Source organism: Salvia splendens, chromosome 3 (genome assembly GCF_004379255.2).
Source record: "Salvia splendens isolate huo1 chromosome 3, SspV2, whole genome shotgun sequence".
Taxonomy (NCBI): Eukaryota; Viridiplantae; Streptophyta; class Magnoliopsida; order Lamiales; family Lamiaceae; genus Salvia; species Salvia splendens.
Window position 1 is genome coordinate 44,899,748 of NC_056034.1, and position 120,145 is coordinate 45,019,892.

At 36.4% G+C, this 120,145-nt stretch overlaps 14 protein-coding genes and 2 non-coding genes across 24 annotated transcripts; 11 read left to right on the forward strand and 5 right to left on the reverse strand.

Annotated features, from left to right (window-relative positions):
• Positions 1–5,042: 5,042 nt before the first annotated feature.
• On the reverse strand, positions 5,043–7,586 carry LOC121796346. Its single transcript, XM_042195196.1, has 6 exons — positions 7,089–7,586; positions 6,169–6,583; positions 5,948–6,079; positions 5,775–5,879; positions 5,494–5,588; positions 5,043–5,410 (listed from the first exon to the last, which is right to left on the reverse strand). The coding sequence occupies exons 1-6, from the start codon at positions 7,355–7,357 to the stop codon at positions 5,305–5,307; spliced, it is 1,122 nt and encodes a 373-aa protein (XP_042051130.1). The 5' UTR covers positions 7,358–7,586; the 3' UTR covers positions 5,043–5,304.
• Positions 7,587–10,735: 3,149 nt separating this feature from the next.
• LOC121796315 (probable NOT transcription complex subunit VIP2) lies at positions 10,736–18,164 on the forward strand. 5 transcript variants are annotated; one of them, XM_042195146.1, is made up of 15 exons: positions 10,736–10,986; positions 11,553–11,650; positions 11,880–11,991; positions 12,076–12,257; positions 12,337–12,385; positions 12,474–12,620; positions 12,970–13,179; positions 13,261–13,353; positions 14,092–14,198; positions 14,915–15,055; positions 15,223–15,537; positions 15,652–15,761; positions 15,849–15,890; positions 17,590–17,734; positions 17,820–18,164. In XM_042195146.1, the coding sequence occupies exons 2-15, from the start codon at positions 11,633–11,635 to the stop codon at positions 17,877–17,879; spliced, it is 1,731 nt and encodes a 576-aa protein (XP_042051080.1). In that variant the 5' UTR covers positions 10,736–10,986; positions 11,553–11,632; the 3' UTR covers positions 17,880–18,164. The 5 variants fall into 5 exon arrangements, with proteins under 5 accessions (XP_042051080.1, XP_042051083.1, XP_042051082.1 ...); XM_042195149.1 differs by having other exon boundaries at positions 15,709–15,761; XM_042195148.1 differs by having other exon boundaries at positions 12,079–12,257.
• Positions 11,908–11,988, reverse strand: LOC121797511. The gene has a single exon (XR_006049877.1). It is a non-coding gene; the product is annotated as a small nucleolar RNA snoR35 (small nucleolar RNA).
• Positions 18,165–19,089: 925 nt separating the features above from the next.
• Positions 19,090–24,647, reverse strand: LOC121796309 (protein EMBRYO SAC DEVELOPMENT ARREST 30-like). Its single transcript, XM_042195138.1, has 11 exons — positions 24,252–24,647; positions 23,836–24,059; positions 23,645–23,732; positions 22,544–22,614; positions 22,374–22,462; positions 22,049–22,292; positions 21,637–21,749; positions 21,467–21,557; positions 20,908–21,036; positions 19,980–20,533; positions 19,090–19,813 (listed from the first exon to the last, which is right to left on the reverse strand). The coding sequence occupies exons 2-11, from the start codon at positions 24,022–24,024 to the stop codon at positions 19,390–19,392; spliced, it is 1,992 nt and encodes a 663-aa protein (XP_042051072.1). The 5' UTR covers positions 24,025–24,059; positions 24,252–24,647; the 3' UTR covers positions 19,090–19,389.
• Positions 24,648–27,796: 3,149 nt separating this feature from the next.
• Positions 27,797–32,434, forward strand: LOC121796330 (lysophospholipid acyltransferase 1-like). Its single transcript, XM_042195172.1, has 8 exons — positions 27,797–28,296; positions 29,536–29,591; positions 30,041–30,261; positions 30,358–30,766; positions 31,319–31,404; positions 31,768–31,831; positions 31,919–32,031; positions 32,119–32,434. Exons 1-8 carry the CDS (start codon positions 27,989–27,991, stop codon positions 32,257–32,259), a joined length of 1,398 nt encoding a protein of 465 aa, XP_042051106.1. The 5' UTR covers positions 27,797–27,988; the 3' UTR covers positions 32,260–32,434.
• A 5,048-nt stretch (positions 32,435–37,482) lies between these two features.
• On the forward strand, positions 37,483–39,493 carry LOC121796360 (BAG family molecular chaperone regulator 3-like). Its single transcript, XM_042195212.1, has 4 exons — positions 37,483–38,054; positions 38,560–38,816; positions 38,902–39,048; positions 39,135–39,493. Exons 1-4 carry the CDS (start codon positions 37,838–37,840, stop codon positions 39,333–39,335), a joined length of 822 nt encoding a protein of 273 aa, XP_042051146.1. The 5' UTR covers positions 37,483–37,837; the 3' UTR covers positions 39,336–39,493.
• Positions 39,494–41,470: 1,977 nt separating this feature from the next.
• LOC121797083 lies at positions 41,471–42,707 on the forward strand. The gene is made up of 2 exons (XM_042195815.1): positions 41,471–41,918; positions 41,992–42,707. Exons 1-2 carry the CDS (start codon positions 41,471–41,473, stop codon positions 42,705–42,707), a joined length of 1,164 nt encoding a protein of 387 aa, XP_042051749.1.
• Positions 42,708–45,866: 3,159 nt separating this feature from the next.
• LOC121796328 (protein DETOXIFICATION 49-like) lies at positions 45,867–47,466 on the reverse strand. Its single transcript, XM_042195170.1, has one exon. The coding sequence runs from the start codon at positions 47,460–47,462 to the stop codon at positions 45,981–45,983; it is 1,482 nt and encodes a 493-aa protein (XP_042051104.1). The 5' UTR covers positions 47,463–47,466; the 3' UTR covers positions 45,867–45,980.
• A 10,721-nt stretch (positions 47,467–58,187) lies between these two features.
• LOC121796367 (ethylene-responsive transcription factor ERF025-like) lies at positions 58,188–59,243 on the forward strand. Its single transcript, XM_042195227.1, has one exon. It carries the CDS (start codon positions 58,296–58,298, stop codon positions 59,010–59,012), a length of 717 nt encoding a protein of 238 aa, XP_042051161.1. The 5' UTR covers positions 58,188–58,295; the 3' UTR covers positions 59,013–59,243.
• Positions 59,244–70,664: 11,421 nt separating this feature from the next.
• LOC121796375 (dehydration-responsive element-binding protein 1E-like) lies at positions 70,665–71,410 on the forward strand. The gene has a single exon (XM_042195238.1). It carries the CDS (start codon positions 70,693–70,695, stop codon positions 71,236–71,238), a length of 546 nt encoding a protein of 181 aa, XP_042051172.1. The 5' UTR covers positions 70,665–70,692; the 3' UTR covers positions 71,239–71,410.
• A 303-nt stretch (positions 71,411–71,713) lies between these two features.
• Positions 71,714–75,240, forward strand: LOC121796344. Its single transcript, XM_042195192.1, has 3 exons — positions 71,714–72,524; positions 74,097–74,217; positions 74,437–75,240. Exons 1-3 carry the CDS (start codon positions 71,985–71,987, stop codon positions 75,000–75,002), a joined length of 1,227 nt encoding a protein of 408 aa, XP_042051126.1. The 5' UTR covers positions 71,714–71,984; the 3' UTR covers positions 75,003–75,240.
• Positions 75,241–79,971: 4,731 nt separating this feature from the next.
• LOC121796349 (UDP-galactose/UDP-glucose transporter 2-like) lies at positions 79,972–83,004 on the forward strand. The gene is made up of 6 exons (XM_042195199.1): positions 79,972–80,322; positions 80,623–80,651; positions 80,785–80,986; positions 81,933–82,175; positions 82,258–82,359; positions 82,454–83,004. Exons 1-6 carry the CDS (start codon positions 80,197–80,199, stop codon positions 82,814–82,816), a joined length of 1,065 nt encoding a protein of 354 aa, XP_042051133.1. The 5' UTR covers positions 79,972–80,196; the 3' UTR covers positions 82,817–83,004.
• Positions 83,005–83,797: 793 nt separating this feature from the next.
• Positions 83,798–90,605, forward strand: LOC121796337. 4 transcript variants are annotated; one of them, XM_042195178.1, is made up of 10 exons: positions 83,798–83,929; positions 84,020–84,159; positions 84,754–84,841; positions 85,530–85,893; positions 85,973–86,128; positions 86,935–87,006; positions 87,942–88,039; positions 88,839–88,964; positions 89,381–89,470; positions 90,101–90,605. In XM_042195178.1, the coding sequence occupies exons 1-10, from the start codon at positions 83,879–83,881 to the stop codon at positions 90,215–90,217; spliced, it is 1,302 nt and encodes a 433-aa protein (XP_042051112.1). In that variant the 5' UTR covers positions 83,798–83,878; the 3' UTR covers positions 90,218–90,605. The 4 variants fall into 4 exon arrangements, with proteins under 4 accessions (XP_042051112.1, XP_042051113.1, XP_042051115.1 ...); XM_042195179.1 differs by having other exon boundaries at positions 86,935–86,991; XM_042195181.1 differs by lacking the exon at positions 85,973–86,128.
• Positions 90,606–90,733: 128 nt separating this feature from the next.
• TRNAG-UCC lies at positions 90,734–90,805 on the forward strand. The gene has a single exon. It is a non-coding gene; the product is annotated as a tRNA-Gly (tRNA).
• Positions 90,806–90,929: 124 nt separating this feature from the next.
• LOC121796329 (tubulin gamma-1 chain) lies at positions 90,930–97,537 on the forward strand. Its single transcript, XM_042195171.1, has 12 exons — positions 90,930–91,238; positions 91,716–91,916; positions 92,233–92,344; positions 92,596–92,996; positions 93,946–93,999; positions 94,073–94,177; positions 95,117–95,191; positions 95,274–95,318; positions 95,937–96,065; positions 96,392–96,496; positions 96,582–96,667; positions 97,228–97,537. The coding sequence occupies exons 1-11, from the start codon at positions 91,110–91,112 to the stop codon at positions 96,648–96,650; spliced, it is 1,425 nt and encodes a 474-aa protein (XP_042051105.1). The 5' UTR covers positions 90,930–91,109; the 3' UTR covers positions 96,651–96,667; positions 97,228–97,537.
• Positions 97,538–97,776: 239 nt separating this feature from the next.
• LOC121796323 (calcium-dependent protein kinase 26-like) lies at positions 97,777–100,981 on the reverse strand. Of its 2 annotated transcripts, none has more exons than XM_042195164.1 (5): positions 100,837–100,981; positions 99,570–100,278; positions 99,194–99,490; positions 98,524–98,934; positions 97,777–98,278 (listed from the first exon to the last, which is right to left on the reverse strand). In XM_042195164.1, the coding sequence occupies exons 2-5, from the start codon at positions 100,138–100,140 to the stop codon at positions 98,013–98,015; spliced, it is 1,545 nt and encodes a 514-aa protein (XP_042051098.1). In that variant the 5' UTR covers positions 100,141–100,278; positions 100,837–100,981; the 3' UTR covers positions 97,777–98,012. The 2 variants fall into 2 exon arrangements, with proteins under 2 accessions (XP_042051098.1, XP_042051099.1); XM_042195165.1 differs by having other exon boundaries at positions 99,570–100,281; positions 100,837–100,971.
• Between the last annotated feature and the right edge of the window lie 19,164 nt (positions 100,982–120,145).

The window sequence follows — 120,145 nt, forward strand, 5'->3', positions numbered from 1 at the left end:
ATATAATAGCATCTCTAAGGGAAATTAAGGGAAATGGTAGGGAATGGATCCCCTGCTGTGCTCCCACCACACAGCAGGGGCATGCTGTTTCTCACAGCCAATTAAAAAAACAAAATAATATTAATATTTTATTTTATTTATAAAAAAATGTGTTGTGAGAGACAGCATGCCCCTGCTGTGGTGGGAGCACAACAGGGGATCCATTCCCAAAATGGTAAAGGGTAAGTAAAAAAAATAACTATCATATTTACCTCTTCTTGATAAAATTTCATGCTCCAATGGAAAATGTATTTGGGGGTATTATACATTCCTTCATTTTGAAAAGCATCTTTACCTATTCTTGAAATAATATGTAAAAAGTTAGTTATTTTTGTTTGCTTTATTAATTTACCTTCTTCTCTTGGAGTCCATTACTTTTTAAGAAGATATAATTACCTTTTTGAGAAGGTAAATGAAAAATATACCTTCTCAACTTACATTTTCTTCTCAACTTACATTTTCCCCTTGGAGATGCTGTAATTTTTAATTTTTAGGATTTTAAATATGTACTTTTTAATTTATAGAATTTTAATTATGTAATTTTTATTTTTTATAATTTGTAATAGTATTCCGGGTAATTTTAATGCATTTTAATATTATGAAAATGTTTTTATTTAAATTGAATAATAGAATGGTGGGACCCTTGAGCTTGTCTTTGCGGAAGAGCACAGATGTGGGTGTTGTGCTTTTGCCTAAGAGCATCCACAGTGGGGCGCCCTAAGGGGCGCCCTAAAGCCAGCCCTATGCACCGCCACATCAGCATTTTATCCTCCTCCCCTTCCACCTGCAGTGAGGAGCCTAAGGCGCGCCCTAAGCATTTTACTATTGTTTTGTTAATTAATTTAAATGTTTTCAAATATATAAATGCAGACTTAGAAAAAACACAACGATTAACTAAGAACGGCAAAAAATTCATTGATTATAAAAAAAAAGTTACACGGGTTAGAAATAAAAAAAATTGACTATCCTACAAAAGCCCCAACTTCCGGCTCAACTCATCGATCAACCTCTGGAGGAATTCGGCTCTGGTCGGATCCGTACACTTCATAAGGGCATTTTGCGTATCCAACAACGTCTGTGCCTTCGAGGCCGTTGCCATATCCGCGTAGGCAAGTGTCGTCGGGGTTGGGGTAGGGGTCGGGGTCGGGATCGGCGATGGGGGGCGGCGGCCGAGGAGGATGTCGCCTTCGCCATCCCCTTGTTCTTCGCAGCCTTGACGCCTATGGGACGCTGCTGGGAGGACATCGGTTTGCCGGAAGTCTCTTCCTCCGTGCACGTCTGGTTGAGGTCCACCGGACGAGTTCCGCTTTCGCTGGTCGTGTAACCACCAGTGTCAGTGGTCTTCGTCCTCTTCGCCGCATCGGTGTGCAGAATCCCACCTTGGAACTCTGTTTGTCCCTCAAGAGCGCCAGATGTTGAAATGCTTGAAGTCGCCGAACATGGACTGGTACGACAACAACGCTCTATCGCGCACGTCGCGCGACTGGAAGCGGCGGCAGGGCGAGTTGGAGACGGCTCCATGTCGGAGAGACCGTACGAATCCGTACTGAACTCCGGATCGTACTGCGTGTTGGCGTCGAACGACCGATATTCGCCAGGTTGTGTACCCGACCACCATGCGCCATCTCCAAACATAGGGCTACTAGAACTTGAGTATCCACCGGAATCCATTTTATAGCGTAATTTGAGAGTTTAAAAGTTAATCGAAAAGTTACAAATGAATGGTGAAGCTGGGGTATATATATAAACAAATTTTTCGAATTAAAAAAAAAACAAAAACACGTTGCATCGTCCGCGGCGCCCACAGTGGGCGGACGATGCCGCGGACGATGCCCTATCGTCCGCGGACTAAGCGTAGGGCGCGGACGACGCATTGTCCGTCGTCCGCGGAGCCACAGTGGCGGACGATAGCGCGTCCAATGCATCGGGCGCACTATCGTCCTCCCCACTATGGATGATCTAAGGACAGAGAGTAAGAGCATCCCCATCCGTGCTCTTGCCAACGAGCACGGATGTTGGCCCGGACCCACTTTTACTCCCTGCTCTTTGGCTAGAGCACAGCACCCACATCCGTGCTCTTCCGCAAGGATAAGCTCAAGGGTCCCGCCATTCTATTATTCAATTTAAATAAAAACATTTCCACAAAATTAAAATACATTAAAAATATCCGGAATACTATTACAAATTACAAAAAAAATTAAAAGTACATAATTAAAATCCTAAAAATTAAAAAGTACATAATTAAAATCCTAAAAATTAAAAATTACATAATTAAATTCATAAAAGTAAAAAAAATCCACTACTCGTGGTCGAATTTCGCACAAATGTGTTTGATTAGGTCTTCTTGTAGCTCAATGTGGGCTCGAGTATCGCGCACTGTGTTCCTTGTTTCGATCCTCTCGCCCACCGTCGTATGCACACCTCGGCGTGGGGGAGACCTCGAGGTTTAGCTTCCGGCTTCATCCTTGTCATAAAAGCTAGCCGCCATCGGTCCTTCGTCAGCTATAATCATGTTGTGCAAGATAATACAAGTGTACATGATGTCGGCGATATTTTTCACGTACCACAGCCGAGACGGGGCCTTCACAATGTTGAATTGGGCTTGAAGGACCCCAAAAGCTCTTTTGACGTCTTTCCGAGCGGACTCTTGACGCTGCGCAAAAAGAACCCGTCTCGGGTCTTGCGGGTTGCTGAGCGTCTTCACGAAAGTCGACCACCTTGGGTAGATACCATCGGCGAGATAGTAACCCATGTGGTATGCATTTCCGTTGACGGTGAAGTCGATCGCCAGTGTTACACCACTCAAAACATCATTGAAGAGTGGTGAAGAATATAACACGTTCAAGTCGTTGTTGGATCCGGCAATACCAAAATATGCATGCCAAATTCATAGGCGGTAGTCGGCGACCGCTTCAAGGATAAGTGTTGGGCCGCCGCCTTTGTGGCCGCTTAAGTGTTGCCCCATCCAAGCAGTCGGGCAATTCTTCCACCTCCAATGCATGCAGTCAATGCTGTCAAGCATACCGGGAAAACCATGAACTTTTTCGTGAAGACGAAGCAACCGTTGGCAATCATCGGTGGTGGGTGCCCGAAGAAATTCCCTACCGAAAGCTGAACGAACGCCGTCGCAAAAATTTTTTAAGGCAAAAGATTCTAGTTGATCACCGACATGCAAATACTCGTCGAAGAGGTCAGCCGTTTGCCCAGTAGCAAGTTGTCGGATGGCACACGTACACTTCTGCAACGCCGAGAGACTTTGCCGACCGGCCGCGTCTGTACTTGTTTGAAAGTATTCAACACGGGTGGATAATGTGTTGATAATACGCATAAAACAAGCGTTTTGACATACGAAAAACGACGCCGAAAGTAATCTTCTGGAAACCGCGGCTGGTCGGAAAAATAGTCAGAAACGAGCCTTTCGTTGGCTCTCTCCCGGTCACGATGGATGTAGCGGCGAGTTGATCTAGTTGGTCGAGGAGGAGGGGTGGGGGTATTCGCGGCGACATAGGCTTCATAGGCGGCACAATATTGTTCATAGTATTCTTGTTTTTCGCGCTCCGCTTCCGCAATGAGATTGGTGAAATCCATTTGAGAGGGTTTGAGTGAGAGAGGAAGATGTAGATAAGTTCTATGAAAAAATATGAATGAGAGATGAATGGGAGATGATTTGATGTGAAAAATGGATAATGAATGTGTGTGTTTATAGATGATTTTGGGAATAAAAAAATAAAAATAAATAAAAAAAATTCCAGAAAAACGGTAAAAAAGCGGCCATATTTTTGGGAATATGAATTTCGATTTTTTTAAAAAAACAAAAAAATGGTATTATTTTTTATTTTAAAAAAAACAAAAAAAAAATGAATTTCCAACGGAAATTCCGTTGGCCAATCAGAACGTGTCACATCAGCTGCTCGCTGGCACGGACGTGCTCGATGCATCGAGAAGCGCCGCGCGAGCGGCAAGAGCGCACCGGCGAGTAGGCGGTGCCGCGCCGCTGGCACGGACGAATGGACGTGTGTCCGTCACCTCTGCGGATGCTCCAAAAGTGGGTCCGGGCCCACATCCGTGCTCGTTGGCAAGAGCACGGATGGGATGCTCTAAGGATCTTACTTTACCAACATAAGTGATATTAATAACAATTTATGATGAGTTGATGTAAAGATTGATTAAAATAAACTTATGGAGTATTTTTTTAACAATCACTGAAGATCAGTTTCTTTCTTCGACAAATACTATTTTCTCTCATTTAATTTCTCATCTACTAATTTGCATGTTTTTTAACAATCACTGAAGCTCAGTTTCTTCTTCGCTAAATACTATTTTCTCTCATTTCTCATCTAATTCCAATTCTCATCCAAAAACTTCCATTCATCTCTATAAATATTTCTTAAATCGAAGATTAATGTAAAATAAATTAGAAAAGTAAGTAACCACAAATAAATATGTACTTACTATGGTTCGTGGAAAGCAGAAAACCAAACGCTGGGGAAAAAATTATTTATGTTAAGACTGAGAATTGAATAATATACTCCACATGCATGTAATCCACCATTTAGGTAGACATCATAAATCATTATAGACATTCATAACATTGAATAACACTGCTGTTTATGTATTTTTGGACAAAATAACATGAAAATGGACCTATGGTCGTTGAAAAATTAAAATAATTAGTCTGGCCGTGGGAATGCAACTGAGTCAAACAAAGTCGAATTCGGCTGATATATTAATCCCAGTTACGAAAAATGGTAGTATATTGAGTTTCTCACATTTTTTAATATATGTAGTAAAGAGAAATCTGAATTTTGAAGAATTATAAACAAACTGAAAACTTGAATTCTGGAGAATAAGGAATATATCCAATCCGAAAATCCAACAGAATTTTATCATATGGTCATACCGAGACAAGACTCATAAGCCAAGATTAATCCTAAGTGGTATTATTCCGAGATTAAATACTGGATCGACCCAACCAACACAAATTCATAAAACTCAATCTTATCTAATCCATTAAATCGAACACCACTAAAGATATTTATATATGTTAGTCTTATGATAACTCGTTTAAATGATCATAGTAATGTACACTTTGGATTAGCATATTCTTCTTTACAACTAAAAGGGGGAAGAACCACCAAAATACATGAAAGAACAGAACGGGAAAAGCAGCATGTTAAAGCAAAACTTACTGATGAAACAACACTATTCCTCTCCTGTTAAGGGCAAGGACAGAGGTGCTGCTCCGGTCAGCCGGGGATGAAAAGGTTAAGGCTCGGAAGCTGCTCTTGTCACACCCCCACCACTTGCTTGAACTAACAAGTTCTCCAGTTTTGGGATCATGTCTTTGAACGATGGCCGGTCTTCAGGGTTGCTGCAGAAAGTTTGACAGAACTCGAATCAGTTTTTTTTTCAGATTTTGGCATGTCGATAGCCTGGTGTGATGGCTTAGATTACCTTGCCCAACATTCCGATATGATGGTAGCTATTTGGGGATCAACGTTGTGTGGAATATCTAGTCTGCTATTCGTGAAGCCGACGGCTCCAACAACCTTCATAAACACGAAGTGGATAATGATTGATAGGTAGAGCAACAAAACTACTGCAGAGAGGAGAAGCTAATCTTTCCAATGAATGATGTAATAGCACTTATAAGGCAGAGAGGAGAAGCTAATCTTTCCAATGAACAAGGTTGGATAGTAGGCGAAATGTGACAAAAATTGGAGAATAGAGAATACAAGTTTTGAAGGCTGAGAAAATTCAGATGCTGTTTCTTCCTTTTCCAAGCATGACCCTTCAGTTCTACTCCTCCCAATGGGAAACCCGAAAGCGCCCTTAGCAACCTGCAAATAGTTCTAGATTCATTTACATTCCCTCTTAATAAATCAACACTTGCTCGACTAATACTCACAGGGGCTCTTGGTGGTCTATCTGCTCTCATCTCGTTACTTTCTGCTTCAGCATCCTCGTTGTCTCTTGCACTTCCACTTGTCTCAAAGGTTGAGGAGACATTGCCTCGTGTCCGAGACAAAATTTTAGAGGACTGGACAATTATCAGAAAAACTCTAATGTACGCAAAAATGGAAGACAAAACATGATGCAGAAAGACACATAGGGACATGATGTAAGCACCAAATTCGAAACAGAAGACGCAAGGTTGGGCACTCCTGCAATTTGTTGCCGCTGCTGGCATTGGATGTTCTTCAAATTTATTCTACGAAATTTAGATTGTTCATTAGCATTATCTTGACGCGCTCTCATATTCCCCGAGTTTGTTTTATTAAACACAGCAGCATCACTTGATACAGTAACTATTCCGGTGAGCTCACCATCCTCATACAGCGGGCTCTGTGTAACTAGTGCGATGAAACATTGACCAGATCGCTTCCGGAGAGGGAGTTGCCCTGACCAAGATTCTCCAAATCTCACCCTCTCCATGATTCCCAGAACTAGATTATGATGCTCTTCATCAAAAAGTAGTTCAACAGCTCCCTGTCCTAATACTTCATAGTCTTTATACCCAAAGAGTTTTTCAGCTGCGATATTCCTGCATCACGAGATTGTCTCCCCCTTATTCTAATTCCAATGCAATATGCAGTACAGCAAAAAATGCTTGTATTCTTTATCAGCATAAGAATGACAGAGGTTGTCTGATTCAAATAATCAGAAAAATGTTCCATAAACTTTAAATTTCTACTAATTCAAACCAGCAGTAATTACACTATTCATACAAGTTGTTAAATGTTAGTACGAAAAGTTTGAAGTTTGCATAATTAAGTACAAAAAGTTTTATTCGCGTTTCATTTGTGTTTAAACGTCGTCAAACCTTTGATTATGTGGGGACAAAACATGGAACAATGATGAAACAAAACATATACAGCCTAAATACATAAAAATCCCCAACCATATTTGACCTAATTCAACCAACATCTTCATCCCAAACACACTAAAACCAACAAATCAATTCAATCAACAAGCTCAACAGGCATTCATTCACCTAAATTTTAATCGAATTGAATCAACTAGCTAGATTGAAAAACAAAAAGCAATACCAATAAATGATCTCGCCGGAGCCAACTCTGGTGACGTGGAGCGCATGACCCATGTACTCCAACACCCTCCTGTACGGGCTCTCAGCAAAGCATGCCCGCGGCATGTCTCCCCATCCAGGATACCGCGACGCTTCCTCCCTCTCTATACCCTTCTCGTGCACGACCACTTCGAACTGCTCCTTTAGCTTCTCGTGGCTCGCCTCCAGGCTCTCGAAGCGATCTAGTAGAGTTCTCATGAGTCTCTCCGCTGACTTCCCTCCGCCGTCCATGGCGGCGATGAGCGGTGGCGCGGAAATTGCATATGGCGGTGGCGCGTAGATCAGCTCGAGGTTTTTGTAGAAGAAAACTATTTTCAGTGATTTAATTTTAAAATATGGAGTACTATAAAATGCTGCATGCGTCGTTGCGGCGAACAGGATTCCGCCACGTGGCTTCTGCCGCCTTATTTCGTGTATTGGTGAATGGTGATGGCGGCTTTCTTCATGTTGAAGATGAATAAGGTGTTTAATTATTGAGTTTTGACTATTTTTATTGCTTCATTAAGTGATTAAACATCTACTAAAGTCTAAAGTAGGATAAGAAGGAATTAATATTTTCACGATTCAAATTGTGAAGTTGGCTATTAAGTGCTCTAGTTTGAAATGAATATGAGCACTGTTTACATTTATAAGGTTAGATGGATATTGATTAAGGTAATGAGATTTTCTTAAGCATAATTAATCAATCCGTGTTCACTATTTATTTCCCCATTGTTTGTGTGTGTCAGCTAAACAATGATGACTTGAATTGATGAAATTTAAGCATAGTATATTGTTAAGAGCACAAATCTCTTAACGAAGAATCCTCGCTGACTACGTAAGCAACACACCAATTCCGGCGCCCCGAGCGATGGGGTCGGCGGCTGAAACTGAGAGACTGGCGCGGAGGATCCCTCCGTCGACAGTATTGAAAGTTTGTAGAGTATTGCACAAGTAATATGGGCAAAATAATTCTTCATTCAATGAATAAAAAGATAACAACCTAGCCCTATTTATAATACTAGAATACTAGCTTAGGGAACAAGAAAACAAGATATGAAAAATATACTATGAATCAAAAGATATGGGGAATAAAAAGATAACTAAATATTTGGGGAATCCTAAAATATAGGAGGATCGTAACAACTCCCCCACGGTTAAAATCCACCTTGTCCTCAAGGTGGGAACCATGGAACCACGGGCACAGTCGACGATAGCAAAAGCATTGAAACGTCACCTCCTGGATCAAATGCGATTAGGAACATGATCACCATCATTTCACTTATGACTCCCACCAACATTTCTACGCCGTCCCTTTCCTCTCTCGCCTTCGTCTTCACAAAATCATCCTCGATGGCTGGGACTTGGAGGAGGCTCCGGATCATGCACCGGCTCCTGACGCCGGCATCATTCCTACGCCCCCCAAACTGCTTGTCCTCCATGAATCGCTGCACAAGGACTCTTACCAGCTGGAACTCCGCAGCAGTGAGGTTGTAGGAACGCCTCTCATCACCATCTACGCTATCATCTTCATAATCATCATCAGAGTCCAAACACTTATGCTGTGAACAATTATCAACACATGATGAAGATGAATCAGTCACTCCCACCACATCCCAAAGCAAGTCCGAATCATCACTCATCTTCACAGAATGGCATTCCATCTTTGTGAACTCATCATCATCAAAAGTAGCCTTATCATGATTATTATCATCTACTAGAGATGATTTTGAATCATCAGTCTCTTCAAGAAAACTACCCATCCAGTTCGAGGAATCATTTTTTTCCTGATGAGCATCTGATTCTTGATCCAGGCTTGAAGAATGGCAGCCGGGAATCAATTCGATTTCATAGCAAAATTCTTCATCCACCATCTTTTCTTCAAACCCCATGATTTCAGGGCGCCAAGGTTGTGTGCTCGGGCGTGGGCTGCGCTGCTGCCGGAAGTGATCGGTTTGTCGCCTGGGTGTATCCCAACGACTAGGCAGACATTGTGGTGGCTGATCATAATCCGAGTATCCTTGCGATGCACGGTGAGGCGGTGGTTCCCAACAAGAGGGTTGCCATGACCGTGGTGGGTCGTAGGGCTAGAAGCTCGGTATTGGTCGGTTACCGGGAGGATCCCAACCGGAGGGGCGGTTGATGGGGGGGTCCCACGATGTAGGCTGTCGGTACCCCCGAAAACCCCTATCAAACTCTGTTGTGACGCGAGCTGCTGGTCTATCCCAGCTCGTGCGAGGCCACGAAGCAGTGTGCGCGCGATATGGAATCGTGCCAGAGCCAGGCTGTGCGAGCCCTGCCTCTCGCCTGTTTAAATCACGACCCGTGCCCCTACGCCGGCGGACATCCCCACAACGGACACGCCTGCCGTGATTGAAAACTGGGGGGCCGTCCTCGTCGGTCGGCCAGACGTCTCCCTGGGAACGATACCCATCGACGTCCCCGTCGTCCGAAAAATAGGGTTGATCCGGTTTGGGAAGGCGTGTGGCCTTCAACCTATCAACCCTTCTATCCCTCGCATCCAATTTAAATTCCAATTGATCAAATCTTGCCATAATTTTGTCGAGCGCTGACAAAGTAGGTACGAGCGCCCCCGATCCATTGCGCAGCGCGCTGCTTGACTCCGGGTCGTCTCGTCGTATCCGCTGCCATCCGTCACCGAGGTAGCCACTCGCCGTGAAGCGTCGGGGCTGATCGGCCATGGTTGAGCTCTGGATGAAAGCACCAGTTGTTAAGAGCACAAATCTCTTAACGAAGAATCCTCGCTGACTACGTAAGCAACACACCAATTCCGGCGCCCCGAGCGATGGGGTCGGCGGCTGAAACTGAGAGACTGGCGCGGAGGATCCCTCCGTCGGCAGTATTGAAAGTTTGTAGAGTATTGCACAAGTAATGTGGGCAAAATAATTCTTCATTCAATGAATAAAAAGATAACAACCTAGCCCTATTTATAATACTAGAATACTAGCTTAGGGAACAAGAAAACAAGATATGAAAATATACTATGAATCAAAAGATATGGGGAATAAAAAGATAACTAAATATTTGGGGAATCCTAAAATATAGGAGGATCGTAACATATATTCATTTTAGTACAACAATAACATCTTTATATAAACAAATCCAAAATACATGAAAAATAAATTTTAAAAGAAATAAACTAAATAAAATCTAAAGAAATAAACGAAAAGAAATTCTGATTATTCAAGGAAAAAATATTAAAATCAATTAAATTGATTAACAACTTTCCATCTACTTACTTTAATTAATTTAAAAAATAAAAAATAATTTTTAAAAGAAATAAACTAAATAAAATATAAATAAAATAAACTAAAAGAAATTCTGATTATTCAAGGAAAAAATATTAAAATCAATTAAATTGATTAACAACTTTCCATCTACTTACTTTAATTAATTTAAAAAATATATAAAATATTAAAATTACCTAAGAAATTGGAAATTCTAAGAAGTATAGTAAAATCAAACTAATTAATCCTAACAATATATGCATCAATTTTACCTTCAAACTCATTGCCAAGTAACAATTTTTTTTTTTACAATTAATACATAGTACATAGTATAAATTTAAAATTCGTAATTACTAGTAACATTAATTATTAAACACTAAATCAGGCCAATTTATAACACTCTCTCTCTCTCTCTCTCTCTCTCTCACATCCCTTCTTCTTCACAAAAATTCCGGCGAAACTCGGCAATCCACCACCACTACCACCGCCGCAGCCCCTCCTTTTCTCATTATTATCGGGCGATCGACCAGCACGTCAGCTCCCGCCGCTACAGCCGTGGACTTGTGCTAGCCGCCCTTTTCTCAGCCTACACGCTACAACATCAAAGAGGCCTTATTCCTATTTGTTTATAAGGTCAACTTATTCTTCACCAATGTTGCATCTTCTTCTGCAGTGGCGCTTCTTCTTATTCGTCTTCCTCTTTCCATCTCACTCCACTCGTTTTGTAATGAGATCTGCAAGTTTGTTCGTTTTCCTTGAATCGGAATCTATGCATCTAAAATTGGATATTAGTTGTCTGTGAGATATTGAAATTTGTCGTAGAATTGTTTGGTTAATTCACATGTATAAATATATATTTTTTGTTTGATTTGGTTTCGTGATCAACGTTTGATTTTTTTTCTGAAATGGAATTTGATGTGTAGTAACCGTTAATAAGCTCATAGATTTTATAAATATATATATAAAATTATTACTTACTTATTGAGCAAGTATTTTGTGGATTGTGGATGAGTGTAGGCGCCAAACATTGGCATGTTTAGATTCTATAGTTTATATAGAAGGTACACAGCATTATGAACACTCTATCTTGCAGATACACAATAGATAAACCGTAATGATGTAGCGGAAACCATGGCTGTGTGTGCTTTTATATGTATACATATAGATTTTTGTGGAATGTTGTCTGATATTTTCTTCAGGTCACTAGAAGATTTGGATTAGAGGTAATAGGAGCTCTCTGGAAAAGAATGACCTTTGCCTTTTGGTTTGAGGATTCACAATGTCAGGGGTACTAAGTGTAAGTTTTTATCTCGTTATAGCCCACTTGGTTAGAGTTTCTGATTCTGTCAATTAGCTCACTCATGCTTATGATATAATATATGTAAAATTAAGAAAAGAAAACTAAATAGAATTTGACTGTTATACGTTGTGCCACTTAACTGAATAGGTTATTTTTTCTTTCCAATCTAAGTGCATTTGTTTTTGGATTACGTATAAACTAAATCAACATGGAAATGTGGACACAGTCTGGTTTGAATGGATCGAATTCAAATATTCCGGATAATGCTGGAAGAGCTTTTGCAACTTCCTTTTCTGCACAATCAGGTTCATCTGGAGCTGCCTTAAACCAGTCCGGTGGTATGGCTATAAATTGCTTGGGTTGAGACTTGATATTTATTTTCTATACAGATGAACGAAGTAAATAATGTATTTTTTCATCAGCAGGTAATCTTCAGGGGCTTCACAATATCCATAATAGCTTTAGCCTGTCAAACATGCCCGGGCCTTATGCATCAAGAAATTCGGGAAATATTGGTGGTCTTCCAAATGGTGTTCAACAAGCTCCAGGAAGCGTGTCTAATGGGAGATATGGAATAAATAGTCTCCCTAATGCAATTTCTCAGGTAAATATATATATCTAGATTTGGTATGAGATTAATAATTTGAAATAGCCCTTATCCTGGTGATGACCCTTTGATGCAGCTATCTTTGGGAAGTTCACATGGACATTCAGGTCTTAATAATACAGGGGGTATGAGTATTGCTTGTTCAATTGGTTTGCATATGTCGTATTCTGTCCTGGGTTACAAGGACTAATTGCCACAAATGGATGCTTTTAGGCCCAGGTGTGCTTCCAAATATGGGAAATACAGGAAGAATTGCAAATACTATTGGTGGTCTTGTGGGCGGGGGCAATGCTTCAAGGGGGTCAAGCTCTACGGGCGTTGGAAACATCCCTGGTCTTGCTTCGCGTTTGAATCTGACAGGTAATTCTTTGCTGTTTCTCAGTGCGATTTTCTGGTGGCTCTGACATGTATTGATCACAGCCTAATTTGAAAATAAAATGCATATCATGGGGATGCAGTTATGTCTTTAAAAATCAAGACATAACTGCACATATATCATTCACTGAATTCTTTCACTAGTTGCTATAAAAAAAATTAAATTATTACGGTGACTTTTCATCATTTGCTGGTATTGGATTTTGGAATGCTGTATCCGAATCTGCTATGTATTGCTTGAGAGAAGATATTTGAAATTATGGAATCCAAATCAGAGTCTGCATCTTTCCCTTTTTTCTTAAAACTACTATTGATTGACATATTGATTTTTCAGCTCCGCAGGTGGTATCCATGCTGGGAAATTCTTATTCTGGTGCTGGTGTGCCACTTTCTCAAAACCAATTTCAAGCTGGGAATAATAGTTTTAGTTTTATGGCATTACTAAATGAGTCAAATGCCCACGACAATGCTACTTTTGATGTAAATGATTTTCCTCAGCTATCAGGGCGTCCCCCTTCAGCTGGTGGCTCTCATGGTCAAATAGGTTATTCAATTTACTAAATGTTTTTTTGGTTCCCTTTTGAAGTGGCAGAATTACTTATTTTCAAATCTCCTTGCTGTGAAGGTATGATGCAAAAGCATAACATCGGTTTTGGTCAACAGAACCAAGAATTCAGCATCCAAAATGAAGATTTCCCTGCTTTACCGGGATACAAAGGTACTTCAATATCTGCACTCCTCAAATTCTGGGATATGTTTACCACGGCTCCTTAGAGGGAACCAATCCAATTCTAGATGAAAGTCCAGATGGTTTGTGGTGTTCTATGTAATTCCATTTTCCTCAAAGAGATTCTAAGTGACTATTATTTCTCATCAAGTATCATATAATTGCATCAAAGATAGTATGCGAGTGGAATACCTTTTATAATCTTATGATAATAGATATTTTAGATTAATGTTAGTAATAGTAATAGATTGTGTCTCCTCGACCAAGGCAATAACTCACTTGTCTCATTAAATAACTGTCCATTATGGTTAAGGTCATACTCATTAGACCTTCCCATTTTTATCATAAATTTTGAAAAATGTCCAAAGTCCTCACTCCTAGCTTGATTGCTGAGGAGTATTTACCCAATAAATAAGTGATTTTCATGGAACACTAAATTGGCTGTCTGGCTGAACTTATGGATTGAAAATTTGAAATATGTCTTAGTTGTTGTATCTGCATTAGTAGGATAGGTGTAGACCCACCAGAGGAAGGGCGTGCTATTAGCCATTCTGGATGTAAAAGCTATGTAAAAGCAGACATTAAATTGACAACGTATACTGGATGTAAATATAACATACATGGAAAGACATGCTCCTTTTAAATTTTGACCATTACATATGCTGGATCAAGTTGGTGATTTTTTTATTGGTTAGTGCCTTAGTGGTTTTAAGTTGATTTGTTCTGCAGGCGGTCTTAATGTTGGTGGTAGTGCTGAATATACCATGAATGCTCACCAAAAAGAACAAATTCACGACAATATGACAAATTTAATGCAGCAGTCTCAGCAATTATCTGTAAGTTACTTTACTTGAACATTTGTTCACACCAGTGTTGTTAAAAACGCGCTCGGGGCGCGCCCAGGGCGCGGGTTGCCAGGGTCGAGTCCGGCTTCGCCCCAACATGGGTGAGCCGAGCGAGATACGTGGGGCGCAGTGGGGGCGTTTGGGTCGACGAAGGGAGCGTGAATCCGTTTTTGTGTAAAGAGGGAGGAAGCTGAAACTTTTTTTTTATTTTATTAGTATTTTAATATGGAGTCCTTCTTTTGATAAAACCTAGGCACCCACCGACTCTTTTTGCCTCTAATCATTTCAACTTTTTACTTTTCCTCTTTTTTATACTTAATTTATTATTATTGCCAACTTTTCATGTTTTCCCAAAATAACTTAATTATAAAATTCATTAATTAAATATCAAAACAAGTAAATAGACTATAATTCCTTCGATAATTATTTTCTACCCAATGTCAGATTGAATTTTAAATATTTTTTCTTCCTGTTATGTAAGTATAAGTATTTATATATTAGTGACTTATATTTAATCATTATTATTACTAATATATAAATAATAACTAATTTTGCGCCCCGATTCGTGGGTCCCTCGCCCCGGCGCCCCATCGCCCCGCGACCCGGGGTCCAGCGTCATCGCCCCGGATGACCCGCGACCCTAACAACACTGGTTCACACATGACTCTGTGAGTGTGACCTAATGCTTGGATGCTTTTGATTTCCAGATGGGGAGGTCTTCTGGTTTTAATTTTGGTGGCTCATATTCATCACATCATCCTCAACAACATCGTGCTTCCTCAATAAATGGATCAGGGGTTTCCTATCTAACATCGGGCAACTCAGATCTTCATTTTCATGGTCCTGAGGTATGGAACAGCCTATGCTTGTTATTGCCTGAATTATTTGTGACTCAATGCTTTTCTTATTTTATAATGCGATGAACATCATTTTCCAAGGGCCATATAATAAGTCTGGCAATCATTGCTTTGGGACTTATAATTGCTTGGGATCTTATGATAATCTTCTGTAACAGTATCAGCAATTTCAGCAGTCCCAATCTCGTTTCATAAATCCATTTAGAGATAAAGACATGAAAGCGACGCCGGGATCCCAAAGTGCACTGGATCAATATGGGATTGTTGGTCTGTTAAGCGTCATAAAAATGGTAAAGCCAGCTTTGAGCACTCTTGCTCTGGGACTTGATCTGACGACCCTAGGTTTAAATTTGAACTCATCTGAGACTCTTAACAAGAAATTTGCATCCCCGTGGTCCGATGAACCTGTCAGAGGAGAACCTGAGTTCAGTGTGCCGGAGTGCTATTATACTAAACAGACTCCTCCTTTAAAGGTGAGATTACTATGTTTTAGCTTCAATATGCAAGAATACTTGGTTTTATTACACTAATCAAGCTCCTCCACAACCGAAAGCAAGATTGTCTATTCTCTTTTTTTGTGCGAGCAGGGGGAAGAATATTATTTGTTACCATGCTCTCTAAGGGTGTTTTATTTGTATTTACAGCAAACCTATTTCGCAAGATTCCGTCCAGAAACATTATTTTACATCTTTTACAGGTACCGAGTTATCACTTTCTCAGACAATTCAATATTTGTAATGACTAATGATCACACTAATTATGTAATTATAATTTCCTGTTATAGCATGCCAAAAGATGAGGCACAACTTTTTGCAGCAAACGAACTGTAAGTTTCTGTGTTCCTAATTCTTAGTCTCTCTTTTCAGCTTTTCTTCACACAGTACACATAAATTTAGAAGTGAAATTCCATTAATGGAAAGATAATAATGAATGTTTCGTTGATTTAATACTTATTTAGTGATGCTCCAACTTCCGTATAACAGAAGTGCTAGTCAAAAGCATTGTTGTGCAGTATAAAGTGCATCCACCACCAAGCATTCCATATCTGTACTAGTTCATCTTCATTATGATGTCTTCGCAAGTTCCATAAAAAATAAAATAAATCTATTAGCCCGCAGTTGTCCATTACAGTTGAAAATCACGTGGAGACGAGTGATAATTGATAAATATAGTTTGTTCAAAACTTCAAAGAATGGATTTACCTACTTGTATAAATATGAGTGAGCTTGCTGCTATTTTCTCTTTGCGATCTTATTCATGCTTTTGATTGCCTTAAGCTGTTAAGCGTATGTTTGACCTCTCAAGTTTGGATGTGGTTTTCCATGGGAGATAGGGATTAGGTACATGCCATCCCCTGAACCATTAATGGGCTGGACACTCAAATACTTTCCATTTTTGTCCTATCTAACCACCCCCTAGCAAATAAGTCCCTTTGTAACATTGACTTGATTGCCAATTTTCCAGTAAGTCATTATATTGTATCACTTTTTTTTGTTTCTTTTGTTCGCTGCATTATTTTTTCTTAAAGATGTAATGCTTTTATTGTTTTGTACCTTCAAGTAATAACTCAAACTATATGATATTTTCCCAACATTCAAGATGTTCCCTAAAATGTCCGTTTAACTTTATCATTCTGGTGCCTAACATCTAGACAGTGACACAAATGTTTCAGAGTTGCAGTATTTCAAAATGTGCAAAATTTATGTGTCGTCGGCATATTTTTGTGTTATTATTGTCTAAACATGAATCAGCATATTTCTTTGTTATTAGTGTCTGACCATTAGGTGCTAAAATGTTTTTAAACATTGGGATGTTTTTGGATTATCTTTAAACATCGGACGAAAGATACGTTTTCCCAAATATTTACTATAAACTCTGACAATTTATTTCTAATAAAAATGATACTGGTTTGTATCTAAAAACCAAGTATGATTTGAATTATTTAAAATTTTTATTATGTTATATTTTTTCTTAAATGATTGATTGATTACTTGTGTATCATACAGAAATAAAAAAAATCTTTATAGATTTATTGTAAATTATTATATTATGTGTTATATATTAATAATATGTATTCTATGCACTTTCTTGTAAACATATATAAATTCATAGTCATTCATTGTCTTTTATTCTTTTTATGCATGCATATTTCCTATAGTTGTAAATTATTGGCATTTTAATTGTTTGACACATCAAAAACATGTCAATTCTTTAACTATATTATACGAAATCCATAATGGTAAGAAAGTAGAAAAGTAAATGAAATAACAGCCCACTTAACGGCTGGTAAGTTAATTGTTATGGAGGGGCCTCGTTTGCTTATAGTTCAAGACATGGAAGGGTTACGTTTAACCTTGTGAGATAGCTCTGGGCTGTATGTAGTTATGTACCTTGCCTTTTTTAGATACCTGTTTTCTTTTTAGAAACAATAAGAACTATTGGAAAACCGGGGGTTGGTTCTATTAACAAGATATTGTTGATGAATCATATCTGAACGCCACGTCTTTACAATTTTGTTGTTGCAGGTACAACAGAGGATGGTTTTTCCACAAAGATCTGAGGCTCTGGTTTACGCGGGTGAAGAATATGGAACCTCTGGTCAAAACAAACAGTTACGAGAGGGGTTACTACTTCTGTTTCGACCCCAATCTGTGGCAAACAGCAAGAAAGGTTTGTATTACATGGTTTTAAATATGTGTTGGCTGTATATGTTTCGTGTAGGTTGAGGAATAAGTGGATGTTCCTCGTGTTGCAGGATAACTTTGTCCTGCAATATGAAATGGTTGAGAAAAGACCTGCGCTACCTCAGCAATAACCGTATTATTCTCCCAGTCTCCCTCGCTGTCTAATCCGCTATTTGGAGTTGTATACATCATAACAGAGAATATTGTTCCCGTTTTGGGTGATGTTCGATGTGCCACCTCTCGGAGGAGCATGTCATGATAGAGTAAATTTCTGTAATATGATATGTCGCCTCTACGAGCGTGTCATGATATTAGATATGTCGCAGTGCAGGATAGAGTAAATTTCTGTAATCTGATTCTGATATTGTGTTTATTTGGCTGAATTTTGTGAAGGAAAAGATGTTATGTTATTCCAATTTCTGATGGTTTTGTCTTACGAGATAATGACTTATGACTTATGAGGCAGCTTGTATTTTCTAATGAAATTTAAAAGGTCGGAAAATTTTGCCACATTTGGAATTCGAATCCACGACCATGAGTCATTCAATACGGTTATGAATGGTTTAATAATATGTGATATTCTTTTAAATACTACCTATGAAGTATTTATATACTACTATGTCATTAGACTTTTTATTAAATTTTGAGGTAATAATATATCCTTTTAATGGGTATGATATTTTATAGGTGGAGAGCTCAATGGTAAGATATTAATAAGACATATTTGCAATGAAACCAAGATCAAAACAAGAAGTTACTACAATATTATACTTTTGAAAATATAATGGCAAATTATTGGAAAAATGACGAAGTATGGTAAAATTTTGAACTGTCATGCAACTTTGAAAATTACCCAAAAAAATATGAAGTTTGAATTGTTGTAATTACTCTCGCAACTTTATATATGATTCACTAACAATGAGTTAAAATAATGTCGTTTTTTTATAAAGAAAATAATGCAAATTTATTGAAAAATATCAATAATATGTTAGGAATACATGTAAGCAATGTGAGTTTTTTAGTCATGAGATAATTGAGAACAAACCCAAACCATGGGAGCTAAATAATTGTATTCAAATCGCAACACATTACTCCTATATTATTGAAGGCAATAATTTTTAACTTTATAAAATTGTTGTATTTTTCAAAATCTTCTTTAAGAGGCCTTTATTGTGAGTTCATTTTGGACCTGTAACAAAACACAATAAGGCTTAGACATTCACTAATTTACAATGTTAGAAATGGATTAATTTTGATGGATGGACTAAAATTACAAAACAATGACAACATAAAACTATTTTTTGAAAGACGAACAGAGTATTTACAGATATAATCAACGCCTTAGAAAAGAAACCACAAAATGGCACTATTTAGTAGTATTCCAAAAATGTAGAATAACCAATGAAAAAATGTACACTGCTGAGTTATGTGTAGAAAATCTGTGTATGCCATATATTCTCTATCAATTATCATCAATCTATATTCAACTAAAGCTATATTCAAAACCTGTGTATGACTCGACAAGTGAAGCCTTCTTATCGCCTCGAAAAGCTACACTCTTCACGAAAATGTCCACTCTTTCGACTCAATAGAACAGTATCGATTGGCCATATCAAGCAGAGTTGTAACTATACACTGACCTTAATCGTCGGGGTCCATTTCCTCGTCCTGCTCCATGGAGGGAATCGTCTCAGCTTGGCTACTTTCATCAGATTCGATAATATCTGTATCAGTTTCATCTTCTTGTGCTTCGGTATCCTCATCGCTGCTCTCTCGTGGCCCAGCTCGTGCAATTCCGTTGGGGCACTCAACTTGCCCTTCGTATATGGTTTTATACTTACTGCTCTTCTGCAACTGCTTAAGATCAGCACGCTTGATGGTTGTGCATAAGCACTCGGGCAGGGGGTGCGAAAGAAATGACTTTGGCTTCACCCGACGAAACCCTTTCACAATGCCATCTTCTCCCATGCTTTTGTTGAGGTGTTCTCTAACAGCAAGAGTCCAATTGCGTGGAGGACGGTAAATGTGATCGCTGGTGGTGTTTAAAAGTTCGCTAATATATTTCCTGCATAAATGTACAGGAAAATGTCATTGACGGGGTAACAATTTTACGGAACATGATCAAGAAACACCATAGTCCCCAGCATCCCAGAAAAAGCTAAGGACTCAGAGCAAAACACAAAAGCAATTAGTAAACAAACTCTTAAATAAATCAAATTCGGGCAATATACCTGTCGGGTCTATATGTTCTAGTTGAGGCCATATCAAACAACCTATGTCCCATGACTAAGCTGGAAAAATCTGCAGATCCACTACCATCATTGTCGAAACCAGGAAAGAATGCATCAGCCTTCAGAGAGACTATATAATCAAGAGCATCCCATAGCAAACGATGAGCTTGGTCCCTTAAATCATTTGGGGAAGGGTCTGGTTCTGAATCTTTTTCCAAAATCCACCCATACCAGCCTTCTCTCTCATGTCCATAAATTGGCCTATCAGGAGGCGGAGGGAGAGGACGGGGACGCGGACCAGCCCTTTTCCAATCTTCTTTTGGTTGCTTTGAACTCTTTTTTGCTGGAAATACATAAGAATCCGTGGGAAGTTGGTTTTCCCAGCCAATTACATTTGCCAACTCTTGTTTACTGCACAAAGAAGTTCGATCCACTAAATTGGCGTACATGGCACGTAAAGGAATCAGTACTCTTTGACCACCAAAGGTTTCAGAACCTGCCAAGTATATTCTTGTTCTAGGAGGGTAACCCATAGCTCGAAGGAGAAGTCCCACCTAAATTGTTTTAGATATGAAATTAGCATCATGCTTCAAGTAGGAATATATAATAGCAAAATGCTGTATGACTCATGTTTGATTCCATACACCGTATGTTATAGCTTTTGACCGAGAATACTGTTATTTTCCTCTTTTTATCTTACAAAATAACTTGAAAACATTTTAAGCAAATGGAAGAAGTAAAAAACAGTCGAGAATTTCCAGATAACGCATATCCATATCTCAATCTAGCAGAACAAGGAACAGCTAAGAACCCACTACATCAAAAGGCAAGGACTGAAGCACAAAATACTAACACGACACTTTCTTAGCTATTAACATAAATACCCAGACTAGAAGACAAAAAGAAAGGAAACACGAGAAAGTAATACCTCTTCTGGCATCAGTGGGCAAGAACCATTTCCTTTTCTAGCATATGAATCCACACTTAGCTCTTCTTTAACTAATCCTTGTTTAATCATCTGTGCTCGACGGTACTGAATGAGTTCTGTGTGTATGTCCTGATCAGATAATATAAGATTTTGAGAGTAGGACAAAGTTGATATAAGTATAAAATAAACCAACAAAGTCCACAGTAATAATCTTGTGTTTGCAGCAAGTGTATATCCTCCCATAACTATGTGAAAGACTTATGCATCACTTATTTAGTTACAATAGCTAAACAATCCATCACTGTATTATGACCTACAAACCAATACAAGATACATTAAGTTTTCAACTAACCACAAGCAAATAGCATACAAAATCAAAATCACAGTTGATGATACTTCCAAAATATAACCTCAGTTGTTCAAAATACACATTTTTATCTCTAAATATCCAATCCCACCACCTCTATTCAAAATAACTGAGAATGAAGGGGGAAAAGTGGAAGCAAGGAAACAAATAAAGAAAAACCATGAGCATTGAGGATCAAGACGCATTAACTACCTGAAAAAGTTCAGCACAACCATGATAAGCTAGGGTCTCTCTCTTCAACCCGGGATTGTAAGCAATATATGGTTGACCAGAACCTTGTAGCCTGTAGAATGGAACTACACGTCAGGAGCTTATACTGCAGCAGCTGTTTAAAGATGTGCATAAAACCAAAGATTACTCGCCTTGCTACCATTTGATGAGCAACTTCCAAAATTTCTGCACGAAAACGCAGCACATGAAATCCAACTCGGCACCTGAGCCTCTGATACTCGACCAAGCTTGAGGGGAGGATGGGCTGATCAGAAATATAGAGCAAAGGTTACAAGACAAGCCACTATCGATCATTTAAAGATGAGTTTTACCCTCATGGTAGCTTAGTTGTCAACTTTCCTGACAAAACTCACAACACTTTTACTCAAACAATATGACAAACTATTTACAACTTCACTTTTTGACTGGACTTAGACAATGATTCCTAATCGTTTCACCTGCAGTCTTGATAGTACCCAAGAACTAAAATAATATCAGGTGAACACAGTTTCTGTACAACAAGTCAGAATGTAATGAAAAAAGACAATTACACATATGTTGTACCTGTAAGCCTCCTCCATCATTAAGTATTAGGCCAATGACCTTTGCACTCTTTAGTTTTGGTAAAACTTCTTGCAGATAAAATTTTGGAGAGGAAGAACTCTTGGGTTTGAAGACTGGATATTGTTTCTGTTTCCGGCCCTCCATCAAGTGAGATGGTAGGCTCTTTACAACGATTACATCACTTGCCAGAGCTTCCACAAAATGCTCTTCGTCATAAAGGTAAGAAAAACTCTTGAAGCTGGAACTGTGGAGTATTAAATGCAATTCAGTAATTGGAAATGCTACTGGAGTTTATTAATGATTTCTACAAAAACTTAATAAAAACCTGACGCCTTTTGATTGAAGGCTCTGTTGGATCTCTGGTATGACTAGGGTAGCATTTAGAAGCCTCGCCACAGCAACAAGATCGCAGATCTAGCAAAGTTAAAAACAATTAAAACATCACATTAACCACGAAATGTGAATTAAAAGAATAGAAAAGTAAACTGAGAATACCGAGGTTCTAATCTTCTCAAAGCCGCCATGAATTTTAGCATAAATGAAACCATTGTTCTGTTTATTGGGAACTGAAACAAAGATGCCATTAGATCTCAGATTTGAAAAAATAGCAGTAGTTCACACATAAGAATATATCACAGAGAGATAATTTAAGCAAGCTGCAAACCACCTCCCTTCAACTTAAAGTTGATTGAATATATCAAGGGTTCATATAAAGCTAAAATTACAAGTGTGGATTTTCTAATTGCAATCACTTAGTAAGTTCAATACAGCATCAGAAACAAATATAGGAAAACTGAATTGCCTCAACACCTAGTGAACAATAAATTCTTATCAAGCTCATACTAGCTTATTGGCTACAAATAGAAAGTGCATGAAACATTTCAAATTGAAGGATTGCTACTCTAGTTCAAGAAAGATCTTCAGTTGAGCATATAAAAACGGTCCAAAGGAAGTGACAGAAAAGTACATCTTACTTCCAAGGGTACATGAATTAGGACATTGTTCTTATAGATGATGTTGAAATCAATTTCAACCTGGTTCTTAGTCAGATCATAAGTAGAATGGGATTAGATTACCCAGTTATAGGCTCTAGCATCCTATCTATCTTCAGAAAAGCGGCTTTGGTTTCATGTAGCACTAGTAGTACGGCAAAGTATCAGGAAGATACATGCTAATCCATGCAAACTATGAATTCATTGTCCCTAGCATACTGCCCAAGAGATACCCTCAAAATCATTCAGCCTAAAATTTGTTTCAACTTGTATATACACGGAAATGCAATAACTTTTTTTTCTCTACAACGCTATTTTGAGGCAATCGTAAAGCTGCACGTTAAAGAAAGTTAATAAGTCATGAGAATCATAGTATAAACTCCTTCAAGCTGTGCAAATTTGCACCATCATTTGTTTAAATTCACAAATATAAGAAAATTATAACGGCAAGAAAAAGTCCCAGAGCTGAAACAGACAATGCACGATCACACATAACATGAGGATTATCCGAAACATAACAAACAAACTCAATTAAGAACAAGATTCATACAAGTACGGCAATTAGAAACTCATGAATCCTATAGCAACAACTTGGAAAAATTACCGAGATATGGAGTACTTCTTGGGTTTGCATACGGCTGCAAGTGCTCCAAAGCATTTGCTCTTCCCCACAACCTTCTATAACCAACACCCTACACTCGCATCGACAAACATCCATGTATCAACAACACATTTCAAAAGAGAACCATACAAGCTTCTTCATCAGTGAAAATAAAGCACCCAGCAATTATTCACCTTTCTGATGGGGCCGTCAAAGTGAGTTAAATCCTCAGTGAAAGCAGTGACTGCACTGTACATCACAAGACTGGCACTCGACTTTGCAAGGAACAAATGCACCAATATCGAAGTAAACGACAACACTAGTCCCACAAGAGCCGCCCATTTTATCTTCGATTTCATTTTAATCCTTTCAGACCACGCCATACCAAACCAATCTCCAACACTTTCTCACCCTACAACTGCAATGCAGAATCAACAAACCCACAGTAACTAAATCAAATAGCCGTCCAACACAAGCAAATCAACACCAACCGCAATTGCAATATATGAATACTGCCCTGCCTAACGTGATCTGGATTGAGTTCAACCAAATCCCGATCAAACAAATTGCCACAGAAATAAAATCCAAAACGAGCAAATAAGTAGAAAACCTGCATCGCAGCTCAGCTACAGTGCGCCAAGTAACAAGTTAAACAGCTGATTCAAGAGAAAGGAAGATCAATTCCCAATGCAGCAAGCACCAATGCAGATTTAATAACCCCACAAAAAAATCCGGTTTTCGTCAAAATCACGAAACCATGTCTATTATTTGTATTTCTTTTATTGGATCGATGTCGCGATGGAATCCCCCATAAAAATTTCAAGGATTGATTCAATTTCAGCTTCGCTTTGAGAAGTGTGAGAGATGGAGTGAATGGGGTTTAGAGATTTACAGTGTTGAGATGGCAGTCGGCAGCTCCGATCATTCGATATTTTATGAATTTTTTTCTCATAAATTTTGTTACTGTATAATAATTTTGACTAAGAAATCAAATTCCTATCCCACTGAAACTGGATAATAGAGTGCATCCATTTATAATAAGGGATAGATGACTATGATTAAAACAAATGACTTATATTATTATATCGTTTTCGTACATTAAAGGGTAAAAATGGTAAAGCACAATTGTACATGACTTCGCTATTTGACGTAGTTATATTTGTACATCATGTTCTATTAGTACATGGTGTGTTAATGTATGAAAATAATATTTTAATGTACGAGTCTCACACATTAATGTGCGTAGGTGACTGAATAATGTACACATTATCACGGTTATATCGTACATTACTTTCTGACTCATGCTTTTGTGAATGGAAGCTATACTAAATAGCATCTACAAATTCACAAAAGCATGAGTCGAACATCATGATAATGTGTACATTAATATGGGTATATCGTACATCACTTATCCATTAATGTAGCATCGTATTAATTCCCTTAGGGTCGAAAGTTAACATTATTCACCAAGGGTTTAGTAGTCCATGGGGCTAGGGTGTAGTACCATCGTATTAACATAACGTTCACTAGTCGGAGGAAGTTAGATCCAGTCCCCTAGGGTTAACTTATTCATATGGCTAGGATATAGTATCCACACGATTACCTTAGTGAACGTTGAGTTACTGAGTCGGTACTGCACCCTAACCTCATGGATTGCTAAACCCTTAGGGAATAGATATAACTTTCGTCATTCATTCAATAAATTATAATCTATATTATGTAGAAGGGACATATACATTAAAACACATTAATGTTACATTAATGACAAATTAATATATACATTAAGTTAATGTACTAATCCATACAAATGAGGTAACAGTAATATACCCAAATTGCCCTTTAATGTACGAAAATGATATAATAATGTACGTCGATGCTTTTAATCATAGTCATTAGATTAATAGATCCAATGGCTGATATTAGTGTTATGTTTAAGACTAAGAGAGTATAAGAGCATCCACAGCGGTGAGTGGACACCCGTCCGTCCGTGCCAGCGGCGCGGCACCGCTTGCTCGCCGCTGCGCTTTTGCCGCTAGCGCGGCGCTGCTCGATGCATCGAGCACGTCCGTGATAGCGAGCAGCTGACGTGACGCGTTCTGATTGGCCAACGACATTTCCGTTGGAAATTCATTTTTTTTAAATCGAAAATAATACCAAAATTAAAAAAATATATTTTTTCAGATTCCCAAAAATATGCCCATTTTTTTACCGTTTTTGTGGAATTTATTTTATTTTATTTTTTTATTCCCAAAATCATCTATAAATACACACATTTATCATCCATTTTTCACATCAAATCATCTCACATTCATCTCTCATTCATATTTTTTCATACAACTTATCTACATCTTCCTCTCTCACTCAAACCCTCTCAGATGAATTTCACCAATCTCATTGCGAAAGCGGAGCGCGAAGAACAAGAATACTATGAACAATATCGTGCCGCCTATGAAGCCTATGTCACCGCGAATACCCTCACCCCTCCTCCTCGACCAACTAGATCAACTCGCCGCTACATCCATCGTGACCGGGAGGGAGAAAACGAAATGCTCGTTGTCGACTATTTTTCCGACCAGCCGCAGTTTCTGGAAGATTACTTTCGGCGTCGTTTTCACATGTCAAAACGTTTGTTTATGCGTATTGTCAACACATTATCCGCCCGTGCTGAATACTTTCAAACAAGTACAGATGCAACCGGTCGGCAAAGTCTCTCGGGGTTGCAGAAGTGTACGTGTGTCATTCGACAACTTGCTACTGAGCAAACGGCTGACCTCTTCGACGAGTATTTGCATGTCGGTGAGTCAACTGGAATCCCTTCGGGCACCCACCACCGATGATTGCCAACGGTTGCTTCGTCTTCACGAAACAGTCCATGGTTTTCCCGGTATGCTTGGCAGCATTGACTGCACGCATTGGAGGTGGAAGAATTGCCCGACTGCTTGGAGGGGGCAACACTTAAGCGGCCACAAAGGCGGCGATCCTACATTTATCCTTGAAGCGGTCGCCGACTACCGCATATGGATTTGACATGCATATTTTGGTATTGCCGGATCCAACAACGACTTGAACGTGCTCTATTCTTCACCACTCTTCAATGATGTTTTGAATGGTTTAGCAACGGCGATCGACTTCACCGTCAATGGAAATGCATACCACATGAGTTACTATCTTGCCGATGGTATCTACCCAAGGTGGTCGACTTTCGTGAAGACGCTCAGCAACCCGCAAGACCCGAGACGGGTTCTTTTTGCCCAGCGTCAAGAGTCCGCTCGGAAAGACGTCGAAAGAGCTCTTGGGGTCCTTCAAGCCCGATTCAACATTGTGAAGGCCCCGTCTCGACTGTGGTACGTGAAAAATATCGCCGACATCATGTACACACATATTATCTTGCACAACATGATTATAGCTGACGAAGGACCGATAACGGCTAGCTTTTACGACGAGGATGAAGACGGAAGCTCAACCGAGAGGTCTCCCCCACGCCGAGGTGTGCATAGGACGGTGGGCGTGAGGATCGAAACAAGGAACACAATGCGCGATACCCGAGCCCACATTGAGTTACAAGAAGACCTAATCAAACACATTTTGACGAAATTCGGCCACGAGTAGTGGGTTTTTTTAATTTAATGAATTTAATTATGTAATTTTTAATTTTTAGGATTTTAATTATGTAGTTTTTAAATTTTTAGGATTTTAATTATGTAATTTTTAAATTTTTTTGTAATTTGTAATAGTATTCCGGATATTTTTAATGCATTTTAATTTTGTGGAAATGTTTTTATGTAAATTGAATAATAGAATGGTGAGACCCTTGAGCTTGTCCTTGCGGAAGAGCACGGATGTGAATGTTGTGCTCTTGCCTAAGAGCAGGGAGTAAAAGCGGGTCCGAGCCCACATCAGTGCTCGTTGGCAAGAGCACGGATGAGGATGCTCTAAGGACCTTAATGCACCCATATCGAAGAAGGTATATCGTATTTATCTATGTACTAGAATATTGTTACCATTTTATTTAGAGTATTGAGTATATATTGGGATATATCGAAAGTTTGGATAAATACGGCATATTCGGTTTATCGCGGATGGAGGGAATATCATTTATGTAACATTGCCGTCGTCTATAGTGGTTGGTTAGAGTGTAATATATTTGCACATTAGATTATAACCTAACAATTGATTAACCGCTCTCTGCTCTTCTCTCTCTCCCCTCCAAAATCTCTCTCTACAAAAGCTTCAAACTTGACTCTGTCTCTCCTTCGATACCATCACAATCACCTCGTTCAAGTCGCCGGCGCTTGCCCTACAGCTACAGCCACTCCTCCTATTCACCAAATCGGCACGGCGCCACAAATGGAGCTGCCGGAGATGGATTCCATGGCGTTGGCGATCGGAGTCTCGGTCCCCGTCCTCCGCTTCCTTCTATGCTTCGTCGCCACCATTCCTCTCAGCTTCCTCCACCGATTCTTCCCCGGTGGCCCCACCGCCCGCCACTTCTACGCCGCCACCACCGGGGCTGTTCTGTCGTACCTCTCGTTCGGATTCTCCTCCAATCTGCATTTCGTCGTGCCGATGCTGTTAGGTTACGCGTCGATGGCGCTTTGCCGAAAGTACTGTGGGATTATTACCTTTTTCCTGGCGTTTGGATACCTTATCGGATGGTATGTTTCAGCTTTGATTCGTTCCTTGTTGTTCGGTTTTCGTATCTATTTGTTGCCTTTTTTGCTTTAGAATATACTAGAATTTTGTTTTGAATTGCGGAAGCGAAATGAAGAATCAGAAGGATTGTCATTTGATTAGGGGAATGTTTAAAATTTCAATTCAAGCATAGATGCTATTTTCCATTTGGTAAGGTATTTTTGTGGTAATTGGAACTGAAAACAATACAATTATTGAAAATTTGGTACTTTCTTCTCCATGTTTGTAAGGTGTTATCTTCCAATTTGTGTGAGGTGTTGTTTTGCATGCTTGTTCAGTACTGTGGTCTTACACTATGGATAGGTTTAAGTAGATTTTTAGAGGTTGGAGAAGTGTTCTATCTTTTGCCGTTGAAATGCTAGAAGCTACCCTTTATAATTGATGCGATGGATTAAGTTAGTTGTAATTCTAGCTCTACCTACTCGTTTAAGCAAAGTACTTTGAAAGGCTGTAAATAAAAGCCAGCTGCGAGATGGGTACTTCATAAGCAAAGCATATACCGTATCCATTTTGAAGGAACTTGAGTTCTACTTTCAGATGTTGAAGACCAATAAAAAAGACATAATTGTGTAAACTCAATTTTCATCATTAATTTTTTTACATTTAACACCATCTAATTTTATTTTCTTACACTCACTAGCAGCTATCTTAGGCACATGAAAGTGAACTCACATGGTGTTAACTCTAATTTTTTTGGTAACAAGTGATGCCATTTTTGTGGAGACATCAGTAGATGGGGTTCTGACTTCTGAGTTCTTATGTGGTGTGCCCTTATCACATTATTACTCAGAGGTTCAGACCCTGGTATTTGGATTTTTTTTTATAAAAAAAATCCAAGATATAACTGAACTAACTCACACACTGGTGAGAAGAGTGCAAGTCACCAGTTTGACTGTCAACTGCAGCCATCTTGTTTTGGTTAAGAAATAAAAGAAATGGGGGCCTCTCTCTATTTAGTGGTTCTATATGCCCTTAAAAGTGACTTGCAATTGCTATTTTTTAGTTCTCTTATGCTGGATGGGGGAATAATATACATTTACGGTTTGTTTCACCTTTGGGGGTTATAAAATAGTTGGATGGTGCTAAGTATGATATAGCATTCATTTGTTTTAATTAAAAGATCACATATGATATTCTGATCCTTTTTGCTCACTGCTAAATTGTGCATTTATTATAAATTGACTTTTGACATACCTGTGTAGCCATGTCTACTACATGAGTGGTGATGCATGGAAGGAAGGAGGTATTGACGCTACAGGTCAGACTGGTTCATTTATTTATTGCTGAATTTTGACTTTCTTCCGTTTCTGTGTTCAGAGGTTTATCTTTGTCCATTACTGATGTTAACCTGCATTAGTGAAACTCTATGACCTATGTAAAGAACTTCTCTAGAGCACATAGTTTCGGAACCCAGTAATACTGCCATGTTTTTGCATTCGTCAACTGATGTACATTTTTGAATTGCATCCTTTTCAACTTCCTTTACCTGGTTGTCTGCTATCTTCTGATAGTCCACTCTAGTAAACATAACCAATAATCCTATATGGGTGTTTATTTGTTATAAGTAGCTCATCAATTTTAAAGTACGAACTATTGTTGTTTTCTTTTAGTAAGTTATCTATTTAACCTACTCCCATTCAAATGGATAAAACTTCCATCATTTTGTAGTGAATTTTTGTTCATGTCCTTGGGGTTCGCAATTTACAGGTGCTCTGATGGTGATAACTCTGAAAATTATATCATGTGTCATAAACTACAATGATGGAATCCTCAAAGATGAGGATCTACGTGAAGCACAAAAGAAAAATCGGTTGCTGAAGATGCCATCATTATTGGAGTACTTTGGCTACTGCCTCTGTTGTGGAAGTCACTTTGCAGGTCCTGTTTATGAAATGAAAGACTATATTGAATGGACTGAGAGGAAAGGGGTATTGTATTTTATTTCTTTTATTATGTCAATTCTTTGCCTGTCTTGTGGAACATACAAACTTGTACTAATAGATTTCCAATATCAACTTTAATAGATATGGCAGCCTTCGGATAAGGGACGGTCACCCTCTCCTTATTTCGCAACTCTCAGAGCCCTTCTGCAATCTGCTATCTGCATGGGCTTGTATCTGTATCTTGTACCACATTTCCCACTTTCTCGATTCACAGAGCCAGTGTATCAAGAATATGGGTTCTTAAAGAAGTTAAGTTACCAGTACATGTCAGGTTTCACTGCTCGTTGGAAGTATTATTTTATTTGGTCAATTTCAGAAGCTTCTACTATTATTTCCGGACTGGGATTCAGTGGCTGGACAGATTCAAATCCACCCAAACCCAAATGGGACCGTGCAATAAATGTCGATATATTAGGTCTCGAGTTGGCCAAGAGTGCAGTGCAGATACCACTTGTGTGGAATATTCAAGTCAGCACCTGGCTTAGGCACTGTAAGTTCAATTTCATTTATAAACTGCATACCTGCTGGTTGAAAGAACCAACTCCTTTCATTATCCTGTTGATGAAAATTGGATGCATTTCATCTTACTTGACGACTTCTTTTTCCAAATCATAGGACCATGATGAATGGAGTACTAATTTAGACTTGTTTAACCAAACTAGATATTATGATCTTCTATTTACGTTTCCACAATCCTAATTGAAGCACTTTCACAAAGATACTCTACATAATATCTGATCAAGAGATTGGCTGGAATTTAATTTGTTGTCAATCTAATCAATCTGCTGACTCTTTTAGTTGTTTCCTAGATATTTAAATTAACGTTCATCAGTGTGCAACTTAAGCCTTGTAGTTTGATAATGTTTTAATTGTTTAACAAGAAATGCTAGAAAAACTGTAAAGAGCTTTGCAGGATTGTGATAGGGGTGGACTAAATATGTTGCCCATGTGATTCGGATATGGCTGTGCTATAGCTCTCTGTCTTATTTTTTTGATTATCCAAACATAAATTTAATATCCATCTAATCATTGTTTTATTTAGATGTCTATGAGAGGCTGATCCAGAAAGGCAAGAAACCGGGATTCCTCCAGTTGCTAGCTACTCAAACCGTGAGTGCAGTGTGGCATGTAAGTATAAATCTCGTCCTTGTTCTGTGTTGTGTTTTTGTTTGTTCTTTTGTAAATCTGTGTCTAACAAGCTGCCAAGTTCTCCTCTAAAGCTAAGAATTGAGCAATTTTAACAAACAAATTGTTACGACTGTTGTATAATAATATTCACACAATTTTCCAAGTAAATGTATCTACTCTTCAATCGAGTGTAGCTTCCATCTTCCATGTTTTACATCTGCTCTTGACTAGTCTATTCAAGACTATATATGTATCCGTCAACAATATCTTACTGTACCAGAAGTTTCCTTGACAGATTTATACAGGTGGTTGAATTGAGATTAGCAATATATATACTGATGTAATTTAATTTATTCATCACAGGGACTGTATCCCGGGTACATCATATTCTTTGTTCAGTCCGCTTTAATGATTGCTGGTTCAAGAGGTATCTTCTTTTAAGTGTTAACATTACTTATGATGGCTAAGCATTTTCTCGAAGGCAAAATGTCTAACATCATTCATTCATGAGCAGCTCTTTATAGATGGCAGCAAGCCAGCCAAGCAGGTCTGGTTAAGAAGCTACTCGGTTTATTCAACTTCATTTACACCCTTCTCGTGTTGAACTATTCAGCCGTTGGTTTCATGGTTAGTTCTCTTCTCCAATTTTATACTCATTGCTTCACAAGACAAATGATAACATGAGCAACTCTGATGTGTACACACGATACACAGGTACTGAGTCTGCACGAGACGCTCACTGCATATGGGAGTGTATACTACATTGGTACTGTTCTTCCAGTTGTCTTGCTCCTGCTAGGAAAAATCATCAAGCCGGCAAGGCCAGCTCGATCAAAAGCTCGAAAAGCTGAGTGAAAACTCGAATTGCTTCCACCGTTTCATCCATGAGAGGTTTGGGTTGAGATTAATTGACAAGAAAGAGATTAGATTCATCTGCATCTCATTGTTTCTTTGTATTTTATCCATTGGCAAGAAAATCCCAAGCATCGAATTGCTTTTTCATAATATAAATTATGGTCTTTTTCATGTACTCCATAAATCAAACTGAGTGTTTTCTTTTTTTTTGCAAGGGTAAGTGACCAGGGAATGGATCTCAGTTTCTATAAACTTCAAATATTAAAAATATTTTCATATTAATTTTTTGGTCAAAATAGCTGGAAAAAATCATGAAATTTGGTTAAGTTTTGGTCTGTCTTTATGAACATATGACATTGTTGAATTCATTGGCGGTGACATTCACATGACTTTTCGACTGTCAACAAATTCAAACTTCATGATTTTTCTGGCTGATTTTTAAAATTATGAGAATTATTAGAATATGACTAAATTTCATGATGTTTTTGAGAATTTGCCCTATTTTGTGGTTAAATTAATTCTTTAGTATTTAGCCTTTATTGTAATACTACCACAAAATTGACAAAGTAGAGAAACATAGAGAAAAGATTGATTGAAATAATATTATTATTAGTGGGAAGTGAATCTCATCTTATATTAGAGATAAACTTATCTGAAACGAAATGAGACTAATATTTTAGATCAACTAAAATAAAAAAAATGAGATTATTATTTGTAGTCGAGAATAATATATTTTTTAATCAAAGCCAAATTGTGGAAAACTATCAGAGGACACAGGCTTGCTTCCCAATGACTCACAAACGACACATGGAATGTAACTAGACTTAAAAAATCCAAGTGCTATACTATACAACTCCATTATTAGTTTTGGCTAGAATTGAAATAGATCGAAATACAAGTTTAGGTAATACCTTTTTTTTGTTGATAAATAATTAACTTTTAATATTCATTGATTTCTTAATCTTTAAATCCAATCAAATAAGAATATAACCATGTGTGATCCAAAGTGTCTCTGGTGTCAAGATCAAATAAAGTTTCCAATAATCCACCTCAAACCAAATTATACAAAAAAACAACCGATATATAATTCAATTAATCCAACTGGCAACAACATGAATGAAATCAATTTCTGGTTCCTCTAACACTAGTCATTTTGAAATTTTCACAAAAAACAAAAAAAGAGGAAAAAAACAAAAGTCCAAACATAACTCTTAAATTCTCCTTCATCCCTAACACTAAAACCCTACTAGACTAAAATTTGTTTTGTCCACATGAAATGGAGGCAGTTCCCACAACCCTATCTGTGGGCCCCACTTGCGGAAAGGTAGTATCTGAAGGCGTTTTATCTTATTCTGGGCCACAATTAACAGGCCATAAGTTCGACTCATCAAAGCTACAAGTGTATATGGGGAGCCGTTACTGATTAATTTGTTTGAAAAAGTAATTGGCTTGGATGACTGACTTTGAAACCAATTTTGTGCGGAAGGATAGCATCTGAAGTCGTGTAACGTGTTTCGGCCTTTCGGGCCACAATCAGTAGGCCGCAAGTCACTAAAACAACAATGGTAAATGAATAACCATTATTGATCTTCTTTAAAAAAAATTAATTGGCTCGAATGGCATACTAAGGAAGCCAATTTTGTGAATAAATAAATATTGTAATAATGTCATCATCAATTATGGACCTCTCTCTCATGCAAGAGATAGAAAAGTGTTTGTTTCTCGAAGTTTAACATGTGCTGATCCACAACATTATTGGTATAGTCATTCTCTCAGAAAGCTGATGAACTGGCCTTAACCCCACCCTACTCCTCAAAGGATAAGCTGCAATTCTACACAAATAATTTCAACCATATATATCAAAATATGTGAGTGTTTTATTTATGTGTGACAAATTATTATTATTATTGCAATTATTTAGGAATCTAAGAGTTTTTTTTTGTGTTGTTGGAGTTGTTTTGGTTGTTTATACTAAATGTGACATTATGATTTGAAATTTGAAGCCTTTTCTTGAAAATGGACCAAAGTTTAAGTAACTTTTATAGAATCCCAAACTTTGCATGAGGTATCAATTTGGTTTGCCCGGAAATCTAGCATCAGCATACCGTTTTCTTGCACTTAATATTCTTACCACGCTCATAGTTTGAACACGAAAATAATACTCTACTCGACAATCATTTTTCTTGTGTGTGTCAAAATGCTTAAAGTCTAGAAATTCGAGTATACTTAACTAAGATTGGTGACAATTCAATAGTATAAATAAATACTAGGATGTACAAACTAAAATAGCAACACACTAACAAAACACGTTTTAAGTAGTCTTTTTTCGTGACATGCATTAGTCTTTAAGTACTCCCTTCATCTCTCTGTTGTGGCTGAGTCGTATTTCTTCATAGGCAGTCTCAATGTAGTTGCGTCATTTTTTTTCCGCAAAAAGCAAACATATTTCTTCTGTGTAACTTTATTTTCTCTTTCTTTATTCTCTCAACTTTTTTCCTTTCTTACTTTATTCCCCCTTTACTCAACTCACTTTTAACACAATTTATTAAATTCTATAAAAAAAACACATCCTATATATGGATGAGGGAGTACTTTTTGCAATTTTTAAAACATTTATATTATTCACACAACTTTTAACTCTGCTAACCCGAAAGAAAACGTGTCATAAGTAATACGACGAGGGGAATAGTTGTTAGTGATATGTTGGAGAAAAGAGATTATCTTTAATCACTTAGTTGTTTAAATTAATTATTAGTAGGTGGAGAGGAATAAATAGGCAGGACTATGATTAATCGGTAATCAACATAACAATGTGAGGATCCTAGTGATTATTGACAAACACGTATTTCATTACCTCAAGTTATCGATACTAGTGGTTGTAGCAAAATAAAAAAAATGAAATAATATTTTTATTACAAAAAAATCATATGGACCTAAATTCAGATATCGATCACATAAAATTTGGTGCTAGTACTTTCTTTAATCATTAGTTCAAACACAGATATATGAACGAAGGTTTTTTGGTATAAAAAGATTTAACATTAATTGTGTTATAACTAAAACTATGCATATAACCTTGTTCATTACTCTAGTACTTTAATTTGAGGGAGTGTTCATTACTCAAAATTAAATTAACCTGAGATTAATATTGTTACCTAAGGAAGATCGAGATCATAAATCAAGACTAATTCTATATATCGGTCTTTTAAAATTAAATACAGTATCAAATTGTATTTATTATAATTTTTTGGAGTGTTATAATCTGTTAAATCGATGGAACACTACCGGTAGGAGGAATATTTAAGCATATAAATAGTTAAATGTGACAGAGCATTTAAATTTGTAGAGATTGTGCATTTGTGATGTTTGTGTGTCTCTCTGGCACATTGAAATCACAACTAACTTATAATTATCCTCTGAAATTTCGATGCTGACTTCTCACAGATTTCAGCTTACTAATAATAAAATCAATTTTCTTTTTGCATAATTATTTGCTGGCGTCATTTAATGAGTCTTCCATTTTCTTTAATGGCAAGCTTAGTAAAATTTTAATTTCTTGAAAGTTAGGATAAGTTTTAGCCAATTATATCATCATTGTCTCAAATTAATTTCTAAGTCGAAATAGTTTAATGCACATATACCCATTGCACTTGCTAAAATATTTAAATATGGATGCTTTAGTATTATGCTTGCAAGTGAAAATTTTCCTTTTTGTTCTATCTTGACTTGAAGTATACTAATCTAGAAAATGGAAAGTCATCATGGTTAATGATGAAATAAAATTAAGTTGGGATTGTGCCTTTTGCTACGAAAAGTATCTACCTTTTGTAGTATCTTTATACACTATTAAAAAATACCAATAACAACACAAAAATAACAGCCAAGGATTGTACGTGATAATTGTCACATCCGTCTATCTATTTTAGAGGACATAAATTCGATAACCACAAGAGGTAAGAAAAAGAAATAATCCATGAAACAAAAAATAACCAAACCAACACCCTAAATTTTTAAATTTTTGATAAAAGCCAATAATAGTCTAGGGATGAATCATCCCACAATAATCAATTTCACTCACCAATCAAATTTGAAAACAGTTGCTTTAAGAAATTGATTCCTCTACCATTCGTTTAGCCTTACTATTTTTTTCATCCTCTTTAATCATTTTAGATACAAAAGTGGCTCTCCATTATCAACCAATACTCCACAGATGTTCACTAGATCAGGGAACACCTTTGCAATATACCAACCATGAGAGAGAGAGAGAGATATATATAGAGTTGTAAATACATAAAGCATATTAATTATTCTTGATTTGTTGAGGTCATAGAGATTGTGCTAAATGATGTTGTTGAGAATACCTAAATCAAAGTACATTTTATATTTAATGTCTATTTCTTATTCAGATGTTTTTGCATTGAAATAACATGGAGTATATAATTCTATATATAGTGGGCAAATACATCAATGTAACTCAAACTATACTAGTTTTAGTTTATCAGAAATGATAAAATTATTCAGCCACACTACGGCTTTTTCCATTAAAGTTATTTTCTTGGACTATTTTAAAAATATATCGATAGTTTAAAATCTAAAATTTTAAAATTTATTTATAAAATTGAAATCTAAAAAAATAATCAAATTGACATTTTATTACCTAATTTTAAATATTTGAATATAATTATATATAGTTCATTCAATATAATACGACTACTATTTTGTTTTCTTGTTACTTTTTTTTTGATGTAGGAGTAGATCTCTAGCTATAATAGAAGAAAGAAGCCAAAAAGGTTAATTTATTAAAAGTCATTAATAATTCGATATTAATGCCTAATATGGATAAAGAAGACATATCCAAGCAAAGAATCCAATAGTGACCAAAGCCATATGAAAGCTACCAGCTTTTTTATTTTACACTTTTTCTCTCCCCAAATTGTTGCTATAATTTTAATGCAGCGTTTATAATGTGCATAAACTACTAGATTAAAATTCATGATTTCCATCAAATTAACATTAAATAGTACTACCAAACACCAACACACAAAACAACAGACGAAAAAAAAAGAAATAAAAACCAATAAACAAAAAAAAAAGAAAAAAGAAAACTAGCAACAACCCAACCAAGACATATTGTCATATTCTCCTTTCCCTACCCACCCCACCCCACCCCCTCTATATATATATTATATATACATGTATGAATGAATTCAATCCTACCAAGCCTCATTATATATCATATTCTTTCTGAAATTTCCAAGAACACATCCATCTATAACTAGCTAGAAACACATATTTCTTAACAAATTACTCTTTTCTTGTGTGGTTTTATTAAACCTTGGGGATTTTGTAAGTATATAGTATATAGTACATAACTTAAGACACCATGTTGTTGTTGTTGTTGCTCTGACATTTTGTGGGTCAGAATTTGGTTCTATTCTTCCTACATATATATGTTCTTAGCTTAGCACACAAGCACTTCCAAATTCATCTCATCCAATTTTCTTGTCACTTTATTTTTCCCAATCTTTCTTCACACATTTCACCACCATATAAGCTAAGGTGTCACATTCCCACCACCATGAACAAAGACTACATTTTGAGGATGAAACCTAACAAGGCCAACAAATCCCCCACCGGCGGCGGCGAGGTCGCCGGAGGGTGGGAAGTCCGGCCAGGTGGGATGCTGGTGCAGAAGAGGAACTCAGATTGTAATCACATTGTTTCAAACATCAAAGTTCGAGTGAAACATGGCTCAGTTTACCGTGATGTTGTGATCAGCTCTCAAGCTAGTTTTGGTAAATACTGCATTTTTATGATGATTTGATTCTTGACTGTTTGAGTCAATTTTAATTTAGTTGTGCTCAAGCCAGTTTTGGTAAATACTGCATTTTTATGATGATTTGATTCTTGATTGTGGGGATTTAAATTTTATAGTTGTGATCAACTCTCGAGCTAGTTTTGGTAAAGACTGCATTTTTATGATGATTTGGTTGTTTCTTTATTGAGGGATTTAAATTTTTATGTAGTTTGTGATCAGCTCTCAAGCCAGTTATTTGCATTTTTATGATGACTTGGTTGATTCTTGATTGTGGGATTTAGATTTTTATGTAGTTGTGTTCAACTCTCAAGTCAGTTTTGGTAAAGACTGCCTTTTTATGATGATTTGGTTGATTCTTGATTGTGGGATTTTGATTTTTATTAAGATGCGATCAACTCTCATGCCATTTTTGCTAAAGACTGCTTTTTTATGATGATTTGGCTGGTTCTTGAATGTGGGATTTGAATTTTGTTTTGATGCAGGTGAGTTAAAGAAGATGGTGGCAGGGGCAACTGGGGTGCACACACAAGATCAGAAGATGATTTACAAGGAAAAGGAGAGAGATTCAAAATCATTTCTTGATAGTGTTGGTGTAAGAGATGGCTCAAAGATTGTGATGGTTGAAGATGAAGTGAGTAGAGAGAGAAGATGCCTTGAATCAAGAAAGAATGCTAAATTGGACAAGGCATCAAAGGAGATTGCAGAGATCAGATTTGAGGTTGATGCCCTTGCAAAAAAGGTACCATTCTTCTTGAGAAAATAATTTGATTCATTTATTGATAATAGTTTTAATTGAAGAGTTGTGATTGGTTGTGAATTGGTAGGTGGGAGCAATTGAATTGGAAATTAATGGAGGCAAGAAAGTTGTGGAGACAGTTTTTTTGGGCTTGATTGAATTGTTGATGAAACAGCTCATAAAGTTGGATGCAATTGTTGCTGATGGAGATGTAAAGCTCCAGAGAAGAATGCAGGTTACATATTTATTTTATTTATAATAAAAAATAAGATGAAAATCACTTTTTATTTTTTTGGTTTTGACTTTGATGAGTTCTTGAAGGTGAAAAGGGTGCAGAGGTACATAGAAACTCTTGACATGCTGAAGATGAGGAATTCCAACCTAGAAAATATGCAGCAATACCAGAAGATTTACAAGGAACCGGTGTCGAAAACTTGCCAAAAACAGCAAGAAATGAAGAAGATTAATGGGGGTTTCAATCATGGGCAAGTGGTGGTTACAACAAAATGGGAGACATTCTGATGAACCAAGGAAAGTTCAAGTTCAAGAAAGTTGCTGTGATGAAAAAAGAAGTTATATAATTTGATTTTTAATGGTATAGAAAGTATTATGCACATATGTTTTCTGTTAAATCTTGAATATATATATATATATAAATGGATGGATGGTGTTGGGAAATATGATTGTTTTTCCATTCTTTAATTTTCTGCACTAAGATTTTGGTGATTGTATGATGCTCTATTTGTTTAGAATGTGAAGTGAAATTCTTCTTCCAATTTGTATATAAAAATTGGTGTAAAGTGGAGGTTAAAGGGATTCTTAATAGTAATAGTACATGCAATTTACTTTTGATTTACCTACATTTTTAAATAATTCTTTAGCATAATTCAGAAAAATATATACTCCATTTTTGTAGTACTATTAGAATCACACACTCACGTATGCAAGATGACTCGAACATCTAACTTACTGAGTTAAATAAAACTAAAATCTTTTGTTCAACCGATGATTTTACGTTCAATACCAGAATAAGTACTCCATAAATAAACATTTTTTCGATTTGTGGGAAAATAATTTAGGATTTCGGTGTAATTGATGAAGACAACATCATTACCTAATCTGCTACACAAAGATTCCAATGTTTTTGTTGGTACAGCAAAAGTTGATGGAACAATGAACCAACCATAAATTTAATCATCTTTTTGACAATACTCACTAAACTACACTGTTTTTTTTTTCTCAAAATATAATCTTTGTTTTGACTTTTAAGCCCACAGGCTATCGTTCATTATTCATTTATTTTCTTTAGGCGTGAGAAATTTCACTAGTTATCTCATTTTCTCTTTATGTTTTCGCAACATCTAATAAAGTATATGTCATGGATTTAAGTCTGCTTTTAAACCATTAGAAGAATAGAGTAAGTGATGAAAAGAAAAGTACAATCTCCGTCTATTATTTACTATTTTTTATGGAATATCATCCACTAATAATTTATTATATAAAGTTAATAGTACCACTATTATAAAAATGATCTACATTTACATTTACCTAACTTTTGCGACTTATTTTTCTTTACATTTCTTAAATAAAAGTCAAAGATAGAATGATTATTTATTTAGGATGACAGATTACATAGCTAAGAAAGAGGCCCACATATATGAGAAAACTAATTAGACTATATATATTTAATGATTCTTTAATAATTCATAGCAAATTTCGTATATAAAATAATCTCCCAATTTTCATTTTATTTGGGTTAACTATTGTGATTCTTGAAACGCTTTCGCATAGGAAAATTTAAATTATAATCATGATAGAGTCATTGGGCCAATGTTGTCAAATAGCGGCTATAGCGGGGATATTGCGCTATAGCATATCAGTTTTTAATGAAAACGCTATCGCCACACCGGTACGTAGCATTTTTCTGTGGCGGCCGCCATACCCGTGGCGGTCGTGGCGCCATAGCGCTACCATATCCCGCAATAGCGGTATTTTAGCCCAATTTTGACTTTTTGGTGCTAATTTTGACTTTTATTGGGCTTTTTATTTTTTAATTTAATTTTGCATACCCAATCAGCCCACCTCAATAATTCTAACCCCAATAATTCTAAACCCTAATTCCACAACCCCAATCTGCCGCTTTTCATCTCTACTCCTTCAGTCCTTCCACAATCTGCCACCCACCGTCGCGCCGCCGCCACTGTCGCGCCGCCCCCGCCTGTTGCAGCCTAGCCAGCACCCGCCAGCACCCTCCAGCCCCACTCAGTGACTCAGCCACCGCCCAGCCATACAACCCCTCCTATTCACAATCTGCACCCTACAGCCCCTCCTATTCACAATCATCCCCACTCAGTGACTCAGCCACCGCCCAGCCACTTGACGCCGCCACCCCCTCGCTGCCGCCACCCTCGCGCCGCCGCCGCCGCCACCTACAGCAACCGAGCACCTTCCAGCAACAGTCCAGCGACCAGCAGTCAGCTTTCCAACAAGGTATTTTTCTATTTTGTGGTTCTATTACATGCTTTACCCATTCTATAATGTATAAAAACTTAAAAAGTAATGATATCATCAGCTAGGTTGTGTGATAAACAAGAGCATGCAAATATTCTGGATTTTGTTAACTTATTATGTTTTATTGTTTTCTTTTATTTGCAAGAATGTCTCATGGAGAAGCTTCAACAGCTGCCACTAGTGGAAAATGTTCGAATAGAACTGATCCGGGCAAGAAGTATTGTTCTCCCGTTGATGAAAAGTTGACTAGTAAAGTCAAATGCAACTTTTGCAACAAAGAGATGAACGGGGGCATCACAAGATCAAAAGAGCATCTGATGGGCAAGAAAGGAAAGGTTGCCCCATGTCCTAGTTGTCCGAAACAGGTGCGAGATGAGCTTTGGGATCACTTCCAATCCAAAAAAAATTTTGGAAGCTCAGATTTTGCGAAGTATACAGAGTTTGTCGATCTAGGTGGTACTGATAGTACGAGTGGCATTGGCAATGCAGATGAAGATGCTACAGTAGTGAGAGGGCCGATGGATGAGTTTATGAAAAGGGGTGCAGCTGCAAGTGCTGGAAAACTAAAGCAAAGAGAATATGAGGCAACAGAATGTGAAAGAATCTCTTGATAAAAATGCTGTAGCACTAGTCCACCAGGATATTGCTCGGTTTTGGTATCATGCAGGCTTGTCGTTCAACGCGATTCGGTTGCCGTACTTTGATCGGATGGTTCAATCAATTGGAGAATTTGGCAAGAATTTGCCAGTTCCGAGCTATCATGACATCAGAGTTCCTCTTTTGCACAAAGAGATGGAACATACTGAAGCATTATTGGAGAAAAAGAAGAAGGTATGGACGAAGGTTGGTTGCTCGATTATGTCAGATGGATGGTCTGATCGGAAACAGAGGAGTATTATTAACTTTTTAGTTAATTCTCCTAGTGGATCCGTATTTATTAGATCTATTGATGCATCTGGCATTGTGAAGACAGGAGAAAAAATATTTGAGATGCTTGATTCTATGGTTGATGAAATTGGTGAAGAAAATGTTGTCCAAGTAGTAACAGTCAACGGGAGTAATTATGTTGCAGCCGGGAAGTTGTTGATGGCAAAGAGAGAGCATCTTTATTGGACTCCATGTGCGGCACACTGTATAGACCTAATGCTCGAAGATATTGGTAAGATTGCCGTGATTAAGAATACAATTAAGAGGAGTATTAGTCTTGTTGGCTATATTTATAGTCATAGTTTTACCTTAAACTTGTTAAGGACTACCACAAACAAAAAGGAGTTAGTGAGGTCGGCCATCACTCGATTTGCTGCAATGAAGCGCAATTTGGGCTGCAGACTACCACCAATGATTGGGCAGACGCGCAATGAAGAAAACTTCATAGGCCCATGAACTATTTGGGCTGCAGACTACCATCAAATATGCCACGGGCTTTTGGCCCAATGATAATTAAAGCCCAAGACCAGGATTTTCTAAGGAGTAGTACATACTAGATTTCTTAGATAAATGTACCGAAAATAATTATTCGGAATTTTTATCCAAAATTATACTCTGTTACCAAATCAAAACACCTTGAGACGATTAACTCAATAATGATTTTGCATGTGTAGTCCGTACACATTTGTATTCTTTCATCGTATCAACATATAATTAATGTAAAATCACAAGCATGCGTTTCTAAGTATATTTTGTTAGTATTTTATTAATATTTATATTCTGGACCTGAAATAAAACAAATCCCTCATGACAGCCACTCCTATTTTTCAAACAATATATAAAGGCATCATTTAAATTTTTAATTATATAATTATATGAATTTGGCCCTGGCCCTTCTAAAGGGGTGAAAAGTTGATCCCTAATTCTTTACTTTAGTCTATCTCAGGTTGGGTTGATTATAACCATACACACTAGATCGTCCATTTTAATCATATTTTATCTTAATCATATTTTATCTTAGCATCACCTGCAATGTCTTATTTATCTATTAATTATTATTATTGTTGTTAGTATTAGTATTAGTAGTATTATTATTTTCTTTGATCTCAAGTTTAAGTTATTGTGTTTTAATTTGTTTTTTTGGAAAGATCCACTGTATTTAAGTAGAATGTATAAATATGTCTTTAACACTTAATAATTAATCACTAGCTAGGATCGGATATATTCCATAAAAGGGAAATATATTATAACTTTTCTGAAGCTTCATCTTTTTGTAATGAAATTTAATTATAATTTCTCATATTATAATACTTACTCTTGTTTTATTACTAGATACACTTTGAAATAGTGAACAATGTCCCACCATTACATGAAATTTTCGTGAACAATTATCATAATTTTTTTTGTCTATTTTTGGCAAAAACTGCCCTGGTAGTAGTAATTTACACTTGGTTTGGCTTTATAATATCACAACATACACAATGCTAATATTTTGGGCAAAATATATGTAAGGCAATTTAATCTAACACTTAGGGAAAACAAAATTATCAAAGGCAAATTAATATAGCAGTAATTCTTATTATACAATAGGTTAATAATTTCACCCAAAAATGGTTTATATTTTGAGTAATTTATGCATTGTTAGTTCGCATCTTAAAGTTGTAACTTAACAATTCCATTTCACATACATTCCCCCGAAAACGAACGACATGCAGAAAATAATGTAAAAGTAACACTATTTATAGCTAATTGTTGTCGGGCTAACAAATATAACACCTCTAAAATTATAGACGACACAAATCGTGGGGTGAAAAAGTTCAAATTCAGGTAGAAATACCTACGTAAGTTAGTAGGAGACGTGCAAAGTTGCGGATTTGATTTGATATATTAATTCAATGTTACGTTATAAATAAATAAACACGTGACGTATAAGAAGGGTGTTGGGGTATTAAAGACAACATACCTATTCTTACATGCAATGCAATCTATTGACATTTGACAAGTTCGAATTCAGGCATGATAAAACGAATATTAAAATTAATAGAAAAAGAAAAGTTCAAATTCATGGAACATTATAATATAATTATTTATTATAAGTTATACAATAATATCTCCAATATTCATACTTCACGGCTCATTTATCTAAAATTCGAAGGTGAAATACAGGAAAGAATTGGACAAATAATGTGAGAGAGGAAAAATGGAACAAAATAAAATGAAAGTTGTTGGTGATACAATCTTGTGAAAATATTTGGAATTTGTGAAAATAAATATATAAAAATGATGCAATCTTGAGAAAATATTACTAGTATTTTGTTTCTATTGCTCCATATTTCTCAATTTAATACGCAACGATTTGTAGTGATAAATGCTACACTAGTGATGGCATACAAATTGACATAATTCACGATACTTTCGTTTCTTTACTTAATCTACATTGATTGATTTTTCCTCTTAATTTTTTTCGTTATTCGAATAACAACCTACAAGTTCTTATATAACCATTTGTTGCATTCTTCGAAAAAATTATCGAATAAATCACAGGTTGTGGATCGTGGCCACTTGAAGCTCTAGCTAATTCATTGATTCGATGAGAAACGTCTTATTAATTAAATTGTGTGTTATCGTTCAAACACGTGCCAATATGTAGCCCAATGCTTTAGACATTCTCATTCAATCTCAAACTCTATATATATATGTGTGTGAAAAGTGATGGGGTTGTTTACTCATCCACGTAAGCCGGCAGTTGAGAAGATTGAATGGTCCATCAATTTTTTGTCTAAATTCGCATTACCCTTTCCATATTCCATACTTGGTAAGTTGAGAGCCCTTAGCTTGTCCAACCGAATCAAAATCTTTGATTTAAAAGGTAAGAACCTTGATGTTTTGGTCTTCCAATTCTTTGAATCTCAGATTCCTTGTCTCAATAATGGGTGCCCCATTTCCTCTTTCCATATATTATTGATTATTGGCGATTTTAAGACATTCCAGATATGGACAAGATAATGGTTGCAAATAAGTGGATTTCTTCAATTGCTATAACAAGATAATGTTGAGATATTCACGTGTTAATGGTTTTTTATCGAAAAATACTGAGTAAAACAAATTAATGGTTTAGTCAATAGAGTGAAAAATAAGAGTGCATATGTAGTTGCTGCTTACCAGTCATGCATTCCACAAATATATAATCACACACATGTAGTGAATCGCATTTATAAATGCAAATCTATAATAAATCGAGTATATACTATAGTTTACCATACGTAACATAACATCTACTACCCGCTTAATTTGCAAACTCATTTTAACTTTATGGGTGGGTTTATGACAGATTTTTAAACCCTAGTTTTTCAATTAAACCACACTATTTGTTGCTTAATCGAAAATATCGTTTAACTCACTGACTATAACATTTATGTATGATTTTTCAACTTTCATATTAGAACAATTTCTCCAATTATTTTCACAATAGGATGGATATATGCTAACAAATCAAAACTTCATGATATTAAGATTGATTTTCAAAATCCCAACACCGAATTTAATTTCACCAAAATTTATTGTTTTTATGACTATTTGCCAAAAAAAACATTTCTTATTCCTATCAACTCTATATCCCCATCTTTTAATTTATACAAACCCCAAAATAGTACTAGTATAAAAAAAAGAGATGGGAATGAATTGGTGAACTAACAAAATATTAATTTGATTAAATATAATCATTCAATTTCAAGCCGGAGAGTCATCATTCACTTTGATATCATCCGATGAAGAAATTAAGCCATCGCTTTCATGGTCGGCTTTTCCAGTCAACTCCTTGGCCCTGCTAGCTTCCTCATCCCAATCCATTCTCATCACCACCACCAGCATCGCCGCCGCGCACGACGCCTGCGCCGCCAGCAGCCCCATCCACAGCCCCTTGAAGTCATACCCAAGGTAGAAGCACAGCCCCACCGCCACCGGCATCCCCACCAGATAAAAGCACCCCACATTAATCCCCGCCCCCATCCTCGGCCTCGCCGTCCCCCTCAGCACCCCGTACCCCGTCGTCTGCGGGCAGTTCCCGAGCTCGCACAGCCCGATCACCGGCAGCACCGCCGCCGTCAGCGCCGCGATCTCGGCGTCTCCCGTGAACATCCCCGCCCAGACGTTCCTCACCGAGACCGCGAACGCCAGCGCGGCGATGCCGGTGAGGAAGCTGGCGCAGAGGCCGAGGACGGCGGCAGTCCTGGCCCCCTGCGGCCGCCCCGCCCCGAGCTGGTTCCCGACCCTGGCCGAGACCCCCATGCTCAGGGAGGAGGGGAAAATGTATATGAGGGAGGTGGTCTGGATGAGGATCCCCATGGACCCAACGGTAGCCCTGGGGTTTGCCAGGAGGCCACATAGGAGGATCATGATCTCATACCACCACCACTCTAGACAAACGCTGACGCAGCTGGGAACCGCGAGGTTCAGGAGTGGTCCCCAGTTTGTCAGGGATTTGTTGGAGAAACCGCCCCATGTTTTTATGTAAGCCCCTGACCTCGCCACGTAGGCGAGGATGCAGAGGACGAGGTTGAGGTTTGTGATGACGGCGGCGGCGGCGACGCCGGGGACGCCGAGAGAGAGGACGGTGACGAGGAGGTAGGTGATGGGGATGTGGAGGAGGACGGCGAGGGCGGCGCAGTATGCGAGGGGCATTGTGATGGATTGGGTGCGGAGGTAGATGCGGAGGGGGTGGAGGAGGGAGTTGGCGGCAAGGTCGGGGAGGGAGGCGAGGATGTAGGAGCGGGCGGCGGCGGCGATGGCGGGGTCCTGGCCGCAGAGGAGGAGGAGGTGGTGCATGTTGAGCCAGAGGAGGGAGATGGGGAGGGAGGCGAGGAGGAGAAGGAGGGAGGCGCGTTGGAGGGCGAGGCCGAGTTGCTTGAAGCGGTGGGCCCCGTGGGATTGGGCGCAGATGGGCTCCATGCCCGAGGCAAGGCCGGAGAGGACGGAGTAGCCCGTGATGTTGGCGAAGCAGACGGCCAGGGCGCCACCCGCGAGGGGGAGGGGGCCTAGGTGGCCGAGGAACACGAGGGAGATCAACGAGCGCAAGTAGAGGATGAGGCTGGTCAGGATCATTGGGAGGGACACGTCCCTGATTGCTTTCGCCTCCTTCAAAATATCAGAAGCTGACGGCGTTGCTACTGTTGTTGTTTTTGGTGGTTTTTTATCTATATATGTTGGAGACATGGGAACCAAGGGGTTCAACATTTTTTGATGTTATTGTTGCAATCCCCTCTACTTATATACTAAATGGATTCTGTCTCTTTTTGAGGTAGAAAATAAGAAATCTTAATTTAGGGTTGTTGCTTGTTAGAGCTAAGACTGCTTTTTCTAATTATATACAATAATATTAATTAGTGAAACACAGGTTGAAATTAGTGATTACTTATCTTACTTTCACCTATCATCTTGAATGTCAAAACTTATAAATGAAAATAGATGAAAATAGTTTGTGGAGTATGAGTTTTCTACGTTTATATACTAAGATATGGCATAAATTTACTAAAAAATAATACCCCGGCGTTAGAAGTAAATGAGACATGTATTCCTAGCGGAACTGAAAAGAAAATACTATATTACTGTAATATTTCCTTTGTTTATAAATGTTTTAAAATTAGATGAAGAAAGATTGATGTAACATATACGATTTTAAATTCTCGAAAAAATGTTGATTGCCGAAAAATTGCCAATTGATCCCAATATAAATATTTTGCGAGTAATCTGTTTTGGAGATTAATATCTCAGCTAAAAGAAATGGTTTTTTGTTGTCTACTGTGTTTGTTAATTGGTTTTGTCCTTCATTAGCTCATGCCTTGCTCTTTTCGTGTTCATTTGATGTTATTCTAATTTTATTGCTGTTTAGATTCTCATTAGCTTCTTGTATTTTTACATTTATCGAAGAAAAATTGTAGAGTATGGTTTAGGATTTTGTCGTCTTTCGTCACACTATTTCTGCAAGGTATTGATGTCACTTGTAGTACTAGTATTGTTTAGCATGGAACAAGATACAGTAGAAAATAAATGGCAAAACACATATAGAGGACCTTATACTATTACATTTTGTTTCATTAGGTCATTTTTATAATTTTTTTTGTTTCATTAGTTCCTTATACTAATGCAATTAAATTTAAGGGAATTTTATACTTTTATTTTAAATTTGGTTGGATCTTTATGTAATAAACTTCAAAATTTATATAACATTTCTTGTATTAATTATATTTATTTTTCTGTTTTCTCATAATTATTTTGAAATTAATTCAGTTGCAATATCGGCTCAATAAAAAGTTAAAATTAATATTAATGAACGTGTTTCCTTCTATAGAAAACAATGTATTTAAAGACCTAAAATGGATACTCATGAAATATTAAAATGAGAAACTCCCAATATGAAATAAATCAATATATTATCTTAAAACAAAAAGGTTCGAAGAAGGTCTAAAACAAGTATAAAATTTTTAGATAGAAGTCTATAAATTACAACGATACAAGTCTATAAATCTTATCGTTTCTCTATTCAAAACATGTTAAAGGGGAATTTCAAGTCCGATATTAAAAGTTATGAGTACGTGTTTTAGTGTTTAGATCATGCCAATGAACAATCTTTCACCAATCTTAGACACAGTGTTAATATACACATATTAGTTTAGCCCATCACTATTTGTGAGCAATATTCTAATTTTGTCCATGTTAATATTATTTGTTTCGTTCTATATATATTATTTTTTAGCTAATACCTTGAGATTTATTATTCACACCATTAATTTTATAATATCATATGAAAATTAAAACTTATCTTTTTGCAATTTTTTTTCTAAAACTTCAAATAAATGAATAAAAAAACCATCTTTGATTTATTTAATTTACAATATTAACAAAACTAATAATAATTATTATCATATTAAATTCAAATGAAATATTTCAAACAAAACAAATAAGATTAACGTGGGCTAAATGAGAGCATAGCTCACAAATGATACTCACATAAATTATCCCCATTTTATGATATATAATTTTATAAACATTATCATGGGATAACATAAAACAAATAATTAATATATGATTTTTATGTCAACCTCAATCGTCATTTTATAAGCAAAATCTTGTATGCACGCTTCTATTAATGATGATTTAATTTTGACTTTCTAAAATGGGTCGGTTTTTTACAAGTAATTTTTCTGTTTCTGACTAATTATAAAAAAAAAGGGGAATAAATCTATTAGGATGAACTTTGTCAAAATCAGGATTTTAGATTAATATATAAAGTTGGCGAGATCAATATCATTAAAAATTGAAGGGGATGTAAACCAACCCTTAAAAAGATAAATAATTATCAAAATTATCGAAATTGGCTAATCTTGAATTAGGTATCGAAAATTAGGCTATTGATTAGCTTCATTAATCTAATGCTCCGAATTCATTGAAATAAATTCAACCTATTTAATTTATATTTTCGGCTTAAGGGTATAAAGTGAATTTCTAATTGATGATAAGAGAATCGCAACATAATTAAATGACTATAATATCCCTCGTGTCATGACAAAAAATATAAGGGGTGTAAATTAAAGAAATGGATATTTAATTTTGCAAAGGATTTATAAGACTGTGTGGATAGAATATAGAATACTATTACTTACTTTATTCCTAAAATTAGTCTATTTTGCTATTTTGCCTGTCAACAAAAAATATTTAATTTCAATTTTAACTGTTTTCACTATAAATTATTACGAGATCTTATTACCCATTAATAATATTTTAAGCATTTTTTTTCTCTTCTTATTTGATTAATTTTACAGTAATATTTTTATTGTTTCTAATGTCTTTATATATAAAGGACGAGGGACTACTTAAATTTGTGGCCATGTTATAGACAATAATACGACCGGTAGACAGCTTAAATAGAGTGGTTTCGATTAAAAAATGTTTTGACTTTCAATTTGTCAATTCTGATTAAATATTTAAGGCTGTACTATATGGCATGATTTAGTTAGATTTCTTATGGAAGCTTCTAAATTGATTTCATCTTCCTTATTATTTGTCGATTGTTTGTTAAAAATGTCAAAGGCTGTGGATCTTTTCGTTCGCACGTATAAGTACGTCTATATGTAATGTCTATAATCAGAATAAAAGGAATCATAAAATCATTACTAACTAAATCGAATAAAAATCGTAGAGAATCGGTTCGATTTTGTTGTACAAGGGCATTGCCTACGCAATTATTGAAGTGGTATTAACTTATCACGCGATTCTTCGAAATTTAATCGGCTTGAGATTAATTTTATTGCAAATAAAGGGAAAAATCATAAGTCAAAAATAAAATATATTATGATATTGAGTCGAATAAAGTTGAAGAAAATCGATCAAGTTTTAATTTACAAAGGCATCGTGGATACGCATATTATGCACGGTTAGATTAATTATTATTATTATTATTATTATTATTATTATTATGAAATTTATTTTAATATGGTGATTTGGAATAAAAAAGGTTTGACTTAATTTTGGTCAATTTTGACTTAAAATTAAAGGCTTTATTATATGTGGCATAATTTAATTAAATAGTTATGGATTCATTTAAATGTCGTATATAGTGAGGTATGATGGGAAAGGCTTTATTTGAATTGATTTAGTTTTCACTATATGTCACTGTTTACTTACAAATGTCAAACATTCGTGTGTACAATGCATATATAATAGAGTATGTAAAATGTATATTGAGACAAATTAATTAGATAAATGTATATATATTACTAGTACTTAATATGTTTTGTGTCAACTGTTATTAATGTATCAGAAAATTTTGGTTCTCAAAGTTCTCACTAGAACTACTCACCATATACTCTATGTATGTATGTATGTATTCTATATATATATATATATATATATATATATATATATATATATATATATATACTTGGTATATAATATTTTGTCGTGTGCTTAGATATAATAATGTAGTCAATTTTTTATATAATTGAAAATCTGATTTGGTACTTATTCAAAATCATGATCCAATTCCTAGTTAGGAGAAGCTAAATAATAGTAGAATGGAATGGATGTTGTTTACTTTGTGATCTGATTAAATAATACGACGCACAACATTCAATATTATGGAGTAGGGGGGAAATCATTTTGTTATTGTGTGAATTACAATAAGTAAACCCCAAAACCAAAAGTCAAGCCTTAATCTGTTGCTGCAAATTGCATTGACCCAATTAATATATCAATAAAAACATTATTGAGTTGAGGTATTCAAGAAAATTAAACATGAAAGGTGTCGGTGATGTGGAGAGCATAAATAATAGTAGGTAGTAGTACTAGAATGAAATAATATAAGATGACCCAATCCTAGCTCTGTTATTGATCATTATGTTAGTGATACTCCACATTTTATCTTTGTAGTACTGCATATAAATTAAAAATGAATGCCATTTTTTTTATGTTGAAAGACACAATCCATTTATATATATAATGATTTTTTTAAAACTTTGGGCCTCTCTGAAGTAGTTGGGCTAAATGAATAGCCTAACGACTAAAGCCCATTAAAATAATTAAATAGGAAAAATGATACTGGCCCAATGGGACACGTCCCAGACAATAATGGGCCGACAAAGCAACGCCTACTCGAATCAGCCACATTGAAACCTATTTCGGAACAATTCTACTTTTGTTCTAGAGAATTAATGGAATTCCATTTTAATGAAGGAGATTAGATTTATTCCGATTGGGGGAGTGACGCACAAGGGTTATGCGTCGTTATTATTGAACGACGCACAACCCTTATGCATCGTTGGTTAACGACGCATAAGGATTATGCGTCGTTCAAAGACGCATAAGCATTATGCGTCTTACCATAATGACGCATAACCCTTATGCGTCACACTGGTAAGCATTCCCGCCTGTCACCCGGGTGACCCGGGTTCGATCCCTGGCAACGGCGCATTTTTACTATTATTATTACTATTGTTTATTAGAGTATAGTCACCGCTATTATAATAAGCATTATTTTATTTTCTTATAATAGTGGGTAGAACATTCATTAATCAATATTGCAGCAAGGACTTTTGGAAATTATTTTATAATAAGCATTATTTTATTTTCTTATAACATAAAGACTTGGATTATTTAATTAATAGTATATAATATTATGCCATGTATTTTATATAAGCGTTATCTATAAGTGAATAAAGTTTTGATTTTTATGTTATTATACCATTAACGGCATAAACAATAGTAATTTTTAAGATATTCAAAAATAAACTTAATATATAAATAAAATAAACAGTGGTCATAGATAATAGAAGTATAAATTAATTTGTCAATGTACATGTATTCGTTTTGGGGGACCAATTAGATTGGGCATTTATTCTTAACTTCTTTAATTAATTCTTTTATAAGAGTAATATCTATTTGCCAAAAACAAATGTTTAGAATAACTCATTTTTATCAAATACTAATCACTTAAAAAAATGCGCCGTTGCCGGGGATCGAACCCGAGTCACCCCGCGTGACAGGCGAGAATGCTTACCAGTGTGACGCATAAGGGTTATGCGTCATTAGGGTAAGACGCATAACCCTTATGCGTCTTTTAACGACGCATAATCCTTGTGCGTCGTTACCCAACGACGCATAAGGGTTGTGCGTCGTTCAATAATAACGACGCATAACCCTTGTTCATCACTCCCCCAATCGGAATAAATCTAATCTCCTTCATTAAAATGGAATTCCATTAATTCTCTAGAACAAAAGTAGAATTGTTCCAACCTGTTTCCGACGAGTCGTTTGCAATACTATGTTTAAATTATTTTGCGGATGATACCATTGTGTTATTCTAATTGTTAGTGTTAACATTATTTTTAAATAATAATAACGACAGTAATAATAATAATTATTATTATTATTATAACAAAATTATGGTTCAAATTAATTCCTATTTCCATTCCATACGAGTTTGTGTATTCATCCTAATTAAAATTTAATTATGAATAGTAAATTCGAAATATGAATTAATAAATCAAATATATGCAAACTGTACCTAAGTTTAATTCAAAATATTTACAAGATTTATTTTTACACAAGTCTTATTCAAAATATTTGGTTGGGGATGGATATCACGATTGCCAAGAAGAGAGGGAGAGGCTATGTGGTTGATTTCAAGCCACAACAAGGAATAGAAAATTTAAAATTAGCCAATTAGGCAACATACCAAACAAGCTGAATTCAAGTACCAAATAATAATGTTAGAAATCATTTTTCTTATAACTATAGAATTGTCGACCAATTGTACTTCAATTTATAATGATAAAATGAGAAAAAAAACCAATTGTACTTTAATATATATATGGCCATAAAGGAAGACACATATCAAGTGATTTATATCCACCACTACTTTTATTTCAAAATGGGATTGGGATGCTTTTTTTCTTATTTCAGAATAATGTCCAATTTCAAAAATTGAGAGTATAATTATATCATTCTTTCATATAGTAATAGTTATTGGAACTTGGTATTTAGTTTTATATATATTTATATATTACGATTATTAATTAATAAATTTGTATTCAACATTATGATTGTCTGTATTCAAAAATCAAAAGTACGCACAGATTCATTTATAGTACTGCGTGTATTTTTTTTAATTTTATCATTAAAAATCAATCTAAAATTTTATATATACGACAAATATCAATCATTAGATTAACAATATCGATGGGTGAGATTTGATATTGTATACTCCCTCCGTCCCGCTCCGTCCCGCTTATTAAGATGACACGTTTTCCTTTTTATTTTGTTCCAACTAAGATAACACCTTTCCTTTTTTGAAAACTTTCTTCCTCCAATTAATACACTCAACCACTTTTTCTCACTCCTATTAAAATATTCATTTTTATTTCTCTCTCTATTTTAATACTTACATTCACATTTTCTCTCTCCAATTAAACACTTTAACCAATAACTCCTAAAATCTTGTGCCGACAAAGAAATGTGTCATCTTAGCCGGGACGGAGGGAGTACAATACGTACTACCTAAGAGCATCTCCAAGGGGAAGGTATATAGAAAATGTATATGATGTATTTACCTTCTTAAAAAGTGAAATATACATTTCTAAAAAGTAACACATTCCAAAGGGAAAAATAAAATAATAGTACAAAATGCATTAAAAATATAAAGTGTAATACCTTCTCAAATACTTTTTCCCCTTGGAGAAGGATTTTTCATGAAAAGAAGACAAATATGGTAGTTATAAAATTTTACCTTTCCGTAAAGATACATCTTCAAAATGGGAAAAATGTATAATATCTTCTCAAATACCCCCTAAGAGAATGATTTTTCATGAAAAAAAGCAAATATGATAGTTATATTAGTTTACCTCTTTATTTACCTCTCTCCTTGAAGATGCTCTAAGACTTAATTTCTGCTATATATAGGGATGAACTAATATATACTATATTAAGACACTTTTTATGACTAAAACTAAGAATTTACCTGAGCTCTTAGATAATACTAGTAAATATCTATGACTGATTCATTATACTTATTCAGTATTTACCATAGATATTTCGCAATGAAAGTACTAAAATATTTCTTAATAATTATAATTCTCATTAAAAAAATTTCATATTATCATATACATATAAACCATCACATTAAATAGTGTACCAGAAAGTAAAAATAAATGGAAATGATAAAAGAAAGTTGCTATAAATCAATATAGTAAACTCAACATAATAAACTAAGGTTGTTCAAATCTTTTGGAGTTTCAAAGAGTGATGTTAGGGCATTAGCAATGGGGCGCCCTAAGGCGCGCCCTAAGGCGCGCCCTATGGCGCGCCACGTCAGCAGTTTTATCCTCCTACCTCCCCACCTGCAGTGGGGCGCCCTAAGGCGCGCCCTAAGGCGCGCCCTATGGCGCGCCACATCATCATTTTATTTATTTGTTTAATTGATTTAAATGTTTTCAACTAACAATTAATAACGAGTAAATAAAAAGGTCGAAATAACAAACGGGGACACATTAATAAAAAAAGAAGTTACACCGTTCAACTTACAAAAAAAAAAACTAAGTCGGTGCAATTCCCAACTTCCGACGCAGTTCATCTATCAATGCCCGGAGGTATTCGGCTTCGTCGGGGTCGGTACACTTCTTGAGGGCCTTGTGCGTCTCCAACAACGTCCTCGCCATCGACGCTGTCGCCAACGACGAATACACTTCGGCTGCCTGGGGCGGGAGCATTTCCGGGAGCGGAGGTGGGGTTGCAAGCGGTCGAGGATGAGGTCGCGGCCGCCTTCCCTTTGGCCTTCGCAGCCTTGACGCCGGGAGGACGTCGGGAGGACATCGGTGTGCCGGAACCGCTGTCGTCCACGTACAACCGGTTGAGGTCAACCGGTTGATTGCCGCTGCCGCTGCTCGTGTAACCACCAACTTCGGTGGTCTTCATCCTCTTTGGCGCACTAGTGTGCAGAATTCCACCTTGGAATTTCTGCTTGTCCCTCAAAAGCGTCCAGATGGCCTCGTGCTTGAACTCGCCGAACATCGACCGGTACGACAATATCGCTTTAGCACGCACGTCTTCCCAGCTCTCGCCGCTCCCCTGTGCCCGCGCGCACTTCTCGAACTCCGCCGCGTACAAGTTCACTTGCTTCTTCACTTGATCCCAGTGCTTGCGGAGTTTCTCACGCTTGCGCTTGTACGCGTTCGGCGGCTTGGCCGCATTGTAGAGGTCGGCGATGCGCTCCCAGTACGCGAACTGCCTCTGGTTGTTCGCGAATATCGGATCTTCCGATATATCTACCCAACACCGGGCCAAAATGAGAGTTTCCTCGTCGGTGTAGTTTGTACGACCGGGGGCGTACTCATCGCAATCACCGGGAGGCGGCAACTTCTGCGCCCGCTGCCGGTTCCGCTTCTTTTTGGCTGGGGCGGAAGCGGTCGCGGCGGGGTCGGGATCGGCCGCTGCGGCGTCACGTCGGGAGGGGGGCGACTGGTCGGGTTGGAGACGGCTCCATGTCCGACAACCCATACGAGTCCGTACTGAAATCGGGATCGTATTGGGCGTTGGTGTCGAACGAACGATATTGGCCGGGTTCTGTACCCGGCCAACGCGCATCTCCACTAAACATAGGACTATTTGGACTTGAAGCCATTTCGTAGTAATTATGTAAATGTAAGTTTCGAAAGTGAAATTGTGAAATGAAATGTAAAACGAATGAACTCTATTTATAAAACAACCAAACCGCGTGCCATCGTCCGCGACCTATCGTCCGTGTACGCCACAATGGGGAGGACGATGGCGCGCCCGATGCCTATCGTCCGCAGCCATCGTCCGTGTACGCCACAATGGGGCGGACGATGGCGCGGACGATAGGCATCGGGCGCGCCATCCTCCGCGCCCTTAGTATCGGCCGCGACGATCGTCCGCGACCTATCGTCCGTATCCGCAATGGGCGCGGACGATCGATGGCGCGGACGATGCGCGCCATCGGGCGTGCCATCGTCCGCCCATTGCGGATGGCCTAGTCTTTAGACTTCATCAACTAATTGAACAACAATTACATACATACATATATAAATATGAACTAGTGCATAGAATCTAGTATTATTTTAATTATACTAATTTAAGAAGGTAGGGCAATACATATTCTTCTGCGGCCAATGAATTAAGAGTTAAGTGATTTACAATATAGTCCAGACTGATTATATTATTAGTTACTGCTTACTGCATGTACATATACAGTAACATGTTGATTAAATAGATTTAATAAGGATTAGAATATGAATCAAGCTGTTCACTTATACTAAGAATATTTCGTTTATGATAGAGTTTCTAACCAATACATTATTACCTAATATTATATAATTTCTATTATAATTTGGAGCTAAGCTAGAGAAACTTTACAACTATTAACCCTAGGGTTTTTAAAATAAATATTTCCTCCATATACTAAAGTTAATTAAACTTACCCAACACAATCAATCTATTAGAAATAATAATCAGTCTTATATGTACAAACACTTGGTTTTGCACACACACTTTCAATTTTTTTTCTCTAAATATATACACAAACTTTATATGTTTTGCGATTTCTCGAGATTTAACCATTCTAAGAAATAGATAGTGATTTGGCATCGACATGATTACTATGAAATGTCTAAGTAGTAGCTGATTCGATGCCTCATCAGTATCTCTTTCCGATGATTAAATCCTCATAAAATGACATGAAACAAATATAAATTTATGCATTAGACGAAAAATAAATTAAAATAAATATCCAAAACAAAAAAGAGCAACTATTTATGTAGTTTAAAGAAGCTATTTTTAGTGAATATGATGTGACTTCACTTAATAGTTCAAGATTTATCAAAACATTTGGACCATTTCTTTCAGTATCTTATATGTGTATAAATCAGTGAGAGAGTACTAGTCACCGGATTCGCCAGTAAAAATTAACAGTTAAAAAGTAGTTAGCCAAACTCTTAGATTAAATAATTATTCTTTAAAGTACCTACATATCAATAGAGAAATTAGTCACTGAATCTATCGGTGAAAACCTAGTTGCAGTCTAAACGAAAGAATTAGTTATTAGTTATTGGGTGCGTTGGTGAAAACCATCACCACAACCAAAAAATAGTTATAAGTATATATGTATGTATACATTAATTTCATGAGGGGAGAGAAAGTAGTAATGGATGATGAGCATTGGACAGGTTAGAATAGGTTGTTTCTTCCCTATACGTGTTTTTTTTTTGCACTTGTCGCCTAAAAACTAGGTTGTCTTAGTGCGTGTGTGTGTGTGAGCTGCCATTTTCACATATCTCTAACCACGACTTCCCCACGGCCTAATTTCATTCCCCACATCAAACTTTCCACTTATATACCAAACCCCCCTTTACCCTCCTCCTTATTCACCTCTCTCTCTCTCTCTCTCTACATAAAATAGCAAGCAAATTAGATACTACTACTACACTCTTTATACGTACGACACTATATATGTGTATTGTGTGCCCCCACACATAAATATATATGTCTCATTCTCCACATCCTTCTAACATGAGTCAACAACACCATTCCCCCCCTCCCCCTATTACCCCTAAACCCACCCCTCCTCCGCCGCGGAGTACTACCACCGTTCAATCTCAATCTCTGCATTTGCAGCCCTCAATCGGAAGCGAATCGCTGCCGTCTCCGAAAAAAGTCAAGACCGCGGCCGCGGCAGCCGCGAGGCCGGGCGGAGGGAAGCACCCGACGTACCGGGGCATCCGGAGCCGGAGCGGGAAATGGGTGTCCGAGATACGCGAGCCGAAGAAGACGACCCGCGTGTGGCTCGGCACCTACCCAACCCCGGAGATGGCCGCGGCCGCCTATGACGCGGCCGCGCTGGCGCTCAAAGGCGCCGGCGCGGCCGTCAACTTCCCCGATCGGGCCGGGGTGTATCCGGTCCCGGACTCGCCCGCGCCGCTGGATATCAGGAGGGCGGCCGCGGCGGCCGCCCTCATGATGAAGCCGGACGAGCAGCGGCCGGCATCCGATGCTGATGATCAGCATCGGCCTGCCGCTGCTCGGGATGCGGAAGCGGCAGCGGCGGAGCATGAGTTTATTGATGAGGAGGCGCTGTTTCATATGCCGAATCTGCTGGTGGATATGGCGGAGGGAATGCTAGTTAGCCCGCCGAGAATGGCGTCTCCGCCGTCGGATGATTCGCCGGAGAATTCTGATGTGGAGAGTTTGTGGAGCTATTGAAAAAAAAACAAGACACGTAATATTGTTGTACTATCATTTATTGCAGAAGATTATATATATAATATACAAAGACACATTAATTTGTGTTCAAGTAGGAAAATTGGTTGCATAATTTTATTTGGTTAAATTCTTGTTATTCCTATTCCTCCCAGTTTCTTAATTTTCGGTTTGAAGATTTGTAATTGATTAATTAGATTCAAATCTAATACAATCGATATTTAGAATCGTGTATTTGTGTTATCATTGTGTGTGAAATGAACTAGTACGAATTAATATTAATTTCTTGTGATTTGAGATAATTTGCCCTAATTGAGAATGGATGCATGGAAGAATTACACCAAAGGTTCTAATTGTGATCGAATATTGTTATATATCTCTCTCTATTACATCAAACCTATGCAAAACCACAACTTGGCAAAAACATGGAAATTTACGCAACAACATAACACGATGTTGAAAGAACACGAGAGAGATTTGAAGACTCGAATTTGACCGGCTAGACCTAGAAAGCGTTGGTGAGATTCAAGGTTGAGAGTGTTTTATTTTTAAATTATTTCACTATTGATTTGAGCATGAGAGCGTTATATTTATTGTTTTCATTTCATGTTTCTTCCTTTATCACTTGTTTTTATTTTGAATATTCAATTATTTGTAATGTTGATTTGAAATGGTGAAGTTGAATTTGATCATGACATGTTAGACAAGGGTTTCAACGGATCAATAAGTTTGGGACAAAAAGGTTTCTCTGATGCTATGATGAGAAACAAAAAAGGTCTTTCCGAAATTTTAGACATGTTATGGTCAAACCAAATCGTTCTTAGAGTTGCTTTTGCCTCAAGCAAAAAAAAAAACATATCACAAAAGATCAATACTAATTACTATCATCATCAAGCATTGATTTTCTCCTCTCTTTTAAACCAACTTATTGGTCAGAAATATGTCTTATAACTGAGTGTGTTTCATTGTCAGTCGTTTAATTAAGGATGTAATTACCTATAAACACTTCTTAACTATAGTCAATTGAGTTGTGTTTCATTGTGAGTCGTTTAAGGATGTAATTACCTATTAACACTTCTTAACTATAGTCAATTGAGTTGTATTTCATTGTCATTCTCATGATTAAATTCCACAAGTTAATATCCAATATCATATAACTAAATTTGCAATTAGTGGAGTTCCACATATGTAAAAGATATACTACTAACTTTATCCTTTTTGGGATATGTATAATCATGTGGTTTTTTTAATAAGCTTTATCGAATATATACATATGATACAAGACCATTTGTAGCTTGGTGAAGAGATGTCATTACTTCCGAGAGAGAGAATCATTGGTCAAAAGTCTTGAAATTTATAGTTTTCTAATAGTTAAAGCAATTATTTATATAGTGGGCCTCATTCTCATTTCTGAATTTACCCTAAGTTGAAAGATATATTTAATGTCTTCAAATCAGTCACTCTATTTATGTTTTTTTTTCGTTTGGGGGGACCATCCTATTATATTTATATCTGATCTAGGTAGGGTTGTAAGTTGTAACATTGATAAGTCTATTAGTTTAGTCAGATGATGAATTCATTGGACGCCAATGATCAAATTCGGCTCTACATAACTATGAAGAATGTTACTATTGTTCAAGCCAAAAATAAGACAGAGTAATGTAGTTAGTAGCAGTACGGAAACAATTTAGAATATAAAAATCAACAAAAAACCAAAATATCAACATAAAGACAAAATCAAACGTTTTACACAAAATCACTACAAAAGAAAATAACAGACGAATACAAGAATACAACACATTACGAAATTATTTGCCAATCTCATCAAAGCCAAATGAGTTGTTACGCAAATCACCCACCAGTGAAAGCAACTAGGGGCGGACGCATAAATCATTCTTTGTAAGGGCTATTTTATAAAAAAAATATTTAAACTATATTCATGTATAATTTAGCTCTTGGATAAGGGCTTTTGAATAAAAATTTACATAAAATTAGTATAAATAAAAAAAATTATAAAGGAAAAATATAAAAAATCATGTTTATTAGGGGTTTAAGCCCCTAATCATACCTATGTGTGTCTGCCCATGAATGCAACAAAAGGCAAAACACGCAAAAAAAAGAAGCGATAAAAGCACGAAGGACGAAGCGGTAAAAGCACGAAGGACCGGATAACGACAAAAGCAAAGAAAAAAAAACCTCAATAGCAATAAATTGCACTAGTCGTCAATTTTCAAGAATTCAAACGCATCCTAGTTTCAACAGTAAGCATCAACTAGGTCATTTAAAAGATGTCAAACATTTAAGAAAAAAGTTAATTTGAAAACGAAATAGTCAGAACATTATGATCTGTTTATTACAATGTATCATGTATGTATAGTTGTATACGTGTGGGCACTCGACACTACATTGACTCTCTCTCTCTCTCTCTATAGCTTTCTCTCTCGTACAATGCGATAGTTTACCATGAAATTGGTGGGCAACACAACGTGCTCTTGTCAACTCATCTTTAGGAAATGCTTTCAAATTCAATAGATTTGCACGACATTTGTCTACTAGGGGTAAACCCTAATTCCATTTTACCATCTTCCAAATTGAACCTATTAATACATATATAGTTATATACTAGTGTGTATTTATTTCACACCTGCCTGTTTGTTTTCATTTGTTGGGAGGGTAAAACAAATTTAAAATTCAGATACATATTCATCCAATTTAAATTTGATTGGGGGTCATTAAATTTAGATTAGGATCCATTATTTTTTTAATAATTATGTATAATGTATTTTTAATCGTAAATATAATTTAAATAAATAAAACAAGGGTGGCTTAATTAGGGTTGATGATTTTCGAATCAATTAGTGGGAAATTGGAATTAGCAAATGTAGAGAAACTAATGATATTTAAATCTAATACGTGTGACATTGTGGGTGTAGTGGGCATAATTTTTTATTTAATTACTAATATTGACATCACTTAAGCGATCATAATGAGCCTAGCTTTATTAATAAATTAAAAAATTAAAAAATCCAATTTCTTCAAATTGCTTAACTTGTAAATTGTAGAATCGCCAGTGAGAAAAGTCGGACTTTAGCGCCGAATGTTTGTGCTTAATTGGAGATGTCTGCGTTACAAATTCATACCAAATAAAGTGGTTAATTTTAATTTTTTTTTCAAGATTTTATTATCACAAACCCACTTAATTATATATAGGTTTTTAACAAAAACTAAAAGATGTGTAGCTCTACTTTCACGATTTTATAATATACTATTAAAAGCAAAATATAAAAATAATATTGCATGGATATGGAAACGCTTAAAGAAAAAAGTATTATATGCAAATAAAAATATGAAACTAATAATAATAATGATGATAAGGAAAAAGAATTCCAAAGGATGGTGGCGACGGTTGGAGAAGATTAGAGTTGGTAAAGGTCGGCCAATGTTAAAAAAGTTGTTTTAGTAGTCCGAAATTGTCACATGATATAAGTATTGATTTGTAAATATTTATTAGAATAATTAATCCAATTGGGTAATATGTAATTATTGTAAGGGAAAAGGGAAAGAAAAGTGAATATTTGGTGGGGTTTTCTGTCTGATACAGAATCTCACAAAGATGAAAGAAGAAAACCGGAAATTGCTTATGTTTGGATGATTGAAAGAGGTTACCTTTGACTATTGAAAATACACATTTATGGCCGACATCAAAATACACCCTCTCATGCTCATTTCTTGGTTTTGGTGGACTGTCTTTTTCTACTCTACGATTTTGTAAATCGTCCATGATAAATTTTGTGATGATTTTAGTTTATTATCGATGTTACAATTTTGTAAATCACCCAAAAGAATAGCTAAATTATCGATGTGGAGTACAATTTTGTGACGTTTTTTAATAAATAGTGCAAAAAAGTACCTAGGTCATACATAATAATACTACTACAATTTTGGGATGATTTTAGTGTAACAAAGTATCATAAAGAGTAGCCTATATGGTCTAGAATACAATTTTGTGGTTATTTTAATATAATAAATCGTCCAAAAAGAGTAGTCTAAATCGTCCATAATACAATTTTGTGATTATTTTAGTTTAATAAATTGTCCACAAGAGACACATAAATCTTTAAAAATGCTACAAATTTGTGACGGTTTTAGTTTAGTATATTAAATTGTCAAAAAAGAGTCGCGTAAATCATTCATGTTACAGTGTTGTGATAATTTTCGTTTAATAGATCATCCAGAAGAGTAACCTAAACTGTGATATTATAATTTTGTGATGATTTAAGTTTGAGTTTAATAAATCATTCAAAGACTAGCCTAAATCAACTATATTAAAATTTTGTGATAGATTTTAGTTTTATAAATCGTCCAAAAGAGTAACCTATCAGGAGAGAAAGATCATTTGATACTTCATCTCGCTTGTGTCATTATACATAACTGATGTGGGACGAATTTCTTCGCACTACAATGAGCGATGCCATGTTGTATGAGAGATGAAAGGTTATACGATTGTGTTGTGTAAGTGGATATAATGATCTTCTATATCAATAATTTTAATTTATAATTTTAATTCAGAATTGTTGGGCCATGGGCGCAGCCCCACCTCAATGTGTATGGATGTATATTTTTGGAGATCAATTTTTTAGCTATATATGAAGACACATATAGAAGCATAAAATTACGTCGACATAAATAATGTGTTTCTAAATACATTAATGGGTCATATGATTAACAAGATCGAATCTTTTCTTTCTTTCTCAATAGATTTGCAATTCAACTATAGTCAGGAATTATGCGAGTTTGTAAAACTTGGATTTATTACATATAATAATATAGTGCGAAAGAATATGTTATATCATGATGTGGGGTTTAATCATATCCCTATTCATATATAATCTAATTAGTTGGGTTAAGTTAAATCAAATAGGGACAAGAATGAGATTATTATATGTGAGTAAAGAAACATAAGCTTTAAAATCTGCAAGTGGGAAATGAATTATTAATTAGAGAGAAAAGAAATGAAAAGACAATATTCTTTATGCCTATTTTGAATGTTTTAAGAAATGAATTACGACTGCATTTGGAAAAGAGGGATTAGGTGACACATCAAAAATCTTATGATATTAATGCTCCATTTCATTTCATGGACAGTTATTTTTCTTAATGTTAATTGCAAATATTTTTGTCTTACAATTCGATGATTCGTATTCCGGTCGATGCATCCCTCCTAATTAAATCACAAGTATAATTTTATTATTTAAGTTAAAATTAAACTATAATTAATAGTTAATCACGATCATCAACATAATTAATTAATTTTATATAGAAGTTCAATTTAATTTAAAATAAGAATAAAATTATAATTAATAGTTAATCATGATCTTGAACATAATTAATTAATTTTAAGTGGGAATTGGTTTGATTTTAATTAAAGTTAAATTATATTTATAGTTAATTATGATCTTCAACTTAAATATTTGTTTTTACTCTAGAAATTTCCTTCATTTTTATTTATAAATTACAATTCTTCTACGAAGTGAAAATAAGGGTGTAAAAATATTCGAATTTTATTTTTACAATTACATACTCCACGTCATGCATGACCCATCAAGTTTTTAATTTGTATGTGTTGTTTCTTTTGTTTGAATTATATATAGTGAATTGGTTGTTTGGAAGAATTCGGACAAATATATATTGAATATAAAACTAACTGCCAATCTTGATTCCCAGAAATGGGCCTATCCAAGTTAATCATATCATGAAATCCTATCACTTTATTTTAATTTTTTTTATTACCAATATTCCATTTTTGGAGGCTAGAACATGCATGATATCAACTACCTGCTTAAAAATATTGTTATCTCCATGCCGCCACACTTATCAGAATAATTAGGTTTTAATCATTATGATTTACATATTTTATAGTACTATATTACACAACAATAGTATAACACTATAAAATATAATGACCTCATGATAATCCACTGAAGATCAAGGAGATTGAGCTAAAATATAGATATATATAAATCTTTTCAAGGAAAGAGCTAAAAATTATTTGTATTTCTTTCCTACAATTTCACCCGACTCTTTTCATATATAATAGAGCTCAAATTAATGAGAGATTCTGATTGAATTTTTGTATCTGAATATGGCATACTATATTATTGTTATTTTGTTAATTCATTTGAAGATTTTAGTAACTCTAGAAATTCAATAAAACTACTTTAATCGGATATCTTTTATCCTAGTATTTATATAGGAGTATTAGGCGTATCAAAATATTTGTAATTAATCCATTGTTTGATAGAATGTACATTAAACTTGAATACACTTAATACGTATAATAATTAAATTTTGTACTATTAAGTTTTTTTAATTAAAAAATATCTATAATATACACCTTAATAACTCATAATTAAACGAATTATGATACAAAAAAGACTTAAATCAAGCTAAACCAATTATTTTTGCAATAATTTTCTGGATGAGTTAACAACTATACCTTCGTAGCTACTCAAACAATTTGAAGTTGCTTAAAAAACACCCCTAAAAGAGAAAGATTAAAGTATTAATATTCGGATGTAATAATTGACTTTCGAGTATTTAGACACATAAACATTTGGAGCAATCTACAATCTACAATCTATGAGACAAAAATGACATATCCCAATGAGGATATATTTCTCTCTCTCATCATATAAAATTATATTTAAAGTGGAATACTTTGCTAAGTGTCAACATTTGAACCATCATTGGCCCACCAAAATATGTCCCCTACTTACCCAAATTATTATGTCCATTCATATAATTATCTTTTAATTTTTTTGACCTTTCTATTTAAAAACTTTATGTTATATAAGTTGATCAATTGAAATGATTATATTGGATGTATTTCCTTTTCGTACTAATTAGTTTTTGGTCTAGGGCAACAACTTATTGTTAGATTTTGTATAGTTATCATTTGATGCTTCATTTTAGTGGGGAACTATTTATGCTTAGTCAATTTCTAATGGAAAAGTAAATAGTAAATCCATTAACTGACGAAAACTTAGTACTAGTGTGCATAAATGATCGATTTATCTAAAAAATGTAATATAAAATCAAAATCAAGCTACAACTATCCAATTACTACAACAGTTTGAGTTACCATCCAAATTAATACTCCTAAAATACTTGTACCAAAACAATCCAATCATTTAAAGAACAAGAGTGCTGTAATGGAATATATTACAAATGCCAAAGTCCCATAGAAATAGAACCACCGTAATCAAAGAAATGGAGCTAAATAGCATAAATTGGTTTTATTCATAAATTCTTTTGTTTATTTTATGGTCAACACTTTACATCCTACTATAAATTTAGGTATTAGTTCAGCCATATGAACAATATAAAACCACCATTTAAAAATTCCTATTTTTATTAAAGCTTCTTGATATCAATTTTGGAGTAAATCAATGGTAAAAGTAATAAATAATTTTTGGTAAGTTACGTGAGTTGGAATCAGATTACTTTCTCAGTGGAATTCAACAAGCAAACATATACAATGTCCTAAAACTAATAGTATTGAACTATCAAAAATGGTGTGTTGGCTTAATGTTAGAGTGGTGAATGACTAAGACCAAATGTCATATATTCTAGTGCATCGTGATGCTACAATTAAAAATATGTTTAATTAAAGAGTGAACTACATAAAAAGTCTCTGACGTTTCCATTTATGACATTGCAGGCCCCTAACAAAAAAAAATATCGCCACAAGACTCTGACCTTAAACATAATCACATATCATGTTTTTCTGACTAAAAGACCCTTCAGCCCTAAAAGGCCATTATGGTCATATCAAATGGAAATCTGCAGTGGCGGCCTGCAACCTGTCGAGATTTGACGTCTGTTCGAGGTTAGAGGTTAGAGGGAAGTACACGGCTCGGGAAAGATCAACTTTGACTTGACAAAAGTGCGAGGCTAATGTCTGCAAAAGTGCAGGTGTGTGCAGAGTAGACCTGCAAGTTGTGGTAATATGACTGAAATGCCCTTCAAGGCATTTGGGTATTTTGGTCTGAAAATTGACTACAAATACAAGATATGTGATTATATTTAAGGTCAGAGTCTGGTGGCGATATTTTTTTTTGTTAGTGGCCTGCAATGTCACAAATGAATACGTCATAGACTTTTTATATGTAGTTCACTCTTATTTAAAAAGTAGTACTACTTGAACTGTAAACAAGTGTACAATTATTGAGAAGTGAGGGGTCATCTTTATCTTAACGAATGTGGAAATATCCTTTTCTAGGAGTACAACTCTAAGGCCCCAGCTTATATAGGCCCAATTAATTATTAATTCTTTTTATTATGTGCATATATTGATTATCTAGCTTTAGGAAAAATCATGAAGGACCATTGTAATTTTTAATAATTACAAACTAGTTGCATCGATTGAAAATAACTCTATCAATAAGAAAAAAAATAGAAAATAAATGTTGTGGTACTATCGATTTACCCCTCATATAGTAGTTTGATAATGTCGATAAAAGGGTATAGTTTCGGAAAATAGTTTTGGGTTGGGCTAAATTAATTAAACTAGTCTCATATTCCCATTGTATTGGACCTTATAATTAAGGCCTTTAATACTTGGGCTTTTACACAGACTGTATGTTATATCCACCTATTATTTTATCCTTAAACGCCCCAATTTAAAGTTATGATAAAAAAATATTGTTAGATATGAAAACATCCGAATCTTTACATTATTCCATATATTTATCAATTTTAGAGCATCCCCATCCATGCTCTTGCCAAAGAGCATGGACGTGGGCCTGGACTCACTTTTATTCATTTTTTATTCTCTGCTCTTTGACAAAAGCACAACACTCACATCCATGCTCTTCTGCAAGGACATGCTCAAGGGTCTCATCATTCTATTATTCAATTTAAATAAAAATATTTTCACAATATTAAAATGTATTAAAAATACCCAAAATACTATTACTAATTACTTAAAAATTAAAAATTATATAATTAAAATCTTAAAAATTAAAAATTCTATAATTAAAGTCGTAAAAATTAAAAATTACATAATTTAAATCTTAAAAATTAAAAATTACATAAATAAATTCATAAAATTAAAAAAAACCCACTACTCGTGGCCGAATTTCGCCCAAATGGATGATGAATGTGTGTATTTATAGATGATTTTGGGATTAAAAATTATTTTTAAAATTTCAAAAAAAGGTAATAAAACAGCTATATTTTGGGAATCCGAATTTTTTAAAATTTTTGGTATTATTTTCGATTTTTTAAAAAAAGAAAAAGAAAATGCCAACTACCAATAGAAACGTGTCACGGACGTGCTCGATGCATCGAGCAGAGCCGTGCCGTTGGCAAGAGCACAACGGCGGACAGGGGCATGCCGTGCCAACGGCACGGACACCGTCCTTCCCCACAAGCATCGATGCGGATGCTGCTGACATTATCATGATTTTCAATTATATCAATTTTATTATTGGGTTTCATATTTTGATGATAAATCATGATGTGGCGCTAGAGAGTGATGATTTGTTCCAAGTGTGCACCTTATTTTTTTAATACAATAACCATGTGACGATTCAATTGCCCAATAAAGTGTCTTAGATAGATCTTGATGCAAATTGAAAGGATTACAATATCATACATCTGGCTTTTCATCGTATATCGGACTTTGCAACACCAAATCTTAAGAGAAAATACAAAAGAAATAATTGGGATTTACCTTCTATTACAGTAAAATGAATAAAGATATATGGTGGCCCATTTACACTTAAAAAACATGGCTCTTCAATGGGCTTTCATTATTCTTGATCCAATCAACTGCTATTGAACAAAGTTCTAGCTAGCCATCGACATCAATGTCAAGTGGCAAAGTTGAGATATCATAAAATTTTCTTTAACACGAGGTGTGAAGAGTTTCGAACAACTGAGAGGCAGTTGTTTTTTTAAGAGAGTCTGATAATGGTTCTCTATTTGCCTCGTCATGACTCGAACATTAAGTTCTTAGATAAAGAAGTGTCTTTACCAACTAAATTGCACTTCAACATCTAATCGGTTTGATGGTGATATTCCTTTGATTGAGTTGGATATTTTTTCTTTACATAATTTGAAATTGTAATATTCAAAACTAGACCGTTTGATAGAGTGACTTGTCACTTCAATTTTATTATGATTGAGTTAATTGCCTATAATCACGAAGAATAACTCATTTACAGTATATCCCGAACCTTTTAAATTTTTAACAATAAATCACAAATTTTCAAATTTCTTAATAATGAGTCAACTTATTTGACAAATTATTTTATAAGTTTTTTGGCTTAAAACGACATCGTTCACGGCGTCACATTAATACACATGCGTATCACTATTTATCTAAATCACAATAATTTTATATGTGTACACCAATTTAGGATTCAACATTAGTTTGCCTGGAAAATGGTAATAGGGTAGTTCCAATTTCTTGACATATTTTTATTGGTCATTCAAATTTTGGAATGTATGAGTCGTATGACATAAACTATAATAAAACCACATCACATAATTTTACAACCAATTAATCCATTTTGTTCTTACCAAAATTATAAAACGTGGGAAAATCATGATAATGATTTAAAATGAGAAAAACCAAATTGACGTGTCAGAGAACAGGGGTAAGAGAGCTTGAAAGAGAGAGATTCATGGATTTTATTAAATACTACTTCGCACATGTTAAAAAATACCCATACTATAAAACTAGATTATTATTCAATATAATAGCTAAATAATACTTCCCTCATCCCACGAGAATATACACTATTTCCTTTTTAGTCTATTCCACGAGAATATATATTTTTTAAATTTGGAAACTCTTTTTTCTTTAATGGGATGAGATTCATTTTCCACTAACAATACTTTAATTACTTTATCATTCTACTTCTCTCTTATTTTACCAATTGTGTATTAAAACTCGTACCCAACAAAAAATGCATATTGTTGTAGGACGGATGGAATATACTGCATCTTCAAAGCTCATATGTTTATTAAATTAAAGACTAAAGACTAAAATTGGCCCGCTACATTTGCCTTAAAAATATTTTACTCTTATACATTAAATCTTGTTATTTTTTGTTCCCAAATAATACTATGTTTTAGTTCAAAGTTAACAATTCCGCTAAAAACTTGATGGTCAAACGTGATTCGACCTAATCCGTAATTTAATTTTGAATCTATATAACCTTACTAATTACATTAGATTAATCGGATTAATATTAATTAGGTTGATTGAATTATATAGATGCAAAATTCAGCCACAAATTTGATCAAGATCATTAAGTTTTTAACAGAATTATTAAGTTTGGAGTAAAATATATTGTTTGAGACCAAAATGTAAAAAGTTTTATCGCACATGACCAATTTTTGTGTTTAGTAAATTAAATTATCCGCTTCCAAATTTCTTTCTAGATGAATGAAAAAAGAAAGAGAAACAAAGTAGAGTGCCACGTCAACATAAAAAGGTTTCTTATCCGCGTATTGTCGTGTGTATTGCGTATATCCTATGTTTTCCCACTTCACTCTCACTATCACCATTTTCCATTCACACACACCTCATGCATCTATATATATATCCCCTCACACTCTCTAACTGAACTAACCGCCATCAAATCCAATTACACCAATCACAAAATCAAGTATGCAGTGGCAAGGATTTCAAGAAACGACGCCGTCTTACTCAAACGACGCCAGCCCGAAGCGCCGCGCCGGCAGGAAGAAGTTCAAGGAGACGCGCCACCCCGTCTACCGCGGCGTGCGGCTGCGGAGCTCCGACAAGTGGGTCTGCGAGCTCCGCGAGCCCCGCCACCAGAAGCGCGTCTGGCTGGGGACCTACCCTACCCCCGAGATGGCCGCGAGGGCCCACGACCTCGCCGCCCTCGCCCTCAGGGGCTCCGCCGCCCGCCTCAACTTCGCCGACTCCGCCTGGCGCCTCGCGGTCCCCTCCACCGAAGACGCCAAGGAGCTGAGGCGGGCGGCGGCCGCGGCCGCAGAGGCCTTCCGGCCGAGAGGAACAGGCGGGGAGGGGTCTGCGGAGGCGGGGATGTACGATGTTTGCGAGGCGTCGGGCGTGGCGGGGCTGGCGGAGGCGGTTTTGATGTCGCCTCCGCCGTTGCTGGGGCGGAGATTCAGTTGGGATGAGGTGGAGAGTGATGGTGAGGTGGAGTTGGAGTTGTGGAGTTTCTAGATATTTTCGGAGGCTATTTTCGAGCTCGGGTACCCGAATTTTTCATATGGGAGTACTCGATCGATTGGACAGCCATAGCAAAATTGTAAAAAAGAGTTTGTAGCCTTACTCTTACTTATTGTACTAGTTCTTGTTGATTGAATGCAAACAAAGAGATTGAATACCACTAAAACATGAAATTCTGATCTTTTTTATACAATTGCGACTTTCACTACAAATTAATTAACTTTTATATGTTTGAAACAATATTTTCATTTCTGATCAAATATAATTTTCACTGTAATCCAGCCATATGATTGTGTTGTGTGAGTGTGACCAGCCCATTTTTAATTTAAAAATTTATAGTGCGTGTTTTAATTAAGAGAAAAGCTTTTATGTTTGGGCTACAATGGCCCAATTACATCACACTAATAAATTATATGCCCATTTCTGGCCCATATCACAAAAAAACAAATATATTTCTCTCTCTCTCTAGATCACTCACCCTCTGCAAATTTAAGCTCAATCCTGGCCATGATATAAGAAGCTGCTTCAATTCTCACTTTCTTATTCTCATCCTTTAAAACCGTCTCTCTCTCTCTCTCTCTCTCTCTCTCTCTCTCTCTCTCTCTCTCTCTCTCTCATTCATCACTTTTAAATGCCAACATTCAATCAATGAGGCTCTGATCGCACTTCTTAATTAAACGCTTGTGCTTTGCTTCACCTTTTTCAATTTAATAGGAGTACCAAATAGCCTGATTCCTGCGATGGATGATCGATTGATCAAACCAATTAGGGCGCCGCTGCTGCTGAAGGACCATCTGCTCCAAGACATGAGCTCATGCTCATCCAACGGCTTCAAATCATTCCCTCGCCGCCAATGCTGCACCACCGTCAGATTCCGGCCCCGCCAGAAACCTCGATCGAGCTTTGTCAAACCGCCGGCGAATCCAGCTCTCTCGGCTCTCCAGAGCGTGATCAGCGCAGTGAAACGCCTCCACTTCGGCGCCGCGGAGAAGATGAAGAAGAACGATCTCAGCAGCTCGTTTTTTCTGTTCTGGAGGAGGAAGCCGGAGAGGAAGGAGATCGCACGGTGGAAATCGTTTGAGCAGCTGATGAAGGAGGACGAATGGCGGCCGGCGGCGGATCGTAAAAGTTTCACTGCGTCGGAAGGCGGTAATTCCTCTTCAGATTTACCGCCACAGCTCAAAAACGACGTCGTTATGACGCCTGAGATAACAAACGAAGCCGATTCAACTACGTGCAGCGGCGGAAGCGCAGATAACAACTCTTCTACCCAAACAAAGGTTACACAGTTTTACTTATCAATTAATTTACACAGAATTAGCCTTTTTTTATAGAGAAGTAATCCGTATTTATTTATTTCGTGGACGTTAATGATTTCGAGTTGTTTGCCTTATCAATTAAATTGAGTTTGATAGTAATATTTAATTATAACAATATAATTTTATACTATAATACAAAAAATACCTCAACAATGCTCCGATCCATTATAGCTTTTCTTTACAATATGAAGTAGAAAAAATTGAATAAATGTATATATTGGACTTCGGGGGGCTTATTTTATCTATATATATGTGAGAATATTAAACTTGTTCCACTCTTTTTAGCCTTTGTTTTTGTCTGTTTTCTATTTTTATTTGTATAGTTGCTTCACAAAAATTAATTAGTTAAGGGGTCAGTCTGGTGAGTGGTGACCATAGTTAATTTTATCAGTCGCCAGTTTTCGTTGAAATATAAGTCTTCTCAACATATAATTGAACGAGAACCGTTTAAACCTATGAATGAAGTTTTGAATTATTTTTTAAGATACAATTTATTGTGAAATTGAATTTTATCGACACCCTATGATTGCTTAGATCATATAATTTGCTTTCTTTATTCGGTAGGAGAATTGGTATACCATACCTGTAACTGACGAGTATTAATTATTATAATAAGTAGAGTAGTCAATCATTTTATCTTGGTTTGGTTGGATTTATATTTTCTATTTTCTGAATAAAATACCCTTTCTATGTGGCCCAACATATTTTAATCTTTTTTTCTTAAGAAGTAAAGATTTGATGGTGTCAATGATTTATTTATTGTTTAAATGCCCATGAGGTAAATTAATGCAATGCCTTTGGAAAAAAGTTCAAGTTAATTACCATTTCATTATGCTTTTATAGTTATGTAGTATACACTAAAATGAATCAGAATGAAAGTGTTTTTGTTCCAAACTCTAAGTTTAGAGTTGCAATTGAGATCACTACTTTTTTTTTGTCATTAATTTATTGTTCTCTTATTTATGTACTAGTACTACTAGTATTTTAGATTTAAGGCTTTTTTGTTATTATGAACTGTTTTTACTGCTAGCATGCCATTTATTTTGGATTAAGCGTTTCGTACTTAAAAAAAAACATTTTTAGTACATTTATAATGTTTATAGGAGTTGGGGGAGGCCCCTACAAGTGTAGAGGGAATTTGACAAAGAAAAAGCTCTTCATTTATTAGACATTATTGTTGTGAAATGCAACTTCTCAATCAACAAACTTTGGCTTTGCCCTTGGGGTAGGGGTGGGGTCCAACTCAACTCCCTCTTTGTTGGATTGGACATACATTTCTAACTTACTAGAATGTCCAAGATTGCGTTGTAAGTAGGGAAACAAATTTGAGTAGTGTCCATCATAATAATGGATTCAATAAGTATGTTACCTCCATGATTCAAAATGCAAATTTGGCTTATGTAAACAACTAATTTTTGGGATGAAGGAAATGAATGTTTGTGTGTGTGTGGGTCAGTGTATGTGTTAGTTGCTGGTTTATTTCGTTTGGTGTGATTAGAGTTAATTATGTTTTAATGTGTGGATGAAATACAGAAGCAATGGACAAGTGATCAAGAGAAGGAGCAGTTCAGTCCTGTGTCTGTGCTGGACTGTCCATTTGATGAGGAAGATGAAGTTTCTTCACCTTTCCAACATAGGCTTGCTCTTATGGAAGGTGATTTTCTCCCCTTCCTCTTTCTTTATGCATCGAATAATAATACACATCAAAGACATAATTGTGATATTTTATATGGATGGAACATGTGATATGGCCATGTACAATGCTCTTGTAAATCCAACAAGTAGAGGTGTGAAAATTGTGGCTATTGTCAAGAAACTGATTTAAAATCTTATAGCTTGTTTCCCAATAATCTCTTTATCTTTAATTGTGTAGGAACTAGGAAGAAACTCCTGAAGAAGATTCAAAGGTTCGAGTGTCTAGCGAAGCTCGAGCCCCTAAACCTAACTAGACGATTTGAATCGCAACTAGAATCAGATAATGAATCATCCACCTTCCTAGACGAAGAAGAAGAAGTAGGAGAAGAAGAAGAAAGTGATGATGAAAAAGAAGACGACGAGGCACTAGAATTGCTTGATCAAGTGAAGACCATCATGCCATCTTATGGCCAAAAATTCAAGGCAGATAAGTTGATTTTAGATTTCTTCAGAGAAAGGATATCCAATGATCAAGACTGCACACTTCTTGAAAAGCAACGAGGCGAATACTTATCTCATAATGCGTTAGTAGAGATTTCCCGAGGCTGGATGGACGGGCATGACCCCCTCGGGTTGTTCATGGAATGGGAGGTGGAGAAGAATAGGAAAGCTTATGTTGAAGACATGGAACATGGTGGAGAATGGAAGAGATTGGATCAAGAATATAAGGAGGTGGTTTTGGAGTTGGAAATTGAGGTGTGTGATGTCCTATTGAATGAGGTGTTGCTAGAGATCATGAAATAGGAAAAGAAACCAAGGTAGAAATGAAATAAATATAATTAAGTTAGATATGAAATGATGTGGTTTCTTGTCAAATGTTCGTTTGTAGGAGGAAATATGATGAGTTTGATAGTTTGTGTTTACTAATTACTGTATTTTCTCAATTTTATTTTTTTTCCTTAGGCCATGGCTATAGTGTGACCAGCTTTTCAACCCCTTGTTGAGAATAATGTTACTTGCTAGGAGTACTTGTTTATTTCAATATTTAGCCTTTTTCGATTTTAATATTTTTGGTGAATAAAGTGGATAAAGCCCGATTACATAGTAGAGATATATACCTAACTAACCTACACCGATACCCATTTGAATAGTCTATAACATATGAATTCCCCTATTGAAATTTATTTCTCTTTATGGAATAATAACCAAGGAAAAGTCTATCTTTCTCTCTAGTTAGGTGAGGTAAAATGATTCTCTTTCACTAAATTAGAGTACTCTTGTACATTTTGATGGTCCAATCTAGACAAATAACCTAATGTGTGTGGATAGTTGCATTATATGTATAGTACCTTCTATTGCATGACCTATGATGGACTTAGGAAGATCAACTCATGAGATCGGACATACTAAAAAATTGATAATGATGGTGAAGGTAGTGGCTTTGGCCGTTAGAGTTTGACCGGATGGGGGACGTGAAGGGGTTGGCAGCGGAAGCATGCGTTCAAATAAATCAGATAATGAAAGCGATCTATTTAGCAGATTATTTAGACAAATTCTGTTCGCGTAATCATCACATCTATCATGCTCATAACTCAAATAAATCATGCTTTAAGAATAATTGAAACCTAAAACATGTTTTTCTATGGATTAGCCATTTTACCTTGGTGATTCTCCAAAGAATCCTAGATAGCTAGCGCCTTCTCCATATGAAGATCTTGAGTACTCCACGTGAAGATCTTGAGTACTAAACCACGGATCTTCTGACTGGTTCTCGGACTGTAAACCGATTTCAGGGTGGGCTGGTCTCACTAGAATAGTAGGACTTAAATAAAGAAGACAGAAACTGATCTCACGGAGGAGAGCTGAGATAAAATTTTCGTCCTCTTCAGAGAAGGAGAGGGGGACGAAATTTTATGAAGAAAATTAAGTGTGTTTTCTGTCTTCTTTATTCTTCTATTTGTATTAAGTCACATATTGAGCACAGACATGGATCTATGGAAGGTTTTGGATATGGGCTCCCCCAATTAGCTTTTTAGTAATTAAATTGAACCCACAATTTAATATAAGCTTTAATTGGAATATTATGAGCCGCCACTACAGAAGTAATATTGAACTCCCCATCCAAATCCGAAATTATAAGTAATCTTGGTTTCCATTGTTTGTCATTTATTTCTCGCGCTTAAGATAGAAACATCCATTAATTAATTAGTGTCTGCTATAGAATTAATTAATTAACATCTTATTAATTCCAAGAGTGGACTCAGCAAGAAACGCTTATTTATTATTCATAGAGTAATCAAACTCCACCTAGCTAGGTTCCGAATAATAAAGTCTTATTTCGAGCTCCTCTTGAGGACGTTATCAAACGAGACTCACCTCGCGCACGATTCAACATAATAGCAATCCTAACACCGCTAGATATTAATCACCACTACCCAATATACCAGGATTATTGGGTTGTGAAAAACATGCACCATTTGGTAAGTCAAGGTAGTGCATAATCAATACTGTATGCTCAATGCTAACGTACATTGATTAAGAAACAAATAATTATCAAGACCTCGTCTTTCAGTAGATAGCATAAAGACTTGCCTCGCTGTTAGATCCAATTCAGTGCTCTACCACACCAATGTCATCTTATTTCAGTATGGCTTAGAAATATGCGGACTGGCATTGCAACCTTTCATGATAGGTAGTCTAAGCCTATCTGGGTTGTGAAATTCTTTTTTTTTCTTTGTTCAGAACTGACCGTGTTACCTTAAAGTGGACGACGCCTACAACCGGTCTACTAAAACAAAGACTTAGACTTTGTTAAGTTACTTATACATTTAAATATGAAATAAACACCCATTAAATGTAAAACATAATAACATTATGACAAAAATAATCTGTTTTATTCCTTGGAAAATAAAATAAGAGTTTTTACAGTATTCAATCACTCGAAATGTGATTTATAGTATACAAACTCTAACAGGGCGCTCACGGCAACGGGAATGGACGATCATCGCCAAGTCGCCGGAAAACAAGAAAGGGGATTGGTAATGCATAGAGAGGCTAGGAGTAGGGATGCGCTGACAATGAGGCATTCTGCACTTTGTTTCTTAAAAGATCAAAGTGGAGTTAGTTATCTTTCAAGCAAAACAATTTAATCCCCAATTTAGTTTTTTAAAACCCAAAATCATTTTCTCACTCTAGATATCTTTCTCGGTAACACTTAGGGCAGAGGCTGAGCTGTTGTGAGATCTGTAGCTGACATGGAGATTTGCGGAGGCACCCATTGGTTGGTGGTGGGGTCGGTCGATCCCCCATTTATCTTACCAACTCTATTTCAGACAACTATAGTTTTGTTCATGAACTACTATTAGGAAATAGCATTGCAAATGTAATGATTTGGGATTTTATACTAGCCTCAAATAGTATTTTAAAATCCTTGCATGGGATATATCATGGACCCTTCCAAAAAGCCCATTTTGGGCAGTATTTGGATCAAACTATAAACATCATGGGCCCTTAAAAAAGCCCATCTTTCCTGGTCGAATTTCTTTGAGTTGCATGCAAATTGCTCTACCAAAGTCTCTATCCTTTCTTCCAGCTTCAGTCTGCTCTTTAAATTCGCCGCCGTCCAATTTTGAAATCCGAGGCACTAGTTCGTGTCCTGACTGTCGAACACTTGTCTACGTTCGATCTAAGCTCGTGCTTGCCAACTATTTGCTCTATTGTCGTTTTTTGTGTTACGTTATTTTCTCCACCAATTCACGAGGCTCCGAGGTTTGATTAGTAATACAAATGTGATCTTAGGTCATGTTCCTCCTTCCCTACCGAGGATCATATCGTTATATGTATAACATTAAGACCAAAGTAGTTCATTTGCATTATTTGTGTAGTATACCGGTTAATTTACACATTAATAAAGATTATCCTTCATTTTTTTGACTTTTTAAGAGACTCAATAGTTGTTCCACATTCTATCGCATGGTAATCTAATCTCAATCTATTAGTTGGAGGAGAAACGTGTCCACTACTAAGAATTGCATTTCGTTATTTATTCTATAAGAGGCGTGATCTTAAGGTGAAAATATGATCACAAAACTATTTTTTTTTTAAATGTTACCTAACCTTTTGATTTGTTGTGATTAAGATTCAAATTTGTCCATTTTTGTTTTCAAATAGTACTCCATATTCGTACTATTAAAGCCTTTAAGTCGATAAATCAAATGTCATGATTCAACAATGAGAACAACATTTTGGCATATGACTTGACTGTCAATAATTGCTAATTAGTACAAATTTCTCTGGTGTCTTAGTAGATTCAACAATGGCAACTAATAATATTTGCTTATTTTGTGAAATTTGTCACAATAACATCAATTATATGCCAAAATATTTCTAGAATTAAAGGTCTCAAATTACAAAAAATATTTGATATCGAAAGTTAAACAAATTAAAAGATTGAGTATTGTTCTATCCAGGTTTGAAAAATGAAAATGGTGCTATAAATGTAATATAGCTATAAAATATAGATCCAATTAAACCTTTTGAAAAGAAAAAGTGATTTCCGAAATAGATAGCATTATATAACTGAAAACAAGGCATGAAAATAAGGAATCGGTTTGGATTTATTCATCATTGCCAAAATCATTAATTTGTGACGCACAAAAGCAATTATTATTGCTAGGATGAGTACAAACATTAAACCACGAGCATAAATAAATCAATTAAGTAATGAATCTTCTTTTATTTAATTTTCCAATAACGGCAAAGATTCTTGGTAACGACATTCTTTCTAAATTATTCATCATTCTTTCCTAAATCTTTAATTTTTATAAATCTCAATTTATTAGCTCTTCAAGATTGATAAATGATTGTAATTTGTACATTTTTTCGTTAATTGTTTGATTTGTTTCCATTTTGACACGAACTAATTTAAACAAACAACCCCAAAAAATATTGCGTATTGTTTGTATCAATTTTGTTCAAACTTCAAACCATACCCCAATATTTCGAAAATTTCTAGATCCGTAATTAGTAATACAATTTTCTGAAATTTAGAGAGTTGAATTTTATATCTTAGTTAGTGTCGAAAAAAATATACAAGTATTTCCTTATAAACATGATCTTTCATTCTACATTATATTTTAATTTTATAAATATATTTTATTTTCCAAAAATCACACTTACTTCTGTATAATCTACCAAAAACAAACAACTTACTTCATTAAAATCTACATCAATCAAATACTCATATACGGGTACATAAAAAAATTGCAAATTAAATTTCAAATGCTAAACTTTAGAAGTATTTTAATAATGAATTAGTGAGCTTCATTGTGAATTAGTTCTAAATTGTAAATTAGACCATCGAAAAACACGAATTTCATCGCACACACAACAAAACTGATTAGTGAGCTTCAGAAACTCTCGATCAATAATAACTTTTGAAATTTGACAAAGTCTGAATTTAAATTCATTCTAAGCTTGTAAAAAAAACACAAGTGATGGGTTACAAAAACAAAGAAAATATCTAAAAGTTAGGTATAATCTACAATAAGGTCAAAGCATAGGATATATAATTGCAAATATCTCTTATTCAGATTTATAACCTTTATTGACTTTAAATCTTTAATAGTAGTATTACCTTACATATATTATCCTACCGTTTATTAAATTTAATTAATAAATGATAATTGACCCTTAAATCTTTAAAATAGATTTCGCCAACTTCTCTCTCACACACACTGACACAATTGAATATATATGTATGTGTATTGACGAAGCAAGAGACGCGCAGAGATATTTATATTCACACACACAGAGAAAGAAGAGAACAAAGAAGTGTGTGCCAATTTTGATACTTTTCTTGCGCATACAAAAGTCTCCTTTCTTTAGTCTTTCATTCCTTCCGCCATTAGAGACAGGAGGCCCATGCAACGAGAAATGCTCTCGTTCCTGTAAACTATTTATTCCCATATAAAAGCTCCAGTCTTTATTCGTTTCATAGATGAAGAAGGAGGATCAAGCCAGGTCTCTGTTGGGGATTTCTTTGACTGGCAGGCCCACGTGGCAGCAGTTCTTGATTTGCTCTTCTGGGTTCTTCTTCGGCTACCTCGTCAATGGAATTTGTGAGGTGTGTGTGTGTTTTCTTTGGTTTTTTGTTTTGTTTTTTTTGATGGGTTTTAATCTTGGGTGAAATTGGGTGGAAATTGGAATTGATTTCTTCTGTGATTAAAGAAGAAAGAGGGTTTTTTTAGATTGTGGGATTTTTCGTTGACTCAAAATCTTGAAGAGTGTGCATTATGTCATTTGAATTGATGGGTTTTATGTTGATTTTAGTTGATGAAATGCAGATCTAATTCAAGCTCTGTTAATGGTGAATAAGAAAGTTGACTAATGATGGAATTTCTTGTTTTTTATTATCCAATTGCAGGAATATGTCTACAATCGCCTAAATTTCAGGTTTGGCCAAGTCTTAATCTGACTTTATCAAACCGACGCTTCAAACTTCAATTTAGATATGTGAAATGCGGAGAATAAAGAAATTTAAGAATGAAAGAGACTTAATATGTGATTTCTGTGATGGTTTTTGCAGCTATGGTTGGTATTTCACCTTTGTGCAAGGCTTTGTATATTTGGTGCTTATATACTTGCAGGGCTTCACCACCAAGCAAATGGTGAATCCGTGGAAAACGTATGTGAAGCTCTCGGCTGTGCTTATGGGTTCCCATGGATTAACGAAGGGCTCGTTGGCATATCTTAATTACCCGGCTCAGATCATGTTTAAGTCCACCAAGGTATAAACCTTGCAAACTATTAATCCGGATTTAGTTGTTGTGAGCATTGTTTGCATTTTCACTTGTGATTTGGTTGGTTCATTGTTGGTTATTATCTAATTATGTGTTGTAGCATAATTCATTGATTGGTTCAGTGTTGGTCACTACTATCTAAGAAGAAGGGTAGTTTGATGTTGGAGTTTAGGTACTAGTTGTTTTGATGTTACATTTTCAGTTTCGATTTGGTTGATGCATCACTTGTTACTGTTTAACTATGTGTTATAGCACAATTCATTGATAGAGACTGTTTGGTTTTGATTGCTTTTACTCCTAGTTGAGTTGACTAAGAAAACAGTTAGTTTGATGTTGGAGTTAGGTACTTTTTGTTTTGATTAATAAACATAATGAACTGTTACATTTTCAGTTTTGATTTGGTTGATGCATTGTTGGCTACTATCTACCTATGGGCTGTGGTATGATTCATCGATATAGTCTGTTGGTTTTGATCACTTCTAGTTGAGTTGACTAAGACGACGGTTAATTTGGTAGTGGAGTTTTAAGTTTATGTTCTAGTTGTTTTGATTGATAAACATGACAAATTGTTACATTTCCGATTACGATCTGGTTGATGCACCACTCACTACTGTTTAACTATGTGCTGTTTACCATAATTGTTAGAGACTTATATGATTGCTTCTAGTTGATTTGACTAAGAAGATGGTTGGTTTGATGTTGGAGTTTAGGTACTAGTTGTATTGATTGCTAAACAAAACGAACTCTTACATTTTCAGTTTTGATTTGGTTGATGCATCAGTTATTACTGTTTAACAATCCGTTGTAGCATGATTTGTCTGTGGAGAGTCTGGAAACAGTTTGGTTAGGGTTAGTACTAGTTGATTCTACTAAGAAGCCTACTAATTTCTATGTTTTAAGTTAGTTGATTAGCTGATTCGATGTTGGAGTTTAGGTGATCCCTGTTATGGTGATGGGTGCGTTTATCCCCGGGTTGAGAAGAAAGTATCCCATCCACGAATATATCTCGGCTATCCTCCTTGTTATCGGCCTAATTCTCTTCACCTTAGCCGATGCCAACACTTCCCCCAACTTCAATATCATTGGCATCGTGATGATTGTGGGCGCTCTAGTCATGGACTCATTTCTAGGGAACTTCCAGGAAGCAATCTTTACTACGAATCCCGAAACAACCCAGGTACGTATAAATTTGGTATAGTTCTCTCACGTTGCAGCAGTGACGAGAAACTGTGGTCTTGACTACATACATTGGTTCACAGATGGAGATGCTATTTTGCTCGACGGTCGTTGGCTTGCCTTTCCTGTTGGCACCCATGATTTTGACTGGAGAGCTGTTCAGGGCATGGAGTTCTTGTTATGAGGTTGGTAGATTCATAAAAAATTTTCACGAAACTTTTACCCATTTTGTTTTAGGTGAACTTTGAAAAAATCAGTTTTCTTGATGTATTTGTGCAGCATCCTTACGTCTACGGAGTGCTCGTGTTTGAAGCGATGGCTACGTTTATCGGTCAAGTCTCTGTTCTATCACTCATTGCCCTTTTTGGGGCTGCCACCACTGCTATGATAACCACAGCGAGAAAGGCCGTGACGTTGCTGCTGTCGTACCTGATCTTCACCAAGCCGCTGACTGAACAGCACGGCTCGGGGCTGATCCTGATCGCCATGGGCATCGTGCTGAAGCTCGTCCTCGACAGTAAACCCATGCCACGTGCTGCTCGGCCGGATTCTGCCCCCACGCAGGGGCGATTCAACGGGCTGAAGGGAAGTAGAGAAGATGGAGAGGAAGAGGAAGATGAAGAGAAAAGGGCACTGGTTTAGGATTCAAGAATTGAATTTTAGTTCATTTTTCTTCATTTACTTGTGTTTTTTTGGCTTGGCTTTGGCAAGTAGAGAAGTGCAAAGTTTATTTCCTGCCAATTTTTGGGTTTTTTTATAATTTAAATTAAATCATATATGTGAAAAATGTAAAATTATAAAAGGAAAGATTGAATAAATATATTTTGACATGGTTGAGGCTTGTACTACAATTTCCTTTTCCCATACATAACAAAAATACACCAACAAGTGGGCATTATTTCAACTCAATAACAAGTCATTTGAGTTGAAATTTCTTTTTAGTTATAAATATTTAGACGCATTTCTGTAAAATTGTTAGTTTTGAATTTCTTATTAGGTCACACATGTTCAAGTGTAATTCTATAGATTATTGGTTTATTCATACTAGTACCATTTTATAGATCTCGGGTTGAACTAATATTTATACTTCGAATTTTTTATTGGGTCATAAATATTCAAGTGTAATTCTATATATTGTCGTTTTTTATAGATGTATTCATATTTTCATACCGATTTATAGATTTTTAGTTGAATTGACATTTATATTTTGGATTATAAATATTCACACATATTTCAATCGGATTTTGACTAATTTATAGATTTTGAATCTCTTTTCAGGTCATTAATATTCAAATGTAATTCTATTAGATTGTCGGTTTATTACGAGCAATCTGATTTCTAATTTAAATGACATGTATACTATGATGTAGAACTAGTGAATTGCAATAATAAAATAAAATCATTATAATCAGTAATTAAAAATGGTAAATTTCATTTAATTTTGTATTACTATTTCAATTAAGACACAATCTTGTTGCAAATTACTACTGATTTCTAATATTTCTGTATGAATTTTAAACTGCAATTTAAACATTTATCAATACTAAAATCCAAAAATAATTAAGGACTTTTGAATTATTTATTTTCCCAAAATATCTAATACTCCTATAAATCTAGGAAAGAAAATACTCCAAAAAATATGTTCTTTTCCATTCGGTGTTTATAACCCTATTTTTTTCATACGCCGAGACCGCTAAAGCTGAGATGTTCACGAGAGGGACGAAGCGAGCAGCCATATCCGAATCCGCTCAATTCGTAAGTTTGTGTTCCTACTCTGCAACCTCTTTTTGGTAATTTAATTTAATTTAATTGAGCTTGTTTTGTTGTAATTATTGTAATGTGCAGTCGGAGAGCAAGAGAGTAACAATGGGGTCGCCGCTTGATGCGCTAAAGCCGGATCAATCGAGCCCCCAGCTGCCGTTGGATGCAAAGAGGGCTGAATCATCAAAACGGCATGTGAGAGCTCTCAACACCCAGTTTGCAAGGTCCTAAATTTTACTGTTTTAAGTTTTTTTTTTCGATTGGTTGCTATTTCATATTTGTTGTGACTTTTTCTTATTATGCTAGTATTGAATTAAGTAAACCAACCAACCGTTTGTTAGTTTGTTTGAGATGGTGTAATTCGTAAAACTGAAGATTAGATTAGATTGGATGAGGGGAAATTGTTTGTGCAGGTTGGCGGTGTAAATGCGGAAGTGTATACTAGTAGATAGAGTTCATTCTGTATTTGTCGAATTGTTATGTTTGAAAGCGCTGAGTAAAGTATAATTCCTTGTTTCGAATTAAAAATCGGTAGCAGTAGCCCAGACAGTTGTGACAAACATTAGGCATTGTTGTTCATATTTTTTTAATGCTTGTGTCTTCCTTTCTTGCTGCATTTCAAGTTATGCAATCAAATTTATGGACAATGTTATGTTGCTTGTATCCATAACTCAAATCTTCATATGTTTAAGCTTGTTTATCTATGTAGTGTTCTTGGTGTATAAACTGCCGGGATGCTTGTCTCCATGTTTTTCTTTGCATTGAATGGTTCGAACTTTTAAGTGTGCGTGCTGATATACATGTCTTTCTCTGTCCAGTTGGGTGCAAGCTCAGCTACAAAACCACCCAGATGAGCTTTGGGAAGATGGAGTCCAGGACTACTTAAATCATGCTAAAAGCATCATGGTAATTGGTTAGAAGCTCCTTACCCTTTAGGTCATATTACAGGTGTCTTGCACCATTTCCCACATACCTCTTGTCATGGTGAAAGTATAGTCTAATTCCTATAAAATTTTAGTACTGTTTGTCGATTGTTCAGACGTTTTGTGGGCATATTCATGAGATGTTGAATCGTTGATCTAGGTTGTTTGAGTGAACTTTTAGCACCTAGGACAAGAACGAAGATTCTTCTGGTCATCAAGTTTCAATTCTAATACGCATTTAAAATTTACCAAATTTGTTGAACTTATGTATGCTGCCTATTCATATGTAATTTGAGTAAGCATTGGAGGTTACACATTTGATTCAATAATACAACAGGTTGCTGAACATTACCTGGAGGTTTAACCAATGGAATGTATCTCTTGCATCTTAAAAATAGATTTCCTGTACGCTGTCAAGTAGCCTACTCGATCAAGTTGTAACTTGATTATTGTTTACTGGAAGTTACAGAGAATATTTTATCCAGGGATGGGATGTCGGTTATTTCGTCGTGTGTATGACATATTAGGAGGATAATCCAAGATTAAATTTATCTAGCATTTGAACTCAATAGATTTTTGGATACTACATTTGGCATTGATGCAAATTGCACGACAACTAAGATTTTATATACATTGTTTGTGTTTTTTTAATCTTTTGGCTTCAACTGCAGGACAAATTTACTGATATTGTTAACTGGCTGAAAGCAAATGCTGCAAAAGGAGAGAGTCCAGGCGAGCTTCGGTGTAATGATGCTCAAACGAAACCCACATCAGATGTTGACAAGAGCAGTCATAAGTTAGTTTTGGGCAAACCGGGATTCCCTTCATTTTCTTCAGCTTTGTCACCAAGTTCTGGTAGTTGGAATTTTGGGAATGACGCTGAATCTAAACCTGCATCTGGAATTGATAAAAGTAGTCAAAGCCTAGTTTGGGCCAAACCTGGGATTCCTGAATCTTCTGTAGCTACGACACCAAGCCTTGGAATCTCGCCTCCTGCAAATGCCTTTAATACAAATTCCTCTTTCTCGTTTGGAGGTATTCATATTTGTGATATTTATGAAGTTCTCTTACACAATTTGCTCTGTTATACTATAATTAAATTTCTCTGTTATAGGTGCTTCTAAACCTGCATCTGGAATTGATAAAAATGGTCAAAACCTATTTTCGGGCAAACCTGGGATTCCTGAATCTTCTGTAGCTACAACACCAAGCTTCGGAAATTGGCCTCCTGGAAATGCCTTTAATAAAAATTCCCCTTTCTCGTTTGGAGGTATTCATGTTTGTGATATTTAGGCAGTTCTCTTACTCAAATTGCTCTAATATGCTGGAATCAAATGTCTCTGTATTAGGTGCGTTTTTGTTATTTTATCCTGACAGGTGTCACATGCACTATTTAGTTCTTTCTTCAGATATTTGTGTCAAAGTACTTTTTTTCTGTGATAAGATGCGAAATGAAATGGAAATGTGTCATTTTTTGTGTGCCTCAACTGTTTTAAGCAAGCTGTAGCATGCCCTAAGTGAAAATAATAGTTTAAATAGATCTATGCATCAAAAAAAGGATGTACCAAATGGTAACTCAAAATAAAAATCGAACCTTTATTGGCTGAAGGCAATGTAGTATCTCGCATCATCACATACAATACTGTTTTAAGTTAGGAAAATTTTGCTGCGCATCGTAACACCTCACGTGGAAACAGTTAAAATATATATTTTTCCTGAACCTTTTAACCGTCTCTGCGTGATTTATAAATCAATCTGAAGATATGGTATTCAGCCGACTCTTTCAGGAATGGTAATCTTGATTGAACCTATCTGTTTTAAATGTCATTTTGGATGTATTTGTTTATAATAAATCGAATATTAATGTTCCCTCTGATGATAAAATATACATCATGCAGAACACTTTTGTCTTCATCTCTTCGACAATAATTATATAATCTGTCTTTCTATCGTCTAATTCCATTATGACTCAACTAAACCTTAAACCCTAGTAAACCCTCCTCATGATAAAATATGTTATTTGTAATCCAGTTAACTCATTTGAATGAAATCTGATTTTGTTTCCGTGTCTTCCAGGAAATCAGTTGGCCACTGGAAATTCAAATGCAGTTCCATTAAGTAACGCAACTTCTGGTGAGGCTGATGGGGGTAAGAGGTGAACTTAATTTTATGATTAAGTGGTTCTCAGTAAGATTATATCTGCTTATATGCTTGCACATTTGTGATGACTCATCACATATAATAAGGTTGGACATGTACCAAGATATGATATTATTTTTCTTTTTCTTTCACCCCTTCTATGTTTCTTCTCATCTCTTCATTTGAATTAATAATTGGGGAGAGCTCAGACCCTCCATTTTTCTGGTAAGGGCCAGCCATCATGCATTGCGCACACCAAACTTGCTAAATCCCATAGTTTATAACTAGGACTACATTATCTAATTCCTCACATCATCTTATTTTTTGGGTAGATAAACTTTTTTATTGGTGACATTTGCTATACTGACATCAATGTTGTTAAATGGTTGTTATGAGCATTGGCCGGTGGATGTGGTAATCTTGAGGTTTCTGCCACCACCACTACCACTACACTGCGGCATGTCAGTTTTGATGCGGTGGCTTGTGGTGGCCGCCCTGGTGGCAGCTATGGCGGTTTTAGTAGATATGGCGTTGCTAGTTCAATAGGAAAAGAAATTGATATCTGGGGCAACCAACCCGTTGACCCATTTTGACCAACCCATTGAAAACTTGCCATTTAGTTTGTAAGCTATATCACGACCTCTCTCGCTCCCCACATTTTCTGACTGTGGTTCAAAACTCTAGAATTTACTTTTATATTATCTTTATCATACCTGCCACATTATCTGCCTTAGCCTTATGGTGGGTTTTCGGAAAACTGTCATAACCCACCATCCGCCATTAGCAACATTGATTGGCATGAAAGCAACAAGTTCTCGTTCCTCTATCATAGAATAATGGCGATAAAATTCTTGCTCTTTAATTTTTGAGATGTTTGGAAAGAGGTTGCATATCGATTGCTTAAGTGATTTACTTTGTTTCTTGTGTGGTCTTATGAAATGCAGATGAGGATGTTGAACAGCCTAGCAGTCCATCTGTAAAGAAAAGCCAAGAGGAAGGAATTGTTCTCGTGCATGAAGTAAAATGCAAACTTTATGTAAAGGTACGCATGTGGTAGAAATAGACTGACCATCTTGTTGGAGAGAGATCATAGAGGAAAGAGCCCAATCTTGGTCAACAGAAAGAAGATGTCTTTAATACTGTTTACAGTCGCAACACGTATAATGAAGTATACATGCATGCTAACAGTTTTCACATGCTTAAGGAATTTTCCTTTTGTCTCCCCCCCCCCATCATCTAATCTTCTGACTTACCAAAAGGGATTCCTTAGGATCAAATTCTAAAGTTAGTTCCATGAGTTGTAAGAACTAAAGCAATGATTTCTTTAATGTTTAATTTCAATTTGAATTGCCTTACTTGATGAAACATCTATATTTTTTTTTGTTGAAACCTGATGAAGGTGTCTGGTCACTTTGGTCACTACTGTAAAAATATAATTTGTGGAACTTACTCCGTAGTGCAGTTGCTAGTTGTTTGTTCACCAACCCGTCCTATAAGACAGCGTTTACATGTTTGAGCTCTTATGCCCTTATGTGCTATTGCAATTTCATGAATCTGTCTGACAATATGAACACATTATGCTGTAGAAAAGTCTTGAATCTTTTTTCCTTTTCTGGTTTCAGCAAATCTGAAATGTAGCATTATTGCTACGTATCATTACATTCTGATGAAGTGAAAAGCTTTTATTTTTCGTTAAGATTCTTGATTTTCTGCATTATACTTGTTTTCTTCAATGAGAGGTGATCTGTGTGATGTACTGACTTCCAAACTAGATTATGATTGATTTATCAGAAAATTTATGCTTCTCCATGCACTCTTGTGCATGCTTTCTTTGTTACCAGTCAAGTGATCCAGAAGACAAAGGTGACTGGAAAGATAAAGGTGTGGGTCAACTTAATATCAAATGCAAAGAAGGCATTAGTAAGGGCACCAAGGAATCCAAACCGGTCATTGTTATTCGTAATGATGTAGGTTCCTTATGATATGCTGATAATCCTTCACTTTATTCGATTATTTAATTCTGGTAATATGCATTTTGTAATCTTGTTTCTCCACACACCATTTGATATTTTACGTGTGATTTAACTGGAAATGATTCTTAATTTTGTTACTTTTTTGTTCATATATGCCTGAAATACGTAGAGAAATGGTGATGAAGATGTACTGCTCTAAAAGCCCTGACCATTTTTTTATTTCAAGTGAGATTGCTTATTAAGTCAAATTTAGGAGGTAGTGGGTCTGTAATGGATACTTGTGTTCTTTACTGAAGTACATATGTGCTGATACAGCATGACTTGGTTGAAGAATTAGTTGACATGATGACTACCAAACTTGAGACTGTAAGTCTGTTGATCGTTCTGCTCACGGCCTCCAATTATTGCAGGTGGGAAAGCTGCTGCTAAATGCTTCTTTATACCCGGGCATCAAAACAAGCAAGCAAAAAAATTCAGTAGTAGCAATATTTCATACTAAGGTAATTTACTGCAGTTTGGTTATCACCTTTGTTCTTTGCTTTCTCTCTCTTTAACATGTGTTTTTTAAATAATCATTATTTTGTGGCTGGATCTTTCTGATATATTCCTTCTGTTTATTCTAGCCTTTTATTTTCTAATAAAACAAAATTTGGTTTACTCCTGCTGCTTATAGCAAATGTATAGATATATATGGATAAACAAAAACATCAATATTGATCAACTATTAATATTTTGCCCAGCAAACTATGGACACTTTCTCAAAGAATACTCTGACTATATGTTATCATTGCATGAGTGCTACTATAGCTTACCGTTCATATCCGTGCATTGCGTTAGTGCTACTCTAGTTATAGAAACAGACCTTCACTATTAAGTAGAGCTTGTTTATGCATCATAATGGTTATCACTAGTGTGTTTTGGTAGTACCAGCTAACTAGGATTATTGGTCAGATTGGGTCAAATTGATCTTGGCCAATAATAGTAAGTCCATTATGAGCTGGATCAGTAAAATGTTCATAAACGATGTTTTTGCAAGAAATATTTGCCCCCATAAATTTGTTGATGAATACGTTAGATCTCATTAGCAATATAAAGAATAAGTTGATTAGTTTCCCTTTTTTTCCCTGAAGGCTGATGATGATAACAATGAAGCTGTCATTGCGCGGACCTTTCTGATGAGAACGAAGACAGAGGAGGACAGGGATAAACTTGCAGCTGCAATTCAGGAATATGCTCCTGCAGGCTGAGATTCGGAGAAATGCCAAGAAAACATTGTGTGTTGTACATCTAGCTGAAGATCACCATTCTGCGTAAATGTGGTACAACGGTGATGGTCCGTATTTAAAAGATGTGTAAAAACTAGAGGATTCCCCAAAATGCTGAAGGCCGTAAACGCCCTACAGATGATCGATTGGGTTGCTTGCACTCTGGATAGCATCGAAAGTGGTCAATTCCCGACAATGCTACCGAGTTAACATCCAAACCTTAAGACTTTTAAAGGGCATAGACTTTTACTCCGGAGAGAGGTGTATTTCCATTGTAGCTACATTGTTTGCTTAAGCTTTGAATGGGATTGTGTATCATGTAGTATTAGCTTTTACGACTCTTTTGTAATGATAAAGTGTCAATTGGTAATTTTGTGATATTCTTTTTTAGATATATCAGTATGCTTCATTATTTTGAGACAGTGTATTTGATTTATGTTTAGGAGAAAGTTTAGTATATGAATATATTGAAACATTAGTTAGAGATTAGCATGTGATGCGTTTGTAGTCCAACGGTTAGGATAATTGCCTTCCAAGCAATAGACCCGGGTTCGACTCCCGGCAAACGCACAATTTTTACTTTTTACTAGGTGAAATTAAATGTTCACATTTCAAGGTGTTTTTATTTTTATGCATTACTACAATTTAGATGACTATAAACTACTCCAAACATCAATACATTTACGATTATAAATGAATTTATAAAAATAATGAATGAATCTACATTTACCGCCAATCCACCAAAACCCAATTCCAAAATCCCCAATCTTTCTCACTCGTAGCTTTACTCTTCTCTGTTCATTTCAATTTCAAAAACCGCTAAAACCCTACCCTGATTTCGATTTCGATTTCGATTTCTGAGTGAGAACCAGAAATGCCTCGCGAAATCATCACTCTGCAGGTCGGCCAATGCGGCAACCAGATCGGAATGGAGTTCTGGAAGCAGCTCTGCCTCGAGCACGGCATCAGCAAAGACGGCATTCTCGAAGATTTTGCAACCCAGGTTTCTAAATCCTTGCTTTTCCGCTTTGTTTTTCGCTTAAATGCTGAATTCTCTCTCTCGGGGTCTGGATTTTGGGAGTGGTGTGTGTGTGTGTGTGTGTTGATAATGCTCGTTTCCTTGGGTGTTTTGACTGTGTGAAGAGTTTTCTTTCTGTGTACTTCGTGCCACTTGTATAGATGTAGAAGATCGTTAATTGCCACACTTAATGCTACTACGGTGTTACTGTTTTCGGCCCAAATTCGTTTTCCCATTTATACAGCTAAAATTCGAGCGAGAGTATGAAATTGCATTGATATTTTACATGCTGTCCACGATTTTTTTTTTGCAATGGCTTATTGGAAAGTAAATGTGGCAAGCAAGTAAGATAGGTGACTGTTTGATTTTATCTCAGTTCAAAGTGCTGGAAATTGTGTAATGTAGTTTTTTTGGGTGATTGTATTCACTAAATTATCTGCATGATGAATGTGCATTGTGCAGGGAGGTGACCGTAAGGATGTGTTTTTCTATCAAGCAGATGACCAGCATTATATACCACGTGCGTTGCTTATGGATTTGGAGCCTCGGGTAATTAATAGCATACAAAATGGCGAATACAGGAATCTCTACAATCATGAGAATGTATTCATTGCGGATCATGGAGGAGGTGCTGGGAATAACTGGGCAAGTGGATACCATCAGGTACGGCTGCTTATTTAACTACTCAAGTTCTTAGGGTTTTTCTTAGGGAAAGTAGTAGGGTTGCTTAGTGCCTATAGGCCACCACAGTTTAACTTGTTTTGCTTACATGCAATGCATTGGCCCAAAAGTAAAAATTCAATATGTCAAAAGGGAAATAATATCTTTAGTGATTTTCTTGGACTTTGATATGTTAAATTATACATCTCCTGTTTTGGTTTTATTCTGGTTTTCTATCTTTGATTGTTGAATTTGCTAGATGAACCCATTTGATGAATTCCAATACTTTTTTCCTGAAACATTTTATCCTTTTGATCAGGGAAAGCAATATGAGGAGGATTTGATGGACATGATTGATAGAGAGGCAGATGGCAGTGACAGTCTTGAAGGTTTTGTGCTATGCCATTCAATTGCTGGTGGAACAGGCTCAGGTAACTTTATTATGAAATTACTGGTGGCATCAGGTGGTATAGATTCATAGACCTATGAGCATAGTCACTTATGCTTAATACAAGGCTATTGATGAATTAGTTTGATATCCTTTTCATTTGAGGCTTTGAGTCTTGTGTAGGACTTAGTTTTGTTGCCATCATAATGGAGTGAGCAAATAAGTCTGCCAATGTAGTTGCTAGGATCTGGTGGTAATTGCATGCTTCTACTAAATTGATTTTCTTTGATGCAGGGATGGGTTCTTATCTCTTGGAAACTTTGAATGACAGATACAGCAAAAAACTTGTACAAACTTATAGTGTATTTCCAAACCAAAACGAAACTAGTGATGTGGTGGTACAGCCATACAATTCCCTTTTAACGCTCAAGCGTTTGACCTTGAATGCTGATTGTGTGGTTGTTCTTGACAACACTGCACTCAATAGGATTGCTGTAGAGCGGCTTCACATCACAACTCCCACTTTTACTCAAACAAATTCTCTAGTTTCCACTGTCATGTCTGCAAGCACTACAACATTACGGTATCCAGGATATATGAATAATGACTTGGTTGGCCTCCTTGCTTCTTTGATCCCTACACCTCGGTGCCACTTTTTAATGACAGGATATACACCTCTTACTGTGGAACGCCAGGTTAGATATCATTAACTAGGAGCAATAGATATTTATCTAGTTGGTTGTCTTTTTTTTGTTGTTTGTAATATTTTTTAGCCATTACTAAAAAATGATAGTGTTTTTAGTAGAAATCATTTTTTGTGCTTGAGTTTTTCTGTTAATGTCAAAGTGGTAAATGAGTTCTTGAAGATAATTTATCGTACATACATAACTGTTCTATTGGTTTTTGACATTTATGAGATCTTAATAACACAGTATATATATAATCAGTGCCTGGTTAATGTAATTTAACTATTTAAGATGGATCTCCAATTCTCCACGCAGTTCTGCATCTGCAACTGTATTTTAGTGACTAATTTTCTATTAAATCCCCTTCAATTTTGTTTATTAATGTCTAATTGACACATATGTATGCATTATTAGTTACAGTATGTGTGAAAACTTCTATTGCGCTGTGGCTCTAGTGGCAAATCTCATCTGGTGATATTGCCAAATGGTGTTATATTCTTTTTATGAAAAAGAGTGTGGATAAATATTGCTAGAATGGCTTCATCACTTTGACATCGTGGGCTAGATTAATAACTCCTATAGTACATTCTTAAGCTCCATTACTGCTGAGAACTCTAGTTTTTTTATTGTTTCAGGATCACAGTTTGATTTTCTGCCCTAAACAAAGTTATGCGTGAGACGTGGAAGCACAGTTTATCATCTTAACAAAAAGAGTTGTACATGTTGAGAATTGGGCTTCTTATGAAGCTTATTAATATTTTGACAACTAATGCTCTAATTGGAAAAATCATTTCAGATTAGCATATTGCTGCCCACTAGCAATTACCGTTATTCATGTTTTTTTCTTTTTGTTTTGGACTTCAATTTTTTTGCTCTGTTGTGTATTGTTGCTTAGCGATAAAGTGTAGTTCTTCGAATTTGTAAGTTAGCAATCTTATGCAGCTGCTCCTGTTGGCAGGCTAATGTTATTAGGAAAACAACCGTACTTGATGTGATGAGAAGACTTCTTCAGGCAAGATAGAAAAACCTCTCCATTTTTCTCAATTCAGTTTTGAAAAATTCTCTCATGGTATTCTTGTTTGCAGACAAAAAATATTATGGTTTCATCTTGTGCCCGAACAAAAGAGGCTAGTCAGGCAAAATATATATCAATTTTGAACATTATTCAAGGAGAAGTGGATCCTACCCAGGTATTTATCCTAAATGCTCAACAAATTAGGATATGGTTCCTTGGTACTGTTTGTTACTTGGAAAGAGAGTCTGCAGTTTAACTGCGAAGGATCTATATGAGCAAAATTATTCAGAATTGGACCCAGTAAATCTTTTCTTGTATAACTCAATTTTTGTGCTCATGAACTATGTTCCATTGATTTTGGCATGATGGTGCTACTGCTATTTGTATTAAATCTAAAGAGGTCTTGTCTGTACTCTAAACGATGCCCTTGACATGATTTGGCATGGTAGATCATTGGACTACTATGGAGATAGTTGTGGTGTTGTCTTCTTGGTTTTAAGTTTTCAACATTGCAATTATTATAATAGTAAATAGTAAATTAAAATCTGATTCTACAAACTTCATCGTTTTACTAACAAGACCAAAATAGAATACAAGACTTAGATGAGCTTGTCTACAGATGATTTTGCAAAGAAATGTCCTATGAGCTACAGCTTTGCAAGTTCAGCTGCTATTATTGCAGTACAACATTAGTTCAGACATATTACTGAATTTTGCTGGAGCTTAACAAGAAATGTATAAAGTATGAATGGTTACAAATAGCCATGTTTCATCAAACTGCGATGACTGGTAATTTATGAGAGCTGTGGAGTACAAAATTCAGAAGAATTTACAGCTTTTTATCCCAATGCCTCAACTGAAAATCCAATATGTGAAACTATAGTTCATGGGATTGATGAACTGTGGTCACCTGTGTCATTAGACTCATTACTGAGATGCTTCTGTGCTTGTAAATGTGAAGTCAACCTTATCTGCACTCCATGTAAAAGTTAGGCTTGCTTACGATTTTGATCTGAAAGTACCTACGACATGCTCTTGTTTGAATACTTTCTTTTTTTGAAATGTCACATGTGTGTTCTATCTCTAATACTGACTTCACTTTCCCTAAAACCAGGTCCATGATAGTTTACAGAGAATACGTGAAAGAAAACTTGTTAATTTTATTGAATGGGGCCCTGCTAGCATTCAGGTATGCTTAGATCTTATTTCCCTTTTTTTATTTTGGTCATCTGATCAGGTTATTATATGAGGCTATTTTGCAATTTTGACAGGTTGCTCTGTCTAGGAAGTCTCCTTACGTGCAAACAGCCCACCGTGTAAGACTTTACTTGTTTAGTTTCCATTGATAAGAATATTTGTTCAGTACTTTGGAACATGCTAATATGTCCCATTTACTCAACTGGCTTGCTAACTCTTGTTTCATGATTGTTCATCCATAAACCTATTACCTCATAGTTGGTCCCCATCTTTTGTCCACTTTATTTCTAATGTCTTATCATTTATTAACACCTAAATATTTTAAGATTAAGTAAGCATGATACATTACAAGATCATATCTGGTTGCTGTTTATCCTCGCTTGATAGCTAATGTAATCTTATGTCTTCATGCTTAAGTGATAACTAGAAGATGTCCACTCTATCCTTCTAATACGAAACTTATGTGGTGCTGTAGTGATAAAAACAACGATTTAGTACTATGTTTTTATCTACAGAATGTTAATATTCTCACTAGGATGGAATCTTGAGTTGAATTCAGCTAAATTATTTCCTAAACCTGAGAAAGTGCTCAGCCAACTCATTTCTACTTTAAGCACTGCCGCTACTTAAAATTTACTTACAAAACTCATACAACCTGTTGGTTATTATATATAGACAGACAACTCACATTTTTGTAATTTGAAAGATCCTGATCATAATTTCTCTGTATCTGTTAGGTGAGTGGACTCATGTTAGCCAGTCATACTGGCATCCGCCACTTATTCTCCAAATGCTTGAGTCAATACGACAAGCTGAGAAAGAGGCAGGCTTTTCTTGATAACTACAGAAATCACCCAATGTTTGCTGTAAGTTATCTGTCATTTGTTCTGTGTTGATTGCTGTATTTAGTCCATGTTTTCAAAATATATGTTGATTTATATGACTTATTTTATATCACTACATAGTTATGAAGACTTGTGAATCTGCTTAATTGTTCCCAGAGAGACAGTGTAATGTCGATTTTTCTTCTGTGTAAGCAGAACCAGTTGATGTCTAGTTTAAAATTTCATTGGATAACAGACATATGCTTGTCTGCTGCTCATTTGTTTGAGTACGGATATGTAATTAGGTTTTCCACAGTTCTAAGTTATCAGAACTCTCTGACTGAACCAGAATGTTGAAACATGTTCAGGACAACGATCTTTCCGAATTTGATGAATCCAGAGATATGATTGAGAGTCTTGTCGATGAGTACAAGGCTTGTGAATCCCCAGATTACATCAAGTGGGGAATGGAGGTGACCGTATGCTAGACTGGTGTCGTTATGTGTATTTTACACACTGAGTCGGTGAAACTAATGATGTCATTGTTACTCGTTGCAGGATCCTGACCATCTCATGTCAGGAGAAGGAAATGCTACTGGAACAGTGGATCCAAAGCTATCAGTTTGACTTTGTAACTCTTTCTGGTTGGTTTCCTATCTCTCATCCATGTACTATTCCAGCCTCCATGGCATTAGTATCTTATGTGTCTGTTTGTTGCTTCAGTGTCGGTTTTAAAATTCATCTTTTGTGTGGAAGTAGTCAACTTCGCATCGTGTTAATTGATACTTTTGGGCCTCAATACCATTTTCATATCGGATATAAGATGAGTTATATTGGGTGCATTTGATCTGAGTAACTACTCCTACAATGTGAGTATTTTCTAATGAATACGGTTGAGCCTTTGCTTAAGCCCAGCATCAAATATGTTGGGAGTCCATCAGCAGGAAAATTACCACACAGCTTGGACATTTGGAGCTTTCGAGTAATTAGTGTTCATATTTTTCCAATCAGTGATTAACTTGTTTGGATTTATAACTCACTAATTTAAGGAACACATTTTCTTTAAGACTACCTTTTGTTGCCTCTAGTCTCGCTTACAGATTACTGGGTTGCTTCATTGGATTTGCAATATTATTTTAATGACCATTCTGTTGTATATATCGTCTGTAGATTTGCCACTTAGTCTGGGGTTTTGTTTTGACAGGGAAGTGTGCGTTAAAGCTGAGTAGGAATGGTGAAGAGTGAATTTGATTTTCAGTTATGCTTGTTGATCGTCTGTAGGAATCCCCATATGAAGTTTGAGAATCTTTTGTTCTCCTTTTTTGGTGTTTCCATTTGTACTAAGTTTGTTTGTGTATGGAAATTAATCAGTTCATCGCGTGATTTTTATTCTGTCGTGAGATCATTGTCAGTCAAATCAAATATTATTGCAGTTTTGCTTGTGTACTAGTACGTTTCTAATCGAACTTGTAATGAACTTTTCAGATATAAATCATGAACTAGTATTAATGTTATGATGCAAATAGAATCCATCATAACTTTTTTTGGCACAATTTGATAATTGCAATAGGATTTTTATCTGAGCATTGTAATTAATTTGTGCACTTTCTCACTTAGTTCCATTGAAAACCATGACCAATATGATGATGCACTAGCTTTCCAACTCATTTTCAAGAAAAAACACTCAATTGTTTCAAAAAGACAACAAGCTTACATTTGAAATGTAAACAAAAAAAAAGTAACAAGACCAGCGTATCAACAAAGCAAACATTCTATTTGAAAACAAGAAAACAAATCACTGTTCCATCCATAGCTTTGCCCCTTCAACATTAGAAATGTCTCCTAACATATATATACACTCTCCATTCCTATCAGCTGCAGTCATAGTCATACATGATTCCTGGAATAATATAAGTTTAATTTAACAATAATAGTAACACATTTCTACGTTTAATTTAAAATAGTAATACACTTCTATTTCTCTCTTAGCTAGCAAACAAGTGAAGGTAGCAGTGATGTTGCGCTTGGAATCTGAGTGCAGGATGCCCAACGGCTAACTGCAGCAACGGTGGAAATGAGGTCCAGATGGTCGAGTTCACCAACTCCGATTGTGTTGTTCCTCTTGCTCTGCAAGTTCGTAGATTTTGAAGTCCCGGCAGCCCATCCTCCCCTACGGACTTCTGACTTCTGCTCCCCTTTGTCTGGTCCGGGTGGTGAAGAATCTGGCAGTAGGATAAGCTTTCTAATATTTGGTTCTGAAAGCACGAGCACAACACCCGATTGTCAAGACAAGCATCCAAGAAGCAAAAACCAGAACAAGAATGCATATACACTCTCCATTTAATTGGAGACGAGGCATTTTCACAATAATATAGAAACGAATGCTATATCCAGTGTTTCCATCTTTGCCGCGTTACTTGTGCACTGTGTTTGGATACTAGTGAAAGATAAAAACATGTGTGAAGAAAAATATGATGACATTCTAGAGCATAAGACGTACCTTTATCGATTGAAAGTGTTCTGATCTTGAAACATAGTGATTCTTCGCTTGGTTCAAATGCAGGCATAGGAGTAAAAAAGGTAAAACTGGGCATTGAAGGAATTGGAGACGAGAATTCTGGTCCGTGCGATTCACAGCAGCTACCAGAATGAACGCCTTCTAGTTTGGAGGAAGGTGTGTGCTGGTTCATCCGACTTGAATAGAATGATGACTGGCATGAGAAAGTGGGGGAATCTTCGTGCTCACTGTTCACAACTGGTGGTGATCCATTGCAGAAACTAAGATCCTGATCCCTCGCAATAGTAAGGTTCGAGAAAGAAGAGCTGCCGACTTCTGATCGTTCACATTGGAGAATATCTTGTCTATACAGTTTATCAGTACCCCGAGGAGCATCCTTTGTCCACGTGTGCGCTGCAAGTGTTAGAAACGGTCACCATCAAAACATGAAAAACAAATTAATTGATTGTGTAAATGAGATCACAATCTAGAGTTAAGACTTAACCAAACATTTGGTATATGTATTTTCTATAGAATGTTCAAGATTCAGTTGAGAGTCGCTATCTATATAATATTCAAGATTCAGAATTCAAAAATTTGATAATTACACCCTAGTTAATGATAAAATCAAACTACTGCACATTAAAGTCTACGAAAATGAGCATCAACATACCGAGTACTTGAGCTGCAGTTAATCTCTTCGCAGGATCGAGACACAGCATTCCTGAAATCAAGTCCTTAGCTGACATCGAAATGTGATCCCAAACATCCGAATAGAAACACAAGTTTGCAGCTCGCACAGCATCAAAGATGGTCGATTTGGTTTTCCCCCAAAAAGGAGGGATCCCACTTAGCAGAATGTATAGAATAACACCAGCACTCCATACATCAGCGGCTTGATTATAATCTCCGGCCAAAACCTCGGGAGCAATGTAGAAAGGACTCCCAACGGTCCCACGCAGTGCGTTTCCTGTTAATAGAGAAGCTAAAGATTCTGAATAAAAAGCATCCAATGGAATGCTACTATATTTAATAAACAAATATCATACCAGGTTCGATATGTGTTGCAAGACCAAAGTCAGCCAATTTGATAGTTGAGGAAGACCTCGAGACTAATAGGATATTTTCAGGTTTCAAATCTCTATGCACAATGCGTTTATCATGACAATACATGAGTACTTCCATCAGCTGCTTGAAGATAACATGTGCCTCATGCTCCGACAATCTTCCCAGCTGCTCGATCCGATGGAAAAGCTCCCCACCAGCACATAGTTCCATCAGAAGATGCACGTAATCCTCCTCCTCATAGACAGCCTTGAGATCCACAACATTTTCATGCCCAGATAACTTAGTCAAAATATCAATCTCGAGCTTCACACTCCAAACGTCGTCCTCTGTAACCAATCTCTCCTTAGAAATAGACTTGCAAGCCAAAACTTCGCCTGTTAACTTATCAGAGCATTCTCTTATAATTCCGAATCTTCCCCATCCTAACTGTTCTCCAAGCACATACCGCTCCCTAAAATTACCGGTCTGGCTCAAATTCAAGATTGTGTTGCTCATATCTGAAGATTTATAACATTTAAAAGGGTGAGTCAGAGTCATGTCCCGACTGCCCATCTCCGTCAAAACCCGCGTCACAATACCACTATTCCATCAAAGATCACCATTCAAAACTCCCCCAATCATGCTTTCTCAACTTCTAAAACACACATCCAATTCTTCTTCCCCAGTTTCGGATAAACAAATCAAAAATTCCTGCTTAAGCCAATAAAAGCATCACAAATTAATCCACCGAAAGCCAAGTAGACGAGGTAATTCAAGTTCATCCCAGCAAGATAAAAACAGAATTTAGCTTGTCCGCATACAGAAGGAAAGAATACCACATTCCCAATCCAAGACTTCTACAGACCTATTTTGCATCCAGCTCATAAAAACCTAATTCATTTTCCCAATTTCCCAAATCTTACTAGGGTTCGGAATCTTTTAACAAAAGACTGAGAACCTTTTCAAAATTAAAGCTTTCTACAAAAATCCTAACAAAAGCCCATATTTCCAGAAGACACAGTAGATCCAGAATAGAGTTCAAGACAAACAAAAAAAAACAAAACAGAAGGAGCAGCATTTCAATTCTTCACAGCAAAGATCGAAACTTTGTTTCATTTCCATACAACCCATCACTTTATTTCTTCCCAAAACAGTAACACAAGAGACAAAATGAGCTCCAATCCCAAAACAAAACAAGCCCATCAACATCAAACAGATAGGTTAAAGAAAAAATGAATAACACAAAAAGGTAAATCCGAAATAAACTACCTGAGATTGTAAAGATAGAGAAGCAGAGGCGGAGAGAGAAGGAGAAGCGTTGAGGAAGAAGAGAAGTCCGTTGGGGAGAATCCCCAAATCCACAGCTCTCAGCTTGATTCAAACTCTACTCCCAAATACTGCACTTCAAAAAGCCTCACTTTAATGTTCAGCGACTGAGAACCGGAAATGCCGGTTCTTTAATGCTTTTATGTGAAGAAATTGAAAATCTAGTTGCAATTTCCAATTTGCAAATTATAGGAGTACTAGTTAATTTTTTTCTTTTTAGAGTAAATATTATATTTTTAATAATTGACGATTGTGTTTTCAAATCGGGGGTTGGATCAATTTTCCAGGAGTGGTTAAAAAAATGAGTGATGCTAATTGGCCATAATGTGGTCAGCCATAAAGAGTAAATTTAGTCCATTTACATGTATAAAAAATTAAAATTATCGATATAAACTTATATGCGTGTGAATGGACTTGTGAGTTGATACCCATCTTTTAATTCCATTACGTAAAACACATTAATGCAGATCGCTACAAATAGAGATTTATGCATTTTGTAATATCAGTATTTTATTAAATTGTTTGTCCTTGATGGCATCCACTAATTAGGATTTATTAATAATTAATGACTGTATTTTTTAATCCGATGTAGGTGGCCGAGAAAAATGACTTTGGTGAGTGAAACGATGATAAACGTGTACTATAAAGCGTTGTTCAACACGTGAAAGATGACCGAGGCTAATTAAGAAAAGCAATAAAAATCTGTTAATTTTATTTGACAATATTTAATATAATATTATAATTCCGTAATTTTTTTCCTTTAGGGCATTCAATTAATAGTACTATGATTTAATATAATTGAGCTGCTTTTTTATTTGGTAAGCGTGCATTGATGGATGCTTGCATGCGGGTGAGAATAATTAAATTTTATAAGCATAATGATGGATAAGCATTAATTATTTCATACCATTTTCCCACAATAGAAAAATTAAAGTAAAAAACCAACTAGCTGTTTTTATAACTGACAAAAAGTAAAATATCATTTAATTCTGTTTTTCTTCGCGAAACATATAAATTAGCTGTTATTTTCAATTCTCAGCCCTAAAACAAATAAAATCACATATAATTTATTCCCTTTTCATCCAAACCTTGTGGCTATATGTTCATAGTAATAAGTAATAACGATTTCAATCGATATTTAAACATGGTAGGGGCAAGATTTTAAGAGCATCGTTAACGCCATGGGCCGGGCCGCAAATCGCGAGTCCTGGCCCGGGCTGCGCGTTGGATGGAGGGGAGTTGCGGTCTGGGCCGGTCCCGGGGCTGCATTTGCGGCCTGAGGACTGTCACGGGGTCCGGCCTGGGCACGCGGCCCAGGGTTATTTTGTGTTCGGGCCGGGCCACAACTCAGTTTTTTTTAAATTCGAAATTTTTTTTATAAATATTACTCCATCCATTTTCAACTTCATATCTCTTCCTAAAATTCGAAAAAATGTCTCCAAGCCGTTCTAATCGAAAAGATTTGGACTCGCACAAACGTTTTTCAGTATTGACGTTTTATGTTTTTTATGGTTTTTGTTTTGTGTTTTAAAATTTCTATGTTGTAATTTTCAATTTTCGATCGAAATTAACTTTTCCGTGTTATAAATTTTCGGCATTTTTTATTTCACGTTTAAAATAGGTTGAAGTTGTAAATAGTGTCATTTATTAGTTGCGGTCCGGATTGTGGCCTGCAGGGTTAGAGTAGTTAGGGCTTGGGCCGCAACTATAGAGGAATGATGACGTGTAATGGACTTGAGGCCTGAAACTGGGTCGGGTTAATGATGCCCTAATAAAGAGAATCTTGGATTGGAAGGCAAGCCAGCTGTACTGAATCTAAGAGCATCCACAACCGTGCTCTTGCCAGCGGCACGGTTGTGGGCCCGGGCGGTACTATTCATGCCTGCTCTCTGGCAAGAGCACAACACCCACAACTGTGCTCTTCCGCAAGGACGAGCACAATTAATATAAAATTCAATTACACAACAACATTTTCATAATACTAAAATTCATTAAAAAACCACAATAAAAATTACAAATTACAAATAAAATAAAAAGACATAATTAAAATCCTAAAAATTAAAAATTACATAATTAAAATACTAAAAATTAAAAATTACATAATTAAACTCCTAAAAATTAAAAATTACATAATTATTGGCTAATATAACCCGAGGAAGACTACGCATCCGGCGGCACCAACCTCAATTGCTTTTGGAGACCCAATATCATGGACTCGTGCGTTTGAAGTTGCGTGGGGGTCATAGTTGACCTATCGGCCATATTGAGTTGGGCCAAAAGGGCCCACAACGAGTTGTTCGGGGGTGGAGGTGGAACATAGGGTGCGGGTTCGGGAGCAGGGGCAGATGGAGTCGCGGCGCGACGTCGTTCGGCCGCCGCCTTCTTCCTACCTTGCGGTCGGCGTCGGGAACCGCTTGGTCCGGCATCGGGGCTACCCAAGTTAGCTCCGGCGAGTTGGCTAGCCACTTCTTCCGAGCCGGAGTCGGATAGTGCTACCGACCGTGAGCGTTTGGAGGAGCCGCTAGAGGAGGATGTTATGCCTCCCTTATACTTCGGGTGCGTCCGCGTCTCCTGCCAAACGTTAAGATATTTGAACGACTTACCGTTCATGGATTGGTAGGTGCTCAGCGAGGCGGTGATGATGTCGACCTCGCTTTGGCCGCTCCCGGCATTCCGGGACTCCTGGATGAAATAGCCGTTGAACTTGCCAATTTCTTCGTTGGCTCGGCCGATGCAGTTGCGCACCATACTCTCGTTGCGCTCGATCGTTCCCGGCGGCCGGTGTGCATTGTACCGGCTAGAGACGCGCCACCAAAAGTGATCGCCGGATTGGTTCGTTCCAACCACCGCATCTTCGGAGATTTCCAAGTACGCCTTGAACAATCTTTCCATCTCCGCCGGTGAGTACGGTGTGCGGACACCGGCGCGAGATGGAGGATTCGGCATTTGGGAAGGGGCGCGAGGCCTAGGCTCCGGTGTCCACCCGTAGCGCCCATCGGAGGCACCTTGATCGTCGATTGGGTATGGCCGGTAGCCACTCGGAACGCCCGAATCTTGGGTGAGAGGAGGGGCCGAATATTCCGTTTCCGGACTAGGAAACGGTTGCGAACCGAACCATTCGGGGTTCCAACCGTGAGAGCCGCTTGGGTTGTCGTCGTTACCGGACATAGTGGTGTTGTAGGGTGTGAGAGGAAGATGAAAATGGATATGAGAGATTGAAGATGAGAATGGAGATGAGAGAATGATGATGAGAATTGTGTAGTGAAAGTGTGAATTTTTGGGAGTGAAATTGAGGGTATTTATAGATGAAAGTGTGTATTTTTGGGGTAAAAAAAATAAAAAAAAAAATTAAAAAGTGGGGAAAAACGGTTATAAACGGATATAATTTTTTGGGGAAGTGAAATTTTTTTTTTTTATTTTTTATCGGTTTTTTTAATAAAAAACCGATTTTTTAAAAAAAAAATAAAAAATTGTTTGAAACCAACGGCTATGCCGTTGGCGAATGGGAGAGTGACACGTGTGCGTCCGCTGGCACGGACGTGCTCGATACATCGAGCAGCGCCGTGCCAGCGGCGCGGTTGCAGCGGCGGCGGTTCTTCGCCTTGCCGCTGGCACGGACGGCGGTGGCGCCAACCGCCACCGCTGCGGATGCTCTAATGATGCTAAGCTTAGCTGTAAACGATATTATTACATGTCTGTATTTCTGACCAAAATATGTTAATTGGATATGTTTAGAATCCATTTTGAAAAATGGGCTAAAATAGCCCATTATAATTATTCATGAGCCCATTAAAAATATACAACACGAAATTTAACAAAGATCATGATTCATTTATAAAGTAGACAGTTCAGTAGATATTGCCAAAATTTAGAGCATATTTTAAAGTTACCCTTTCATCTTACAAAATCACAAGTCACAACCTAGGAACATATACAATGTATGAGAGGCATTAATTTGCGTAAAAAACAATCATTATCATCTAATTACTCAAGATCAACAGTGCAAATAATTAGTACATATGTATAGTAGGAGTAATATTTTGGTCCAAACATATATAAATATGCCAATTCCATCAGACAACTGAAAGAGTAAAATTCCCTAGTTTGTGACTCAAGTTCCAATACTAACAAATTTGTCTCTGGTGTAAAAAGTTTCATCACAAGCGTTCACATGCTATACAAATGTACTAGTAATTATTTATTTTAATGAGAACAAAAATGTTACTACAAATTATGGCGACCTTAGTCTCGGATACATCAGTAGCCAAATCGGCGCAAACATAAAACAAAGAGCAATAACTCACCGACCAGAACATATACAAAGCAGATTGACCAAACCAGGCAAAACCACAACAAAATAGAAGAGTCGAAGAAAGCAATAAGTAACATTCGAAAAAAAGACAATCAGAGGCTCCAAATTATATCGAAGGCATAATTTCAAATGTCAACACATTAAATTTTTCTATATATTATTATGGCCTAATCAAATTCTTATTTCGTTCAAGTTCTATGCTAATTGTCCCTTATAAGAGCGTGTGTTACAATGCGTACTACTTTAATTTATCCACTAGTCTCCTCAAAAAGTGAAAAATAATAAAAATACACAATTACTGTATACGAATTACTGTATACGTTGAGCAACAATAAAAAAATAATAATAGCAATAAGTTGAGCAAAAACTACGAAATAGCAACACTAACATGTTGAGCAACATATAATGAAGATAATATAAAAGTAAAATCAAGTAGTATTAAACCAAAAATTTTTAAAAAAAATCTTTTTTTTTTATTATTTAATTAATTTATGGTTGGCCATAATGTGGCCGCATAGCATTATTCTAACAAATATATATCACAATATCATATAAGTATTAAATACTGACGGCTCAATCACGCTCAAATGCCGATGATTTGGTTAGAAAATCTAAACATTCAAAAATGTCACATGCTTTCATAATTTGATGCGTCTTAGAGACTATCATAATCATCTTTAAATAATTTATTACATTTTGGGAGCAACAATCCAAAGCAAGTAAAATATTGTATTGAAATGTTTGTTGTTTTTATAATAAAATATCGAATCACGACAAATGTACCAACAATTCTATATAAAATAAAAGTGACAAGTACATTATAAAATATATAAATAAAGATGAGCGGCTAGAGTTGGATTTGTTTTCCTCAAAATCTGAAAACAACAATAAATTAACCTATATTATCTTGATATCGTGCTACATACAATATACTAATTGAAGGACAATAAATATTATTCTATATAAACTAAAAAAAATTGACTATCTAGTCTATATGGAGTATATTAAAATTTACGATAAAAATTAATGATGGATTGCTAATCATCATTATATGCAATTATAGAATTAAACTAGAGCCATACGTAATTATAGAATATTGAATACTATACTCTTTCCTTATATCTCAAAAATTAGTGAATTATATAATTGAAGGACAATTATTATATATACTAAATTTGGCTATCTTGGCTATACTAATTGGACAACGATTTAATGATATGGATTGCTGATTTTCACTATATGCAATTAAGAATTAAACAAGAGCTATACGTAATTATATTATTGAATAGTACTATACTCTTCCCATGTCATAAATTAGTGCATTATATAATTGAAGGACCATTATAAATGTGGTATGATCTGTACCAGATTTGACTATCTACCCTATATTAAATCTCACAAAAAATTAATGATGCATTGCTGATTTTCATTATATGCAATTCCAGAATTAAACAAGAGAATACGTAATTATAGATTATCGAATACTATACACTTTCCATTTGATAAATTAATGTATATATTATATGGTGCGACAATGGGTTTTAAAGGAGGATAGAGTATAAAGAAAAAGGTGATGAAAAAAAAAGAAAATTAAATAGTGTGTTATTTTGTGGGTATCCCAAAATGATAGAGTGAGCATTATTATTTTAAAAAACGTATGGATTATATAGTTTGCATAAATATTAGTATCTCTCTTAGTTTGTCATAAACTTTAAAATGTGATATTATTTAACTTAGTATATATATATAGGTTAGTGATCAAGATATAATTAATTTTAAATGTATAACTAGAGAACAAATCTCAGTCACACAAATAAATGGAACAAATATGATTTATTTTAATAATATAAAATAGGCAAAGGGTATTTTTGGAAATTATATTATGAAATTTAAATCAAATTACGCAGCTCAGTTCAACAACGAGCCGGAAAAGTGCGACAAGGCCAAGGCCGCCAGCTCCTCCGCCGACCTCCTCGGCGCCGCCTCCGAGTACGGCAAGCTCGACTCCACCCAGGGCGTCGGGAAGTACGTCGACCAAGCCGAGGGCTACCTCCGCCAGTACGGCGGCCACAAATCCACCCACGCCGCCGCTGCTGAAGACAAACCCGCGGCTGAGACCGAAATTCGTTCGGGCGGCGACGTGAAGAAGCCGGAGAAGAGCGGCGAGGTTGGGGACTACGCTACGAAGACGGAGGAGCTGCTCGGCGGAACCGGTGAAAAGAGCGGGGCGGAGGTTGGGGACCGAAATTTCAGTGTTGTTGATTTCATTTTTCATGCACTATGTGTTATTTGCCACAATTTATGGAATTTGATTTTGAGTGAAATAACATTTAATTATAGTTTTATTTTGAGTGAAATGACATTATAGTTCTATTTTGAGTTTGGATGGATGCTATAATTGTGGAGAATTGGATGTGTAGCTATGCATGTTTGTTTTTTGAATAAGCTTAATATTTTGGAAATTTTGAATGATTTTAAATTTGGGATAACTCTATAAAAATATGGATAAATTCTCACATCACTATTAGCATGATTTTAGTTCACTGTTGTTAACAAAACACATCACTATTAGCATGATTTTACTTCACTGTTGTTTACAAAACGCATCACTCTTAGCATGATCTTACTTCACTGTTGTTTACAAAACACATCACTCTTAGCATTATTTTACTTCAATATTGTTTACAAAACACATCACTCTTAGCATTATTTTACTTCACTGTTGTTTACAAAACACATCACTCTTAGCATTATTTTACTTCACTGTTGTTTACAAGACACATCACTCTTAGCCTTATTTTACTTCACTGTTGTTTACAAAACACATCACTCTTAGCATTATTTTACTTCACTGTTGTTTACAAAACACATCACTCTTAGCATTATTTTACTTCACTGTTGTTTACAAAACACATCACTCTTAGCATTATTTTACTTCATTTTACAAGACACATCACTCTTAGCATTATTTTACTTCACTAATGTTTACAAAAACATCACTCTTATCATGATATTACTTCACTGTTATTAACAAAACACATCACTATTAGCATGATTTTACTTCATTATTGTTTACAAAACACATCACTACAAAATTATTTAGGAAACTACAAATACTAAAACCTTTCCGCCCTCAAAAATCATCTTTCTTTTCTGGTTATGTTAGCAAGTCATTTTGTAGTTAGAGTTCTTATAATGATCGTAATATAATCAGAGGTTGTAAATAATGTTAATTATTGTTAACTAAATTTCTATTCGATATGATTGTATTTGGAGTTCTTATAATATTCTCATAATCCATTAATATTGGATGATAATTGATACACAACTTATGTACATTTTGATATTCCATTATTATTGCACGATAATTCATACACAGTCATATATATTTTCATAATCCATTAATATTTGATGATAATTGAGAAAATATCACGCACCGGGTTCACTAATTTGTATGAATGAGACTCGAATTCTATAGCTGCAAAATCTATTGCTCTGACATACTCGAGTTCACAATCCTCTCTACCCTACCGTCAACACCAACGACCTACACAACCTATTTCCCTCGCCGCGCAGCGAAGGCTACTCCCCCTCCGCGCCGCCAGACTCCGCCGAGGATTCCTACTTCACCATCCCCGGCGCAATCGTCCACCTGATCGACACGCACTGCTCCGTTGAGCTCGCCGCCGGAGATCCCCAGATCATCCACCTCCGCCAGGGCGACAACACTGTCGCCGTCCTCGCCGCCGTCTCCGACGAGATCGAGTGGCCTCTCACCAAGGATCTAGCTGCCGTCAATGACCATTATACACCCGCTTGGTTATTGTGGAGTAAATTTGTGAGAGAGAACTAATTTTATCCTTTAAATTTTAAAATTACATGTATTAATACTAGCCCTTGATTTTCTTAATCTTATGATTGTGATTTGTTCGCTAGCTATGTAGTTAGTGGACACTTGCCTTAGATCACTAATATATATATATATATATATATATATATATATATATATATATTCAAAAAATAAACTGTACAAGCTATGTTGGTAGTAATTCTATTGCCTTTAAATGTAGAGGTAGATATATAGGAGTATTAGATATTCTATTTTTTAAACGTATATATATATATATATAATCTGATAAATAAATTGCATTTAAGATTTAAAATAAAAATTGACGTATAATTTTATCGCAATATATTTATAGATTGCCAAGTAAGTAAATCAGACCCGATTTCGATAGTCAATCAGATTATAAGACAAAAAAGTACTGAAAATTGCAAATACTGAAGTGTTAATTATTCAAAAGAAAATGAAGGGGCGTAATACATTGGTGACGTGGCGTGTGACTGATGAAGGAAATCAGACAGAGATATGAAACCTGGTGAGAAAGACAAGGTCCGTACCAATATTTTTCCACCACATGTGAGTGTGCAGTGCACCATCATGCACATGATAGTTGCTCTGCCCCTACTCACACTACTCACTAGACTTAGCCTCGAATTAACCTTTTAAATTTGATGAGCATGCAAAAATCTGCCTCTCTTTTCTGCTAAAGTTGTTTGTATGAATTTTAAGATATTTTAAATTACTATTCATTTTATCCGAAAACATGTACGGTGTGCTTAGTACAATAATCTAGAGTTATCTCTTTTTTGTTAATGTAAAGTGTCAAATAGTATTGAGATATTAATGGTCAGCTGTTAGCTCAATCTATTTTGGCTGACCATCCACAACGCGTCTCGCGCCGGGCTCGCGTCTCGTCTCGGAGAGACGAGACCCCCGCGAGACGCATTGCAGCGCCCATCTCGTCTCTATCTCGCGCCCGTCTCGTCGCGTAGCTCGTCTCGGCGAGACACGAGACGAGATGGCTCGTCACGCGCCAGGGACACGTGGCACGTCCCCATGCGTGCGTGACGCCCACTCGCTGGCCCGCGAGTGGGCGTCGTCACTGATGACGCAATAATTCGTTTTTTTTTTTAAATCGATTTTTAATTTAAATTTTTTTTTTTCAAACGGTAATATTACCGTTAAATTTTTATTTTCATTTTTTAAATTTTTTAATTTTTTTACTCTATAAATAATTATATTTCATACTTATTTCAAACACAAACACACATCTATTCCTCTCAAATCCTCTCTATCACTCCAATTTCCATCTTCAATCAACTCAAACAAATGGATCCTTTTGAGCAAATGCGTCAATTAATGGAACAATCACTCGAAGAAGATCGACGACGATGCCGGAAATTGGTTCGACCCCGAATCCCCCGGAAGCTCAACCGCAAGTAGTCCGCCGCGAAGTGGAGCGCATCCATCTATACAAGAACGGTTGGCTATTCGGGCAAGGACACGCGACTCTAGCGCCCACACCCAACTCCAAGAGGATCTAATTGAGCACATTTGGGAAAATTTTGGCGGAGAAGATTAAATTATGTCATTTTTATTTTTTTAGAATTTTAATTATGTCTTCGTTTTTTTAATGTTAAGTTGTAATGTTGTTTTAATTTTAATAAAGTGTGTTTGTTTAAATTGAATTGGGTTTTAAAAAAAATTTATAAATTAAATTGAATGAATAGTAATTAAGAGACGGTATAAAGACGGTCAAGAGACGAAGCGTTGCAGGTTCCGTCTCTTAGTTAAGAGATGGAGGAAAAAAGACAGTGGGGCCCTCAAATAGTGCTCAAATAGTAGTTAAGAGACGGTTTAAGAGACAGTATAGAGACAGCGTCGTGGATGGCCTTAACTCTATTCATATTGCGGGTTAATCAGATTCGAACAAATCAAACATAAATAATGTACTATCACCTAATTATTACTCCATTTTTGTCGTGATATTTTAATTTTTAATCAATCCTATTGGGCAAAAGTATTACACGTCAGAAAATAATTCCAACTTAGAGCATCGGCATTACAATTTGTAGTTCAATTACAAATATCAAACGACGCAAATTAGAAGTCAAATCACACCGTTTTTCCACCTGAAACAAAATATAACTTGTAAAAGTTTGATTATTGATAAATCGGCAGAAATTAATATAAAATTGATTTCTCTTCCTACAATATCTATATTTTATAATGTCATTTTCTAATAATCATTTTAACGTAATGATTATTGTAGCTTTATACTTCATCCATCTCAAGGTAGATGTCACATTTTGTGATGATACAAAATTTTAAGAAATACTTATTATTTTGTACTATATTAAGTCGACAGATAAAATATATTTTTATATATTAATATGAGAGAAATTTATTTTAAAAAAATAAAATGCGACATCTTATGTGGGACGATAAAGAAAAGAGAGTATGTGTGTGAGTTGGCCAATTAGAGTGGTAGTGCGGCTACCGAAGGTCTCGGTTTCAAGTCAGGCCATCCACAATGGGGCGGACGATAGCGCGACGATGCATCGGGCGCGCTATCGTCCGACATTGTGGCTCCGCGGACGACGGACGATGCGTCGTCCGTGCCAGACGCTTAGTCCGCGGACGAAGCGCGGAGGATAGGGCATCGTCCGCCCACTATGGGCGACGCGGATGATGGCGCGGACGATGCAACGCGTTTTAGTTTTTTTTTAAAATTCGAAAATTTTGTTATATATATATATACCCCAGGTTCACTTTTCATTTGTAACTTTTCGATTAACTTTTAAACTCTCAAATTACGTTATAAAATGGATTCCGGTGGATACTGAAGTCCTAGTAGCCCGATGTTTGGAGATGGCGCACGGTGGCCAGGTACACAACCTGGCGAATATCGGTCGTTCGACGCCAACACGTAGTATGATCCGGGCTTCAGTATGGATTCGTACGGTTTCTCCGACATGGAGCCGTCTCCAACGTCCTTATGAAGTGTACGGATTCGGTCAGAGCCGAATTCCTCCAGAGCGCCCCACTGGAGGTGGAAGGGGATGAGGATAAAATGCTTACGTGGCGGTGCATAGGGCGGGCTTTAGGGCGCCCCACTGTGGATGCTCTCAATTACAGAGCTATCTTTAAATTTATAGTACTATTCATTTACCCATAAAAAAACTAAAACGAAATATGTGATATTTTGCTTGTGATGGAGGAAATAATATTTAATTAAATATCCTTATCAACAAAATTATTTGTCTTCTAATCACATTTCATTACTGTTTTATTATAATATTGTTCAATTTTTTACTACTATATTTTTTGAATGAATAATGAACTATACAAATTTTTATTATCAACGTGTTTGCTAGTATAATAAAGGATAAACATGAATATTGCTTAAGGATAAGTATGATTTGTTGCATTAATGCAATATATAAAAAAAATCATACTATTAAATATTAGGCATAACCTTTATTGTCATTTCAATAGATACTTATAAAGTAAGAATGACTGCATAAAATGCTGCAAATTTTAAAAAATAATATAAAATAAAAGATAATAGTAGTACAAAATTATAAATTTATCCAATAATATGACAAAGACATTCTCTGTTTATACCATGATCCTGCCTTTATGGCACCATTTAGTGATTTTGAATCATTTGTGGCTATTTTGACTATGATAGAATTTTCCAGTTGAGAAAATGTGGGCAAGCATTTGTACACATTTATGGCAAATCGATTAATAAAAAATGAGAATCATATTATTTTCGAAATCAAACATCTACATTTTATGATATCCACCAAGATTGAATCAGAATATATTTTTAGAAAGGGAGTGACAAAAGAATCTGCTCTCAACTTTTTATCTCCCCAAAAGAAATCTCAAAAAGTCGATATCAAGAGAAAAAAAAATACTTTCGCCAATAATTGATCCAAAAAAAGTTTTTTCTCTTTTTTATATATATAATTACTCCAGTTAGCATCAAAATTTGATAACCAACTATTTTGTTTAATAGTATCAAATTTAGATTTGGATTCTATTTGGAACACAATAAACTCACACGTTAATTAATTTTCATAAGATACCGGGAAAAAACTTATATAAAAGTAAATTTCCTTGATGATTTATTGAATACCAAAAGAACACAACAAATAGAAAGGAAGAATACACCTAAAATTTATATTTATCGTAATTCAATTGTATAATATATATAAATAGTCTCATATATTTATACCAATTAACAATATACATAAACTTATACTAGTATTATTCGGGAGTGTATATCAATTTGGAATTTCGAGAAAGACAATTAAAGTATTTAATTGGGAAGGAAAAAAGTGATTGTGTGTATTAATTGGAATAAGAAAGGTAATCTATTGTTTCTGAAAATAGAAATATTGTTTTAAAAGGCTGGTGAAAGTTTAAATGGAAAGAGAAAGGTGGTTGAATATTTAATTGAAAAAATGGTTGAATGCATTAATAAAAAAAATGTATCATGTTTTAGAACAAACTAAAAAGAAAATTGTCATCTTAACGAAACAGATTAAGTATTTTATTGTGAAGATAATAATTTTTATAAAATGATGATTCATAGTACAAAATACCAATAAATCAACGATGCTATATAAATATTTAAAAAAAAACATAATATATGAGCTTAAAGCACCTCTTTGGCTCTTATTGAGTCCGCCAAAATCAACCAAATAGGCAAAATTATAAACTGAAACAAAAGATATAAAATAATTAAAGCCATAATAATTCAAATATTTCTATTTATTCTCCATTTGGAATCTGTCATTAATTTGAAAAATTAATATAAATATATAAATACTTTCTATGTGTAAACTCAAACTGATATTTTTTATGATATTTCATTTAAAATGATATATTATAATTCTAAAATAAAAATATATATTTAAATTTTCATTCATTATATTAAAAAATATAATAAAGCTAAGGAGAATAATACATAACTTTAAATCAGACGAAAAAATAATTTGGCATAATAAAACAACAATAATTTGGCATAATAATACATCACTTTATTATATCCATAATTTGGCATAATAACACAATAATTACACACCCAATCAAAATTAGGAACTATAGAACCTGAGGACCCACCGCAGACTGTATTTGAGAAAAGGCAAACTTTTATGAAAAAGCTTTAAAGGAAGATGAATTGGTCTTGGAACGATGCTTTTATCATCATCCTTGAATATTTCATTAGATTTTATAAAGAGAAAAGGGGTTAGGGCACCCGGCACCCATAACGGTTGAGCCATTTTGGATTAGATGATACGAGAGCAAGACCCCGTTACAGGCTACTTGTCTTGTCAAGTGGCTTAGTGCAGAGAGGTGGGGCGCGAGCCAGCTTGCCACGCGCCACTCCCGATGTGGCGCTATTTCAGAGGGGTGACTCCCACTCGTTCCGTTTAACCGTTGAAAAATGATTTTTTATAGAAAAAATTGAAAATTAATGAAATATGATAAAATTATCTCACTTCTCCAATACAATAGTTAATTTCTTTTTTCACATATAAATATAAATGAATTATCATCTAATTATCCTTCAATCTTATTTATGTCATCCACCAAACTCTTCATCACATAATAAATGCTACCTGCTATCAAATACATGTTCCAAAAAGTGGCAATTTCACCCTTGGTATCATAACTATTCCACTACACAAAAAAGACTATAAAATCAATAGTAAAGATAATCTGTATAACACATTTGAATGATTTGAAACACACAAGACTACGTATTCAAGACAATATGCATTTCTTTTAAAACATCCATCTTAGAAGAACTTCTACTTCACTTTGACAGCATACATCTTTTCTTTTTTAATCATAGAACGTATAAAATTATCAATCTAAAAGCCTATGTAATACTTACATTTTTCCCCTAACATTCGTCTCAAAAAACTTTCATAAATTGTGAAATTTGACAACCTTTTGATAACAAAATGTTGAAACATTTACCATAAAATCGATGGAGTTATCAACCATTAAAACCTAATCAGAGTCATGTATACTAATTCATAGAAATTAATATCATCATTCTAAAAATAGAAAAGGAAAAGAAAAAGAAAAAAGAAGCAAAAATGTATTCATTCCAACATTAATCACAGATTACCAATTCCTCTACTTTAACTATTAAGTTTTTTTTAAGTAAAAAATCGAACCAAATTGAACCAAAAATTCCAAATTTAGAGATATATGAATGCAATCCAATTCGATTTCATCTGGCAAAATGATGGCTCCGCGAATTTTTGATGTTAGCAAATGCTGGTAGAGAATGAAAATACAGACACAAAGAATTTACGTGGTTCGATTTACTGAAGTAAATCTACGTCCACGGGAAAAAGGGAGGGCAAGATTGTATTGCTTGATCTGTTTTCTACAGCTTACAAATACAAACTTGCTATTTGCTATATGGTGTTTTTCTCTAGAGAGCTTAACCTTCTCATATCAGATCTAAGTTCCATTTATATCTTGGACTAAGATCGTGGCTTGCATCACCACCCTAAGTCGTGGATGTCGTGTAGGTCATGGCCTAAGATCGTGGATGTAGCGTAGGTCATGGCCTACGATCGTGGCCTGAGTTGACACCACGTGGTAGTTGGTGTGTTGGACATCCTGTATGGGTCCACTAACTCCTTGTTCGGTCGAATACTGAGACCGAACTGCTTTGGTTGCCGATCTGAGAGTAGAGCTTGATGCCGACCTGAGAGCAGAGCTTGATTGGATGGCTTTTACCGAGCTGTAGGCTGAGGCCGAACTCTTTGGTAATGCCGAACTCATACTCCTGCTTTGGTTGCCGATCTGAGAGCAGAGCTTGATAGGTTGGCTTTTACCGAGCTGTAGGCTGAGGCCGAACTCTTTGGTAATGCCGAACTCATACTCTTCCTTGGGCTGATGGGCCGTCATTGCTGTTGGGCTTGTTTAGTACGCACCCCATCACTACCCCCCCCCGAAAAGCGAAGTGAATCACTTCGGCGAAGCGAGTCACTTCGGCATTCTGCAAAAGGGGACGGGGGAGGCTGAAGTCAGGGGACGTGCCCTGCGCGTGACTGCATTAAATGCGGCATTAAATGCGACAGTAAAATCCGGCCGTCGAATCCTGAAAAGGTGGGATATGAAACGGTGCGATGATTTGAAATCTTTTCCAAATCTGATAAATACCGCCTTTCTTCATCATTTGAACACCTTTGCTATTGGCTTCTTCTGCACTCTCTATCTTTTGCGTGAAAAATTTCCTTCCGCTTTCAAAAATTTCCTCAGGATTTCTTCAAACTTTCAAAGAGTAAGAACCATGTCTGCTTCTTCTTCGTCTGAGTCTGGTAGCGGTAGAAAAGGGGGTAAGGGGTCTTCTAGCCGGAAAGAATCCGGAGAGAAGACCGTAGAGTATTTTCACAGTATCTTGAGTAAGGATACTGTGATATCCCTTTACGAAAAATACTCTTTTCCTGGGGGGAAGGCGGTGGTTCCCGACGATGATCATAGGGCTAACGATCCGCCGGAGGGTTATGCCACCGTTTACGAAGCCTGCTTAGAATGCGGGCTTCGTTTCCCTCTTCCCCCACCTTTTGTAGAGCTTCTTGATTTTTTTCAACTCCCCTTAGGTCAGGTGACTCCGAATTCTTGGAGGCACTTGTCGGCTTTTGCTGCCGAACTCCGTAGGTTAGATAAGGATCTGTCTCTGCGGGCAATCCTTAATTTTTTCCAATTTAAAAGGAAGGGATCTTGGTTTTACTTGATCCCCTTACAGCCTTTTAGGGCATTCTGCAAAACCAAGTGGCCGAAATGGCAAAACCGCTTCTTTTTTTATGATAGGACAGTGGCTCCGGGCTTCCCCTGGAGAGGGCCGAAGTCCGTGATTCCTCACCCTCGGTTAGAACCATTGGCCGAGCTCGATGACGAGCTCAACAAGATTCCCATAGTTAGGAAACAATACACGGAGTCTGAGCTCGTCAAGGGCGACGTCGTGTTCGACATCTCGTCTTCGGACGAAGAGGCCGAGGGTGAGGATTTCTCTTTACCTTTATGTTCTACTGCTTTAACGAAGAAAACTAACCTTGCTTTCTTGCTTTTTGGCAGTGTTCATGCTGAACAAGGCTACCCGAAAATCTTCGGAGTCCAAGGAGCCGGAGAGGCCGAAAACCACCAGCTCGGCGTCTGATGCCGAGAGGACTCCGAAAAGGCAAAAAACCTCTTCGGATCCGAAGAAGCCGGAGTCAACTTCGGCAAAGGGGAGGGGGAAGGCCCAGAAGCCCCCGAGAGCGCCAGAGAAAGACGTGGTCTTGGCGCCTCCTTCGGAACATATCTGTGAGCCGTTTTTATGGCCCACGGACTTCGCCGAGGTGAATTCTCTTCTTGATTTTCTGGCCTTGCTTTTTTTTTCTGTATTTTTTGTGGTCCCTTTGTTGACTTTTTTCTTTATTCATTTTCAGAGGAACGATATGCTCTCCAAGCTCGTCGCCGTCGAACTCTCCAAAGCGTCCAATGACTATGCCGAGATGCAGAGGAAGTTGGCGGCTGCTTGTCATCGGGCCGAACAGGCTGAGGCTAACTTTGAGAAGGCCAGAGCTGCTAGGATTTCGGCCCAGGATGAAGCTCAGTTTGCCAAAAACCAGCTCGTCATCCAGCGAGAGCAGGCGAAGCGGAGCGATGCTGCTGCTGTGGTTGCTCAAGGGGAGGCTCTCCGTGTTTACACGGAGAAACTCTTTTTGAGCAGCCAGTTCTCGGCCTTTGTCGGTAGCCTGGTAAGGCTAATTGCCGATAAGGGCGAGCAGGGGGCCGACGTCGTGCTGCCTCTGTACAGCCGAGAGATAGCAGCTCGGCTTCAGAATCTGCCGCTCCTTGAGGAGCTCGCTTCATCCTCGGTCCTGCTTTCTGCAGACCGAGTCCGGAGTTGTCGAGCTGATCGGGACGAGAACCTGGAGGCTATCTTTGCCTCCGTGGGACCCGTTTCACCCGCTTCGACTTACAACGGAGAGGGTGAGGCCGAGCCGCTGGAGCTGGAGGCCGAAGTCGAGCGGGCCGGGCATCCGGAGAAGGAGGCCGATCAGGAGGCGGAGGCGAGGCCGGCAGGAGGCGAGGCCGAGGCTGAGGTAGCCCAGGAGAAGGAAGCTGTACCAGACCGAGGAGCCGGAGACGAAGCTGGCGGAGTATGATTTCGTCTCCCTTCTCTTAGTCTAGTTTCTTCCTTGTAAAATGGCCTTGAAGCCTTAGTGTAAAAAATTTTCCTTGTGAATGAAAAATTCTCTACATTTGTCTTCGTATAGCTTTTCGTACTCGCCTTTATTCCTGTTGTATTTTACTATCTGCTCGGTACAGCTGCCGAACTAATATAGCTGCTTTGTACCCAAGGAGATGGAGATACTTCACTGGAAACGGCTGTACTCTTCGGCTTTGGACGAAGCTGAGAGAAGAGCTATAGCCGATCAGACGAAGAATGACGAGCTTCTGGCTCGTTTAGTGAAGCTGGATGCCGATAATAAGGACTTAGAGTCCGATAAGAATGATCTGGAGGCCGAGCTGAATACGACCGTTGCTGAGAGGACTGCGTACGAGGATTACATCCGTGTGCGCGGGGGAATGACCATATCAGATGTTCAGAGTCGAGTTGACGAGCTGTGGGAGGAATATAATGTACTCCGGAGGAACAATGCGCTGGAGAGCTCGGCTTGCCAACAAGTCGTGACATCATTGCGGCGCTGGGCCTCTCGGTACGACATAGTTCTTTCTCGGCGCCCTTCCATAGAAAGATTCCTTCGGCATATCGCGCCAACAGATGCTCGCACTCCAGATCAAACCTCTGGTTCCCTTGTTCAAAATCCTACTCCCAGCCAACAACGAACTCCGGAACAGCCGGAAACGTCAAGACGAGAACGGGCTCAGGAGCAACCGGAATCGTCAAGACGGGGACGGACTGAAATTCGCCGAGGAGTTGTGACTATGAGTGAGCAAGATCAGCAGATGCTTATTGCAGAGACTCTTCATCGCCGAGGTGTTAGGACTTCTCGGGCTCGGGGAAGAGGCGTTGGGTCGAGGATAGCATCTCGTCGACCTGCTTATTCTTCATCTGCTCGGAACAACCGAACTCGGCTTCCAGAGGATTTTGCAGATAGGTGGCTTAACTTCAGCAACCCTGGACAGTAGAATAGTCCTTTGTAATAGCGTAACGCCATTTTGTAGGGTAGCGGAGTTGTATGCCGAACAAGATTTGATAAATGAAATTTTGTTTTCGCTTCTAACACTGTATTTACAGCTTAGCGAAAAAATTTCATCGTACTTGTCCTCGGTCTTATGAAGTAAACTTCTTTGACCGGACTTGGTCCTTGGTCTGATGAAATAAACATCCTTGACCGGACTCGTCTTTGGTCTGATGAAATAAACATCTTCGACCGGACTCGTCTTTGGTCTGATGAAATAAACATCTTAGACCGGACTCGTCTTTGGTCTGATGAAATAAACATCTTTGACCGGACTCGTCTTTGGTCTGATGAAATAAACATCTTCGACCGGACTCGTCTTTGGTCTGATGAAATAAACATCTTAGACCGGACTCGTCTTTGGTCTGATGAAATAAACATCTTTGACCGGACTCGTCTTTGGTCTGATGAAATAAACATCTTCGACCGGACTCGTCTTTGGTCTGATGAAATAAACATCTTTGACCGGACTTGGTTTGTGTTCTAATTTGGCGATTTTTGTCGCCGGGATCGAACTTTCCCTTGTCCTAATTCGGCGAGTTTTATCGCGTGGATCGGACTTTCCCAGTTAACCGAAGTGGTCTTATGCAGTAAACCTCTTTGACTAGACGTGGTCGTCCTCGGTCTTATGAGGTAAACTTCTTTGACCGAACTTGGTCGTCCTAATTCGGCGAGGTTTATCGCGTGGATCGGACTTTCCCTTATTGCAGTTCGTTTCAGACGAAGTGCTTGTTAAGCTGAATTGCGGTCTTGTATCCTCCTTGGAAGCTTGGACTCACAATCGTTGGCTTATTGCAGTTCGTTTCAGACGGACTGCTTGTTAAGCTGAATTGTGGTCTTATATCCTCCTTGGAAGCTTGG

Coding starts and splice junctions, on each gene's coding strand:
- LOC121796346 (XM_042195196.1), bottom strand. CDS start 7,357: ATGGACGGCGGAGGGAAGTCAGCGGAGAGACTCATGAGAACTCTACTA. Junction 5,880..5,947: donor ATAGACCACCAAGAGCCCCT/GTGAGTATTAGT, acceptor AACTATTTGCAG/GTTGCTAAGGGCGCTTTCGG. Junction 5,411..5,493: donor ATATCGGAATGTTGGGCAAG/GTAATCTAAGCC, acceptor AACTTTCTGCAG/CAACCCTGAAGACCGGCCAT.
- LOC121796315 (XM_042195146.1), top strand. Junction 12,386..12,473: donor AGGTCTTAATAATACAGGGG/GTATGAGTATTG, acceptor GGATGCTTTTAG/GCCCAGGTGTGCTTCCAAAT. Junction 14,199..14,914: donor AGCAGTCTCAGCAATTATCT/GTAAGTTACTTT, acceptor TTTGATTTCCAG/ATGGGGAGGTCTTCTGGTTT.
- LOC121796309 (XM_042195138.1), bottom strand. CDS start 24,024: ATGGCGTGGTCTGAAAGGATTAAAATGAAATCGAAGATAAAATGGGCG. Junction 22,615..23,644: donor AAGAAGTACTCCATATCTCG/GTAATTTTTCCA, acceptor TCTTTGTTTCAG/TTCCCAATAAACAGAACAAT. Junction 21,037..21,466: donor GTTGTGCTGAACTTTTTCAG/GTAGTTAATGCG, acceptor TTATCTGATCAG/GACATACACACAGAACTCAT.
- LOC121796330 (XM_042195172.1), top strand. CDS start 27,989: ATGGAGCTGCCGGAGATGGATTCCATGGCGTTGGCGATCGGAGTCTCG. Junction 30,767..31,318: donor CAGCACCTGGCTTAGGCACT/GTAAGTTCAATT, acceptor TGTTTTATTTAG/ATGTCTATGAGAGGCTGATC. Junction 31,405..31,767: donor CCGTGAGTGCAGTGTGGCAT/GTAAGTATAAAT, acceptor TATTCATCACAG/GGACTGTATCCCGGGTACAT.
- LOC121796360 (XM_042195212.1), top strand. CDS start 37,838: ATGAACAAAGACTACATTTTGAGGATGAAACCTAACAAGGCCAACAAA. Junction 38,055..38,559: donor CAGCTCTCAAGCTAGTTTTG/GTAAATACTGCA, acceptor GTTTTGATGCAG/GTGAGTTAAAGAAGATGGTG. Junction 39,049..39,134: donor AGCTCCAGAGAAGAATGCAG/GTTACATATTTA, acceptor GAGTTCTTGAAG/GTGAAAAGGGTGCAGAGGTA.
- LOC121797083 (XM_042195815.1), top strand. CDS start 41,471: ATGTCTCATGGAGAAGCTTCAACAGCTGCCACTAGTGGAAAATGTTCG. Junction 41,919..41,991: donor AGAATATGAGGCAACAGAAT/GTGAAAGAATCT, acceptor GGTATCATGCAG/GCTTGTCGTTCAACGCGATT.
- LOC121796328 (XM_042195170.1), bottom strand. CDS start 47,462: ATGTCTCCAACATATATAGATAAAAAACCACCAAAAACAACAACAGTA.
- LOC121796367 (XM_042195227.1), top strand. CDS start 58,296: ATGTCTCATTCTCCACATCCTTCTAACATGAGTCAACAACACCATTCC.
- LOC121796375 (XM_042195238.1), top strand. CDS start 70,693: ATGCAGTGGCAAGGATTTCAAGAAACGACGCCGTCTTACTCAAACGAC.
- LOC121796344 (XM_042195192.1), top strand. CDS start 71,985: ATGGATGATCGATTGATCAAACCAATTAGGGCGCCGCTGCTGCTGAAG. Junction 72,525..74,096: donor ACTCTTCTACCCAAACAAAG/GTTACACAGTTT, acceptor GATGAAATACAG/AAGCAATGGACAAGTGATCA. Junction 74,218..74,436: donor TAGGCTTGCTCTTATGGAAG/GTGATTTTCTCC, acceptor TTAATTGTGTAG/GAACTAGGAAGAAACTCCTG.
- LOC121796349 (XM_042195199.1), top strand. CDS start 80,197: ATGAAGAAGGAGGATCAAGCCAGGTCTCTGTTGGGGATTTCTTTGACT. Junction 80,323..80,622: donor TCGTCAATGGAATTTGTGAG/GTGTGTGTGTGT, acceptor ATCCAATTGCAG/GAATATGTCTACAATCGCCT. Junction 82,176..82,257: donor CGAATCCCGAAACAACCCAG/GTACGTATAAAT, acceptor ATTGGTTCACAG/ATGGAGATGCTATTTTGCTC.
- LOC121796337 (XM_042195178.1), top strand. CDS start 83,879: ATGTTCACGAGAGGGACGAAGCGAGCAGCCATATCCGAATCCGCTCAA. Junction 84,160..84,753: donor CTCAACACCCAGTTTGCAAG/GTCCTAAATTTT, acceptor TTCTCTGTCCAG/TTGGGTGCAAGCTCAGCTAC. Junction 86,129..86,934: donor TTCCCCTTTCTCGTTTGGAG/GTATTCATGTTT, acceptor CGTGTCTTCCAG/GAAATCAGTTGGCCACTGGA.
- LOC121796329 (XM_042195171.1), top strand. CDS start 91,110: ATGCCTCGCGAAATCATCACTCTGCAGGTCGGCCAATGCGGCAACCAG. Junction 95,192..95,273: donor GGGGCCCTGCTAGCATTCAG/GTATGCTTAGAT, acceptor CAATTTTGACAG/GTTGCTCTGTCTAGGAAGTC. Junction 95,319..95,936: donor ACGTGCAAACAGCCCACCGT/GTAAGACTTTAC, acceptor TGTATCTGTTAG/GTGAGTGGACTCATGTTAGC.
- LOC121796323 (XM_042195164.1), bottom strand. CDS start 100,140: ATGGGCAGTCGGGACATGACTCTGACTCACCCTTTTAAATGTTATAAA. Junction 99,491..99,569: donor TGCAACACATATCGAACCTG/GTATGATATTTG, acceptor CTCTATTAACAG/GAAACGCACTGCGTGGGACC. Junction 98,279..98,523: donor AACACTTTCAATCGATAAAG/GTACGTCTTATG, acceptor TCGTGCTTTCAG/AACCAAATATTAGAAAGCTT.